General features: G+C 42.3%; 3 protein-coding genes across 3 annotated transcripts in view; 1 reads left to right on the top strand and 2 right to left on the bottom strand.

Moving 5' to 3' along the window:
- Positions 1-6,380: 6,380 nt before the first annotated feature.
- Positions 6,381-30,869, top strand: ankrd33ba (ankyrin repeat domain 33ba). Its single transcript, XM_088919054.1, has 4 exons — positions 6,381-7,128; positions 24,082-24,211; positions 25,307-25,447; positions 28,229-30,869. The coding sequence occupies exons 1-4, from the start codon at positions 6,700-6,702 to the stop codon at positions 29,074-29,076; spliced, it is 1,548 nt and encodes a 515-aa protein (XP_088775180.1). The 5' UTR covers positions 6,381-6,699; the 3' UTR covers positions 29,077-30,869.
- Positions 30,870-31,636: 767 nt separating this feature from the next.
- On the bottom strand, positions 31,637-57,352 carry dap (death associated protein). Its single transcript, XM_088919691.1, has 4 exons — positions 57,125-57,352; positions 55,556-55,652; positions 34,041-34,083; positions 31,637-32,574 (listed from the first exon to the last, which is right to left on the bottom strand). Exons 1-4 carry the CDS (start codon positions 57,177-57,179, stop codon positions 32,455-32,457), a joined length of 315 nt encoding a protein of 104 aa, XP_088775817.1. The 5' UTR covers positions 57,180-57,352; the 3' UTR covers positions 31,637-32,454.
- A 25,473-nt stretch (positions 57,353-82,825) lies between these two features.
- LOC148833189 (catenin delta-2-like) overlaps positions 82,826-121,896 on the bottom strand; it is a 313,017-nt gene continuing 273,946 nt past the window's right edge. The window contains exons 18-23 of the mRNA XM_088918834.1: positions 115,797-116,019; positions 110,936-111,020; positions 96,755-96,881; positions 89,612-89,743; positions 87,760-87,836; positions 82,826-84,762 (exon numbers count right to left, since the gene is read on the bottom strand). Coding sequence (XP_088774960.1) covers positions 84,499-84,762; positions 87,760-87,836; positions 89,612-89,743; positions 96,755-96,881; positions 110,936-111,020; positions 115,797-116,019 — 908 coding nt within the window. The 3' untranslated portion in view covers positions 82,826-84,498. The remainder of the gene's footprint in view (positions 84,763-87,759; positions 87,837-89,611; positions 89,744-96,754; positions 96,882-110,935; positions 111,021-115,796; positions 116,020-121,896) is intronic.

Below are 121,896 nucleotides of genomic sequence, written 5' to 3'. Positions count from 1 at the left end.
AAATATAAACCTGTTCCACTCTGTACCCAGCAGTCAGGCAATAGGCTGATTTCACTGTCACATAAAGCAGTGAATCTTAAACTGGTGGTGATTAGAGATTAACCTAAGGGGATAGGAGAATAGCTTGGAATGATTTCACCTTACTGCAAGTAGTAATACCATTACAAGACTTAGCAAATTGTCCATTTGCCCTTCATATTGTTAATGCTTTACCCAGGTTTGCTGGTCTTCAGTGGCACCTTGCTTTTCTGTTAATATTTATTCTGTTATAGTTCAGCTATTCACCTTCTGGACCAACATTTTTGGAAAACTGCACTGTATATGATGTTTCATATCCATACAATTGAAAGAAAAGCTGGAAAGCTGGGAAATGGAAACGATACGGATTTTAAAACTACAGCTTTGAAGGAAATATTTCTATGGTGTTTCATATCATGACTTGCATTTAATTTTGCAATTAAAAATTAAAATGATGTTCTAAATGAATAATTAAAGTAGTATAGGTGAAAAATTGTATCTTTAACTGTTCATGTTGAAATTAAGAGCTCACTTCTTCTTTCTAAAAGATTTAAGTGATCCACACTAATTAAAACCAGAAAAAAGCTGGTAAAAAAGAGTTAATAAAGAAGGTAGTATACTCTTTCCTTTCAGATAATCCCTGAAACAGCAGTGTTTACAAGCAAGAAGCATTTTCCCAAATAATAAAGATTATTAGCATCTGTCTCATAAATCATAACCACACCTCAACCTGGCCATTGTTTCCAGCACATGTGTAGTGTTTTAATATTCCCTGCTATTACTCGATCGGAGTCGTAGTGCTTTTCTGGGTGGAACAGTTATTACTTGAAAGGCCAGAGAAGGCAGTTGTTTGACTGTTACCAGTATCTTTTTGAAGAGATGGTTGGGATATTAAAACTGCGGAGGTGATCTGTAGCACTGTTGTGCTCTGAGCTACAGATGCTGCTTATCACGGAGTCTCTTGCTCGTTTTAGCCAGCAGGTTGTCCTTTCTGGTGATGGTGACGGTGCTAAATGATTCAGGTGAACAGAACGTACCCCAAATAATCACCATACCTGTAAAAGTATGTGATTGTCTGTCCTGAAATCATCTGTAACGCACAATGAAAAACAAAAATAGCAAATGGGTGGTTGTTTTTTTTTTCAGGAATGCAAAAGCAAAAGAAATTTCAATTATCTGCCTAAAAGATTAAATTGACTTGATTTTTTATCTGGGGGAATGCGTTGTTAGACATCCACATGTACTCACGCAGGTGAGCAGGTGAGGAATCTCTTGTCTTGTCTGTAGCTCTGGCCCACATGGCACATCTTCTCTGGGTTTTTCTCACGATTGGCAGATAAAGTGTTTGTGTTTTAAGGCAAATGTGTTTTGCTCGTTTCCTCTGGAGTGATGAGTGGATGGTGAACACAATTAATTAAGACATTAGTGCTGAAGGCCAGCATGACCTTCTGGGTAATAAGAACAAAAGCACAATTGAAAACATGGCTGGCTAGCTTGTTCCAGACTTCCACATGTGCTTCTTGCTGTTTGTACGTTTTCAGCCTCAGTACAACCTCAATATGAACAGTGAAACACTAACCAGGGCTAGTTAGGCACAAGAGGACATTATGTGGAAATGCACTTGAGGAACAGGAGAACAGGAGGCACTTCTCTACAAAAAGGGTTGTAGGAGTATAAAAGGTGTTCAATGAAGTCCAATAAAGATGTTTTTGATGCCGATTTCCTGGCTTTTCTCTGGAAACAACAGGATAAGGTCCTGAAATCAATAAGGTATAAACTACCAAACAGGCTGGATGGGCCTCCTCATATCAGCAGTTTGCAATTGTTGATCTGTTCTTCTGTTCTCCTCCTGTGATGTAAGCAGCTGGCACAGCCTGACAGCTTCCTGAGAGCAGGTTCTGAAGACCAGTGGGCCCAAGCTATGGCACAAGTAACATGGAAAGAGTAACGTGTATCTGTGCCCTGAGTTGTGAGTATCTCATTACAGAGTACTAGTCTGTCCCCCAAGGCTCTGTAATCGCAAAGGTTAAGAGGGCCATTTGTTTGCATTTCTCAGGTAAAGTACTGACATCAAAATCATTACATGTTTCCAGCATTTAGTGGGTAATACAGAAGTTTTAAACGACAGATACAAGCTAGCGCCACTTTCAGTCTGACCCCGTTAGGGCATGGTTCTGGGAAAAGGTGGATTTTACTCTCTTAGGACCTAAGTGCTCAATAACTGAAGAAATGTTTTTTTTTAAGATGTGCTAAGACCAGACTTCCTGTTTTTGATGTTTTCTGTGCAGTTTTACGTCCAGTTGCTCCAGTCCAGCTGCTGAGCTGGAGACTAGTCAGGCTCAGCTTCCCTGTCTCAGCGGGGACAGTGGCAGACGAGGAGCGAAGCCGTTTTGTGTTTGCTTTTCAGCTCAGCAGACACCCACCTGGTCTGGCCTGCAGAGCTGCCTGCGTGCGACATACAGCATAGTCCGTCCCAATTAAAGACATGAATAAATGTGTTTTAAACTGCAGCCTGTGTTATTTAAGGTTGCTAGAGAAGGAAAATGAGAAAATAACCTACTTAAGAGTACTAGTAATTTCTGCTGAATCCGATTACCCATCTGCTAATACGGTGCAGGCTGCAAGCTGTGCCAGAGACAGATTAAGGTCAGACACAGGAGTACAGCTGGGATAGTCTCCCTGTGTATTTCAGTGGCAAGACTGGTTGCATGTGTGCTTACATGTATGTCCATGCCCCTTAACACTGGTATTTGTTTGTGTTTTAATTTCCTTACTCTTTCAATTTAAACAAACTCCATCACACATCCCTGTAAAGACTCTGAGACACTGCGAAGGCCCTGTTGTGGAGTGTGTCCAGGAAGTGTTTCTACTCTGTTTTTCCTGACTGTTGCACAACCCTTTCAGGGAGCTGGAGAATTATTTAGAGGAAGTCTGCATGGACAAAAACATGTCTTGCTGTCATGGAGAATGTGAAATAAGATTTACAGGAGGGTATCTTGTAAGTGCAAATGTGCCTGAGTCAGGAACAAAAGAGCTATACATTTTGTGCTGTCAACAGACAGGAAATTGGTACTTCAAATCAGTAATGAATTTTCTGCTCAAATTGTTTGTCAATTTGAATGATTTATCAATGAAGATGAGGCACCTCCATATTGTGTAGTATTTCAAATGAGCTGTTCATGGAAGTACAGTACCTCTCCAGCTTCATAACGAGCAGAGCTCTTTTTGTCCTGATCCTGCTACAATTACAAGTCCACCTGACTGTCACGCTACACACGCTGTTGAGGGAAAGTAAAGGGTGGTGAATTTCACTACAACACTTCATGGAGGAACAATACATAGTACTTCACCTGCAACAACAGGTGAAACTGTGAGCTCTGTGGTAGTGTGTGGTGGCAGCAGTACTAGGTTGTTGTTCTGCTTGTCAGCAGCAGGGACTGGAAATCTTGTCAAGACCAATGGGAACATCGGTGGAGCAAATAACTGGACGATCTTAGAGGGAAACCTGCTGCAGACCTGAAACTGGGAGAAAAATTCACCTTTCAGCAGGACCATGATCTGAAGCACAAGGCCGGTATGATACCAGAGCAGTAAGAATAAGAGTAACAAGACTAACGAGAGTAAGAAGAATTTCCTTGTGTGGCTGTGTCAGTCATTAATTGAATCCTATGGAAATCTGTGGAACAGACTTGTTCTCGATTAGCAATCGCCTAACAGCTTGAGAGAGCTTGAGCAAATCTGCCAAGAGGAATGGGCACACGTTGCACCAGGTCCGCGTGCAAAGGCAGTAGTTTTTCCCAAAAACACTAGCAGCTGTAATTGCTGTCAAAGGTGCTTCAACCAAATATTCCAAATACCAAAAAATGACCAAATATCAAATAGTTTGAACACTTACTCAATCTCTATATTTCTAGTTTTCTTTATGCTAACATTTACTGTAATTTATCTTGCCTTTAGAAGTCTTCAGTTTGAGCATTCATGTTTGGAAGAAAATACTACATTTAAAAATGTGTATGCATCATTAAGAAATTTCACCGGATGGGACACTATTTTTCTTATATTGTACTGTAGGTCCTGCAAGGCGCTGTACAGAATATCAAAGCCCTGTTATAACTGATAGCCATGAGTATTATTTTAAGAAGAACATAAAATCATGATGTTTGTTTTGCGTTTTAAGATAGTGAGACACTACACAGGAGACTAATGGAAATTCCGTTTTTAATTTTGTTTCATCCTTCACAGAATTAGTTTGTTTTAATCTGTGTCATTTGTTTATTTTAGGTAAGTATAAATGTGCCACACAGAAAGATATTAAAAGATTATTTTTGATGTTTCACAAAACTGCTGCCAGTTTGCAATAACCAATGTGTCGTTTGACAATAATTATTGTATGATGCTTCAGTAATAAGAGGATGACTTTACTATGAGGTAACGTTATATCAATTCTCAGCCAGAAGGACGTGATTTAAACATCTGTTTTAAATTCACATTTTGTGCTTGTCAGAGATGCCACCCCCTCACACTATGCTCCTGGGGACCTTGTTAAAGAAGAGCACTCTCCATCCTGGATAGCAGCTTTGTCTTTCACTCTACTAGCTAGCAGCCATATCGCTCTGCAGCTCACAGCTGGCAACCCACTGAAGCTCAGCAGGTGTGAGCTTGGTCAGTACCTGGATGGGAGACCTCCTGGGAAAAACTACGGTTGCTGCTGGAAGAGGTGTTAGTGGGGCCAGCAGGAGGCGCTCACCCTGTGGTCCATGTGGGTCCTAATGCCCCAGTATAGTGACGGGGACACTATACTGTAAACAAGCGCCGTCCTTTGGATGAGACGTAAAACTGAGGTCCTGACTCTCTGTGGTCATTAAAAAATCCCAGGGTGTTTCTCGAAAAGAGTAGGGGTGTAACCTCGGCGTCCCGGCCTTACCAATCATGGCCTCCTAATAATCCCCCTCTATGAATAGGCTACATTACTCTGCTCTCCTCCCCAAGGGGAGCGTTCTGGTGCTCTATGGCTGCCGTCGCATCATCCAGGTGGGGCTGCACACTGGTGGTGGTGGAGGGGATCCCCATTACCTGTAAAGCGCTTTGAGTGGAGTGTCCAGAAAAGCGCTATATAAGTGTAAGCAATTATTAATTATTATAATTATTAGTCCCCTAAGCAGCATGCCTATGAGTTTCCATCTACAGGAGGAGCTAAGAGTGCTCTATTATCTATCGGTAACAATGCCGAAATGCACAGATACCAGCAAAACCTACAATTTCTTTTCTGATGTTATCTTCTAGTTATTCAAAATGCTGGGCAGCTGCAGAATGAAACCTGTTGACTCGATTAAGATGTACCTTATGGTGTAGAGTTTGGATAAAACTAATCTCTAATTAAAACGTGTCATACTGACCGGCCTAATATTTTGTCAGAAGAGTTTACAGAACAGCGTATTTCCTTCACAAAGACGATATTCAGTCGATGATGCACACAATGTATGTACTTCAGGATTTGCAGTTTATCTGCCGCGGTTCCTCTACGGGCAGGTCTTAGGTAACGACACACAGTTCATATGTCATAAAGCGTCATCATCTTTGTCTTTTGTTTTACAAGCATTAATAATGCAAAAGTATCCAAGTATCCCTGTATTTTACAGTAACACGTTTGCTATTGTTGCGGACTAAGGCAAGAGATTTGTCTTCGTGGAAAGAGCTTGGTAGTTTGCTTTGATTCGCTTGCAGAAGCACCGGAGTTCCCCGACAGGCGTGTCTTCTTGTAAACCCCAGGATGGGGTCTTAGCGAGCTCACAGCTCCGTGCTTCCACTTGCTCCTCTTGAACCTGTGCTACAGTCCCGCTAGCCCCTCGCCTACTGTCACTGACGCCGGCACCCTCAAGCATTCAGACTCAAGACGCTGGTCCGCAGCCTTTCAAAGTGACACAAGTTATAGTCAGCATGGGTTCCCGGCTTCGAGTTCAAGTCTCTAGTTAAATCTGGCTATTATAAAATGATGCCTGATGTCAACATTTTAAACTGGAGATTCAATCTTCTCAGAGAGGGAGAGAGGGAGGATAATCGGATTACCGGGCTGCAGTTTTGCAAATGTCTCTTTCACGGTTAGCGTTTGTGGTGGATGAGGTCGTTTTACTTTCTCTTTGTCCGTTAGCGACTCACCAAACTATTTTAGGCAGCGCCTAAAGTTTTCAGGGATTTTTTTTAATGAAATCACCCTATGGGAAGACGCACTCAGTTTACTGTGGGAATGTCAGGGGAAGTTCGAAGATGGGATTTTTTATATGATCATGCCATGGTTATATGTTTGCAGATTCTTCTATTTCAAATGAAATCAGTGACATGAATCCTCACAAACTGAAGAAAATGTGTGAATACAGAAACGGATTCTTAACGACTTTTGAATGTTCGCTTTAAAACTTCACGAATGTTTCTGGTAAAAAAAAAGTAAACAGGATTTTTGTGTCACTGCGTAATCCAGTTTCTGAATAATGGAAGAGAATAGTTTGAAAGCATCAGTTTTTTCGTCTACAAATCAAAGTATATATATATCAGTTACACACTATGTGGTACTAGTAAGAAAGTTATAGCCTTTCTGTTCAGGACATGTACGACAAGGTCAAGAAAAACTGATTTATGTAGCAAGTGCGTCAATTTTTCGCCCTGAGGACATTTATTGGGGGTTAAATGGTGCTGATAGCGGACGACAGGGACGGAGGAGGACACTCTCCTGTCAAGATCAAGCCTGTTCAGCATAGTAAAAGTGGAGGCGGGGTGGAAGAGAAACCTACAAACACAGCGGACCCGTCTGCAAGCCTAAATTCAGAAAACGACGAATTTCTCGGTTCCGTCGGCTCGGACCAAGAGGAGGATGATTATGAAGAGTACGACGATTTCTCCGAGTTACCGGATACCCGGAGCATCGCCTCGGACGACTCTTTCTACCCTCCTGACGACCTCTCCCTCTCGGATGAAGAGAGGGGTCAGACTCCGGAGAGCCCGGCTCCTCTCTCCTTCTTCCAGGCGTGCTGTACCAACAACCCCATCATCGTCAAAGTCATGATCAGACAGGGGGTGACGGAGGCAGAAGTGAAAGAAACAGACAAGAACAACAGGGTAAGTGTTTGTGTTCACAGGATTTTTAAAACATTTACATTTTTGGGGGGAGGTGTGTGAATGGGGGTCTGTTTTGTCCAATCCCCTTCCTAAGTTTTTAAACGGGTGAAAACTTGTATCAGCTTTACCACAGCAAGTTGAAAGATACTTGAAAGTAGTTTGGAAGACCACAGCACAATTCCCGCGGAACTGAAGAAACAAAGCTGGGATTTCAGGTGAATACGTCATGCCCTGTCCAGGACTGGTTTCTGTTTTTGTTCCTGGAAAATATTTTTAAATAGTCTTTTCTGTTAAACTGTATTTTATCTTGGAAATTCCATGGTACTGTTCCACGAGTTTTAAAGCAAGAAGCGTTTTCAAGCGTGGCGTTTGTGTTTGTAAAATGATACATAAAGCTACTGATGAATCAATCATTAATCAAGGCCGTTGCAAAAACATGTTTTTGCTAGTGTCCTGTATGCCTTTAATCGTTAACCTATCAGACCACACTGTGCTATTGACTGCATGCTTTGAGCTAACTGGATAGTAATGAGGAAATGTTATCATGAAGCAAACTTTATACAGAAAGAAAACACTTGTTGCACCACTTCGATCTTTGAGGAGGCACAACAACACGATGTGAACCATGCAGCATTAGAAAGAGTAACACATGATCATGACTGGACAAACGAGGTGCGCCCCTTCCCCCGGACAGATACGCATGGGATACTTTTTAAAAACGAAAACATCCCCATTTTCAGTTATTGAACTTAATGAAAACAGTAACCGATTTAAAATATTTGAGTTTTCATTTAGAGCAGTGTCATTTTTGACATCATATTTAAATTCAAATAGCTTTATTGGCTTTTAAAAGAAAGGGAACAGATATTTTTGAAAATAATTTCTCTCTCACTTATTGTCATTACTTAGATAAGTCATTTTCTAAGTACCCATGGTGCTTTATGAAGTCCGCCAGTTGCCCTTGAGCTTCATAACTGTTTAAACTCCTGTGCTATCTAGCCCTGAAGATAAACCTCTCATGCTTTAAGCGAATGTTACACAATAAGCCTATGAAGTTTTTAAAAACACCCGATCCCTGAGACAGTTGCATTCTGTCAGCTCTTCAGAGAACATGCTGAGTAACCTCACGGTTTGCAGACATTACTGCAACAAGCAACACTTAAAAATTCACAGTTCCTCCCAAGGTTGAAGTTAATCCAATGCATTTCTCTTACTTTTTGTGATATTTACATAAATTGTCAATAAGATAAAAACTTGGCTTGAACTCCTCAAACATAAATCAGAGAAAAAAAGTAATCATTGTACTGTTACGGCTGCTACTCGCCGCAAGCAGCTAATCGCCCCTAAGCGCCGCCGCACGAGGTAACTAATTATCTCCAGCTTTCTACCATCACCTTCCTACTTTTAAACCCTCACTTCACGTCATTCTGTGCCCGGTAGTGCTCTCTCGCTCTGGAGTTCATAACTTGCCGTCGCTTAAACTTTACTGAATGGAAACCGTGGCTTTGAATCTGCCCTTGCCCTTAGACCACGACTTCAGGCTCACGGATCGATTTGTTATCGCCTGAGGAAAACCAGGTGGCTCCTGTTGGTAATGCTGATTGACCAGTAGGTGGTGCTCTCTCCTCTAGACCTGATGTCTAAACTAGAGCTCCAGCAGGGTGACCAGGAGCACAGTGCTTTTGGAGGTCCCAAGTACTTGGGTAATAAAGATTTCAGGGTGTCATGTACAGGAGTAGGGGTGTGAACTTCAGGTATGATCAAATTTCACTCTGGGCTTCCTAAAAGCTCCCCCTTTATTTAGAAGCTGAAGACATTTCTCCCCTTTCCCTCAGTGGGGCTGCTGCATGTCACCCAGCTGGGGCTGGTGGGAGGGTCTCCTCCTATATGTAAAGCACTAGATAAATACATGCAATGATTAATTATCATAACAGGAATTTACGTGTTTGAGTCTCTACACTTAGAAATGTAGTTCCTGAAGATATGAAACATTTGCAATCGTTTTCTAATGCTCCCCACACGGATGTAGAAGACTGCTCCCTTTGAACTGAAGTGCACTTATCAATTAATTGACTAATTGTGGAATAGACACGCAACACAGGTAGTGTTTGAAATCCAAGGCAGACTTATGCAGTTCTAAAATAATGTAGTAATAATAAAGCACACAACCTACTGACTTGTGAGAAGCTGCTGGGTGCTGTCAAGGTGAAGTGACAGAAAGCTGGGTGGCATCCTGTCAGTTTCCATTTTTGGGGGAATAAACAACAACAGCATCCAACTCTATCCTGGGAGGTGAGAAGTCTGGGATAACTGAGCACGCTCCTCTTGTGTGACAGTGAATGAGCCCTGTGGAAGTTAAATTTGTGTTCAGCTGGTCGACGCACACAAAACCCTCAGGAGTGCTGGCCAGGCCAATGGGCGGAGTTGAATCTTTTTAGCTTGAGGCAGGACTTCTGCAGGACCTCGTGTGTCCGCTTCAAGACATTGGCATGCTTCAGAGCTCTCAGCATGGGCTTTCGACATTACTCTTGACACGTCAGTCCGGTGCTGGGGCTTGGCATGGGCTGCAGGTGTGAACATCCTGCCTTAAACGTTCTCAGCTCCTTCTCCTCGGATGCCCTGCCTCTTGCACTGCTGCTTGGCCACAGCGATGCCAGGACTGTGCTCTCCTGAATGTACCAAGCGGGAGCTGAGGCCATTGACTTATTACACTTCATATCTACAGCTCTCGATTCCACAATTAATTAAGGAGGCAGAAACCATGACATTGTTTCAGTGAAGATGTGGTATATAAGTGCAAGACTGAATCTTAATTATTAACGAACTGTTAAAGATATACTATAATTCACCTTTCGGATAATGTATTAATTTATTAATTGGACACTGTTAATTTTGGTACTATTCCATCAGTATAAGTGCTGTGATTTTCAGTAGTGCAGTAGAGGTCCCAGATCTAGTCTGTAGTCTTCACAGTATTATGAAACATTACAGAAAACAGAACATTGTGGCTACAATTATTTAGGGAGACTTTCAGCTGGGACACAAGATCTTTGAGGCCTCTTTCACTCGTTTTCTGGAAAGATAAAGTCTCCATTACTGGAATGTTACTGAATGTTGATAAAGGGCACTTGAGTCACAAACTGTGAGTGAAGTTATAGGTGGTAACTGTAACAATTTCACTTCTATCACTTCTGTGTTTACATGGCAGTTAATCTAGGAAGAGACATTTGAAGTCAGGTTGTTTATCATTGGACATGAAGAAGCATCAGATGTCACGTCTTCGGGGGGGGGTGAAAATTCTTACAAATTTGGAGATGCAGTGAAGAAGGGACAGTGCACTCAGCGGGAGGAGCTGGTGATATTCGCTTTTAGTGGTGTCTTGTTCTGCCAGAAGTAGTGCTGTAAGGTGCTGTCATCACCCTTGGGGGGACATCAGACTGGGGGCCTGGCCGTATCCCCAGGAGGTCCCACCCGACACACAGGTGTGTCTGGCGCTATAGGAGGCAGAATGAGGTGACTGCTACAGTGGGACATGGTGGGCAGAGAAGAGGTCCTCCGGTGAGTGGGGCTGAGGGGGTTTACACAAGGGCGCCTGGGCCCAGCCAGCCAGGCAGACTGGGTGGTAGGGGAGCCAGAACCTATCCCAGCAAGCAACAGGTGCAAGGCAGGGACCCTGGAGGGGACGCCAGTCTATCGCAGGGCACACAGGCACACTCACACTAGGGCCAGTTTTCCCAGAGGCCAGTTAACCTATTGTATGTTTTTGGACTGTGGGAGGAAACCCAGTCAGACTTAGGGAGAACATACAAACTCCACACAACATCCCAGGAATTGAAGGCAACAACGTAAAGGTTCATCTTGAAGGTTCATCTCCAGATACATTCATCTGGCACCTAGTCTGCAATGAGCTTGACTGCCAGAACAACGAATTCCTGATTGGCTGTAGTGTGCAAATGCCTTGATTTGTTACAATCCTTTCAGAGATTTATGTTTCTGCCTCTTATGTCTTTTTCCTTGAAAAACCCAGGAACACAGGTCAATCTAGTTCCCCTGTGACTGTGATGGCAGGAATTAGGTTGTAGAGCAGAGAACTTGGATACAGAAATCTGTAAGCTTTGTGCAGAACAGAATCAATCTAGAGAATGAAACAAGCTGTACGGCCGTCCTTACTGTGAGCTCCGAGGAACGTGATGAATTACACCCACCTGTCAGTTGCATTGTCATGGTCAACAAATCGATTGTAACCAACCTGCTTCGTTTCTGAAGACCTGTTTTGTTGACCATGTCGTAGTAATTGAAATAGGTTTCGAAACTGGGCCAGTAAATCGCAGCACACAGAGAGTACAGTAAGAGAGTGGCAACTATTTTATAGTTGTAGTTCTTGTGTTCTCTTGGTTCTTAATTTTTCTTTTCCTGCTAAACTACTTTAACCTGCGTCTGTCTTGGTACAGAGCTGCAAGTTCACGTTTCTGTGTGTGATTTGAAACTGTTGCCCATATCGCAATGAATTTCCTTCGAATGCAGGTAATTGTGGTTCAGCCCAACAGTACTGTCTTCCCCTCCACTATTACAGTACTGCTCTAGACAAGCAATTTAATAGAAATGAACCCCTTTTTCCATAATCACAGCTCACAACAGTACCTGGCAGTCAACCAAGAGTCTGTTCTAGGGGCAGCCATCTCTTTCTACAATATTGCTACAGATTAATTGACTTGAATAGGCAAGACATCTAATTATCAACACAAGCAATAAATCATAGTGTTTCCCAAGACACAATGGGCCAAGGAACAATCACAATATTTCCTTGATTAGCCCTAGTACATACACCGATATACATCAGTACCTTCAATTCTGCTGACAATATACTATACAACATACAACATGCAACGTGTTCTGTACTACAGGGCCATCTTTAATTGACTGGTCTTTGGCCAAGGAACCATAAATGCTGCTCTGGCACTTCAAGATGGTTTTGTCAGGGTGGTGCAGCACACTCGAATGAAAGCTGATTTCAGCAGACTTCAGCCTTGGCTGAGGAGTCCATCCAACAGACCTGAGCTCAGGCGGTTAGAGGAACATCTTGTTTTAGGGTAAAGGGTACCCCAGGTACCAGGTCAAGTGAGTGTATATATGTTAAAGACACAACATTAGGGCATTGTTTGATCCTGCCTGAGGGTTAAACTCATCATGTTTTCAATGCTGATGTATGTTTATCATATGAATCACTACCTAATGCAGCCATTCATAGCATTCCTGCTCTGTAGACCTAAAAAGATGTTTAGTTCATGAATTAAACACCCTTATTTCCTACCTCTTTGACATTATAAAGCTACTCAGCCACCGATTGTTTAATAGTTTTTGTTGCAAGTTTGCACAGATTTGAAATGACTTTATCCTGCTTTTTCTTTGGCATAAATGTTACATTCTTTCATCTTGAATCTCTGAGGATTTAAATCTTAATAAAACATTGTCATGAAATTTAAAAGATAAAAACATTGTAAAATAAGCAATGGCACTTCTCTGAAGCTTTGAAGGTTCGAACAGACTGAAAGCTGTTACATTGTATTGATTGCGATGTCCAGATTGCAGGCTGCTGGTTTATGAAATGCTTTTATCCTCCAATCACCAATAAGAAGTATCCCATTAGTCAGGGCCAGGCGGTCACAGTGCATCTTTCTTCTGCTCTTCAGACAGTCTTCCGGGATGTGTGTGTGTGTCATGTCAACTTTTCTTTACGTTTCAGTGGGTTGTTTGCATGCGTTTAATATCCCATTCACATCTTCACAGGAAACCCAGAGGGATAGCAACTTAGTCAAGCAGTGGCAAGCTGAAACTGTGTGAACAAATAAGCAGTATAAAGGCACACCCACAGCAAGAGAAAAATGAGAACAACAAAAAACCATTCTGTCAAACTGAGCCAGCTCATCTGCTGTTGGTTAGGATTTCTCCTGTAAAAACAGTGATGTAGGGTAATGCACTAAATGCACAGGTGAGGTGCAGTGCAGATGTAGTGCAGTACTCAGATGAGCCCTCATCCAGATTAAGGACATGTAGGGACTACACTAAAATTCAATTCTAGCTCATGAAACAGAAACAGCAAGCACAGTTTCCTTGGCCTGACACAAGCAGCCAGACTAGAATGTACTAACTGTGACATCAGCTGACCATGTTAATAATACTGAGCTCGGAGGAGAATACAGCAGTGTGTCAGTATGGCGGGAGCTACAGAGGCTTCTTTGGAATAGCTAGTGCTCTGTCCCTTTTCGCCTTCAGTTTTGCCTTTCAAGCTTGTAAAAAGAAAGTTGTAGTATCAGGGACAGCAACATGGAAAGGGTTTGACTCTGGTTTAAGATTGGACCCAGATACCCAGGTCAAGAGAGTGAAACATGTTAAAGACGGAACATTAGAAGGATGGTTCATAAGAATGGCTACAAACGACAGACTGACTCAATATGTCCTATCTAGCCCGTGTGATATGTAGTAGCTGATTAATTGGAGAATTTGGTCCTGCCGTTTTTTTAAACGTTCAGTAGCTCTCGCATCAGCTTCTAAAACAAGGTGCCTACGCTGTTCCAATCTCCCACAGACCTTTGCTTAAAGAAGTGCTTCCACATACTTTCCACCTACAGTATGTCCTTTGGTTCATGTTTCACCGCAGACGTCCACTGTGTTAACTTTGGCAATAACCTTGAGGATCATCATCTGTGTTCAAGACTGAAAGGTCCAGGTCTTTCACCCTGTAAGCGCAGGACATTCCTTTAAGGCCCAGAATGTATGTGGTTGCTCTTCCCTGGACTGATTCCAGAGCAGTGACATATTTCCTATATTGTGGTCACCAGAATTGTGCACAGTATTCTAAATGAGGTCTTTCTAGTGCCGTATCCAATTTTAACATAACATCTCCTGATTTAAGTTCTGCATTTTTAACTCTGTATGCTAGCATTTTCTTTGCCTTTTTAATTGCTTCTCCACATTGTCTAGAATGTGCAGTAAATAATGTGTCTACATAAACACCTCAGCCTTTTTCATAAGAACAGGAGCTCTGTGTTTCCCATTTTGTATTTGTAGTGTATATTTTCACTAGCTGCATGAATTATTTGTTTATTTTAAAACCTCTATAAAAGCTGCATTGAAGTTACTTGTTTGTGGCATTTCGGTTATTTCTTGAAAAATTGGACAGGTATTTTAAAACAAGTGGGGGATAATTGCAGTGTTTACTCTCCAAAATTCCTGTGTTGTGACTGGGGCTCATTTGTGCCTCACCTATTCTCCCCCTGTTCAGTCACCAACATTAAGTAATGCTATAATTTAATTTTAAATTTTCAACATTCATGTTTATAAATGCCTTTATGTAGACAGACGTGCTTAATGTCATTTTCTAGAGTGATTGAGAAACAACTGTCTGAATCCAGTCGACAGCTGCCTGATCAGCTGAGAGTGTGTGTTGGAATGAGAGCAAGTGAAAGTAAGCCCAGGAACAGATGTGTGTCTCACTTGCTGTTGTAGGAGGAAAGCAATTTCCCTTTCTTTTTAACTGCCTGTGAAAAAGAAATACTGTTACTGCATATATAAACTGAGATTAAACATGTTAAGAGGATTCTGCTAGCATCAATGATTCTCAAAACACAATTAAATGATCTCAGCTATTCCTTGGCGTTCATTATAATTTAATTAAACAGTGAAAACAAACAAATGATTCCCCTGCCCCACCTTCCCCAGTCACCGCCCATCTGAGATACAGGAATGGGGAAGATGTTTCGATCAAGAGGAAACATAAGAGAATCGGTGCAGAATGAACTGGGCTGAGCAATTTAAACAGTTATACATCCTCACGTATCAGCACAGCAATGAAGAGGAAAAGTAGCTCAGTGCTGAGAAGGGTATAAAATTCCTACTTTATTGCTACTTAAGGGATTAATTACAAAGCCCCTTCCAAATTAATCTTAGAGGAATAGAAAAGCATTGTGCTGAATTTGAGAGATAATTTAAAAGGAAAGCCTCACCATTGAGTCTAAAAGAAAAACCTTTCCGCTGAATTTTGCCGGTACATTTACACACGCTGATTGAAAGCGAATAATCCCCTGCTTTAGCAGACAGCTGCGCTTTGTGAGTCACCTGCTGACCTGGTTTATCCGGCACATGGCTCCCAAAAAGCCCGATTATGGCCGAAATGAGGGCAGTAGGGCCCTGGCTGTCTCGGAGAATCCCTGTGGCAGGTCCAAGGGCTGAATCATATGGGCAGGAGAGATCTGTTTCATTTCATAGCTCCCTAGCTAAAGAAGTGATTGGCACAGTTTCACAGCCACTGAAAACCACAGCATGCAGTGCATCGTGTTTCCTCCAATGGCATCTGTCCAGATACATGTCACCTTGTTTTTAAGCTGTACCAAAACGTTCTACAAATCAAAGAGCCCAAGAGTGGCAGGACGAAGATACTTTTGCAATGTTTCAGGTGTTTTATTTCCTTCAGTGTAAAATCACCTTTTCTAGTGATGTAGCTCTTGCCACACAGCACAGAAGGCACATGCAGTAATAAAAACCAAGATTCTTTCATTAAAACCAAGATCAACAGTGCCAAATGGGACAGGTATAAAGGCAAGTGTTGCAGTAAAACAGTGTTCTTATTCGAATCAAGCCCTAATTCACATCCCAGTAATAGACCGTGGAGGCAGAGAAAAGAGCCAGGTAAATTTGTGGGTGCTGGCTAACCCTAACCTCTTCCTTCTGCTGTGGGGAAGGGGCACGCCCTCCACCAGGCTCCACAGACGAGGTGGAGAAGGTCTAGACGTCTGCAGCTCCTGTCTTTCTGCACACTTTAAGCCTTCCAGCTCTTCTGATACAGCAATATCTTGGTCTGATCTCGCCGTAAAACTCTCCTGTATCGTCTTTGTACTTGCAGGTAGCGCATTGTATCAATCAGAGCAATTGACCAGTTTTGAGGATGATTAGAAAGGGTTCAGCCCTGGGTCAGTTTCCAGGTCTGCCGTCTCAGGGCACAGCATGTCAGTCCCTAGTGCATTACAGAATGGCAAAACAGAAATTGTGATGTGTACTTACTCCCATTGACGTGAAAGTAGAGTACATGATTGATTTCAGCTGGTTATGCACCACATAAGAAAGGTTGCAGTTGAGAGGAGGCCACGCGGCCCATCAAGCCTGTGTGGTAGTTAATTGATCTCAGGATCTTAAGCAGCCATTTCTTGAGAGAAGCCAGGGTATCGGCTTCATCATCATGGCTGGGGGGCTTAATCTGGACTCCTATGACCTTTTGTGTGAAAGAAGTGCCTCCTGTTCTCGGTTTTTAATTGGACTTCAGCACAGTATCGGCTTATCTCCTCTAATTCTTGATTCTCTGTTCACTCTGAAGAAACCTATGGGGCTGATATTGCTGGGCTGACAACAGACTTCTTAAACCCTAGCATGACGTGAGTTACCCTTCACCAGTCTAATTTTAATTATTGAGTAAAACAAGTTGTGGTTGCTTTTTATTTGCTTTGTTGTTAACAATAAAACTATTGACTATCGTCTGCTGTCCGTTTAAAAAAATGGTTCACAACACAATAATTATTGCAAAACAACTCGCCTCGTGTTGTGATATCATGCTGTGATTATTGTGAAATGAGGCAATATTATCTCAGGAGTATTCAAAAATATTTCCTCTTGGGATTCCATTTGAGCATTTCTATGAATTCCATTTAGTAAAATTGCGCAAAACCTTGAATTAGAAAAGTTGAACACTGATAGATTTAGCTCTATTAGCATTTAAGTGTATACACCCACATGTGTATATTCTGATATTTTTACATCTTTAACCTTGTAGTCGTATTAAAATGCCTAGAGGACTTCCTGGTGAAGCACAATATTACAAATGCCAGGTTTTGTTGCCTGTGAAACAATGAAGAGTCTTAATTTCCAAATGCGGTAACAGGAGCACTGGCAGGAAAGCCAATCTCTGAGTGATATTCTGAGCCTTCGCAAGGATGTTTTTATGCCTGCCTCATTTATGAAGTCCCAGCTCGGTAATTTGGTGCATCTTTTTCAGTGGCGTTGACAGAGAACGGCAGTGGCTCTTTACTGAGATCTGGTAGTGTGGGGACAGGCTATCGATGTGTGCTTGTCTGTGAAAGAAACCTTCCATTTATCGGCAACGGAAAAGAGCAATGTTGTCTTGAGGGTTTAACAATCAGTTTAAAGCTTGTAACATCATTACATTCGGGAAAGAAGGGGAAAATACTGTACTGACGACAAGTGGCTACAGATATGCAGATAACACCAGCACTATCAGGAGCTTTTCAAAATACAAACTGCAGAGCAGAGCAGCAAGACTCAGCACTATTTCCTTCGAAAAGTCAAGGGCTGGAAACTGCTACCTTGCCACTGTTGTGTTTTGCCACCATGTGATCCGCCTTCTGGTTTCCAGCTGGTGCATCAGTGCAAGTGAAGCACCTGTTCCAGCTCCTTTCAAATACATCAGACTTTGTTGGGATAAAATAACATTTTCAGTAGGCTATTTGGCCCATCTAGCTTTGTTTTTTTTCAGTAGCTATCCTGTCCAATGATCTAATCCAGCCTTCTCTTGAAAGAAACCCGGCTCTTAACTTGTTCTCAGGTTTAATGAAGTTGAAAGTTTCTGCATGTGTCCTCTGGTTTGTGTTCCACTGTGGACTCTGAAGAAGTCCAGTGGGACTTTTTCAATACCTTTCAGTAATGTGTAATACTTGAATAAGATCTATCCCACTCTGTCTAGAATGTTCCTTGCAGCCCAGGAAGGAATGTGGCTGCTCTTCTCTGATTGCAGAACACAAACATCTGCCTGGTATCCTGGTGAACAAAACTGAACATGATATTCCCAAAACATTTTAACCCATGCTTGCAGTTCATTGTACTCCCTTTTCCTTAAGTGGACCTTGTTTTTTATGTTTTATATTCCATTTGGACTGCTGCTTGCCTAAAATCTGTGCTTTAAATGGTTGCCACTCATTCTATATGGACTCCATATCCTTGGTCTTTAACAATTCCCTGCATGTCCCCCTCTGCTGTCAAGTGTCAGCTTGAGTTTCTGATTCACCTTTTCTGGTAAAGGGCGGAATTATACTCTAGGCAAATGTTAAAAAAATCAGTCCTTTTCATTTGAGAAATTTAAATCTGTTGCATTTTTAATGGGAAATGTGGCATGGGTCTTCACTGACTTTGGCGATAGTACGTATCTGCTGCTAACAGAAGTGTTTCATGTTCGGTAGAAATAACTTCCTCAATTTACATTTCTTCCTTCTGGTTCTCTGTTGAAAATGACATGCCTTTGGCTTTCCGCGGAGCAGCCCTCTGGAAGTCAGATGTGGCTGCGTGGAAGCCTGCAGGTACGCAGAGGAGAAGTCAGGCTCTGTGAAACAGCGCCATGGGCTCAGCGGCATGTCGGTCTACAGTGAACACATGAAACGACATTTCACCAGCCTGTCTAACCAATATCAACCACCCTTCTGTTACTCGCAGATAAATACTGTCATTTCAAACACACAAGCAGCACGTAAGAAACAGCTGTGTGAGGCGACTGTGATTTTACTGGGTAAAGCACAAGGATATGGTACCGAGTTCTGTGGGCGTTAACTACATTATTGGTCACTGAAAAAAGAGGTGCAAAATCTATCGGCAATCAAGCTCCCATCAGTGGTACCTACCCTAAAGAAGGAGATACGATAATGATTCTTTTTCAAAGCAGACAGCAGGAGGGACTGTTACTGCAGGTGTCTTGTTGTCTTTTGTATTTTCGTTTGCTCTCGATCATTTCTGATGTGTCTTAAATATAAAAAAAACACCCTGCAGCTCAAACAGAAAATATTCTGTTTTGCAAACAGTGCAAAGAAAAAACATTCCAGTCTAACCCATTTGTAAGCACAACAGGTCCAAAGTATCCCTCTGTTAATGTGTCTACTGTCTGTTGCACCGAGAATCACGTGACTGCAGGTAAAGCTGGTGGCTGAGGATTATGGATTAAAACTCTTCTTACCTATGCAAAGAGTTTGTTTTGAAGCGCTAATGGTGAAGAGTGAGAACTTGGTAGGAATCCTAATACAAAGCTGGCTTAGTAGAAGGGTCACGACTTTGAAAGAGCGTATTAAGAATTTTGGATTTATCCCCATTCACTTAAGGTAATTAACCACCTGGCGAAGGGAGGAAGTTGTGAAAATGTGATCCATGCGTTTCTAAGGGAGTACGTCCTGTTTGTAACAGTGATTGTCCCAGCTGCAAAATCCCATTTTTAAGGGCTACAGAAGCACTTACATCCGATCACGAAGATTGTATTTCTGTATGCCGTCCTATGTGGAATCCCCTGTCGCTGACCAAGTGAGTTTGCTGCTGCAGCTCCTGCACCGGCATGGGAGAAACGAGGCCTGCAAACACTCCCCTCCAGCGTCCACAAAGTCAAGCCACTTGCAGGTTGGCATGATGTATGCTGCATTGTCCCTACAGCCGTTAGCGCTGATTAGAGCAGCAGTGCCCCTCTCACAGCAGACATCGCAGGCTCAGTGGGGCGCCAGCACGTGGGGGGTCCCGGCCACAGTCAGTGTACAACACGGCTGAAAAGAAAACAACCGTCACCTGGTCTGGAAGCAGCGTCACAGCTGAGCTCCTCTAGTGGCCGAGCCATCCTGGAGATGATAATGTGTTCACCTCCAACTGACGAGAAAAAAAACAAACCGTGCTCATTTTTAGTTGTCTCTTTAAACATCGTGCTGCAGGGGAGAAATTCAGGAGCTGCGTCAGCAGAAAAGAACGAGTCGTCTGTGGAGCCTCTCCAGTGCACAGAGGAATGAGGGAGAGCAGGAAGAGGACAGAGGGGTAGGGTAAGGAGGGCAAACGAAAGAACATGAGAATGGGCAGTAGGAGTTGAGAGAGGGACTAAAGAGATCACTCCAGGAGACTACATATCTTTCGTGTATTTATTGATTAGGTTAAATAAACCTTTCGTGTATTTATTGATTAGTTTATAGTACATTGTGAAGTTCACGTTTGAATGACAGGCTTGCCAGTTACTTTCTCAGTTTTGTTTCCTGTGCCACAGTTCTGTCAGTCAAAGCCTCCAACTGCATTGGGCTGATAGACAATAAAACATCAAAACTCTGAGAGATCATTTTGTTTTCTGGTGGGAGGGGTTGGTTGACAAGTGCGTGACGGCTTTAAAACCTCAATTTCAACTGCAGTCAGCTTTATTGAAGTGCGTTTTTTGCTTTTCTATTACTTTTTAATGGAGAAATGTAGCTTAAAGTTAATCTTGTGTTGAAATGCAGGAAGCTGATTTAAATTTTGCAGTTTTAAATTAGGTGAAAAGAATACATCTCTGGTGGTGTTAAAGCGCTGTGTGAAATTTAACAACTTCATGCTGTTCATACAGAATTTCCAGAAAACTCCACTGAAAGGTAATAAATCTGGGAACATTTGATTTGATTTTTGATTTGTCAAAAATTTTTAGTGTGCTCTTAGAAGCTCTAAAGCAATGAATTGATACATGACACTTTATCAGTTGTGCATAAAATAAGACCTTGCATTGTAAAGATGGCAATTTTTAATATTTGAATGTAAAATTGAATGGAATGATATCTGGAATTTGAGCTTATTTTATTAAACTATGTTTTTCACATTTATTGTTGAATAATATATGCCTATGAGCTGTTATATGGGCAGAAGCTGGAATTTGGAAACCCTCTTGTAGAGACTGCCTCCTACACGAACTCAGGTTTAATTTCACCAAGTTTCCACAGAGAACCAAAGCTACAACCAGACCTGTGTCACTTGAAAGTAACTGAAGTTTGCTTTTTTACCATGCAGTGTCATTTGAGCATCAGGTGGGAAACACCGATAAGGAAACAGTGTTGGGACAGATGATGTCCATGCCTGAAGTACTGCAGATAAAAAGTAATAATATTAATAAGTCTTTCTCATTATCATTGACTACACATATTGATTATAAATTCAGATGATATAATTGATCATATACTGCACTGGTGAGATGGCTTTTGTTTTATCAAAGCTATTTTTTAAGTTAACAGATGAGACTTAATTGGACAAAATGTCTGTTTCTCCCAGGTAAATAATGATTGATGAGAAATGAAAGGAGGTCATTTGGGGAACTTAACAACCACGGCTGCTTGTATCTAATTGATCCAACAATCTAAAGTCTAATTGATTGTTTATGTGAAAGACGTCCATGAGGCTTGTGACTGCTTAGATCAGGCCTCCTTGTGATCTTCTCAATTCACTCCTTTCAGACCAAGAAAGCACTTGATCGCTCTTCTCTTTCTGGAGCAGCACTGTCTTTCTTTGGAACATGGCGACCAAAATTGTACACAGTTTTCCAAATGAGGAATTAGTCACCAACGCATCATACAAATTTAACATTACATCCCCCTATTTAAATTCTGTTTTGAAACCATCTTAGACGTTGTAAAAAATATTACAAGTGGTTCAGAGGCATCCAAACCCTGCACGATTATGGCCCTGCAGGAAAGGGGAACAGGTTTGGGCCGTGGCTGTTAATGATAAACCTGGCAGTTGGTCGTTTGGGCAGCACTCTGAAGACCAGTCAGGGAATGCCCATCCTTTCCTGTGTTGAGCCTTTCTCTTTTGACAGTAGTGAACAAGCATAATGAAATAACAATAGGGTTAATGAGAAGGTAGAAGGTGCTGGCGTGGTACACCAAGCAAACACTGACAGGAATATCCCAGCACAACTCATTCGATTCTGAAAGCCCTTTTCTCCCCCTCACTGTGAGGCGAGGAATGAAGGGTCTTTGGGGCTGACATAATGTAATGCAGAACTAATTGATTGGAGACTTTTTTTTCTCAAAAGTGTATTTCTGTGCTCGTCTGTTTATTGATAAGGTTATTGATTTGCAGTCAGTGTTAATTTTATGTGCCACCACTCCAACCTCTATAAAGCATTCTACATTAAAACCGTCGGGAAAGGTCGCTCTGATCAAATTATGAATGTGCTTGTTAAAGACTGTTTTTAGAACAGAATCATTATTTAAATTTTGTGTAGCGCTGGTGGTAGGAGAGTTTTTCATTCTCACTGAATATAAATCGCATCTTCACAGTCACTCAAGGTTGCCGGGGCCTCTTTTTGAAATGTTGGGTTTCCTGAGCTCATGTGCATGGTAACCATGGAGAGAGCAGGGAGTGTCTCTCAGGAGCAGCACACCGGTGAACCCCCCAGACAGAGCAGGATCCCCCAGATCTCCCTGGGAAACAAGTCACAAACACCTCCTGACAAAACCCCGGAAAACTGGGGACCAGTGGTACATCCGCAGCATCATGATCCCAAGGCTGGTGGATGCTGGTGTCTCTGTGGATTGTCAGCTTCTTCTCGGCTCTGGCAGGGCCACGCAGGCTCGGCTCGGGTCCAAACAGGAAGCAGCAGCTGGCTGGGGTTCTCAGGGGGTCCTGAAATTCCGGGTTCTGGGTTTGGAAGAGAAGGTGGACTGCAGCGCTCACAGCACGTCTGCAGTTACTCCCCGACCGTGGTGTTTCTGTGCTGCTGAGCTCCCAGACCGCAGCCGAGTCAGCTGTAAACGTGCTGGGATTGGACACAGGACCGGCCCGGGCCCAGGCCCGGGTCCCCAATGGAGAGCGACTCGGGTCTCATGAACTTTGAGCTGCTCAAAGATGCCTGCCTGTAACAACCGGCTGTTGATTGTCCCAATACAAAACAAATAGATAAGTTGGCTGCAACAAAAAAAGATACAGAATCTTTTACAAATAAGCCCCATAAGACTTGAAGCTCTTTGACCTTGGTCACTGTTGTTTACAGCTTTCTTGGTTTTACATCCCAGGGCAGAGCACCGCTGTTCCTCCATCCAGCCGCGCGGGTCTGTCCAGCTTGTTCACGTTTCCATGCTTTAATTCCATCTCTCCGCCAGAATGTGTTGTTGACAATGCTGACACAATGAAATGCATCCTGACTGACAGTGTGTAGTGGGTGGCAATCTTTTTGTTACAAGCGCTTTAGAAACCTTTTCTTATAATGTGTTTCATGGCTTGATTGTTTTGTTGTTGTTGATCTCCTGGAAAAAAATAAGCACTGAAATTCTGTTTTCTGCTTCAGAGAGCACAGTAACGGTACGTTATGGCTGGAGCAATATCGAAGGCTATTCCTTGATTCTGTTGCTACAGGTACATACATCCTTATGTGTGTTTTAAAGCCCCAAGCAGGATAGAAGGGCTGGATGTTCTCCTTGTTTGTAAGCTCTCTTTTGTTCTTACAGTGTGAGCTTCTGGAAGATTGCAGTGCTCAAAACCTGAGCGATGTTGTGTATATAGTATGCTGTACATGTGAGATAGATTAGTTTACATCATTTCTTTATTAAACTATAGTAGCTGGATAAAATATCAGATTAATGTGTATGTCTGTGACATAACACATAAGGGGTGTTACAAGAGTCATAAAAATAAACAGGAATCCAAAATTAAAGTAAAAGGGAACGTCCCATCGTTTTTCTCAGCAGGAAGCTGCTTCCCAGTGAAACACGACGTGCTGTAGTTGAGAGAGATAGACTCTGTCCCCCCACAGGGGTCTGATCATCTGAGCTCTTCCCTGTCTCATTGTGAACTTTGGCACACACCGAAAACTCAAAGCAAGTCCAGTAAGAACAGGGCACTGGGAGAACATAGAGAGCACTTTCGGCACTTGTGAATGAAAACGAGAGAATGGCTACTGTGTGTTAATGGCTACTGTGTGTTAATTATCTAATCCACTCCCTGGCAGGGCTTGTTCTGCAAAGCAAGTTTGTATTTCTGAACACAACCGCTTCCTCTTTCAGCCCAATGATACAGTATCACACTCACACCTGCAGCCTGAACAGGTCTCCGTACAGAATAACGGGTGTGGAATTGAACGGGTTCTTGTGAAGAACGTACAGTAATAGAGCTCTCAGCGTCTGTACCTGTTGTGCTTTTCAGACTGGACTGATGGTTGCCTGCTACCAGGGCTATGTGGACGTTGTCACAGCCCTGGCCCAGTGCCCCTACGTTGACGTGAACTGGCAGGACAAAGAAGGCAACACTGCCCTCATCACTGCTGCCCAGGCAGGTACGACCTCTCGTCCTCGGCGCACATTAAACAAGAACACAGGGCTAGGGCAGGACGGCGGATTAATGGCTTTTTAATCGAATTGCGTTTCTGCTGGGTTTCACCTTTTTACATCTGTATTGCGCAGCAGTGGGGTGTCTGTGACCCTGCAGGTTCAGCTTGATCTGCTCTTGTACTTCGCCTTGTGCTGTTTTCAGCAGCGCCATCCTTCCACACAGATACCGTGAAACAGAGCAGACCTGAACTGTCTCTGACCAGGCGGTTTTGACAAAACCACAGCTTCCAGGATTTAAAGTGTAATGTAAGAGAAAAACAGTCTTTATCTGTGCATGAAGATAGTTTTAGTAGTATTCCTGTTGGGACACAATGTGGTAGGAAATGGCGTGTCTGTTTTTACAAGCCTGCTGTACAGCACATTTAGGGGTTCCTGTATACGGTATGCCCACTGGCAGGCTGCACACAGTGTTGTAAAGGCCTGCTCTACGTATTCTTTCACTGGAAAATTCTAAAATACTAAAAAACAAATAAAATACAAAAATACATCTGTTTACACATAATTAGCACTGAGCAGCGTTTGTTGGAAGTGGATGTGAAGGAAAGACTGCATATTTCTAAAACAACGTTCAATCTATAATGAAATGTGGGCCCCTGAACCATAACAGCTCATTACTACGAACATGCTGCAAGAAACCCAGACTCCCCAGCAGTTAATGGTTTAATTAAGTCCAGCCTGCTGTGACCTTTAAAGTAATCAATTATGAATTAAGAGACTGAGAACAGAAATAGTTCCACCACATCACTGTCCTTATCAGTGCTCAAGAACGGAGATGTTCTTAAAATAAGTCAAATTAATTTATTGTGGGTTAGTAATGACTTTCTTAGGGTACTTTGCCATGCTGACAGGAGATGGGAGTCTAAAATGCAGTGACATTAGTCAGGAGGTCTGTACTGTCTTTCCTTGTACAAAGCAAAGAGAGATGATTTTTCACTGCCGTACCTGTGATGGCCATCAGTGACAGGACGGTTGCCGGCGTCACGGCGTGTTCGGGACTTCAGTCTTTCAGACTCCGACTGCGCTGCTCCTCTCTCCCGCAGGACACATCACGATCTCCAACTACCTGCTGAACTACTTCCCTGGCCTGGACCTGGAGCGGAGGAATGTGCACGGCTTCACGGCGCTGATGAAGGCCGCCATGCAGGGCCGGACGGAGTGCGTCCGGGCGCTGATGCTCGCAGGTACCGGCCTCCGCGGGCGTGACCGCTCTCGATGACGCTCTAGCACGCACGTCTGACATAGAAGCACTCATTTTTACAGGAGTATTTAAAGATACAATAAGATCACTTTATTGGCCATATACAGTTTCTTATAGTAGAAGTTTGTGTTTTCGCATCCCCCAGTTTGCTCTCCATGAGACAAAGCTGGGGGTCAGAGTTCAGGGTCAGCCATTGTACAGCGCCCCTGGAGCAGTTGGGGTTAAGGGCCTTGCTCAGGGGCCCAACGGAGTAGGATTCCTCTGCCGGCCGCGGGATACGAACTGGCAACCTTCCAGCCACAGGCGCAGATCCTCAGCCATAGAGCCACCGTACTACCCCCTATTTTAATCTATTGCAGAATGCAGTGTATTCATGATTTATGCAATGGGAACAGCGTAACAAAGTATTACATATAACTCAATATAATATTGAATATATGAACCATAATATTTAAAATATTTACTTTTGCAGTTAGTTTACATTTTAATGTGTGTGTGTGGGGAGGGGTGTTTTATTACTGGCAGTTGTTGGGTTATGAAACACTCACCCCAGGAGAATGTGACTCTGTGGAAAACCATTGAAGGTTATTTCTGTAGCCTATTTAAGCCATGATTCTTGGGTATTATATCACAGAATGCAGTGCATTCATTATGCTACATCTTGAAAAATGTGCTCGTGTGGGTTAAACGGGACATGGGAACCTACCGCTGTCAAACTCTAAAACAGTAAACGTGAACCGAACACTTCAAGGAGAACGAAAACACACAGTCCTATTGGAATTGTACGTGTCAGCTAGAATATAAAATAAATATCCTCTTCTCTCCAAGAGTGTTGTGCTGCTGTAAAGGCCGTGCAAAGGAGAGCGACCAGGCCTGTCTTGGGTCTAAAGAGAATGCCGCATCCGGGCAGCCCGAAGAAACAACCTTCTTAGTCTGCACCAAATCCCCAAAAGAGTGAAAGCAAAATGTTCTGGAGATCTGTGAAAGCACAGGCTGGATAGCCAGGGAGGCAGTGAGCACCCCACAGGAGTGTGAGGTGTCAGCTCACGAGGACTTGATGAAACCTTGAACAGGAAAGGAATCCTTTCACACAGACCAGGCTGACAGAGGTTAAGATCGAGGGAATATAGGGTAGCGCTTCAAAATGCACAAAGACTGAAGCTCTCATGGAGACTAAAACAGAGAGGTCTGGAATTCAAAGGAATTCAAACTGTACATATGAGCCAAGCTTGAGAGAAAAATCTACCTTACTATTGGCTCTCCTCGTCTTTTTAGTTTGTAGATGTGTCTCCACTGGCTGAAATCAGGACTAGTGACTGTTACCTTATTGAACATACTGTAGCTTTGAATAAAAAAATGGGGAAATTGCTGGTAAAACAATTACATGAATTTAAGCCATAAGTGAAGTACTAAGAGACTTTGTCCACGCACATGATGTGTGAATTTTTTACATTACACTGTTTTGTGTAAATATTTTTTTATTTACATCATGACATTTATATCGCTTTAAATGCAAAAATATATCCATGTTTTGAATAATTTTGAATATTTTCAATGCACATCTTCACTAATATTTCCTTTATTTTATGTAAAGAGAAAATTGTATTTTTAATTTTAGATATGGCTTTGAAGAGGCTGGTAATACATTATTCCATCTTAGTTTAAATCTGTCCTGATTTTATCCTAATTGAATTTAAACATACAGGGACCCAGAGGTCAGGTGGGACATTATCATCCTAGAAATATACTGAACAGCAGTAAAATGTCATGTCTGACTCAGTTGGAAATCGCAGATTTCATAAAACAATCAGAACATTTGTTAAAAAACAGTTTCATAGTTAACATTGTTTTGTGAAGACTGCATTTTACATTGAAGCTGAATTTAGCCTAAAATAAAAGATTTGTAGTGATTTCTTCAAGAACCACAAGGAGAAAATAACAGGTCTTCCTAAGAATGGTTGCTTTGTCAGTAGGAATACAAGATCTGAAAAGTAGACCATCAGGAAAAATCAGTTTTACTTTTAGCTGTAATCACAGTAATATTGTTTATCTCAGGGTTTTACATCAGATTACAGGTGATTTCCGACTCCTTGCTGGTCTCGTGGACTCCCCTGTCTGATGAATTACCTGTTAAGTAGACTTCTCCCAGTTTCAAGCCTTTACGTTTCTGATGCTCGTACTGTAGGTGATGCCAAAGGGTTTTACGTAAAAAGGAAAAACCTTCATCCCCTCCCTCGGGCTCAAACCGTTGCTTTCGACAGTCAGCGTTTACTGCGGCTTCCTTTCTCGGTCTCGCCCCGTCCTCCGTTTCGCCCTTCCTCCGTCTCGCCTTGTCCTTGGTCTCGCCCTGTCCTTGGTCTCGCCCGTCCCCGGTCTCGCCTCTCGCCGGCGAGACCTGCCCTGTCCTCAGTCTCACCCTGTCCTCAGTCTCACCCGTCCCCAGTCTCGCCCGTCCTCGGTCTCGCCTCTCGCCGGCGAGACCCGCCCTGTCCTCAATCTCACCCTGTCCTCAGTGTCGCCCTGTCCTCCGTCTTGCCCGTCCTCCGTCTCGCCTCTCGCTGGCGAGACCCGCCCTGTCCTCCGTCTCACCCTGTCCTCAGTCTTGCCCATCCTCCGTCTCACCTCTCGCCTCTCGCCGGCGAGACCTGCCCTGTCCTCCGTCTCGCCCTGTCCTCAGTCTCGCCCGTCCTCAGTCTCGCCCGTCCTCCGTCCCGCCTCTCGCCGGTGAGACCAGCCCACAGCCGTGCCCTTCTCTCCCCTGCAGGAGCCGACCTGGAGGCCACCGACCACGGGCGGCGGCTGACCCCCCGGGAATGGGCGCTCTTCACGGCGCGGTACGAGACGGCCCAGGCGATGGCGCAGCTGCTGGCCCGGTCCTGCGCGGAGCAGTTCTGCGACTCCTACCAGCCCGAGTGGCCGCGGCTGAAGGAGCTGGTGGCAAAGGCCGGCGAGCCCAAGGGCTGCTTGCAGAAGCTCTCGGAAACGCTCTGCTCGGTCTTCAGCTTCGGGTTCCCCGGCGAGCCGGAGGAGGAGGGGGTGATGGACCACATGGTGCGGATGACGACCAGCCTGGGCAGCCCCTTCGTGGCCCTGGGCTGCCAGACGGTGTGCCCGGGGAGCCCCCCCTGCGTGGGCAAGCGGCGCGGCGCGGTGCAGGAGATCCTGCGGAGGCAGCGCGTGGAGCAGCTGAAGAACCTGGGCCCCGAGCGGCTCAACAACTACAAGAAGCTTTTCCAGAACTCGCGGGTCATGCTCGTGTCCAGAAAGAAAGACAGGCGGGCCAGCCTGCAGCCCCAGAGCCTGTCGGCCGGCTCGGCGTCCGCCCTGGACGCCCGGCGGGGCAGCCTGCTCCCCCTGCACCTGCTGAGGAGGAGCAGCGTGCGGCCGGGCGTCGTGGTGCCCAAGGTGCGGCTGACCAAGGCGCCCCCGCCCACGTACCAGCCCGAGCGGCCGCGCCGCAAGAGCAGCGTCAAGGACAGCCAGTTCCTGCAGATCCCCAAGTGGAGGTACAAGGAACTGAAAGAGGAGCGGAAGAAGGCAGAAGAGGAGGAGAGGAGGAGAGCTGAAGAGGCCACCCGGAAACGCCTGGCGTCGGCGAAGAAGAAGGCCTGACCTCCACTGCCTTCGGGTGTCACTCTCGCTTCACTACTTGAGACGCTTTGTATTTATTTTTGTATTTATTGCTTTTAAAGAGGGGGGATGCTTTATATTTTCTGGGGGAAGACAATCAGGTCTGATTCACACACGGCCAGCAAAGCAAGGAGTTCCGATGGGCTCCCCGTGATGAAACATGTTGTCTACACAGCACTCCAGTTGTGAGACTTCCCTCCTACCACCTGTACACCCCAGGTACTCAGCCCCCTTTTGAGGTTACAAAACAAATTTCTTGACCACGATGAAACGAGCTGATGAAAACAGTAAAACCACTGAGTATCCAGTAATCGCAGATGATGACTGCCAGTTTTGTGCTTTTTTCCGTGAGGTCAGTCAGCCAAAGACAGAAAATAGAGGCCAGACAATCCCAATCTCACTGATTAAAGGTCTTATAGTCCCATTCAGGCAAGGCTAAAAATAGATCCTGGATTTAAACACTTGATGGTAGTGACAGCTGAACTTAGCAATAATTTTACAACAATAATTGCTCATAAATCCTAGCTTTAAAGCGAGTTTTATACAACAGCTGAGTAACAAAAAATTGCAATGATTTGAGATTTAAAAAATTCTATGATTGGATGCATTTTATACTGCAACAGCTCACCAGGAGATTCTTTAGAAGAGAAGAGTTACATGCACACATACAGTATATACACATACACGCATCAGTGTTCTGTTTGAAATATCTTTATGCCACAGCAATGGCAATAACAAGGATGGTGCTGAAGGTTTTTTCTCATGTGACTCATTGAAGTTTTTAAAGTGCAACAAGTAGAAATTTACTTCACTTCCTGAGTAGCCACTGAGTAGAAATACACTAACCATGGAAGATGTTTGCTGGTGTTGCACAATTATCCATATACATTCTTTAAATATGTAAAACCTCATTACTGTACATCTATGAATAGCAGCTCAGGAATGTGCACTACAGAAACTTGTTCTGAGTAAAGGTCTAAATTTCATGAACTACACACGAACGCAGCTGTGGAGAGCAAAGTCAGATCTCTGTGGTCCCACAGCACATCACGGACAGTGACAGAAACGCTACGGATACCCAGCACCAGCCTGGCCAGAGCCGCGCTGCGCTCACTGGAAACGACATTGTGATTCTCCTCTGCCCTCCCAGGACAGGCCTGGTCTCTCTGTGAGCACGGACAGCAGCTCACTGCGTACAGTATGTCAGACACGTACGCCCTTAACTCAGCACTGACAACGTGTCGACTGAGGAAAAACAATAAATGTATACAAAAACACGTATGCTTTGAGGAGTCAGTGTTCATGTTCTAAAAATTGTCATCTGCTTACGAGCTGACACTAGCACATACTGAGAAATGGCAGGACATGGGTTTCCGTATCTTTTTTTCCAGAATTCACCGAGAATTTTAAAGCTCATTTTGAAGTTGCTGGGCTGGTTGCAGGTTTCAGCAACAACTTCCCAGATCCCACTTTTTCATTTACGTTTGAGACGTTTAAATGAAGAGGCAGGAGGTATACAGATATTGTGAGCCACACGGGAGGGTTTTAACTCTTGACTCTGAAATCTGCAATACGCCGCCTTCTTTGACCGACTGCAGGGGGAATCTTAATGGTAAAAGCAAACTCTCCCCAGACATTTTTGTGCTTTCAGTTCCGATAGCTGATGGTGCACCGAGTATAATATGCACTTACTGGAAGGGATGGCTTTTTTTTTATATCGCTGCTGTTCTGAAATAATGTGAATTTAATAGATATATTAAAAACCAACAGGTTTTCTCCCAAGTGATGTGTGTTGTTTTTTTTTCATGTGAGGAGAAGAGGAAAAAACGAGAGCTTTTGACTGGCTAATCCCTCCCAGGGCTGTAAAATGTTCCAAATTCCAATCTTGATCCAACACCTGGCTCCAGTGAGACTTGTATATACCGAACCTGAGAGCAAGAAAAGCGTAATGCCGCAGGCGGATGTGGAAAAAAACCAAACATTTCGGCCGTTAAGCATTCCTCCAAAGGAGGAGTCTTTAAATTAAGGTCCTGAGGTCCTGGGTCAGATCCCAAGGCACTATGTGCAAGAATTGGGATGTTCACCCAGCTGGAACAATCCGGCCTCCCTGAAGCTGCTTCTGAAACCAGCCGGTGGGGCAGCAGTCTCCCGCTCTTCCAGCAGGCCTGTGATGGCGGAGCAAGCTGACCTGCGGCCCCACCTGGGCAGGAGATGACCAGTGACGGCCAGTGGCGGCCGGGCCCAGCTTGTCGCGGAGAAGGCGGCGCGGTCCGGAGCCACATGCCCATGCATGTCCCCAGCTGGAAAACCTTGGGACCCTTTGGGAGGAAAAGAGCTCAACTGCAAGCAATTACAAAGCTATTTATGGACATTTAAACAGAATATAGATGTCTTAGTAATGATGAATGTGAAGGCTTTAGGCCAAAGGGACATGGATATTGAAGCTTTTCCAACCCTGTCCTTTGAAAAGTAGTTAATGCCAGTTTGATTATAAATACCCCATGAGGGCTACAGAAAAAAACATGCCAAGACAGCAACATAAAATTAAAGCCAGAATTTATTTCAATTGATCCTAGTCTTTGTCACTTTGTGACAAAAAATAATTCATACATTTGACATCACTTCAGAAATATTTTTGAAGTAAAATGTTGTAATTCAACAAACCCCAACATTCCCATGGTGATTTTCAAAAGCCCCTGGAAGAATATAAATGCCCAGCTGACGCTGCCCTGAAAGTGAATGATCTGAATTGATCTTTTGGTCATGAGAACATTGCCCAAAGTCCCATCCAGCGTGTGAAGCCCTGCATCACCTTCACATCTGACTCCGCTTGCCTTCATCTCTGGAGGCCTGTGTGTGCGAGAGATCCAGCTGTGGAGAGTGGGTGTGTGTGTGTGTGTGTGTGTGTGTGAGAGAGATCCAGCTGTGGAGAGTGGGTGTGTGTGTGAGAGATCTAGCTGTGGCGAGTGGGTGTGTGCGTGTGAGAGAGAGATCCAGCTGTGGTGAGTGGGTGGGTGGGTGTATGAGAGAGAGATCCAGCTGTGGTGAGCGGGGGTGTGTGCGTGTGCGTGAGAGATCCAGCTGTGGCGAGTGGGTGTGTGCGTGTGCGTGAGAGATCCAGCTGTGGTGAGTGTGTGTGTGTGTGTGTGTGTGTGTGTGAGAGAGATCCAGCTGTGAGTGGGTGTGTTTGTGACAGTTTGTGTGTGGAGGCAGTGGGCAGTGTGTTTGGGAGAGATGTGCTGGAGGCATGGCGAGTGTGTGTGTGAGTGTGACAGCAAGAGTGAGACCGATCCGGTCGGGGCGGGGCACAGGCAGGATCCTTGTGGGACGAAGGCTGGGGGTGTGGCGCTGGCGGACAGCTCACTTGCGTGGCTGGTGGATGTGCTGGTTGATGTGATGACTCGGGGGGAGCTTCTCCACAGACGGCTGGGGCTTCTGATGGGCCACCTGGGCAGCCGCAGGAGGAAAGTCCTTGTCACCCTGAGAAACACCAGGAGGGGTTACTACCAGCAGGGCAACACTGCACAGGCCTCAAGGGTATTTACTCTAAAAAAAAAAACTACCAGCCTCAGGCAAGCATTGAAATGATCAATATTCGGCAATCGCGTCCTTAGTTTCTTATGAAGCTTGTGATTGACGAGGACGGTTATTTTTAACGTCTGCGACTGGTGCACCCCAGCCGTCGGGCTCGGGCTGCGTCACGAACGCAGGGAGTGTGTTCTGAAGTGAAGGGCGCAAGAGGGTTAAGTCTTGCAGCCACAGTCTTCACTCTTCCCTTGGGTTCAGGCAGAACTAACAGAGGCCAACCAAAACGAGATTAGCCGCAGCCTAATTAACACCACCAGATACTGAGTAGCAATCACGTAAGAAGGCACTGATTAATCTAATACAAAGCCCCTGAAACTCCCAAGGCAGCACCACCGCAGCTGAAGGGCTCAGGGGAAAGGGCTCCGTGAAGTGCAATCACGCAGGACCGGCCTGTTTTGATTTTTCAGGAGCCAAAGTAATACCGGCGGTTGTTGCACTTGATCAAATACGACAGCAACCGAATTAAGACCTGAAGTGGCACAGTGTTTAAAAAGAAAGGTTTTCGCAGATAAAGGTTATTCAGGATGAAAACGAAATTCATTTTTAAATGACAGACTAATTTATGAGGCTGCTGTGGATGGCTAATGCTCTGTGGCTTGCTTGTGCCCCCCTGAGGTGACTCTTGCGTGGTCTCACATTAATTTTAAAATGATTAACGGGACATTAGCAGGACATCGCAGATCTGCTCCACAAATGGCACTTGTTGCTTCACATCCAGACTGGGACAACGGAGGAATTATGCAAAGGATTTGGAGGACTCCCGGTTGCTCTATTTAACCAGTTCAATATTGCATTTAGTTTCAATCATATAAAAATAATTACAATTAAGGTATTAAGCCACATTTGTGGTGATGAAAATATTCTATAGAGATATATTAAAAATTACAGCTATATTTATACCTCTAGACTCCATTGTCATTGAACGCAGCAGTGAGAACAGATTAAGGTCAACCCTGGCTAGAAAGCAGGACACCAGTGTTAAAAGAGCAGCATTTTTACTCCGAGAACTATTGGAAAGAGGAACATCTGGGTGCAGGAAGACAAGAATGATACCCAGTTTCATTCAGTCCTGCTCACTTGCAGGTCCGTTTCAACAATTTGTAATAACGTTAATGACTTAAGTCGATTTGTTTCTTTCCCAGGCACTCGAAACGAACTGGTTCTGCAGAGATTCAACATTTCCTACACAAATGGAAATATCAATATGTTTAAACTTAAAAAAGTCACAAATTAAAATACAAATACAAAAGTTTAGTATATTAAACCTTCCCTCTTCCCTCAACACTTTTTTTGTTTTCTAGAACTGGATTTTTCTAGTATTTCGATCTGGACTGAAGAAAAGAAACGAAACGCGTTACCTTTGCCACTGCTCCCGAGATGATCAGGGTTGGCTTCGGTGGACTGGAGGGGAAAGAAAAGGAAAAGAGATCAATACACTGGCAGCCATGACAGCACAGAAGAGATCAATACACTGGCAGCCAGAATCTCAATATTGTAACAGCAGAAAAGAGATCAATACACTGGCAGCCATCATCTCAATACCACAACAGCATGCAAGGAACCTCAATAACAACCTCCAACAAAATCTCATTCACTGAAAGCACTGATTCACTGTCTTTACAACAGCCCTGCTAGAACAGTAGACAAAAACACGAGTCCTTTTTTTATCATCAGACACTAAAGAAATGGACAGTAACCTGTTATCTATCTGCCTGCTTGTAAACAGGAATCAGCAGCCATGAGTCTTCCCTGTATCCCAATCCAGTGAAAATTATTCATTGTTTCTGGATTGTCAGTAGGCTGGTCAACTACTGACAATAATGAAAGCACACCCATAAACTCTAACATCGGCCAAACATCGGAACCTGCAGGACTGACACAGTGAACTGGCTCTGGGATAAGTGGGGAGTGCTCTATGCCAGAACAACTGACATGGCAGAATGGTTGCTATGTTCAGTGAAAAGCACCCCATCTCTATCTCCCTACATGCCATCATACCTCCATACCATCACGATTACTCGAACACACTGCCCCCGGCATTAAGGTGCCATTCTTTCATCTAGTTGGACAAGGCAACAGCCCCCGAGTTCCCCACTTTCTTCCTCTTGAAATTAACTTAATTACCAAAATAATTAATGAGATGTTTAATGTTCCAGCCAAACACTAGCATTCCCATATTTCTTGAAGGTAAAGTGTTATCACTCCTCACTGATGTGTTTTCAAACATTCTTATTAGTGCAGCAAGAAGATATTTTCCAATGGCTTCACATGGTCTGTGTGTCACTCATGGATGACTTGAAGAAGAGATTATTTTTTTAATCCCATTAATATTCCAACCTTTTCTTCTTGTTTTGATAAAAAACAAAACACATTTGCAGGACTGCACTGTACCCAGTACCAATCTTTAGATACTAGTGCAGACTTGCAATGCTATCAGAAGATCTGTCAGAACAACAAAAAAAACTATCCTTTCCCTATAAGCACTGTGAGCTGTACCACACAGGAGGAGGTGTGAAACCGTTGCCTAGAGACGAATAGGACTGCGGAGATTATTCTGGATGCTCATCACGTGAGAAGCAGAAATCAGAGCGACAGTGACTCAGTGTCTCAAAGCCACCTCAGCATTAATCTCCCAAGAGCGGAGGCTTAGCAGAGAAAAAGAAGAAATAACTCATCCCTGCACTGCTAGGCCACGCGGTGCGCATTTCTGAATTTCCAACGGCAGCACGGACACACAGCTCATTCCATCGGACACACATCCCAGCATCCTCTTAACATGCCAGCTGAGCACGACGAGACCCGAGTTAAAAGGTCTGGTGCAAGGACAGGGAATGTCAATGACCCCAGAAGAACTGCTGAAGATGCTGTTGCTCACGAGAGGTTTTGGACGGCTTCCCAGGGAACTGTTTAGTAATGAATAGCGAGGCATATCCAGGGCTCAATAAACACTCCTGCCCCTAGACACCTCCTCCAATAAGTGTCACACCCCAAGAGCACTCGACTGACGGTGCAGAAACAAAGAAACACAGTTCACTTCAGCAGGTTCTGTATCACGGTCCTTGCCCGAGCTCCACAGCCTTCTCCACAGAACTAAATGTCAGTGTTCTCTAAACAACACGGAACAACGACGACACCAACAACAAGAGACATCACTTACTATTGTCAAGGACTTGTATATATGTGCTGTACATTTTAAGACTGGAATCATCGTCTCGCACTCAAATCACGTTTCGCGGCTGGGCTGTGCTAAGGCTTTAGTTTTAATTGTAACTACCGATGAAGAAGCGCAACACGAGCACTAATGCCATTGGATGCAAGCTGAGACGTTAAAATGGGCGCTTTGGAAGAATGCAGGAACCACAGAACAAGTATATAATCCCTATACAAATCACTACTTCATCACTTCAACACACATTTTAGGAAACATCTAGCTCTGGGACCAGGACGTAATAAACTGTGGAAGAATAACGCTCTGAAACCCTGCAAGGCCACCCAGTCAGACTGCTCTGTATTGACATCAGGTAGGCAGCCGAATGCCATCTCTCATTTCCAGCCATTGCTCTTCCATATTCGGTTATGACTAAATTGCTGCTCATTTTATTACAGTTGTCAGGGGGAGACCAATTAGCATCTGTTCTTTCAATGCAAATAGCCTGATATCGACTTTGCATGGCAATGACCCTGAGGGCCAGGCAGCTTAACTTCAGCACATTCAGTTTAGCATTTTACTGTCAGACTTAGTGAGCAAAAGGTATCCCTCAAATTGCTTCACTACTATTTTTCTTTTGTTAAAAAGGACAAATTAACCCACTCCTGATTTTCTTCAACAAGTGAAACGAAGTAGATGGAAGGTATGGCTTTGGAGGCTGAAATGCTAAAAGCTGAAAAGGTCACTTTTGAGCTGGCGAAGGGATGTGTCTTCACCCAAGGAAACTGGTGGGTAAGACCGAGATGCAGAACTAGTGCTACAGCTCAAATTCTAGTATTTAGTAACAGTTAGAAAGTTCTATCTGCTGCATCAAAGTCTCAGACATTTTAAGAACAATAAAGGCAGAAGCTATTTACTGCACAGCAGAAGCTACCAAAGACTGAGGCTCCTAAATGCCACTTCAAAGTCACCGTGTGGATGGAGCAGGGGAGACACACACGTTAGGGGAAGGGAGGGGACAGCTGTATATCACCAACGCGTCACAAGGAGACCATTTCCAGCAACAGTATGGAAGACCCACATGTGGTTCCTAAAGATGGGGCTCCAGTGGCTCTAACCCGAGAAGACACCCTTTACTCCGGGAGAAGAGAACAACAGCGCAGGGAAATCACAAGTGTCATCTGTCTTGTTAACTCATTCATCACTTGGCAGCTCTGGAGCACAGGCGAAATGCCCTAATTATGGGAATGTTTAATTAAACTACTCCAATGACAACAACAGCATTTGCAACATAAGGACAAAAAGTTATCCTCTACGCAAGGCTTGATGGGATTTGTAAACCTGCCTGGGATGGAAAATAGATTTTTTCACCTTAACTAAGCACAGCAGGTTGACTTAAATCCTGCTCCACACAGCATGTTGAGCTAATAAGCCAATAAGCTTCACACAGCAGGCCTGTTGAACCCAAATTAAAATCCATCTTCTGACTGAGGGAAGCTAATTAAAATAGTAACGCTTTTTTAAACAATGTTTTTGCTTATGTTTGCTGGAGATTGGGTCATTTTACTAAATTAAAATGCCTTTAACAACAATGAAAGCATAAAATATCTGCAGGGGCAACAGTTCTGTTACACATTTCTGAAGCTTTCCTGTTGTGTAAGCTGCAGATTTATTGTAGTAATTTCTACAAATGGGAAAAATGTCACTTGGTTTCGATACCTGGAAGAAACTCTGAGAATAAAAAGGCTTCCCTCCATCCGAAAGACAATGTTTAAATACAGATAAAGGTCAGGCACACGAGAACAGGCCTCTGGCGCTATTCTGGACAGGGTGGAGACTGATGGCAGAGCAAGAAGAAACTTCACACAGTGCAGAGGACGAAAAGTCACTCTAGAAGCCTGAAGCAACCCTGAATTACAAGAAGCTCAAGATCCCTTCGCCAGAAGCCAGAATATCAAACGCAAAGAGAGCACTGAGCAGATCGCTCAGTCTGCCTCATCACCAAGAGCTACTGCCTCCTGCACCAGATGATGCTGATGCGATACAAGGTTTGCTTTTCCCCTCCTATTGATACACTTCATCAGCAAGCGACTCCACCCTCATGTCGCCAGGGAAACCGCTGATCCAGCAGGAACCTGCGTCGTCCCCCTCCGCAAATATCCGTTCCCTCAGGCCAGCGATTCAGGGCAGCGGTGCCCAGCTGGACAGGTGGGATCAGCAGCTCTGCGCCTCACTGCCTCGCTGTAAATGGGAATTTGTATACCACTGGTTGGCAATAGAAATAACATGATTCTGATCTTGATTAGTTCCCACCTTTTCGTAGTTCTGAGTGGTATGATGCCCAAGCCTGGGATAAAACATAACCCAAATCAAACCTGCACTCCAAAAACGACGCAAGCAGGTCACCAGGCTGACATAACGTTCACAGCTGAGTCGTCGCTCAGAGTCCATCTATCTCAGGTGTAGGGGAACTCCTCTGCCCTGCAAAGCCACAGACCTGCAATCTACAGTCATGATCTAAAGATCTAAAAAAGCCTGGTTTTCATCTGGAACACAATTCCAGAGTCATGTCTTATAGCAGCCACCTCAACAATTCTCTGAGGCCTGGCGGACTCATTAAGAAGTGCAACCTGTTAAAAAGGGGGCTGTTACCTGTGACTACAGTTCAACTAGCTGAGTAGCTGACCTTGGGGGAAACGTACTGACGTTTTGCAAAGCATCTTTAATAAACTCTTTAGCAGTTTCGGAGATGATGAGAAGGGTTAATTTATGGAAATCTAATCCATCCACTGGTATCAGAGTCAAAGATCAAGGAAAGGATTGGGGATCAAGAGCTGGTGCTGGTGAGCAATTCACCGATTTGCGGACCCAGCAGACATCCCAGTGGGTGAGCTAGACAGAGGTCACGCTATTACCGTACTCGCTGCGCAGTCTGCAGCGCCATGGCCCCAGCTGTCCAACAGCAGGTCCCCAGGGGCCCCGGACCCTGTGCCCTACTCAAGCCGGGCCGCAGTCCGCTGTGCAGCACCCTGGGGAGTCCCAGCCCCTCACAGCCCAGGACTGCTGCCCTTACATCTGGACTAGGGGGCCCGGCTGTGCTCTTAATAAAAAAAACACCTTTTTATTTAATTCTCTTTGAGTCTCCTCTCTCCTCTTTTTTTGAGAACAATTTCTTCATTGGAGGGGTGGCACAGTGGCTAAGGATCTGCGCCTGTGGTTGGAAGGTTGCCGGTTCAAATCCCATGGCTGGCAGAGGAATCCTACTCCATTGGGCCCCTGAGCAAGGCCCTTAACCCCAACTGCTCCAGGGGCGCTGTACAATGGCTGACCCTGCGCTCTGACCCAAAGCTTCTCTCCCTGTCTGTGTGTCTGTGTCTCATGGAGAGCAAGCTGGGGTGTACGAAAAGACGAATTCCTCATGCAAGAAATTGTACAGGGCTAATAAAGCGATCTTATCTCTATCTTCATAACAAAGTAAGCATTTTCCGTATTTACCATCAGTTACAGGGACTGCATCTTTGTGAGAGTTCTTTCCATTGAAATGCAGGTGAATTTTTATGATCTTTTTTAGGTATTTTCAAAGTTCGGGGATCTTTATATCACAGCTCTAGATAGTTACAGGAGCCGGACAAGTTGTGCAGGGCTGTTCAATCTGTCTGTGTCTCTGACTGTCGCTTCAACAAACCAGTCGGAAGTTTGGTCACATCACGGGTGCTTTAGAGGCACACTCAGATATCAGAATCTGTTTCTTCTGTTCTCAAGTAGAGGGAGTTGTTACAGTTTAAATCAGTTCATCACAACCTTGCCATGGGGACAGTTTAATAAAACATGCAACCTTTTATTTTAAACGCAGGTTATAACGTGGAGAAGCATTTGTGTTCACCTATCAATGTTTTGTAAATAAAAAGCTAAAAATATTAAAAGGCACAGCACTTCATAATCCCCTTAATCAAAGAAAATTGTTATTTCAGCAAAAGCTATGCCCCTAATCAAAAGCAGTGATTTAAAAAAAATTCAATATACCGTAATGAGTTTTTAATTGCCAGTCTATTCATACAGATGTTGCTTGGTGCAGGATTGCAACAATACATGCTTAGCTTAGCTTGTTCTTGAATAATGGCTCTGTAATTGTGCACAATCAGTGCGCCACTCCACCAGCAAACTCCAGCCACAGACACAGCTCTTCCTCCAGGTGGCACTCACACTCCTGACTAGAAACCTTCCTGAAAGCCAGACAGAGGAGAAACGCATTTTCTGGTATCAGAAGACTATAGTAAAACTAATAATGATTTAATGAAATGGAATAGCGAATTGTTAAGAAATGACAGAATTTATTTTAACTGCAACACTAAAAATCATGGGATCAACCTTCTCACCTGCAGCTACAGTATAGAAATGTATAACCATCATTTGTTTAAGCACAAAAAAAATGGTGAAATAGATTAGATTTGGGTCTTAATTCACTCCTATTCTTGTGGCAAATCTAATAAGTGTTTCCACTTCTTTACTCTTTTAATGGGTAATGATGTTACTTCCACTAACTCCATAACCACAGTCATAAAAAATATTGACACTTAAATCGCTACCATAATAATGATTTTACAGTGCTTTCACAAGCTTGAAATACAAACTGGCAACACTGTTGTGGAAAGATGTGCATCAAACACCTCTGCATGAGAGCATGACACAAGATCAGTGCTTCAGCCTTGGGTCGGCTTGGCAGCATGTGTTTGAACTTGAAGGGCAGGCGCTGGTAGGCAAGACACCCCAGCATGAGAAGCCACGTGGGAATCAAGGAGCCTCTGTCCATTTGCAAGTCTATCACATCAGGACGAATGACCAAAGGCTTGCCCAGGCTGTGGCAAAATACCTGAAGCACAAAGCCCCATATGCTACAGCACACAGACGGGGCTGGACAGATTTAGTGGATCAATTTACTGCTGAAGGACACAACCAAGAAGTGTTTTCGAGGTTCAGGACTACTTGGAGACTGCACTTTAATTTCACTGGTCATTATCGCTGCTCGATCAAATGGAAAACACAGCAGACTAAAATCTGGCCCTCTTAATCTGAGGCAGTTTTGATTGAATTAATCATTCAAACAACAAAATGCAAGAATATGCAGGCAAAAAATGAATGAATTCTTTGATGCTGGACCCTTTGTGGATTATTTGTATTGCACTAGGAGACTTGGCTAAATGGGTGGATGAAGTTCAGTGTAGAGCTCTAACAGGTGACAATTAAAGAACAATGAAAAAGGACTAATATTTCCATGGAAACCGATATCCATCTTACAAAATTCAAATATGAGATCTGCTGGCTCGTGTACTGTACGTCTGCACCTCTATGAATTTTTCCCTGGCCACCTGACAAAGGTTTCAGCACAGAACACAAGCCAGAGGAATAAGGTGCAGGTGATGGTGATGTCCTGTGACTTCTCTCGCTTGAGCAGGGCTCCAGCCCAGCGCAGAGTCCTGAAGAATGGGAACAGGCAAGCGCACCTACACAACACACACAGACCCCTGAGGCCAGACCTGTACACAGGTACCTGGTGCTGTGAGCCAGCAGTGCTAGATTCCATGTCGCATGACACTCAGAACAGAAACAGAACCACTAAATTACTACAGCATTCCTACTGCACCAGCCTTGCTTCCTCTGTTCCACTGCACCTGGACCCCCACTAGAAACTGCTTCAGAGGTTTATTTCAGAAAACTATTCTAATCATTTTCATTCTATTTCAGAAAACTGAAATAAAATCTCTAAAGACGTAACATCCCAAATAATAAAAAAAACAGATTTCACATTGAACTGTCATTACTTTACACAGTCATTGAAGTCACACATCAGATGTGTGCTTTATGAAACTTTAAAGAAGTTATCCAATTATTATTTAGAGCCAAGGACCATTTGTAATTTTAAGCACTTATGTTGCTGGGATGTAACAATCCACTCAAGAAACATGTCAACAGCTAAACAGAACAAAATAACTTGTAACATTTTTCCACTCTTGTTCCTTAACTTAACTCTGAAAGGTAACAACAAAGGAAATAAGTCAGACTACCTATAGCCTGCTCTCTTCAAAACTCCACCCCCACAAGCACAAGAGACTGCTTTTTGGCAAAATTTCACACTTTGATGGAAAAAAAGTCATGGTATGACAGCTGCACCATCTTCAAACTCACTTTCAAGCTGCTGAGCTCTGAATCTTGACGCAGACAGTTTCTGTGCGACTAGTGAGCACCTATTCATGAACTGCGAGCCGGAAGACACGACAGACCCAGAGCTCTGCGACGTCTGCATGCTCTCTGGGGAGGGAACGAGCCTGCTCCGCTGTGGCCCAGAGTTACTCTCTGTGGGACCCGACAGTGGAAGATCACGCTTGCGTCTCCATTCTTCCGCCTGCTTTAGCAATGGAAAGAAAAGCCAGGACACATCTATTCAAAACATCTGGGCGTGTCCAAGTCAATTCCCCTCCCCTCTATGAACTATGTCGTTCTCATAGCACGTGCCGACGGAGCCCCTGGGCACCTGCGCCCCTCGTCTGAACCTGGAGCGAGGGGTTGGGAGGTCGAGACGGGCAGCAATAAAACACTAGATTGCCTCTTTCAGAATACCTTTTAAACATGTATAAAGTGTTTTAGCAAGTGTCTGTGAATTCACCAGAAAGCATCAGTTATTCAGTATGATCAAACAAACATTTAACCTTCTCATCCATAATAGGATCAAACATCTACAATGCCCTCCAAAAGCATTAGGAAATCATCATCAAGAATTATTCTTACTTAACAGTCAGTTTGCAGTTGTGAACATGTGATTCACATGAATGACAAGTACAATATTTATTTTATTTTTGAGCAATTCCATGCACAAAGTCGATCATATTACATCAAAAACACCAGGGTGTCGGTTAATTGAGTGACCATACGTGCTGGGACACATTTGTCTCCATTTGTGCATTAAAAGTCAGTGTTTGGTTGCACGTCTCTTTGGTGGAATAACTGCTTGAAATCTGTGACCCATCAAGCTCACCAAACTCTTTAAGTGATCATTTGAGCTGCATTTCTAGAAAGGATACTTCCCATTACATTTTTGTTGATGGCCAGATTGATACTCTGCCATTCTCCTACAATTTCATCATCAGAGTACTAGTGGGACACCGGCGTCCAAGATTTTTGCTTGCAGTTGTCATGCCTTTTACAGAACAATACACAGACACCCACGGTATGACAGTGCCACTTGTACACTCAGAGGTCAGAGAAATCACTGTGGACCAAAGCAATCTCCCATTCCAGGTGGGATGGTTCTGGTAGCCTGGAGCTGCCTGTGTGCTCAGTCATGTGACCTCAATTCCTTCCGCAGCACGTAGAACAGCTTCTCGTTACAAGCCCCTCACTACCATGCTGCAGAGCTGCTCGCCAGCTAGGACTGCGCAAGATACACATCAAAAGCCACTGCCATGGGAGTCAGCATTTCCTCTTCTAACAAAATAAAATCCTGAATAAAAAATATATATATTTTTAAAGGGGATCCCATCTCTCTCTGGGCACCTCAGGCTAGAGCTCACCATAACACATCACTCTTTCGCACTGAATCCATTAATCTGAAAAATCCAAATGACATCTGACAAGCAGTCTCCAGACAGCCCCGCATGGCTTGCTTTTACAAATGTGCAATTTTTCCACCAGCCACCTGCTCTCTCTCCTCAGCAAGGCCATCTTTACCCACAGGAGGAGAGCCTGTAAAGGCTGCCAGTGCACATCGCGCCGGGGAGAGAAGGGGCAGCTGTTCCCTCCGCGCTGCGTCCCGACTCGCGCTCGCAGGGCTGGCGGATTAGACGATCACCGTGACAAAGACAGCTAGGGCCAAAACACAAGTGCAGCGCCGTGCAGGCAACAGCTGTCCCCGGGCAGATGTGACGTGATCATCCCTGGCCAACAGGCCGAGCAGAGGGCTTGGCAGAGAATTTCACAAGACACGTCTGCAATTCAGTTTGCTCAACGAGCTCCGTTCTGCTCATGCTCGCATTTCAGAGCAGCACGAGGCGAGAAGGGAACCCTGTGAGCTCCTGCTCTGTGCCCTGTCCTTTATTGTACAGAAAAACCAGGGAGGGGAAGGGTATTTCACCCAGATTTCATTCACAGACGCAAAACAACCTGCAAACTGTTGCTTGGCTGGAATAAAACAGATTCTTATCATGAAACAGGAAGCCTGTGACAGAGGGGCTGTGACATGCCCAGGTTAGACCATATTCGGATTCTTCATTTTGCAGAACCAATGTGTAAAAGGGTGACGAGCCGTAGAGATGGCTCTCATCTGCAGAGCTGGAGCTGTCCATTGTGGTGCAGCATGAAAGTGAAGTATGTTTTTAGCCTCAGGACACAGGTGGCTCACAGGACATTGACTAAAGGGTCTCAGAATCTTTAAATTCCGATTGATCCTCGGAAGTCTTTGCAACACAATTTATACATCTCACTGAAGCAATTTCAGAACATGTAGAAAAAATCTAAACACAGAATTGTAAATGTTTCTTATCGCTTTCCAAGTCCAGTTAATGAACACACTACCTTGAGGCTGTCAGGATGGGTTAACCGGCAGGACTCGACACTGAAGGGTTGGGAGCACTGGTGCAGCGCGATCCGTCATTAAGGTAGCTCAGAAGCGCTAGCTAACAAAAACTAGCAGTTTCAATGGGCTCCACATATTTCTTGTGCATAGTTCAGGTGGGGAGCTGCATCAGCATGCGTAGGCTGCAAAGGAACAAGTAAAGGTTTCTTCCATGCAGAAAAGAGAAGAAAAGATACACAACATTTCGGCTGTGGATCCTTCTTTTGTTGATTCTCACACCTTAAGAAGGCTCAACAGCCGAAACGTTTTGTTTCTTTCCTACTCTTTTCAGCAGGGAAAAAACCTTTTCTTGTGCGTATGAACATCAACCTCCCCCACCGGCAACCAGCCTTATCTAGTTTTCACCTGGTGTCCTGCACTCATTTCGGTGCCCGAAGTCTTATCAAAAATAATCCAAGAGGCAGCGGCTGACATGGTCATAGGGCCACTGTTGGTTTGCAGGCGAGGACGTTCCTGATCCAGAAGTTGCGATTACTCTGTTCCAGTGGCTGTCCCACGTCCACTAGTGATCGAGTAGACGTTGTCGGGACCTGCTTGAGTTAGCCCAGTAGCAGTGAGACACACCTGCCAGTCCCATCTCTGTGTTGGAACCTAGAGAGCCAGGCTGCCTGCCTCTTTAAAGGCAAGAGGATGAAACCTTCTAAAACAAGCTTCGTGACCACTCTGTTCTGTGCTACAACAGCACAGCCCCAAGTCAAATGCCAGATATAAATGTTGCACTTCTAGGCTGCAATTTATAGCGCTTTATACTTCCAGCATCTCTCCAGAATGTGAAAAGCCTTTGCATGACACACCAGCAAGTCAGTGAATCTGAGAAAGTCAGCACTACTACAGTAAACATTCAACATTTAAATATGCAGTTAACCTAGGATTAACATTTTACTTTATTTCCAATTAAAAATTAAATATCTTAAACTCTTTCTAGGAATAACTGGTGTTTCTTCTGCTGCTGTGGATGGTGAAACTAAATTCCTGGAAATAAACAGGCTCACAAGGGGGCAGGGGGAGTGTTCCCGTAAGGAATCGGCAAACTGCAGTTTGGACAAGATGGGAATGTTTTAACTCCAGAAAAAAAAATCAGTTTACTCAGAAATATAGCCTTTGGAGGATACAAATCAAAGAATGGCTCAAGTTTTCACATGGGTTTAATTAAATCAGCTGAACTTGTACCCAATGCGAAATAATTTCACAATTTCACAGTGCATTTGATTTTCATGTTGCCATGTTGAGGATGTGTGTGCCTGAGTCCAAATGTCTCCGAGAGGAACATTTTAAAATGGCCCCGTGAATTCCAGCTCAGGTCTCCAAGACCACTCCAGCACAGACACGCATCAGCGGACAGAATAACTTCCAGCAGAGAGGCGACCCGAGAGTTCAGCTGGTCTCAGTGCCTTTCTCAGTTTCTTGCACAGCATTGCCTTCAGTTTTATTCATGTTAGGGATAAATAAGACTTTAGGATTAAGAAACCAAGTTATTCAACTGCTCAAATCTGCAATTGAATAATAAAAGGTATTTAAATATCTGTGTAGTATTATCGCAGGAAACTGTTTGTATTTCTGTAATGTACTTTACAATCAGTAGAATTTGAAAAGGCTGCAGAGTTCAAATGTGTTTCAGGTTTGCTTGAAATGCCACACAGAACAGATCAATCTTGCCTATTAGCATAGCTCTTGACTTGTTATCATGACCTACTTTCTTGTTTCTTTACTTAAGAAGAAATTACTTCCACCTCACTGGCCCAAACCACGATTAAAAAAAGGACATCCAAGGACTAGCACTGAGCCACTCCAGGCTTTTCAAATCCTCCACAATCAAGACACAGGTGCATTTCAGGCTTTTAAGACCACAATTTATTCAGAGTCAACACTTAAATTGAACACTGATCACTAGGTTTTACATACTTTATGCACAATTACTTTAGCTTGTAAAACCTGTTATTGTTTTAAATTAACATGGCTGAGGAACCATTTTCAAACATAAGGAACAGTTTCAATAAACAATCCCTTTAAATGCCCTTACAGTACCTCTCACTCATTACTTCCAAGCACATCCTGCAGTGTTGTTTTTACGATTTTGCTGTCTTCGTCTGAACTGTGGTTTTAGATACAGTACCTTCACCCCTACAATCTGGAGGTTGGGGATGACTTACTGGTAATCATGCCATCATGGTTTCCTTCTCATTCTATATATTCCAAGTTGTTAATTTTTTGGCTATGGACTCCAGGCACTCAAAAGTGAGACAGGGTGATAGGATATTCACAGTTCATACGAGCCTTATTACTCAACGACAAACAACTACTGTATCAGCTACTGTTCAACACCAACAAAGGGGCTCAGTATGATAAATTCTTCTTAGAGGGTTGAACTAAACTGATTATATTAAAACTAAAATTCTTAATAGCTACACTCATCGTGTTTTATTTTTCACATCCCTCTGAGCAAAAGCATAACAGATCTACGGATCAGGTACCTATACATGCAGGCTTATACAGTTCTGAAAACCTGGATTTAGAATACAGTACTGCATTCTACGTGGGTATATAGTATACCCCTAGTACACTCCTTCTAGTATTCTACAGACAACTAACTCGCAACATCTTGCATAGAAATAACTTAAAAAGAAGCAGCCTTTTTGTTACATTGGCTCCTATATCAAACTGAAAGATGAAGATAGAGATCCTTCGCAATTTACCATATTGTGCGTACTACTGGGCATGTTATAAGCAAATACGAAAATCCAAACAAGAAGCCCATGTTCGTTGAGGCAGCGTGTGGAGGGGCTGTCTGGGCAGGATGGGCTCTCCGGAGGGGAGACTCTACGAGGCAGGGAGCCTGGGGTAACTGGCTCCTCAGGAGGGTTTGAAGAGGTGCCAGTGTTCGAGAGCCCACACACGCCCACAACACTCTGTGCTTGGGAGCTGCCAGATGTAATAAATTCAAGTCACATCACTGGAAGAATTTGTTTCAAAATATCGGATGGATCTGTGGGTTTAAATAATAAAAGCTTTCCAGTTGTATCTCAAAGAACAGCTTTTTCACTCAACTACTTCAGAACAGTGCTTCTGCCACCCTCTACGGATGTCAAGTCATAGCTTGTCAGCTGTCAGTAAAGAGGGTTTCTGTCAGCGTGGGGTCCTCAGTACCTGACACCACAGTAAGGGAGTAGTTTTGATCTTAAGTTATTTTATATATGAGAAACGCAGAAATATTTGTTGCAATCTAGTCAAGTTACTTTCCTGTACAGTAAGTTCTAAAAGCAAGAACAATGAAATGATAATGAAAGACACATGCAGCTGTTAATCCCATCAGTGCTTGGTGTTGTTGAAAAGCCGGAAAGAGGGGCCTGGTAAGCTCCCCCCAGCCCCTCCGAGAGAGACCTGTGCAGACGAAGGCGGCGGGGCCCTCCTGGGCCCAGGGCTGCGCTCGTCAGGGTGAGCATGAATCTTCAGTCCTCACAGCAAGGGCAGCTGCCAATGTGGCGGCTGGTTGTCCTCTACAGCTTCAGGCCACCAGCAGCACAAGTACGAAATCTCACTGACGCTTCTTTGCAAAATACAGGAATGCCAATGTCCTCATAACAGCTGCAAAAGATGACAGGATGTTTTGCTGGTGACTGTGCCTGCTCGTCCAGAGCGGGGGGATACAGTACTGGGGATGTTTGTTGCTCACTGCAAACATCCTGTGACTTATAGCACTTAATGAAGGCAGGTGATAAATATGGCGGGTCACCTACGGGAAGCAAACTCTGCACTTTGCAGACTTTGTGCAAGGTTGACAGCTCCTGATAAACTACACCCACTGTTTGGTTTACAACCTGCTGGTGAGCCGCTGAGCTTTACAGGCTGTGAAACACCTGCCTTCACAATATCCACTCATAAAGGAAAACCACACAGCTGCTGCCCCCTGGGCTTGTCATCTTCTCCCCTCCTATCCCCACGGTGACGCTGACAAAGCTGACAAAGTACTGCAGTGCAATGGGGGACCCATGTAAGGAGGTTCTCTCACCTACATCTTGAACAACAGTTTATCGTTCTCATGATACTTGCCCGCTGTCTTTTCTGCTTAAAAGACACATGTTCAGCTTTTCCGATAAACCCTAAAGCACGCCTCGCTTTTCCGAAATGACTCCAGGGACATGGACTGGATTTTGTATGCTCCTCAAGTCATGCTCTATTCTGCTGCCAGTTCGCTGCCGTGTGTGTACTGTGTGAATGCTAACCCCTTCTGAAGAAAGTTAACCGTTTTCTCCTTCATTACACAAATTCCTGGAAATCAAGATAGAACTGGATTGGACAATCAGTATTTTTCCCATTTCAAGTCCATATCCTAAATGATAAACCCTTTCATTTTACACAGCATATCATCTTCACGAATAAATCTGCATCCTGCTTCCAGAGATCCTTCTCAACAGACAATCAAGCTTTCGCAGTCTTCTCCACGCACCGGACAGTTCTCCCAGGCTTAGGTCTCCCTTTGTTAAGGGTCAGTATCCCACCACAGACTGGGCCGGCTCGAGTGCCGCGCCCTTGCTGTCCTGGGGACTGAGCTCCGTCCTTGTTCATTCTCCTCTCAATGTCATCTTGGAACGGTTCTTTGTCACATAGAACATAGCCAATCCGGTATTTCTGCACGCTCATATGCTGTTAGTTAAACAACTTTTTACTAGCTACTGCAGCTCTTCCTTCAGACCTGCCTAGCTGAGCTTTCACAGTCTTCTCCACACTCAAGCCAGCTCTTAAAGGCTTAGGTCCCCCTTTGCGAAGGATCAATGTCTACATGGAGGTGCTCCAAACCAGCATCCTGCCCAGCTTCAACTTCAGTTCTCTTCTCTCCCTTGGTTGTGCAATTCCTTCTTTTTGGTGATTGTTGCTTTTTCCATCACTGTTCTTGATTTAATCTCCATGTACCACTTTCGACCTACAGGCATTCAATTTATCTGAATTGTCCGACCCATTCGTGCTCTTCACTTCGATCTTGACTTCCCTTTTTATTTTTCTGAAGAATTTCAAGACTTCAGTTGTAACTGAGTTTAGCCTCGCTCCAAATCCATCCATACAATCCATCCTCTCATTCACAAACTAATTACTTATCTGCAAAGCTGACAAACTGGCTGCCCACTTCTGTCCCCTCGCCCAGAAGTTCAAATGCCACCTGCACCACGGCTTCCTCGTGAACGTTGAACGAGAGGAGAAAAAGCGTGCCTCCCACCTCTTCCTACAGCTTCCCATCAGCCACCTCATCCAGAGCTGGCCATTCAGTGTTCAGCTTTCCAACCAGACTTCTCTCTCTCTCTCTCCAGTCAACTCCAGCTGTTCTCAGTATCTCTCCCCGCCTTCGCCAGCAAACTCCATGTTCAGTCTTTTCCACTTACACTTGTAAAATTAAATTGTCTCTCCTTAGAAATCACGTGCTTTCTTATTCAGGCTGTTTTCAGGAAAAATCCGACAATGTTTTCCAGGAAATCCTGCCACACCTGACACTTAGCACATCTTCTTTTATACATCATATTTCAAAACATGTTTTCTGTGCAGAGTTATGCGTTTGGTTTATGTTTACATACATTAACAAAAAATGTTCACAAATACATTTACTTCAATTTCTTTCACTTGACTTTAACAATAAGCATTTGGGATAATAAGCGACTTCCGTTTGAAGACCAATTTGATTGTAAATGCTTCTAAACAAAGGCAAGTAAGTTAAACCTCCACAGCGGTGAACTCCGATTCTCTGCGAGGTTAATTAGAAACATCTACTTCTTTCATAATGGATGGGTCTTTGTACAGTGAAGAAAGTGAGGCTGATGAATACTAACAGAGTATTTTGGGAGAGCATTATAATATTTCATACATACAGACCATCAGCTGCAGCCAATTTCAAGGAATAATAGAATATTCAGACAAAGGCCGGCATAAAACTATAGGGAACTTTGCAAAGCTCTCTGGAGATTATGGAAGACCTCGTCTCCTGTCACTTTACATAAATACGTCGAAAAAATTGATTCCAATTTTTTCATATTAATGTGTTAAACCTGTCTTGTGTCACACAAGCTGTACGGCTAATTTTTTTATTAATCCTTCTAAATCTAGAGAAGTATGATTTGTACCCATTTATGCAGCTGGGCATTTACTAGAGCAATCAGAGTGAAGTACTTTGCACAAGGGTACAACAGCACTGAACCAACAACCTTCCCATTCTGCACCTGACCACACCTCTGCACGGCTGCCCTACTTTCACACTGATTCTTAATGTGCTCCTGCTATCTGACTAGAACAAAATCAGAACAGGAGAACTGCCCATTGTACACCTGGGAATCAATTGTATAAATCAGCAGTCTACAATACATCATTTTATGGCATCTTTGTAATTCACACAAGTCTTTAGAATTTGCACATAAAAATCAATAACTTTTAATTATGAACATTATATTTCTCTAGAACTGCCACATGTGGCATATGAGGTCAAAACCACAGTAAATGAGGAAACAGCCTGAAGTGCAATCAGTTCAAAATGTTTGCCGATTTACAAGTCTATAGAAATTCAATCATACATCCTGTTGGCTCCTCTGTCAAACTCCTGGAGGAATCGATCACGGACAAAGGAGGAAGGTCAGTACGAATCTGTTAACTGGATGAATGCGACAGTAAATGCCTTAGAGCTTCGAAGAACTACAAATGATAATACCTCGTTCACAAAGTGTTTAAAGGATCACAAGCAATTCCATGAGGGAAAATAATACTGTTCTGAAAATTCCAGTTAGAAGCATTGCAATAAATGTTAATGAAAGACATTATATTTATAAAACAAAGGTAACAATGAGAGATCACTCATTTTACCGAATATGATTACATCCTTGTGGCAAAAAAGCAAGATTTTTTTTGTAGTTTTTGTATGGTAGAGTTGTCGCACTTCTTTACAAAACCAGACATCACATCAAGTCCTCATAGCAATTTTGGGAGCTCTGTCGGGATTTTCAATTAAGTGCATTACCCTAAGTGTTTTTAATTAGGGTTTTTAAAGAAGATCGTTGGTTTAGAGTTTAAAGACAGTCATAATCTTAAATTGTAAGATGACCAAATTACATTAAAATTTCTGGATCTATTTGATGGCTCTGTTGTCAATTTGACAAAAGGCTTTGTCAGTTAGGAAACGTTGCATTGATAACATCAGTCAAAGTCATCAGCTTTTAATCTTCATCTTCAACCCTGAGAAAAACCATCCTCCTGCCTTCAAGTCAAAGGCAGTAACATCAAGACATGATTTTCTTCCACCGGTTTTTAAGAAACCTCAGACACAGATGTTCACAATGATGAATTCAAGGTGCACTGAATGTGATATCACCTTTAAAGTAACAACATTTTATGTAGATCTGGTGAAAAGGTCATGACATATGGATAACATTAGTGATGAAACCACTGGGCAATAAAACATGCTCTTTGGACAGGGCATAGTCAAAATGGAAAACAAAATTCCTGGTAGGAAAGAAATGCTGCAACATGGGGTGAAGATCATCACTTTGTACCATTACTGTAAGTAAGGAGTATAAAAAATACACTCCACAACACTACGCAATCCTTTCAAGCTGTAGAATTCTATAGTTTGGCACATGTGTCCATTCATCAAAAACGTGGTGCTGAATGATTCATCTGACCAGATCACATTTCTCTACTTCAGGACTTGGTGGTTCTCATTTATACAAGTGCTTCCTCTTTTTTGCCCACTACCTGTAGCTACACACTGAAACATACCAGCATTTCCTCTTAAAATGTGATGACATCATGCCATAGGGCATCAATCCCGTGTGTCAGCTTGCACTGGACCACTCTGGATGAGAAGCTTTGGCTCAGTTCCAGGCAAGAGGCATCTGAATGTCAGTGGAGTCAGTGCGAAACCTCAGATTTCAGCACTCTGTAACTTCCCAGCTACACAAGCAATCAAACAGCAATTCTGACTTCAGCCTTCCCATAGAAAAAGGGAAAACAGGCAGCAAATTTAATGAAACTGCTAGATGGTGTCATGCTAGGGGTGTCCCGATTTGTTCTGGAACAATCCTGTGACGCCAGACCTCTGAAGAATATTTGTCTTCTCCGAGGAAAGGTTAGGGATGTGTTATCAACAGCAGCGCCAACCTACGCCTTGCAGCTATTCTCAGACAACAGGCGGTCATTACCTTTGGCTCCAGTGCACAGCGCTGATATGCAATCATCCACACAAAAGAAAACCGAAGGAACCCAGCAATTGGGCTGGGAATGGTTTTATAGAGCAGTTAACTCTGCAGTGTTCAGCAGCTTGAGACAGCCAGGTGACATGGACAGAGACTGGGACTTGCAGAGCCCAGGGAAGAGGGAAGCTGCTTGGTAACTCGTAGCAGCTCACAGTATGCAACACAAATGACACACCTTATTCTTCTCCCATTACTGCGACACGTCTGGTTAACAAAGTGGCAAATTTAAAATGGAACAAATTAAGAAATCTGAATTATTGGTGTTTGAAGGAAAGGATGGCAACCACAAAGTCTGTGTGGTCCTCGCTGAATATTTAAGTTGCTGCATTTTGGACTGGGGGTTATTAATAGATAACTCTGCGAAGAACAGTATCCATCCACCTACATCTGGACTAGTGAACTGCCACAAAAGAGTCAGAATAATCTCATTCTTTAAACCTGCAACACTTGAACTGCCCCAGAATTCCCTGACACTTGAACTGCACCAAAACAAATAGCACAAGGCACTGATCTCTTTTGGAGAATACCTATGTTGCTTTTAAAAATGACACTCTTGCCTCTTCCCCATGTGATATTTTTAAAATAAATCACAAAACTGGTTTCACCAAAGACTGTAAGAACTACTGAGATATACTCTGCACTAATAAAGAGATCAGGCTTTTTCAAAGCAAGCTCACAGTGCTGATTTAGCTGGGCACAGATAAGCCCTAAGCCTCTACACACTCTCATTCAGGTGAAATCGGTCATCAGACAGCAGTGTTAAACACAATTATGTTTTAGAGGGAAAACCACAACTTATCCAGTTCATAGCTGAAATTGAAGACAGTTTTCCAGCTGGGTTTCGTTTAATAACAATCTGTTGGACATGAATGGGTTTCACAAAGACTTTAAAATCAACCACTTAAATCTTATCAACAATATTTCAATAAGAAAAGAGCCCAGCCTTAGACTTTCACAGTACTCTTCTAGGGCACTAAAGAAGAAAGTCAGAATAAGGGACATGAAAAAAAACACTATCACGTATAATAGATTTACTTTTGCCACAAGTGCCAATTCATTATCACAATCTATTCATACATTATCAAAGCACCTTAGACACTGGCATGAAGAATAACAGAAGAAAAACTTTAGTGGAGGTTAAAGAGGAAAAAGTAGAGCCTCTAGCCTCTACGAACCACTAATCTAACCTCATCAGGGGTTTTGCAGTGCTCTCAAAAACTGCAGCTGTAATTTTACTGCATATTGGCATTTTCCCATTCAATTCCTTTTGGAAAGTAAGGGATGCGCATATCCTTTCAGTCATATACGGGAATGTCTTACGGAATGAGCAGAAGAGCTCATTCTCAATCCCTTCACAACTCTGCACCTCCAATCCCCGCCACAGAGCCCCGCACAGAGCCCCGCACAGAGCCCCGCACAGAGCCCCGCACAGAGCCCCACAGCAGGCCTGTGGGAACGGCTCACCTGCGGCCCTGCTCAAGGCTGGAGTGAGAAACAAATCACCCAGCCTGGTGAATTCCTTTTACAGAAAACCGCAGCTAGCGGCCTTGAAAAGACGATACAGAGCTTGAAAGAAAAAGTTGAAGGACAAACTTATATTAGGGCGGAACATTCAGAAAAGCTTTTGAAATAATCTTGGTATTCTAAATTGCATTTGTTTGGTGCTTTTCACATGGGAGGGGACGCATTTCATCCCCCGCTCAAGTGCAGCCTCCCCGCGGGGAGGAGAGAGGAACCGCCTCTCCACACGAATGCAAGCGGGAAAGAAGAAGCGACACCCACACAGGAGGTGCTCCAGCCCAGATTCGAACCCAGGAGCAGGAGCTGCGAGACGGCACTGCCAAATGCCCGGCCACCCTTTAACGAGAGAACGGAAGGAAAGTAAAAACCTGCTGACAGCCTGCGAGGCGTCAGAACACACCCCTGCAGCAAACAGCCCAGGAGAGATCTGAAAAAAGAGCGATCAAGCCCTTCGGGTGACGGCATTACCTACCGCAGGGAACTCGGGCACTTGGACCTTTATCACCAGCTCTCATTTACTGCAAGCTGTTTCCAACGCCAATCACACGCGAACAGTCTGCTGGAATGCCTGCAGCCAAGTCGTTGTCAAAGCTGAGAGCACACCCCGATATCTGGGTGACCGCAGCACCTAACTTCAGGGCTGCTGAGTCCCGTCCTCGGGGTGCCCCGGCCAGGGGGCAGGACACCCCCTTCAGTGGGGCTCAGGTCAGGCCACTGCACGGTGTGGTGAAATTCAACACTCTGATTCTTGAGGTGCCCTGGCGATACCTCAGAGCTGGCTTAAAGAGCTGTACCAATGAGCCCTCAACACCTTGCTGCCATTTCAGTGAAACAGCGTCAGAGCCTCTTTCCCTCGCCAACTTCCCAGGAGGGCAGATTCATGCAGCGATGATTCCACCTCCACAGCAGACAAAAGAAGCCAGTTTTTTTTTCTTAGTTTGCAACCTCTTGTTTCCTTGTCTCAACATACTCTCTGATCTCGTGCTTGAGCGCAGTGTGACTTTTAGACTCATCAGAGCGCAACAGGCAATCAAACAGTTTTTGGTTTGCCAAAGCACATCGTGGCATGTAGCTATTGCCCTTTCTGGAGAAGAGGCCTGCGACGTGACCTGGAGCACCGTGGTCTAGATGTTCAGGCACCACTGTTGTGCACAGATATTTCCACACTCTCCCACTTGCGGCGGCTGTTCATTTACACTGTGCCATACCCCCTCGATAACCTGTTCGCTGATATTTGAGCTTGAGAAAGCAGAGCACGGGCTCAGCCCAGCAGGGCCCAGTGCAGCACGGTTCAGTGGGGGGCTAGCCCCTGCCGTTGTTTCAAGCACTTTGATCTTAAACATGCCAGACTCTCACCTGCTGCTCTCATACTCTTTGCTGTCCTTGTCCCTGTCCTGTGCCGACTCTCCAGATCCCTGGTGTTTCTGGACAATTCGCATCCCACCTGCCTTCACTAACAAAGAAGAGACGAGAAATACAATTAACTCCCAGCAGAAAAGTAACCCCCCCACCCTCCATCACAAAACCGCAATGTGATAAATTTATAATCCTCACAGCCTCTCAAAGACAAGCTTCCAATCTCTAAAATATTGCATGCTCCAGCAGTAGCTTAAGCAGACTTTTGCTCCTAAAGTTAATAATAAAAAAAGCAAATGTCCATGTGAATCGAACAAGAGTGACAAAGCAGTCTGCTACAGAATGATTCAGGTTGCAGCTTCTTCTGTTCAGGTACAGAAATGCCTTTAATGTACTGAACATATGCATCAGTATCTACATTCACAGGGTTTAGAATGAGCAAAATAGCCAGTTCATCTTATTGGGGTTATTCACAACATCACTGCTGACCAGGAGGTCTTTTCTGTCAAGCTGCAGAAACTGATTCTTACACATCTCAAATACCGATGTAAAAAATATTTTCGTACATCTTAAAATTGTACCATTGGGAAATTCTGACGTTACACTGGACCACAAAACAACGCCAAACTCTTCAGTTTTCCGTTTCGGGTGACGTAATTGACACGTTTAAATATTAAAAGCAGAAACTACATCTACCGCGTGCTGAGACTGAATGAAATTTCTGGTACGGGTACACATGAGGAGATTCACTAGGCTTCGGTGGGCACTAAGTTCCTCACGGAATAGTGCACGTCAAACGTGAAGCAACACCGGGCGATACCAACGGCCAAAAAAACTGGAAAACGTAACTTTGTTACACAAAGCAAAATTTCACAGAGAAAAGCTTAGAAACAATGTCCCCTCTCTTCAGTGAACATTCAGACGTTCAGGCGCAATTAAAAGTTCTGTCTTTTCAAGGAGGTGCTTGGAAAAGCGCTCAAGATTAATTTTCCCGATAATGGACGAAAGAAAAAGTGCTCAGAACAGCTGTACTTAGATTTGTCCACGTCTGTACAGCCGGACTATCCAATCCTCTGTCTAAATCTCGCATGTTGAACGTACTTAAAAAAATACATGCGATATGTTATGGGAAACAGAAACATGCACTAAACGTACTGTTACAGAAATATTATCTTTTATGAATGCACACAAATAAGGAAATGGAGAAAACGAAGATCAAGTCGAACTCGTTCTATGTTACAACAACTACTCTTGTCTGTCACATGTTTGGGTGATGCCCTATACGAAACGCACATTTCAAGGGAATTATTAATTCATCAGCCATGTTAATATTGATAATGAAGAATTCAAGACTTTAAAAATAATAACACCAATTGGAATATAATGTTAAAATCATGGTTACTCCCTAAAAACAAAGAAACGTTTTTTTTCTTTAAAATTAAAACGTTAATTCTTCGGTTTCAGAACAGGTAGAAGTGTGCGACAGAATTTCGAGTAGTTTTGCAGTTATTCTGCAAGTATTCACGAAGTAAAAAAAAACCGACAATAACAGCAATGCAGGGAAAATACCAGCAGGAAGATGTCCAGCTTTGGTTTCGACTTTCTCTTTTGGAGGCGAGGACATGTTTGGTTTACTGGAATGAAGACAATAAGCCCCCTTTCGGAAGTCAAGGTGTTCCTTTCCCCGGATCTCCACCCGTGCTCTCTCTCTCTATCTCTGCTGCCTCTCTAACCTGCCCCAGGCAGCCAACGTGGCTCTCCAGCTGCCCCACTGCTGGGTAATACTCCCAACGTGATGACGTCAGCCGACGCGCTGGCTGCGGCGGTAGCCAGCGCTTGATGTCGAAACGGTTCAAAGGGCGGCTGTGGCTTTGTCGCACGAAAGTAACGGCGCAGTGCAACTTTTCAGCACCACTTGAAGCTCAAAATTAAAACCAAAAAGGCCGTATAGATGAAGTTTAGCGAAGCAGTATAAGCGCAGACTTTCCTTTTTTTTGCGTTTGTGTGGGCCGGGCAGAGGCGGTCGGGTAGTTCATCTCCAAACGCTGCATTAGCCGGAGCTGGGAGAAAAGTTCACACTGTAGCCATCCTGGGTCTCTGGAGGCGAGACTTGGGAGTGCAACTCGGGCTTCGCTGAAGCACCATGCAGGCATATTGGGACGGAGCCCAGCCTTCAGAGAGCTCCTGACTACTGTTGTGCGCGCTGCACTGCTCTTGTTAGAAATGTTAGAAAAGAGTTGAAGTGCTCTGTCAGGGATTCAGGGCGCAGGGTGTGTGGTCCCTCTGCCTGCCTGGGCTATTATAGGGTGTGCGGTACTGAGAGTCTGGGAGAGCCTTCGTGTCTCTCGTCTACTGTATGAGAATGGCTGCAAAAGAGCCCTGCCTGATAAAAGAGCACTTTCAGCAAACTGCATTGCTGGGAAACGTCTTAGAACCTTGGCGATCATTTGCATTTTAAGAGCACAAGGATACAGGAGAGGCTACAGACCGAAGGAGGGTCATTAATCCCATCCAGAGTGTTTGGTTGCTAGTAGTTAAGAGATGTGTGCCTGCCTGTAACAGCCTTTCCTCGAAAGAAGTCAGGTATCGGCTTCAACGACATGGCTGGGCAGCTCTTCCCACGTTCCCACGATCTGGAAAGTTTCCAGATCCTCACAGACTGGGGGACTCTTTGAATAAAGAAGTGTCTCCTGTTCTCAGTTTTGAAATGCAATTTGTTGTATAACGAATCATCATTTGCAGTATATAACAGGATTTAAGTGGTCTAAATCTTGTGACCTGCTTATGGACCTATGAAGTGAGTTTTTATTGGCTGTATTTTTATACTGCAGAGTGGGGTCACTGCATAGTGAAGTCAGTGGTGGGCATGAACACTGAGTTCACATGAAGTGAGACTGTACTGTACCTGCCTGACCGGACTGGAATTGCAGTAACTTGTTTCCTGCCTGCTGGACGCGTGTGTTTCACTGTCCTCCCCAGCACACACAAAAAGAGCACCAACAGCTAACGATCATTCTGACTCCATATGTCCACAGCACGTGTGCAGGGGTTGGGGAGATAATAAAATTGGTTTTGTATTCGTCTTTGTTCTTCTGGTTAAAAACAACAACAGCAGCAGCCTGTTTCTGTTCTTGGATCTGAGGTGAATCATTTGGCTTTCTTCATCTGTGCTTCGTTCCTCCTTTTTGACAATTTTCTGCCTCCTTTCTGCCTGTTAATTAAAGACCTGCAGGTCTGGGCCATGTTGGTGTTCAATCCAGTGCGCTCGGCACCCATCTCTCCAGCCGTGACATCTCTTTAACTCTTGTTCAAGGCTGCAGCTCCCTCCTCCTCCTTTCTGGATCAAAGCAGGCACTCACCTTGATGGAGGGAAATCAAGTACTCAGGTCAACAGCCTTCTGAAGCCCTCTGGTGGGCTGGTGCCGACCGCCAGCTCTCCACACTGTCTGTGTAACACCCCAGCCTCCCGCGAGGAGGATCACCGAGGTGTACCCAGCTGGTCTGGCAAATCAACAGCTTTGTGTTTCTTAAGCAAAAGAGCTCCAGAAGCTCAAGCTCCAGAAACAACAGCAGGAAATCTTGGTTCAGGGGCACAAAGCCAAACAGCAGAGGAGTGTGTCTGCAGGATAAAGACAGACTATCCTTCTTGGAAAAATGCAATCGTGATTTGCAACTTTGCATTTCTGTGCTTGTTTTTCCATGGGGCTTTGCTTTGGTCTATGGGCTTGAGCTATAATGTATTAAGCTTTGGGTATGGCCAACGTGCTGTTTCATCGGTATTTCTTTTCTCAGTCTTTGGGTTTTTTCTTTTTTAAGTCTTTGAGCAGGTGGATGATTTTTTCTCTATCCGGAGGGCTGAGAAAAAAATCTGTAGATCCAAATGGAATTCCTGACTGCGGTAAATATCTCTCGCAGGTATAATTTAGTGATATTTGTGGTCCGGAGGGACACCAATCAAAGGTAAAAGAATCGTGGCTTAGAATCCCGAACATTTCAGGGGTAATTATGCACAAGAGCACAAGACACCAGGGTTACACCCCTACTCTTTTTGAAAAGTGCCCTGGGATTTTTTTAATGACCACAGAGTCAGGATCTCAGTTTTACATCTCATCTGAAGGACAGAGCCCTTTTATAGTATAGTGTCCCTGTCACTATATTGGGGCATTAGGACCCTCTCAGACTGCAGTGTGAGCATCCCCTGCTGGCCCCACTAACACCTCTTCCAGCTGTTTTTCCCAGGTCTCCCATCCAGGTCCTGGCCAGGCTCACACTTGCTGAGCTTCAGTGGGCTGCCAGTTGTGAGTTGCAGGGTGATATGGCTGCTTCGGGATTCTGGGAAAGTAGAGGAGTTTTGAAAGTACAGACAAATCCTGAGCAGCAAAGGGCAGAAGGTACAGCCTTGTATAAAATGTATTTTATACCCAGCTGGGACTTGAGAAGAGTGGTAAGTATTGAACATCTCCTCTGTACTTTAATCTATTAGCAGTGGGAAATACTTTTGTAATGCGTTTCTGCTTTTTTCTGAAAACAAAATAGATACTGAATTCATTACCTTGATGAACTTGTATGTAATGCCCATTTTTGATGATTTATACACATTTTAACACTTTTCAGGCTTTCCGCTCAGCAAAATAAGTGGGGTAATGGACAATCCTAGATGCTCTGATTTGATTGCTCTTTGCTCTTTTGCTAAGTTATCCAACAGTATCCCTGTTCCGCAGTCAGAGTCACTTCTCACATGTCTCAAGGCAGGTGCCAGAAATCCCATCTGAATTTGTAACTCTCAGTTTTCCTGAAATGGTCACTGAATGAAATTATCTTGATGAAGGTAGAGTAATGAGAAACTCATTTATGAAAGCAATGTCAGTGCCTGGTGTCACGCTCAGCCACTGCCAGTTGTATTTCTGGGTAATTATAGTGGCAGCGATATTAAGCTCCTGTCTTTATTAAGACAGCTCTCCAGACCTCACATGAAAGCCAGCATTGCTGCAGGTGTCCCACTGGGATCTTCAGAGAAGTGTGTGGTTTTCAGCCTGATGGAAAATCTAGCAGCTCATTGATGAGTGTAAATTTGTCCTCTTCTTAAACCATGGGCTTCAGTCGTCTCTGTTTATGTATTTATTCCCACTAAGCCAAGCCTGTGGATATCCTATAAGTGAAACTCTCTTTAAAATAATTTATTGTTTGACTGGGAATACATTTTATATGGTTTCCAGGTTGCACAATACATCTTAGAATCTCAAACTCTGCCTTAAATAAATATTGCACCATGTATTTATTTGACATTCATTGTTTTTGCCCGCATGACAAACCTTTAAATCTTGGCGTTCAGTTTCATTTCTTTAATGTGGAGAAGTTGTGGTCAAGATCAAATCCAGGCAGCCTGTACAACAAAATGCAGATGTGCTGGAGATACAGTGACTAGTAAATAATGTGAAGAATTTCCCTTTAGAATTCTAACAGTAAATTGACTTACAGGAGTGTTAGTAGGACAGGATACCTTTGTTTATGAAGCAGAGTGAAGTGGAAATGTGATGCCTGGGGAGATTGCCGAGGCCCAGACACACAGTTCTTTCATATCCAGTCTTCTGAAGGTGAAAAGGCTAAATCTATAATTCTCCAGTGGCTGAAGGACCATCATGATGGATTCTGGTTCTCGAGGAGTATTGCTGCTAAAAGTGAATTTCTCGACTGACCAGAAAGCATCTGTTATCAGAGCCCAAGAAACACTGAAATGAAAAGGAAAAAAGCATCTGCTGAAGAACTGTGGTTGAGCATTTTTTGTGTACCGATTACTGTAATTGCCTATGGGATTGATGAATGATTACAAAAATAGTTAATTAAACAGGTTGCAGATGTCAGTTAATGCTGCTTTAATGTGTTTGATATTCCATTAAAACCATTATGATTTTTTTTTCAGTATTACCTGGATAGATTGAAGACATCAGTATTTCGGTGGCTGCACTCCTGGTAGACATCATTACAGAATAATTCAAAAGCATAATTCCCAGCAAAGGACATCTGTTTGGCTCCTGAAATGGAGGAGTGTTATTATTTAAGCAGTATTTGTGACACTGTTACCTACAGTAGCTCTGGCACTCAGACATTGAATTTTTTAATAATGGAAGACCTTGAAGAAGGTCAGTGATTCATGCAATTACTTATTATATTCAAGATCTGGATAATGAAGGCTTTGTCACAAATGTTATACCCGATAAAAAGGAATATGAAGGCTTTTTCTTGTAAGAAATATTGAACTGTTATTCATTTACTATCCAATGGCATTTCAACAGTCAGACTTTTGACTCTGACTCAAAGGGAAGAATTAATTTCTGACTGACAGCTAACAACAGTGGTCATGTAGGTGTGATTATTTTATGGCAAATGGATTCTGTGCTAACACTTGAAAACAAAAGGATGTTTACAGTTAAAGATAATCAATAAGAGATATAGGTCCTTATTTGAATGACTGTCATCAGGTTCCAGGTCATTATTCTTAATGTGAGGCTTTGGTGCTCTTTTCAATCCAGATTTCTGAGAGGTGATGTATTTTGTACAACAGCAGGTCTCAGTGACCCAGGCAATTGTAAAGAATGGATTTCTTCTGCAATATGGATGCCAGGTGCCTTAACTGGTCATTGTTTTTTACTTTAACACCTGTACAGATCCCAGTTTCCTTTCTAGCCGGAAACCAAGCTGCTACTTTCCTACTGAACGGTAAAGGTTTACAGAATCAGAAACATTCTGCAGCCAGTTTACTGGAGCTTGCACAAAAGGAGGTTTGGGTTCTTCTTTTAATGAATGAGGGAATATCATGGTTCTTTCAAGGTTAATGTAGAGTATGAAATGTTTCTTCATTTTTTCTTCATTTTCTTCAAAACACATGAAGAAGTATTTCTGAAGACTTTTCTGCTGTTGTATTCCACAGGACAGGGTGCTGTAACTGAAATCAGCTTTGATTTAACATTCAGTATTGAATTTTGTGGGAAATTAAATATATGGTTTGCCAAGTTTAGGGCAGTAATTGAAATGTATTAATACTGAATTAATCAACAGTACCAGCAATACAGATGAAAAACACCCGCAGTAAATATTGGACTGTAAGTCCAATGGGAAGGATCAAAGTGCAAGCAGAGTTATCTTATGAAGATGTTTTGACAGTTGTAACAGTAGACATGACCCCTGGTTTCAACAAAGTAAGATCAAACACTTACTTTGAGCAGTGAAAATATTGCAGTACTTTCACTCAGCAATAATTACTTTCATTTGCATTGTGTTCATCCTAGAGGATCACAAATTCTGTACTTCCTATGGTGGAGAGGACCCTGCACATCCAGCACTGATGTGGAGCAAGCATTTTGTGCCAGCAGCAGACCTGGGAGAGGAGGGAGAGATGGCTTCAGCACTTGAATTAAGGGGGAGCTTTAGCGAGGCCAGGTTGGAATTTAACTTAGACTCTGGGGTCAACACCCCTTCTTATGGGAACTGTGCCATCCAATCCTCATAGTCCAGGCAGTCAGCACCTCAGAGTTCAATGGCTTCTCTGAAGTCGAGCGCCACCTGCAGCACGTTTACCCTGGTCACCACTCTGGGGCACCGGTTTGGAAAGTCTGGTCTGCAGGGAAGAGTGCCACATATGGGTGTACTAACGCCACTTACAGAAGCAATGTCTGTTTCCTTGGAAACCTCCCATTCCACTGCTGACCAGTCCCAGTCATGATTAATGACATACTGCATGACAAGATAGAGCTACAGGGCAGTGATCATTGTTTGACTTTATACTGTCACTTCAGTTCCAGTTGATTGTCAGACGCACAAGTGCAATGAGATGCTTATGTGTACGTACTGTGTGCTCCACTGCAAATACATTAAGGAAACACCAAAAACATAAACGCAGAACAGCAGCAGCAACAACAAGTTAAATAACGTACAAAAAATGTTTCTCCTACATTTATGTGCTCAACCTAAACAAGAGGAGCACATCTTTTATAGAGTGTGTTTTTGTTCTAAAGGCCAGTTCAATAAGGTCTCAGTAGCACACTTTGATTACTGAAGGAGAGGCATGTCTCATTGATAATGGCCCTGTAATAAGTACCTTTATGATGTCAGCAGAGGTTAACTCGGCTCACCTTTGAACCCTGTGCTTCTTGTTGTGTCAATAAGCAATATAAAGACATTTTTACCTATTGCCACCATTTGTTCCAGTTTAAACTAGTTTCTTAGAGTAAATGGTGAGAATAATCACCTGGGAGATCCACCAAGTACTTGAAAATTTAGTGCCCTTTGTGAAAGTTGGTGCTATGTGACCAGACATCCAGTGTTTGATTTTTATGGATTCAGTCTTCATCAGCAATTAGTGCAGTTACAATCAGCTTGTCTAACATTGTAAGCAGTAGCAATAACTGGAAACATCAGGAATCCAAATGGGAGCTACAGGCCAGGCAGTAAATATAGATTAGTTAAAGTGGGTCAATAAAACTGCATCATGGCCCTTTCTGAATCTGCAAATAAAAACAAATGACAAATCAAATGAAAATGCCACCACTTTCATTGAATTCCTCAACTGCTGAAGTGGATGACAAACTAGCAATTAGCTTATCCCTGTTCAAGAAAGGCAGGTCAGAAAAGACTATTCAAGCATTTCAAAGAAAACAGATCCTGTAACTGAAACCCAGGTAGTGTGTGCTCGTGGATGGAGAACTGAAAGAAGTAATAGTTCAGAATGCAGTGATACAATTAATGGAGTGCCACAGGGCTCTATGTGGGGTCTTTATTGATTTATTAATGTCAATAAACTTTACTCCCACATAGTTAGTAAACCTATTACATCTGGACACCATTCAAAAGGTGGAGATAGTATTACATACAGGTAGCAGGAATGTCTTAATGACAAATCTGGTATTTAACTTAAAATAGTATCACATGAAAAGAATTTGGATGTGCATATGTTCTGTCATTGCTTTCAATGAAAAGCAACATGTGTCAAGGAACCTATTGGTAGAATTGGAGGATCCTCCTGCGTGACCATGAATCTCACAGAACACAGAGTAGCAAAGGGACAACCCAAAAGACAAGATCCAAAGGGTTGGTCAATTAGGGAGGCAAAGGGTCCAGTAACAAGAGATATTGGAAAAACAACCCAAAAGACAAAATCCAGAAGGCAAGGTCAAAAGGCAGGAGCAAAGATTAGTAACAGGAGAGCAGTCAAAAGGCTTGGCCCCACACCCAGGAGAATACTACAGAAAGCTTCTCAATAGGAAGCATGGGAAGGTGTGTGAGGGGAGTTTAAATACTGAAAGGAAAGGGATGTGGTTGGATAATTGGTTAGGGAGTGAGAATTTGTGGAATCTAGTGCATGTGAGAATGTGATGGGTTCAATCAGGAATGAGATTGTGAAACAGTGGTTCTGGGAATGCAACGCCGTTTGCGAGGGAGAGTGTGGGGTGTGACAACATGAAAAAGCAACAAAGAGACAAACACATCATGAAAAGTGCTGATATTAAATGAAAGAGATCAAATAAGAGCAGCCAGAATGCTTCCTCATTCCTCAAAAGGAATGTTACACAGATGTGAAAAGAAGAGACTGTGAGGAAATCTTAATTAAGTACTAATTTAATGCATAACTTAATCTGAATGAAGTACTCAAGTACCATAAAGCTTGAGTCATTACTAAATAAATCCTCACTTGTGCAGAGGCAAACAGAAGAATACCTATACACCTTGTAATCATTGGACATTTTCCCATGCATTCTGGATCTTAAGAACTGTTTTCCTGTCTCTGTCAGGCCTAGTCACAGACTCAGCATCTTAGCATAGCTGTAAGCTGTAGAATTTCCCAGTAATGTGTTCCAATCTAATTAGTGTGAAAGGATTCCTACTAACTGTTCCTAAAATTAAATAACTAATTGGCAAATTAAGTAAGCCGTGAGATAATTTGTTGGTTATCTAAAATGCCCAGTGGAAAGTGCGGACGTGCTCTTCGAAACAGTGGTTATGCAGTGGCTGGTCAGAAACTTGCCATGAGCCAAGGCAGACTATGGTTCATTTAACGATTTTTGCATCAGAGAAAAATTCTATTAAAACATTCAGACATCGGCTAAAGGCCCTGGATAACTTTACAGATTCAGAATAAATGCACAGATTCTGTAAATAATTTAATTTTGGGCTGCAGCTGTACTCCCACACATGGAACATAGTGAATCCCCTGTGTGAGGTGGTAGTCCATGCACAAGAGTTTTTCTGAATTATCTGACGTAATGCAAAATAATTGAGCCTTTCTGATTTCTGACCGGAGGACCTTTCAGGGTCTGTTTGTTAACAAGAAATGGAACACAGGCTGAAAGCTTTGTCACTTTTTCTTTGTTTTTGCCACAAATTTTATTTCACATAAAATTTGTTGTGACATAAACTGCTTTCTAAATTCTAAATTGATGTGTCAGTTGAATCGTTAATGTTTGAAACACTGATGACTAACAACAGTACTCAGCCCCTCGGGGTTTTTTGATGCAAAATCACATTTTAAAAATGGAAAACTAACTTTTGAGCATATGCTGTAATTAAATGTTACATGTACATTGCAAATTTATATATCGAGACAGTACACCTTATATATTTATGAGAAACACAACTCAAGGCTACAGTATGTGAAACAAGAACAAAAAACAACACATTATTGATATGAATTAAATATGCAAATTACATTGCTATGATCAATTTCAACATTCAAAACAGGACATTTAAGAAGACTTTATTTCTGCTTCATGTTATTGTGCATGTTAATAAATTCTACATCACCCATGATTTCTAAATATTATGTATATATAATTGCCTTAATGTAACAATGCGAAGTGTATGTAAGCCTGTAACCCTGTAAGTTCATTTCTTCAGGTCAATAAAGGTTCTGTTTAGTGCGTTTTTGGCTGTCAAGCCAGGATTTTTTCTAATAAATCTGTTTTGTTAAGGAACAGCCTTGCTCTTTGCTCTCCCCATTCTGCACAATACAGCATGGTGCAGACTTCATACACGTGTCTCTCAGGGCTATAGTGTGCAGCAACAGCAAGCAATTACTATGGATTACTGGAATGGGAATATTAACAACTGTCTGTTGCTGCAAACGTTGGATATGTACACACAGCAGAACAGAGTTACAGAATTCTGTTTCTCAACGCTGTGAAACATGAGAGCTGTTAAAGATTTGAAGTTTCATTGCTTATCTTTCATCCTACGGAGGAGACGTGGTGCAAACAGGGCACCTTTAAAACTGGGTTGGCCCTGTGAAAAATTTGCTCCAATTTTTCTACCCCCCATTACCATCCAGCTCCAACTCCAGCGCCTAATATGACTAATATTCCACACCTCTGTGGAATACGTACTGTCCCATTAACTGACCCCTAAAATGAAGCTGATTCCCTGTACTCCTACTGCCTGTAGGTTGTCTACATGTCTCTCGGAGCTGCAGCCACATCTGCAGCCATAAACTGCTCTCGTTTAAAGAAGAAGAATAGACAGGAAGAAAGGCTACAAACACAAAAAGAGGCCACTTGGCCCATTTGACCTGTTGGGTCTTGAGTAGTTAATTGAACCAAGGATCTCATCCGACCATTTCTTGAAAGAAACCAGGGTACCAGCTTCACTGAAATGGCTTGCTGTTTGCTCCCATAAAGTGGAGGGTGGAGCGTGCCTGTATCAGGCCTCCTCTATTCATGCAGGGAGCTGCGTCAGCAGGCGTGGGCTGCAAAGGCACAGGTAAAGGTTTATCCCGTGCTGAAAAGAGAAAAGACTCAAAGTTTTGGCTGTAGAGCCTTTTCAGCTGGAGCCTTCTTCTTCAGTCGAAACGTTGTGTCTCTTTTCTTTTAGTTTCAGTGGGAATAAACCTTTACTTGTTCCTTCTCTGTTCAAGACTAAAATGACCCAGTTCCTGAATCGTGTCAGTTTAGGACATTTCCTTGATGCTGCAACTGGCTGGTTATTCTCTAGAGCAGCAATATCTTTTCTATAACATGTCAAACAAAAGTTTGTCAAACACCCATTTTGTGACAGAGAATAGTTCTCTGTTAACCACGTCCCTTAGTATTTGTTACTGTGTCTGTCTGTTTTACATCCGTTCAAATCCATACCATTCAAGTTAGCATCAGGGTACAGTCAGGTAGGACAGGAAAGGGGATGGAAATGTGGGATGGAAGTATCACTCTTTTCTACTAGACGTTTTTTTTAAGAAATCCTGATACTGTTAATGATCAAATGCATACAAGTACTTTGAAAAGAGGCCAGAACGTGGATTCTGTGAACACCTTAACCCACCTGGCACTCATGAAATACATATTTTTCGCTCCACTGTGCCTTTTCATTGGCCAAACCTATCAGTATGCACAGGGTTGGTAAATGGTGATTAGTGAGTGAACGAAAATGTCCATCCATCCATTTTCTCACCACTGTATTCAATACAGGGTTGTGGGAGAGCCAGAGCCTATCCCAGCAAGCAATGGGCACAAGGTAGGGTTGACCTTGGGTAGGACACCAGTCTATCACAGGGCAGAAACCCAAACACCGACACGCACACACTCACTCTCACACTCACACCAGGGCCAATTTTACAGAAGCCAATTACCCTGCCAGCAAGTCTTTGTGGGAGGAAACAGGAACACCCAGAGGAAACCCACACAAACATGAGGATACCATACAAACTCCACGCAGACAGAACCCCAGGACCAGAATTAAACTGAGTGAGGCAGCAATGCTAACCACTGCAGCACCGTGCTGCCCCTAGCCAAACAGTGGGCAAATGCTAAAGGTAAGGCAGAGAAGAGAAAGAAAGCAAAACAGAATAGTGCAGGATTCACATCATGATTACAATTGATTTCAACCTGTGTAGCTGTTTGGTAACTATGTTTCAATGTAAACATCCACTGTCTTAATCTTCTAAACCTGGTTTTTGGCTTATGAAAATATCAATACTTATATTCCCAAGTATCAGTATGCACTGTCATTTTTATTACTTACATTTCTGAACCAAAGTTAATAACTTTAGGGAAGTTCCATCAATATAATTTTAGAGGTGAAAGAGAAAGGCCACATCATCATGGAGGTTCTGAAAAGTCTCAAGCCCACTTTACATCTGGTACATCATCTGATACGAATCACATTATTTTTAAGGACAAACACCCTCACATACTTTACATCTCTCCATCTTCAGACTTTTCGGATTTTCAATTCTCCTCAGAAAGACATTTTTCTTCAAAGCTCTCAAGGTACACTTGCATGCCTTCCCTTATCTCACTGTCACCTTTCTGAACAGATAGCTGCTTCAGGCTGGATAAGAGGTGAAATCCACTAGGAGCCAACATCTGACATGACTACAACAGAACTGGTATGGAGGTTTCTTTGAAGCTCATTGACAGCTGCTTCTGTTACTGGGCTTTTGCAGCAGGGCCTGGCTTGCTGTCACACAAGAGAGGGCTGCAGCTCTCTGTGTTTATGGTATGTAGCTGATGGAGCAAGACAGCATGAAAAACACTCATGTCTGCGTCTTTGTGTGACAAAAACAAAATCAGTGTGAACCACACCTTTTAACATTAAACACCATAATGTGTACACACGGTCAGCACCGATATCACCCTGCAACTCCCAACTGACAACCCACTGGAGCTCAGTAGGCGTGAGCCTGGCCAGTACCTGGATGAGAGACCTCCAGGGAAAAATTAAGGTTTGCACTAGAAGAGGTGTTAGCGGGGCCAGTAGGGGGCACTCACCTTGCAGTCTGTGTGGGTCCTAATGCCCCAGTATAGTGACGGGGACACTGTTTACTGTAAAAAAAGGCACCGTCTTTAGGATGAGATGTAAAACCGAGGCCCTGACTCTCTGTGGTCATTACAAATCTCAGGGAGTTTCTTGAAAAGAGTAGGGGTGTTACCTTGGTGCCCTGGCCAAATTTCCCCTGGACTTTACCAATCGTGGCCTCTTAATAATCCCCACCTCTGAACTGGCTTCATCACTCTGCTCTCCTCCCCATTGAGAGCTGGTGAGTGGGGAGCAGACTGGCGCACTATGGCTCCTGTCACGTCATCCAGGTGAATACTGCACATTGGTGGTGGCGGAGGAAAGTCCCCATTACTGTAAAGCTCTTTGAGTGGAGTGTCCAGCTATATAAGTGGAAGGAATTATTATTAATTATTATTACTTGCAGGAGAGGAATAGGTCCTCTAACACTGCATATCAGCATTCTGACATCTTAGTGTACTGTTACCTCTCGGTTTTTAACAGATTGCATTGATAAAAGTCGCTCATTGCATGACCTTCCTGAAGGTAAGAGAATGGTTTATAAAAGAGAGGAATCCATTTCACCCATCTAGCTCTTGGAGTTTCTCACCTGCTGGGCTCATTCCATTCCAAACCACTCCTGAGCTCGAAGGACTGTCCTACACTGAGAGGGTAAAAGCACTGAATCTCGTTAGTCCAGAGCAAAGACTGCAAGGGGAACTGATCTAAGTACTCAAAATCCTCAAAGTCACTAACAGAGTCACCGTGGTGGCCTGTCTTCAGAATAAATGGAAAACATAAACCAGACACAAGTGGAAAATATGGAGAAGTGTATTTCAAATCAATAACAGGAGGCACTTCTTTGCATTAGGGGTTGTAAAAGTCTGGAACAAGTCTTGTTATTAAAGCTGATCACCTGTCTTGCTTTGCTTGGTGAGATCCTTAGGGCAGTTTTGATACTTGAAAGCTAATATGTTAAAAGTGCAGAAATGCACTTTTGTGCGTGAAACCTCTTCTTATCTGCAACTGTTCTTAAAAGTTAAAAGTTTAAGGCCTTGAACCCGGAACACAAGTTCTAGACAAATATATTTTACCTGACGGTGCGATTCCTGTAACAATAAACATCTGTGCTCCTCCTGTACGGTCATGACCTCAGGAGGTGTTCTTTCTCATTTTCTATTGCTATCTTTTATTAAAAAGTCCTGCAAAATTTTTCCTAGGGGTAAATTTGATTAATGTTTCTGTCAATTATAAAAGAATTAGTCTGTGTAGGTGTTTTTAGTTCTGATAGTTTAAACTGTTTTGACAGGGAAGTAGAGCTTAAAAAATGGCCACTAGAGGGGAGACTTAAACCTTTTAAAAATATTAGCACCTAGAAAATCTGCATTGTCCAGTCGTTCATGCTTCTGAACCAGCAGTGTGACACATTCAGAAGGTAACATTATTGCTATTGTAACACTGAGCAGCACATCAATGAACACATTCTATAAAATAGGCTTTGTCAGATAACATCCATCCGTTTTCTAACCACTTATCCCAATGTCTGATGGCATATTAATCTTTAACTACATTTTCTACAGAAAATATGAAAGGAATATAATTCCCATATTAGAAATTCTACACAAAAGCTGTAGTGCAAACATCTTAATACTCTACTTTGCTTTAATATTACATCTCTGAGAGGGTTCCCTCTTTTGTAATAAGACTTTACAAAAGAATGGATAAACAGGGAGATCTGACAATGCATTACAAAGTGAATTGCATTTAAACATATGTTTAATAAAAGAAGGATTTTTTTTCATGACTGGTGGGAAGTTAATGTCCTGCTGCATGCACTAATAAAATGTCTGGAAAACACAGGTTTAATAGGGACAGAGTATACTGGGAGCTGTTGCAGAAGCGTGTGGTGAAGTAGGAAAATCTAAAGAACATCAGAGGCAGCCATAGGAGCTGACAGGCACCGTTATTCTGGATGAGGAGCTGGGTGAGACACACTGGGCTGGCAGCTGCATCAGTCTCTGCACCGTGAGACAGAAATCCCCTTTGAAGTGGTTGTGCACAATCTATAAATGTATCAGAGCAAGGCTGCGTGCTGACAGGTTATACAGTTTGACTTCGTTCAAGGGGAAGGTACCATATCGCACCCAGAAGGAGCTCTGCTGACGCAAACTGAGGGCCCTGAAGAGCCACACCCTGGTCAGGCAGGCAGTCACCTGCCTGGAAGCACCAGGGCACCGCGTGAACTCAGAAAGCATCACAAAACTGACATGGGCCAACTTGAAGAAGCTGGTCAAGACTCTAGAAGCACAGAGTGGCCACTGGCCAGTGTCCTTGAGTGACTCTTGACCGTGTCTTCCTCCCCAGTCGTCAGCACAAAGGAGGAGTGTTCCCTGGGGATCCCCGTTCATATTAAGTCCTAGGTATAGAAGCAGAGGCAGCAAAGGCTTTTCACGTCACTGAAGTCATTGCTTAGGAAAGGCACTTTGACATCCCCGTGCTATTGTCAAGATCTGAGAGCTACGTCTATGTAAGACGTGTATTGTAATCTCTCATGTGGTATTGTCATTAGAACACTTTTGAACTCAGATTCATATTATCAGCTGTGGCAGGCTTAGGAATGGACTAACTGAAAATACACTAGGAAATGGGGTAAATCAATGAGGATAAAAGGATGGAAAAGAACAAATTGTTAATATAGCAGCATAAGAGATGATTAATTTTGTTTTTTTTTTGCGAAGTAAAAAAAAAATAGCCTGCGAGGTTTATACAGTACACGTTCTCTGCCTATGAGATTTTGTGAGTTTCCGCTTGTGATTTATACATATTTAATAACAGGCTCACAAAGCAAGCAGCTCAGCCACATTTCATTTATCCATTAAATGAAAGAAAATGCTACTTATCTTAAGCAGTTCCTGGCAGTATAACCATCAGTAATTAAAAATTTAAGATTGCTTTAAATGACATAAAATACTACAAATGGCAAAGTAAATCTTCCATGATCTCGGCGACTAAAAACATCTATAATGTCCTCATTTGCATGCAAACGCTTTTCTATCTGATTACTTTAGTGAGTCTTCCAACTCATCAGTCGTTCTGTGTTAAAACCTCCTCTTATTATCAACATATCTGAGACCAAATCTTATTTTGAAATGCTGCAGTTACCCCCAGTAAAAGAGGTTTTTGCCTTTCCAACTGTTCCTGTCTCATTCTCAGTTTCTGTGCTCTTCCTCTAAAGAGTATTCATAATTCTGAGTGTGAGTAGCAGGCCTTGCACAGAGCCAGGACAGCCTTGGAATGGTAGGCCCGGCAGCGTTGGCTATGAGGAAGCTCTGGCTCAAGGTTTCGGTCCGTAGTGGTCTTCTAAAGTTTAAGCAGCACATTTCATAATGAAACCCCTGTACTTCTTTGGTTGGTCTTGGTCTTTCTGCCTCTTGCGAGGAGATGTTTATTAAGCACCGCAGTTTAGATATTGGATCAGGGGCTTAGAAGCCATTCTCTGAGACAGCCCTGCCCTCGGCCAGCCCAGAAACTTGGCCAGCTCAGGAACAGTCAGCAGCTGGGAGGGGCAGAAGCTGCTTCAAGCCCAGTGTTAGAGACGGGAAAGCTAGGCTCTGCAGGACGGGGCTGTATTTCAATCTATGTAGCAGGAACGATGGCTAGAAGTAGTTTTAAAAATCCCGTTCTCACAATGAATTATGTGTGGTTGCATATTAATTTACAAAACACACATTGAAATTTACCTCTACCTCACATATCAAGGTATGATTTTGCACAACTGATGTTGTTTTGCACATTACCTGTTACCTGTTGTTGTTTTGCACATTGCCTGTTGTCTCTGTCTTTCTTTTCTTATACAGTTGTATTGTTGTTGTTTTTTTGTACTACTGTCCGAGACCTAGCTAAATAGCATTTTCATTATACCATATATCTGTGTATGAGTATAATGACAATAAACATGAACTTAAACAAATGAGTACTAGTGCTCCTTTCTCTAGACGGTTCATTCACGTCTGAGCTGCTGACATTACCCACTGAACAGAGTAACTGAACTGCAGAACTCACAGCCAAGCAGAGCACACTTAACTCCCACTTACAGTCCTTACTTGCCTCAGTAGTATGTTATAGGGAACTTTCTGGAGTTATGCTGTGGAATGCTTTATGCAATCCATTTAACTTTTGACTGCAGGATATCAAGAAACTGACCCAGGAACTCTTTCTGAGAAAGGAATTTATACAGTATACACACATTTAGGAATATTCTACTATTGCTTACAGTACAATACTGGTCACACAGTAGGGTTTTACTTTAAGATCCAATACAACACAAATTAATTGCAATCTTTTGTTGTAGTTCTCCTTTTAAAGCAGGATAGGAGTTTTTATAAAAAGCTTTCATGTATACAAAAGAAACTCGAATGGTGATCTTTTATAAAGTACTTTGTTCAAAATTTGGATTTTTTTCTGTATTTGTCTTGTTCATTTTATGTTCGTGAAGCTTATATTCGGACTGTAGTAGCATAACTACTGTACTACATTCACTCAAGGGTCTAGTCTTACTTGGTTGAATCCAGTGTGAAACAGATGTATTCTGACTTAAGGTCTGGAAACAATGTTTGGAAATTACCCTCCTGATCGTTTTGAATGCTTTTCCTTTACATTTCGTATGGATGACTAATAAAGACGGATTTGAACAATATGCACAGAAGGACGTTACTATCTTCACATCCTCAAGGTTCCTCTCTGCTTTCAGATGTTATTAGTGCTCTCAACACGCTATACAGCGTGTCCAAAGCCTCTTTCATTCTGTGTGATTCTTTTCTCATTTCCCCCCACATTCACACCCCATTTTGATTTATCCAGGTTCAAAAACAAAACAATGCTTCAATTTGAATAGTCCCTCAGAAATAGAGTACTTATAAACTGACCTTGAGAGCAGACTCTGTGAATCTGCTTCATGAGTGATTTTCTGTTGCCAGACACTTACTTATTGCACTTTCCTAATGCTATATTTGGAGTTTTGATGAACCAAACTCAAAACTGAACACTCTGTGCCAGGATTTTATAATACATGCATGGATTATGGTAGCTGTGGAGCATGCTGCCCCACAACAAATGGTGTCATAGCCATAAATTGAAAGACAATTTGGATTTCCGCACATTGCTACAGAGGCTTGCGTGCTTGCTGTGTCATTGACAGGGAGGGTCTATTACAGAAGAATAGCTGCTCTTTTGTTCCTGGGTAGAATTCATGTATAAATAAAATTCTCAGATCATGTTATTTGTTTTGAAAACAATACCCTTCTCTTAGACGTTCTTACATTTAACCCATCAGGTACAGGAAAGGGAAAATCTGTACATGTCCTATGCCCAGACCACGATTTCCATGACTAGACCCATATTATGTGGGTGCTGGAAGAAGTTGGGTTCTTCCTGAAAGAGAGGCTGTATTTTGGGGTTCCAGCTTCTCCCCGTACACACCTAGTCTCATAGGTGAACCTGACAGCGGGGCAGCAGGCACTGTGGTGTTGGCCACTTAGATATCAATTAATTTATTATTTTTTAATTTAGACAGTATGCTCACCCTTTCTTGTACTGAAACACAAGGGGTGGTCATTTCCACCCTTCTTCTGCTCAAAGCCGCACTTGTAACTCCTGCAGACGTCTGGAAGTGACAAAGTGTTGAAAAGGGTGAAATACAAATTAAATTGATTGATTGAGTAGTAAAACTCTAGATCTTGGCCAGGCCTTTATAACAGCCTGGCTGCCCCTTTACAATGTATAGTAGGTGTTCAATATGTCAGATTAAGCTAAACTGTGAGAAGAATATGCTGTATGGGTTATCACACAGCCTCGTTTCCAGAAGGAATGTCAAGATGTTGCACACGCGTGTGAGCCGTCACAGTGTATCCATAGAACTAGTCATTTAAGCATCAGAAAACACTAGAGTCTGAGAATCGCTGTGCCTCCCACACAGTACACCTCTTTAGTGAATTGCAGGGTTTTGTATACTGCAGTAGGTTGGAAAGAAAAGTAGTTGGTGTAATTTGTGTTCACATTTGCAACGTTTTTTTAATATTTTTTTTTCCCAAATGGAAAAGCATCCGATTTAGCTTAGAAATTCTTAGGCTATTGTGATTTATCTAGTGGATAAGGATTAAAAGTAACGAGTGTAAAAAATGTATGTGGTGGAACATTGAAGTATTAAGCTTTGAAAAGATAGCAACCTCTCACACATTGTAAGGATTTTGCCTTCAGCGAGGACACTAATGCAGATAAGACCGCTATCACAATCAGGGTGAATGTTATAAAGCTTCTGTTGTGAAATTTCTGATGCAAACCATCTTGTGCAACTGTGTGCATTCTGAGCTGCAAACACATCGTTTCTGTATTTCTTCCTCTCACGCAGAGCTCTTCTCCTCTGGGAAAGATGTAAAGCCTACAGTCCTCCCCGGGAAACATTTCTCAGGGGGAGTCTTTGCTTGTGTGACCTGGTGTTTTGAAATGCTAAAGAACAACAACTCAACCAAAAAGACAACCATTGTCTAAAATGACATGACATTGTGGTGACCCCGTAGTAAAAAAAGCTGCATTAAGGATGTTCTTGGAGCTTTTACCACATGGTGTGTTAGATTCGTAGATACAGGTACAGTATGTGGGGGCAATACATGATATCAGAAGACACGTTAACTATGAGGCAGACCTTAAAGCAGAATTAATTCATCCCTTCTTCAGTTTTTCTGGAGTTTTTCTGCAGTCTGTTGCAGTCAACCTAAAAGCTTTGGAATTTGGACTCTACAACTTCAAAATCTCAGCCACATAACTCAACAGTAATTTGATTTGCAAGTAAGAAAGTATCACCAGGGCATCTGAATTAAAATTCCCAACAAAATATCTACAATGTGAATAAAAGCAAATATAAGATACCTTATAAACAACCATAATGTTTAACACCGAGGCATGGATGAAACCCAAACTGTGAATCAAGCATGGCTGATGGCACTCTGATACTTCACAGCCCCTGGGAGAAAGGTCCTTTGGATGGGTGTGCAATTTGGGATAAGAGGGTCGGTCAGACTCTTGGCTCTATCTGATCCTGACATCAGCACGCTGTGGGAAATGGCGAAAAAAGATCATTATTTCTCATTATTCTTAATATAGTGTTATTCTGCAAATCACTGTAATCATTCAAGTTTAGATGAGGTCCAAGAAAAAACAACTTTGGTGTTATAATTTCATGAAGTGTCACGTTCGGGATCCCTCCTCTTAAGGGCGCTCTGCTCTGCTCTTCAGTAAAATACCTGGCTTGGATTGGAGTGTCTGCCACATAAATCAGCAGCTTATTTGTTTTCTTAGATGAACAGAAGTAACTTGTCTCATTGAAAGTAACGGACTGAGCGTTTCGCACCCCGAGGATTGCAGCTGCTTTTGAGCTCAGTCGTTACTTTCTCGTGTGTCAGTTTAAAACAATCAACTACGCTGCAAAAAAACCATGGGAGAAGCTCCCAGAAAACAAAAAGAAAAAATATTTGATAGGAAAAAATAATATGGCAGTCTGAGATTTAAAGATCTAAGAAAGAAGTGGAAGACATGCTGCTACAGTATGTGTAGGTATTTGTTCCTGTGTAGAACCCAATGATCAGTCATGTGTTTATGTATTAAAGAAGAGCCTGCAGTAGGAAGGACCTGGACCTGTGCTTCTTTGGTCTGTGGGGCTACAAGTGACCTGTAAGCTTCCTCTCAATCAACATGACACTTATTACAAGAGTGGCCAATGCTGTGATTTCAATAGAATTTCTATAGAAAGACACACCTTTATTGTGCAGTCTACGAGTTGTACTTCTTGAAGAGCAAGAATTTGGATTTTTGACTTATATTTAACTCTCTGCTAACTGTTCCAGCCCAAATACTGTATCTCCCATAAGATATACTGTAGCAACAGACAGCCTACAGAAGACACAAGGCAGCATGAAATCATACCGTTGCTAAGGGCACTGTGGGGGAAAGCTGATACTTTTACCATTAGCACTATTCAGGTATGAAAAGGTTTATCAGACATGGTTTTGACTGCATTATAATTTACAGTAGAATTCTATGTATAAACTTCTCAAAAACAAAGCTCAAAAGCCTTCTATCCCATCAGTGACCAGGAGCAGCTTTGCTCAGCCTCTGCGACCTGACAACAAGCTACAAGGTGCTGATCAAAGCCACTGTGGAACGCAATGCCACAGGCACAGAAATAGAAACTACATTGCAGTGGATATAAGCAGCAGCTTTTGTGTGTTCTGGCTGCCTTTAAAACCTCCTCCTGCAAGTATGGATGATCTTACTGAGAAACTGCTTGGCTGCATCCTGCCTGCACTCTGTAGAGTAAAATGAAAACATTTGCTTCTAAAAAGCACACCACAGGGACATCGATACCATGCCAAACCTTACTACAATAGCAAAGGAGCAGTGGTTGTGTGTCTATGTGGGTTTTTATCAAGGAAGCCAGACAAGGTTACATACAATGGAACACCTGTCTCTACATGGCAGGAATAAAAGATGGCACATAACAGTGTTGGTCTTATATATGGACTCTAGTCCAGCATGTGAAGACAAAGGCATTCTTCTGACCTTATGATGGTGTTGCTAATTCTGAGCCTTTCTTATCATCTTAGTACTGCTGTTGAGCCCGAATTTCAGTGTCAAGCTCATCGCTGCAAGACACACGTCCATAAAGGAACTGGCAGGTGGTTATTTTTTAATTAAAATGAATAAAAACAGTTCAGGAAAACTGTGAAAAAAACATAACCAATATATTTGTTTCCACACAGTGACAGGTCAGGAGAGTTTGCAGACTCTCCAACAGGCCAACAGGCTCTGGCTACTTCAAGATGAACAATGAACGACCGGAGATGGCCTAATTGGAGATGAGTGAGCAGTAGCTCTAGCACTCTGTGAGCTGAACACTCATCAGAAAATGGGTGGCTACATCCCCTTCCAGACCAGTTGTTTTCGGCATTGAGTATAGTGCACATGTTCATCTAAGGAAGAATGAACTCTTCCAGACTTCCAAGTCAAAAAGACTTTTCTTTTATATTTAAAGATACAAAGAAACATGTCATTACAGAGGTATCCTGTATTTGCACATAGGTTATTTTGTCTTAGTTTTTCTCTTTCTTTCTCTTTCATTGTGGTTCTGTAGATATGTGTCACACCATGGCTAAGGCTGAGTCCAGTTTGTTGGAAACCGGACAACATCCCTTCCACTCTGAATATACTGCAAGGGCTCTCATCTTGTCACTGGAAAAGTCTGTTCGTGCATCTAAGCTTCTTGAATTCTTTGTTCTATCTGATCTTCTTAACAATGAATGTTCAGTAGATAAAATGATAATGTTTTCTGATGTTGCATAAAGGAAAATGAGGAACAAAATAACTAGAAATTTGGTTTAGAAAAATCTAAACTTTTAAGTGGTTAAAATTGATTTATTAGACTGTATCTATTTCCCTTTTGGGAATTTCCCATTTCTAAAGGATCTTACTGTATTGTTTAACTTCATTAATATCGCTCGTGGCATACAGTACGAGAACAGATCACAAACAGGAAGACTTAATTCAGCACATCTTGCTCATTTGATATCTGGTAGCTTATTGATCTTGGGATTAATCCAGCAACGACTTGAAGGATCTTGGGAAATCTGCTTTCACAGCATGAACAGGCTGTTTGTTTGAACTATCCACAATCTCTTGTGTAAGGACGCGCTTCCTGAATTCAGTCCTAGAAGTCTTTACTAAGCGAGGAAAGAACAATAATACAGACAGTCTTACAGGCAGCAATGTGATGGTAACAGTAACTGGAATTAAGAAAGGTTAATTAACTGTGATGGAGAAAAGATTGAACAATTCCCTGCATTAATTAACTGCTAACTCCTCTGGCCAGACTCTAAACAGGTAAATTGTTTTGAGTTCTGTCTCACAGGAAGAACATCTTTCATTTGGGCTCTAATGCCAGCTTAGTGTCCCAGGTCCTAATTTCACATCTCTCAAGACGAACCCTTCCTCATGCAGTGTGATTTCATGCAATCAGACATTAACCATGCTTCCTGTATCCTGCAGTAAGATTTTTGTTATTTCCTTGTTTTGTATTCACTAGAAACTTTGTAGCTCACTTGAATGTATGTTTAGCATAAAAGTAAGTTTGATAAGGTTTTCCCAGAATAGATTTTGATCCAGAGATCTCAGGATCATATTTTCATATTCACTCAGTTGCAATGTTGCTCGGTATGGGCTGTGTGCCAGCTTCTGGCATAAAAGGGACTCTTGCTGGCTCTAACAAAACTACCACTTTGACAATGAAAACAGGAACAATGTTGAAATATGAGAAACTGTGGTGTTTGAAAATTCTTCAGTGCCAACTTTAAATGCACCAATTAGAAAAGGAAACCTTTCATTTCATCATTAACTGCTGCAACTGATGGTGCCAAGCTAGTCCTGAGTGTATCAAACAAATGAATGTTTAGATAAAGGGCTTGTATATTATAGGTGTCACTTTGAATGTTCTATTGTTATGCATACCTGCTTGTTTAACAGTGACAATTTTATAAATATACAATGTGCATGATTTAACAGGCATTTTTTGTTCTGAGTTGTTTGATTTTGGTTTTTGGCAAATGTAGATACACTGACTACAACAATTAATATCTGAAAACTACAAAGCCATAATTTCCCTGAAATATGTTTCTGCTGAATTTAAACATTTCAAAGAAAAACCTACTGATTTACATTTTGAATGGACTCGCAACACTAGATACGAATGAACTAAAACATTCTGCTTCAGGAACTTCCTGAATACTTGCTGTCAATTAATTGCTGTTTGGAAAATTCAAATTTTTTATGTTGCTATGAAACTGATGCTAGAGTTTCTTGAAGATTTTCAGTAGTTGCCCTTGTTAGCCTTCCAGACCACGTTTCCACATCCAGGTTAACTCTTCATAAGTCCTGTTCCACGTTGAGCAGCACCAGTGCACTTTGCCTTGCATTTCTTGATGGTGAACACCACAGTTAAACCTGGGTTGTCTTTTCTCTATTTTAAATTTGCCTTCACTAGAGTGGCTGGGGTCAGCAATTTTACGCCTGAGATCCTTGGACATTCCTGGCTCCCTGCATGTTGATATGGTAACGTTTAGCTTCTGTGTTCAACCTCATTTAATACTCGGTGACGATCAAGGTGATTTCTTCTACAAATCTCTCCTGAGATTTTGTGAAAACACCTGATGTTGAGAAAATGTTATTAAATGTATTATTTATTTTCCACGTATTTACTAAACAGGGCATGATTATTATTCTGATGTTAATTCAAAAAAGATCCCTTGAGAGATGACAGCTTGCGATGCACTTGAAGAAAAATGCTCCTGCTCACATTGCCCTTTTGTACTACTGATTAGCTCCTGAGGATGAAATAACAAGGGTTGTTGAATAAACAACAAACAATGTGCAATGTGTGCTTATGGGTCTGAAAATGCAAAGGTGATGATAGCCTGTGCGACAGGCAGACAGATGTGCCAGACTCGATCACGCTGGAAAGACGCTGTTGCTCAGCGAAAGAGACAGGGATCACTCCTCCGGAAATGCTGCTAACCCTGAAGAGGCTGTATCAGTCTGTCCTCTGCCACTAGACCCCAGCAATGCTCCCGAATTAAATAAATCACCCATAATCAACCTCTTGATGGACTGAGACACAGCCCAGTGATTGCAACCGGGACTGTTAGATTCATAAGGAACACCAGAGGTGCAGCTTGTTGCATAGCAAGACCAAGGCGTATACACACTATGTTGCTCAGCTGGCAACCTTACCCACAGCAACGGCATGATTCGACACCACCTGGCTGCGTGAGTGATCTTTGCACAGCACCATGGGCGACAACCCCCATGAATACTGGAAGAAAATTTGTGGCTCCCATAAATCATTAGTGTGTCATCTGGTGATGGGAGGGTATAAGTAATAAAAGAAACGTTCACTGAGGTTCACGTAAGGAATGTACCTTGTTTTTGGTAGAATAATGTTGTGGGGGCCCACGAATGCCCCTTTTCCGGGAGTTAGCCTGATGCTGTTACCTACATGTGGACCATATTTTGAGACCTGTGATTTACAGAAACACCAGCAGTAATGCGACTGCTTAAACTCTCAACACTATGGCAAGACTTACTGCTTCATACTGGGGCAAACTTCACGTCTAGCCTGCTTTTGTGCTGGATCCTAAGCCAATTAAGCACCAGTGGAAGGATCAAACACTATAGACCTGTTATTTGTACAAGTTATTTTACAGACAGAATATCTGAATATCCTTCAGGTTCAAGTGGAAAATCTCCAGCAGTCTGTACCATTCTTGTTCTGTCCTCATCTTTGTGCTAATGGTGAACATACCTGAGACACTGTTCCACAGCATGGCAGGTCTCGGTAATTTCTCATGGGTTCCTGGCTTGAACGAGCCATGTGAACCCCACAACACCTACACAACACATGATATTTGAGCTTTCTCATCAGAGGATGTTGAGAGAAGCTGTAGCGAAGTTGCAGACGAAATGTGTTGAATAATCCTCACTTTATCCCACATAATCTTGGGTCTTAGTTTGTGACACAAAAATGATTCAGAGCAAGATACAGGACTTCCAAAAGATGCCGGATGTTTTGTAGTTTTCTATATCAATATTTTTAAACAGTTTATTTTTTAAATTTAAATAATGCAACAAGTACAGAAGATTTTGCGACCTATGAATTAAACCAATTCTTAAAGTATGAACTTCAGCCTGTATCTGCTACTATATGAGGGCTCTCTCCTTAGTTCCTCACTCTCTACCTCTGCTGTTATATGTTTTTTTTTATTTTAAAATAGTGTGTAACATATACAAACAATAATAGATTATTGTATATTAGTAAACATATTTTTATATATTATTATACAATTTTCAACTATAGAATTTTGAAAGTATCATAGTATATATTATATGTTACTATTCTATATATACTGGAGAACAGTTGTGGTTTAGGTATTGTTGTGAGATAGTTCTCATTTATTTTATCTGTTGTTTTCATGAGGGATGATGCTGCAGGACGCTACCATGTAGAGCATGCATACGTGTTCCGTGCACACGTGCGTGGACCGACTGCGAGCGGGCAGAGCAGCACAGGACTGGGGGGCCCTGAAACACGAGCCAGGCTGGAAGGCAAACCTGGTTCTGAGGGAAAATGGGCTGACATTCAACTAAAAAAACAAACGCAAGTACAAATGAATAAACCGTCCAAAAACATTGTGCTCTAGATGGTCAGTTTATGTCTTAGCAGTCGCAAATCGTAGAGGCAATAAAAATATCCACATTTCTTAAAAACACCTGGTCTGGAGCAACACCAAAAGAAAGTTGTATGCACATTTCGCAATACAGGCTGTCAGGTATGACGTGTCTGCTTTCACAGGGATTGTGCTAGCTTTAGTATGTGAACTCATGCGGGCGTTAAGAGCAGGATTTTCTAAACAGCTCTGAAGATTGTACAGAAGAATTTATTTTCCTGGCATCTGAACATCACCCAAATTTCAGAACGTTGATCTATATAACTTGGAAACAACATAATTCAGACCAGGAGGTCAATATCTTTAAGTGTATACTGTAGCATGTCTGGATGAGATTATCAGGGTGAACGGTCCTATGTTACAAGTCTTTTTCATAGCTTTGCTGCTTGTAGTGACACTGACATCTGCACATAAAAATTATATATATATTTATATATATATTTATCATTCGCTATTAACATTGTAGTCTAAGATGATTTACGATTTTTTAAAACGTGAATTCAAACAGTAGTAGCCACCTGTCTGACAGAATGCTTCTCTTTTTAGACATTGAAAATCCTTAACTAACAACACACACCCAGCTAATATAGAGACAGGGGTTTTGTACATCTTTGGAGGGAATTAAGCTCTCAAAGATTTTGCCCTCCTGGTTATGTTTCAGTATATCTCTAGATATAGCTTAATTCCATTGAAACACATTTAGAAAAAAAGCATTTACAAACTGGCATCAGGAGAACATATAACTAACCATTGAATGTAAACTAGAGTTCTAAATTACAGTATCTCCAGGCTGATACTAGAGATAATGTAGTTTGGCACATTTTTAATCCTCTTTTAATATAAGCACAGATAACTGAGATACTAGTGGAACAGACAGGTTTTATGCAAATATGGATGACAAACAAAGTTGAATTTATTATCTTATAACACTGTACCATCATAAATAAAAACCTGGTATAAGTGAAAACCCCAAAAAAAATCTATTTCAAATATCTACATCTAAAATTTTTAGGCAGTGAAAAAGCACTTCATTGACAAGGAGTGTGGAATGATGTTCTGTTAACTGTCCTTAAACGTTTGTTTAGTTGCCACAAACAAATTCACATTATCAGAACGAACAATACTGCTAAATATGTCCTTCTTGCTGTTAAAAGTACTTTTAAGGAAAGGAAATGTTGGTAACTCGTACGTTTTTCCAATTTTTTAAAATCGGAAAACAATATTAATGGCCACTGAAGAAGGGACACAGTGGCATCTGTGTAATAATATACACAATGCACTTGTATCTCTGTAATGTACATCAAATACTTTACAACAAAGCATCGAAAAAAGTGAGAATAAAAAACTGATAAAAAATTAAAAGTAAAAGAGAAAAGGCCGGAAGCAACTTCTTGCACAGAAGAAACCCCTTAAATGCAAGTTGAAGCCATGATTCACGATGAGGTGAAGGTAATAAACAAAACATGGAAAGCTGTTCCCTTAACTCCTGTAAATAACAGTTCATTTGTTTTGTGCTTGACATACTCATCTTTCTACTGTCCCACATATTTACAGTCTCTTTCCATCTTCGACATCCCAGACGCCCTCCCTGACATTCTGTCCCGACGCGAAAGGTCACGGCTCCCGCTGCCCCCCCGAACGAGCCCCCTCTGTCGCCTGTCCTCTGACCCACACTCTGCCTCTGTTCGGGCCCCTGGCCCCTGGCCCCCCTCCCGCCCCGCCCCCACCACCGCCACACGCTTCGACACACCCTTCCTACGGAACGAGCTTGGACAAACTAAACTGGCTGAAGAATGTCTCGTGGTACACATGCACATGCACGGCTCTCCCGTCTGCGACCGAGACCGCTGCCGGCCGGAGCCTCTACACCCAGGAGTCGGGGGAGGCGGGATAGTGGCTCGTCTCGTAGTTGAGTTCACTGTAGGGACGAGCTGCCGAGTAAAAGTCCACGTAGTTGCCAGTCGACTTCAGTCCCAGGTGCATATTGTAGTCTGTGGCCGGCGGAGGACGGTGGTGCACTTGGTCTTCAAAGAACGAGTCTTCAAAGTTCCTGGTGGAGTTCTGAAATGGTGGGAATGTCTCGTAGTCTTTCCTGCTGCTTTCCTGCGGCACAGGCTGGGAAGAGACCTGCGAGAGAGAAGGAGAGGGAGAGAGACAGGGAGGGAAAGATGTGAAAGTCTCCTCCCGGCTTTAAGGGAAAGTCCTGGGCCCGTGCTCAGTCCACAGACCCTCCCTGCCCCCCACGACAGGAAAATAGAGCTAAAGATAGAAAATACGTGGAACACACCGGATGCCACATTGCCCCTGTTTTAAATTTGCATACTGCATGTCTTGTCCTTATGTAACACTGCAGGGTCCTGCAGTTCCATTACTCAGCTTGGTAAGACAAAATGTAAATGAGAAAAAAACCCGAAACAAGGTAGAACAATCAAATGGGCAGACGGTGTGCTTGAGAGACGGAAAATCCAACTTCACCTATCTCTTAAGGTACAGACTGATGTCTCCAGACCCCACTATTACTTTTAATTAAAAAGGAAATTAGCATGTTAATTGAGCAATGGGGTTAATAGACACATGCTGCCTGGTCACAGACAGCAGATTATCTGACAGATTGGCACCGAGCAGAAAACAGCCACCTGCTATTCTCTGTAGCCTCTGAAATGTGAGCCTGTTGAGTGATTATTATTATACCCCACGGTGAAAGAGATTTTCTACTAACACACAATCTAAATCTAGAACAATTATTGAGGCAGTACTGTGTGTTTTTAAAGTTAAAAGATTTTTTATCAGTACTGTTACAAAAATACCGTCTTTAAAGTGAACCAACCTGACCTAAAATCTACTAATCTACTATACTGCATAATAGAAGAAGGTGCCTTTCATTTCTTACATGTTGACCAAATGCATACTAAGTACAAAGAAGATAAATGGCCTGTGTAATGTGCTCTTTTGAGCAGTGCCACTTGAAAGCACTGAGCATTTCATTACTGAAGCAGCAGAATTTGGAGCACAATGACAGGAGGTGAGAAATGGAAGACAAAGGCTCAGTTAAGGCCCCAGAAGCATTGTCTTCGCGGCAGAACAAGGCAGACGTGTGTGCTTTTCATTGCGCTGTCTTTCCCCTGTCTGCAGGGACAAGCGGGCAATCTCCCAGGGCACTGCGAGCAGCACGCGCCGTCCTCCTTCGGTACAGAACATTAGAGAAAAGCCCTGTGTTGTCTGAGAAAAGCTGGCGGAGACTTTTCCTTGGGATTCTGGCAACGCGCAGCACAGTAAGAGCTGGCACGGCCAACTTCAGGAGCCACGCGAGAATCAATCAGGAGTCATGCAAGGACAAGCGCAGTGACGATGTGAGAATCATGAGAAAATATTGAGAAGAACCTAATTCTTTAACCTCTACTGTGTAGCCAGTTATTGCAACAGAAAACACACTATTTAGAGGCTGGCAGACCATGCCTGACTCTTCTTAAGAGTCACCATATGACTGCCGGCGCTGCCTTCCTTAGCACAGGAGGCTTTCTGTGTCTTACGACATTTAAGAGCATCGAGACCGTAAAACCCAGAGCGGTCTGACATTTAAACACAACATTAAAAGCTGAGATGTTAAAGTCAAGACTCACAGAGTCGTAAGCAACAGCCACAGCAGCTGTATCAGTGGAGCAGAGCTCCGAGGAATGGAAGGAGGCCTGTGGTGTAGCTTATTAGGCCCTTGTGAGACACTTGCAGGAAATGTACCCAGTCGGAGTCAGCCTTTACTGAGCCCAGACAGTCTTTCTTGGTTCCGTTTACAAATGCAGTGTCTGAGCATGGAATTCCTAATTCAATGAATGACTTATCTTATTAGAGCCTTGGATGATATGATTTTAATCGCTCATTATCTGGAGAGGCTGTGCAGACATTTGCCGCCAGCAGTGGGGCTGTTTGTTTATGCAGCACCCAGACGACAACGCAGCGGAAAACATCATCACGCCCGATGATTATTCACCTTGTGCGGAAATGACGCAAAAACCAAAGTCCTAGAGCAGCCTAGAGCTCCCGACTATCCCACTATTCCACAGGCGCTCCAAGCTCCCAGCTCAGCAGTGTGAGCACAAGTTACAGGAAGAGCAGCAGAGGTGTCGCCTCCTGCAGAGGTTGGGCTCCAAACAGTGTGAGCTAAATGGCTGTGATTACTCTCCTGCCCAGTGCAATCCCCGGTTGTGCTTCCAGAACACACTGCAGCGGAGTTAATTCACCAAAAGAGCTTAGCTTCACTGTGAATACTCTGTGCTGTTATATACTGTACGGATCTCACAAACTGTTTGCAGGCTTTTCCTGCATTTAAAAAAAATCAAAAATCTAACCTTAGTAACTGTGGGTCACTGTTGTGGAGGCATATGACTGGAATATTGAATCCATCTACTTACTTACCACCAATTAATATCACTCACACCACTGGCAAGAAAGCAATGCAATTAAATGTCATTGACTCTTGCTATCTTGCTATCTTGCTTTTACATATAAATCAAGAGCAGACTATGAATGCACTGCTGCAGAAACTTTCTGCAGAAAGGCAGAAAATAATTGGTTACTGGCTGCTGGTTGATAACCTTTAAAAAGGCCTTGCAGGAAACTTTGTTTGTTAAGAATTGATTAAAAACTAAGACACAAAAGTCCACCAGTGCTAACATTTTTCTGTGCCCTGAGGAAATAGTTACTTTGTAAGGAAGTGCTTATTTAGATAACAGAAAGGTTAGCTTCAAAACAAATATGGGAATGGAGTACTGAAAACTGTCATTGTATTTCTCACTTGTTACCTTTTAAATGCTTACTGAAGCTCTGGATTTGCTAGGAAGGTGTTAAACTTTTTTACTGCACAACTTACAGTAGCTACTATAAAGTGCAGTGTAGTCATTTAAACACCACAGTAGTTGTTTAGTGCTATTAAATCAATCTTCACCAGATTATAGCCAGATTTTTTTTCCTTGTTAATGCAATATGTACTGTAGCACACAATGCACTAAACTAAGTTACAATTAAAAATATCTAATTTGTTGATATTTTACCAGTAAGGGGAAATCAGTCTGTAACTAAATCAAATTAAACAAACGCAAAATCCCAAATCTATTTGCGAGTGTCACATACCTGGTTATGTTTGATGTCTTCGTCAGGGGTAACATAAGAGTTTCGGAACAACGTTGAGGTTCCGCTTGAGATTTGAACTAGAGAACAGAAGCAGAGGGAGGCCAGGTGGGTACATGGGGTGGCATTCAGGTGCCTGGGAGGAACTGCTCGTAAAAAACAATCATTGAAGATGATGCCATGCGGCACACAGAGAACAGCAAAATGCCTCGCATCTATTATTGAAAACACAGAGGAAATAAGCACGCCGGTCTCACAGATTGAAAGCTTGTAAAGGACAGCCTGCTCACAACAGTGGGATTAAAATAACTACATGAACTATCAGTGCAAGAGTGAGGCATTTCCAAAGGACACAGGCATTTTCTTAAAAAAACACAGGTTTCTTAAATGCAAGAATGCATCTTTTATTTTCAACAGTCAAAGGTGATGGTACCCATGGCCCTTGAGTAGCTAGGCTACTGAGTTTTGACATTGTTGGCCTAGCCTGACCCTCGTTTCACAATTAGAAAATGTACTTGTGTAGCAGAGAAGAGAATTTAACATTGCAACCTCTTGGGGAGTCCCTGTGGTGTAGCGAATTCACCCAGCCCCCAGCTCACCCACACTTTTTGAGAGGGTGTCTTGCAGAAACAGGCCACATGACTGGAATTGATCTGTAGCTCCTCTTACCCAAGATCTTATATACTGGCTGGGAGAGACGCACATTAACAAGAGCTTTCTGCAGCAGCTTGCAGCATTTAAGTGGTACACATGCCCCGAGAAACTGACCTTAAGTTTTTAATGGTTTCATTATTCAGTTTCCTAATCTACGTGAGGTAGCTCAATGAAATGGAGTTTGCAGGGTGAAGCAAGTCATCGACTGGATTGCTGCTCATAACTCCAGCGTGAGCCTCTTTGACACCAGTCTGTCTTACCTGTTGTCTAACCTGTATAGCACTTCATCACTGGTGTGATGCTGCGGAAGTGCAGTACAATCTCCAGCTCCAACTCTTCCGTTCAAACTCCAGTTTTCAGCAGTTCAATGTATTGAATTGAAATTCATCCTGCTGTTTACGTTCTATTGCATCTAATTTACACAGCTAAGCTTTTAAATGATACAAATGGGAAAATGTGAATATGACAAAGGCACTGGAACCTTTTCTCCAAGTACCTCCTCCAGTTCAGAGACGCTTCTTTACTCAGTGGGCTGTGGGAGTCTGGAACAAGCTGCCCAGCCATGTCCTTGACGCTGATGTCCTGTTTTTTTTTCAATAAAGAGCTGGATGATCTATGGGCTACTAACTACCAAATGGACCAGAGGCATGAATGGGCTCCTGGGCTCCTCTCGTTTGGAACTGTTCTTGTGTTCTTACTGAGGACAGGAAGTGCTTCTTAGTTATCATGTTGAGGTGGAGTCCAGATATGAGATGTGTCGAGCCCTAAGAGCTGGTGTCCCCTGTGCTCAGTGTAGAAAGGAGGTCAAGGCAGGGAGTGTGTGGGAACTGTGGAAGCTTAACATTAACAGTATGATCTGAATGGACACTTATGTGACCCAAGTGTTGCCTAGTTCAATACAACTAAGTTTCTGCAAACAGTTACCCTTCTTCATCATCAATGGTGTTAAAAATAACTCCTTCCCAAGTAAATAGAAGCAAGTTCAGTTTTAATTGTATTGCCTTTGATGAAGGAAATGAGACATAAAAAGTAACTGTTCCTCTACATTATAAAGCCGTTGCAATTAAAAAAATATAATTAAAACAGGCTTTGAAATTAAAGTGGCAAATAACCCTGCAAATTAATTTTTACTGCTCCGAAACAAAGGAAGATGAAGTGATTGTGCAGAAAAAAGAAGCAACAACACAGCACTCTTTCCTACCTGTCATGGTGTCTTTCCTGGATGTGTGTTCCCCTTTGTTTCCATGGAAACTTGCATTTGTTCCAGTCGACTCGTAGTCCGTCTTCCTTTCCTTGAGGCTGATCATCTCTCGAGGTGAGGCAGGGGCACTTGCTACAGACAAGGAAATCATCCACATAATTCACAATAAGCATCTGGCATTTTTGACAGCAGCAGCAATTCTGGTTTGACTTCTCAGACGCACTCCCCGGTGTATAAAAAACCCATTACTCTTTTATCTGTTATCGGATCTTTTTGATTCCTCTCCACGGCCAGCTTTAGAGTAAATAACGAAAGATGAGGCTGTGAGGAAAGTCTTTGTTTACCGTCCATCACTTTCAGCACACAAGCATTAGATCTGCAGAATACGAGGGTAACGAGGTCAAACGTTTTAAAATTCTGCTAAAAAAACAAACAATTGCTTTGTTCAGGAATAGAAAATGTGTTTGGTGTTTCCACTTACTCTGGTATTAGATTATTACTCATCTCTCTGTTTTACACAACTTATATTCAAATTCTGATTTATTCCACGGCTCCCAAGTAACTTAACTAGTGGAGGTATTTATTTGGAAAGCAGGGCGAGGCCATGAGTCCAGACTTCCCCGGGTCCTTTTGGGCAATGTCAGCAGCCAGCAGGGACTGACCTGTGCCAGTGGCAGCACATGGTTATGAAAGAGCCACAGGAGGTGGGGGTGAGCCAGAGTGAGCCAGAGCAAGGTGTCTGCAGCTGGCTCGGCTCATTTGAGCCCTTCAGCATTCCAGGTGTTCCCCTGCCTTCAGTGTTGTCGGGAGGAGCTGCCTCACTCCTCCAGGTGACGTGATGCAGCTCTCACTGATAACGCCGAAGATACCATGGGACTGACGTGAATGAAAAACGGACGGTGTTGACTGAACATGTTTGCAAACAAGGAGTGAGAAATAGCTCTCTACCCCCCCCCCCAATGCCCCCAGTAATTATGCATCCATGCAGTGCCTATAGAGTATTGGTATTAGAATTGGTATCCTGTCACAGAACAGCGGCAGCTGTGGGGAATTCCTCAGAAGGCGCCACATGATCATGTGTGGCGTCATCTGTTCTTCGCAGTGATTTCATCTGCTGGGCTTGATAGACATAACCCAGTTTATTCCAGACAGATGCAGAGAAAACTCCCACATGCTTTGGCATTCTCACAGTCAGATTATTGGAATGCTTTGCTTTCTTTCTCTGACCACTTTCCAAATGCCTTAATACACGGCACCTGCTGAAGGCCAAGACACCTTGGGCACCGATTGTGTTACATTCCAATCACTGGTCTGACACAGCTTTTGCTCATGTTTTTGCTTTACAAACAGGGCAGTAATGACAGGGTCAGTATTTTCACAGCTGCACATTTTATTCTGCAACAGTGTTGTACAATATGTCTTGTACAGCGTATTGTTTTTTATTGCCTTTGATCTACCTATTTATGTATGTATCATAACTATTGTTCCTTTCACGTTCTGATTAAGGCACATGGAAAATACTACATACAGTCAAAACCATCAGTCTAAAGAGCATTTGCATTTCTACCAATGTAAACAGATTAAACAGACCAACCTCATTACAGCCTGATTAAGTGAATCCGTGCAGTAGTGCTAATATTTCTTCCGCAGGGTACGTGTGTTATGCGCAGATACTTGCATTGCGTTATGTACATGATCTTTTCAAATCACCAGCACTGTGGTACATTGAGCAAAGGACACAGGAAACACCCACAGCTGATGATTTACAATACTAAAAGGGGTTGGCAGCCCAGCCAGCGGTCACACTGTTCTTCTGCGGAGGCTAGACCGGCTCATGACTTTCTCAGAATGAACAGGCATTTGTGCAGTCTGACAGAAAGGCAGATAACCCAGCTCAACGCTCAATGGGCCTTTTTCTCAGCACTCATTAGCTATTAGACCTCGGGCTAATCACAGGGTCACCCTTAACTGTGTCATCCCTGCTGCTGCTATGACAGAGACAAGTCAAACACGATGCACCCTGAACCTTTGGAAACCGAACAGTAGTTTTCATTAGTGCTGGACACATACTGTATGAACTGACTCCCAGGGCATCTCAACACCTTCCTCTAGCTCATATTTTTAGTACCTATGCAAATTAGTTTGCTAATAAATTGTATTTGTATTTTTCCTCACTGGTACTACTGTAGCACATTTAAGAAGAAACTTATGCACTCAAGATGGCATTGAAGCAGTTTTCCCCTAATTTCACTTTATTTCTTAGTACTTGTTAATGCATGTCATTTGGGATGTTACTCTTCGCCACATGTTGCTGTTTTTCTGTAATTCAGAATCTTTTCACTAATAGAAATACTAGAATGCCTATAGTGGTCAGTCTTATTTAGAGAAATCTAGCTTGGAAAGCTATGTTAAGTATCATTTTAAAGAAAGAGTGAAAAAAATGCAGTGTTTCATTCCACATTAAGGTGTTTTTGTCCCTTGAAGCAGGGTAGAAAATAAAGAGAAGAGAACTAGAAGCTCACTGATAAAACAGTTCAATGAATGATGTAGAGTATGCTATAATACTACTATTATTTATCAGTGCTGGACTATTATGAGGGCTTCATATTTTGGGTCAAATAGCAAGAACAGCATCAATGTTTGGACTTAAAGGTCAAATAACTGCCCAGTGGAAGACAGGGTAGGTCTTTTTTGACTAACAGTTAAGTGTCTGTCCTGGACTGAACTGTCACAGAGCACTGTGCATATCTCTGCTCTGGCCTGAAGTCCCAAACAGCTCCACCTGAAGTGCCACAGAGCACTGTGACCTCATGGAGAGTCCAGCATGAACACAGCCATGCAAATCCTTTGATTGTTTGGCTCTTAAAGGACAGCACTGTTGTTTTATAATGGTGGGATCTCCGGGCACTTTCTGTTTTAACCTCAATGTGTCTTACAGTACTAGTGAAATAAAGGTTAAGGATGAAAAAAGAAACCCGAGCAATGTCGTCTGTTGCACATGTCTTTGTAATATATTTTGTGTGGAGCATTAATGCCAGCTGGGATCTACAAATCCACAGCTGTGATATGTATGCTCCGGTTGCTTTTATCAATTTAAAGACTATTAGTAATTATCGTGCCTGTAGAGCATGGTTTATCTGAAAGTCAAGCACTGAAAACTGAAAATGCAGCCCTCCCAGAAAGCCTTTAAACCCGCCTTTGGCACTGACACTCATGCAATTTGTGACTCCAAAGAAAGTCCCAGCTGTGTTTCAAAATTAAACACAGTGTGTAACGCCAGCATTGACTGTCTCAGCAAAAGTATTTACAAAGCCACTGGAAAGTTCATAGTTGCAATAGTAGCTATTTTTTTTCAGAACACAAGTCACTCCAGATATGTACTGTATAAAATCAAATTGCCCTTTGTGGAACGACAGCGATGCCAGGAAATAGAAACGTTGATGTTGAGACACTGTGTACACTCCTTGGTTAAATAAGGATGTTGTCAGCTCATGAAAACAGCGGGCTATGTGGACACTGATGCAGTGCAAGTGCACTCAGGTATTCTTATTATATCAATCACTCTCCTGACACCCTTACTGATGATTCAGTGAATTCAGTGATTCAGTGAAGATGAATGAAGTCTTACCTTCACACAGGATATTAAAAGCAGGGTGGAGTGATAGCATAGCACCCTTCGGAATAAAACAAAATACCCAACTAACATTCCAAAGCAGTGTACATTAGGAAAGACATGTATTATTGCTGTTCTTGTTTAGAAGAGTGTGGTCTCAGGGCTGTACAGAGTGCTTGGTTAACTTGACCTCAACTCCAGCATCACCAACCCCAGCCCATCCAGGGAGGAAAATCAATAGTTATAATTAATGTTCCAGTCAGTGAGCACCAGAGTGCTGGAGCAGGAAAAGAGAGAGCTTTCTTCCAGGGAATGTACAGCAGCAGTGGGGTTAATATTGAACAGGGCAGCAGAAGAAAATACCATACGTGAATGTCTGAATCTTTGCTGACTTGAACGGTTGTAAACATTTCTCCCGCCAGCTGTTTTCAATACCGCGCTGCTGTGGTGTGAAGAGCCAGCAGCTCAGAACAGCGGCTTTGGCTGCATGGTCACCCAAGGCTTCCAACCCAACCAAAACACATCAAGTACCTGACCTACGTGTACCAGCCCCTGTCCAGCTGCCAGCCCACCTCAGTGTCATGGTCTGACTTTGTTTTCAATTCCCACACGAAAAGGAATCAAGAGAGCTGTTTGGGGAAATGAATGTCCTTCAGTAAGCTAATATTAACATCTAGTGTGCACTTTGCACAGATCTGGCACTTAATTTTTAGACATTTGTCGAGATTTATTTTTACATTGGAGCTGCCACCAGTGCCCTGGAATCACGTCAGGAATGTGGACTCAGGGGAGTGCAGACACTTTAAATTGTTTCTGTAGTAGCCCCTTGCTCATACATCATGGCCAGCTCTCTCACACACAAAAAACTGTACAAGACATGCAGCAGTGACCACAGACTGCCTGTGGTCAGCGCAAGGCAAGAGAAAAGGGCTTCTAATTACGAGCACACTATCACTGAGCCGAGGACGATGACGTGTTTCTGAGCCACCACACTTGCAGTCAATCTGTGTGGGTTAGGTTACCACCTGTGTTCCTTCCACTGTACATTGACATGTACACACTGTAATCAATGAGACTTGCAATCACAGCAAGACAAGATGCAAAGGGTGTACATAGCAGTAGAATAAAACTGCAATGTAATGCTTGTTTGAGAAAACAAAACGTCTGAGAATGAGACACACCAGTCCTTACCTACACTGCTGCTATATCTGTTAAAGGTCAAAACCTTCCCATTAGAAATGGAAGATACTTGAGAGTTGCCTGAAACGGCTCCCAGGAGACTGAATTTAAGAGGGTTTCAAGAGGACATATTTATAGTTATTTGTACCATAACTGTCTGGGCCTTTTCGAGCTTCTTTTATCAACACAGCTTTAAAGTGGGGCTCTCTTGGATGTCAGTGTTTTATTAACTGGCCTTAAGGGGCTAGCATCTCTAATTCCACTTTCAGACAGTAAAAGGTTTTTGCTGAAGGTGATCATTACACTTGGTGTTAAGAGTGTAATAGGACCACAGCCCATTCCAGCAAACTGCTTTGTTGAACATTGTTCTGTCTGAGCACTGTAGAGTGTTACTCTCTGCTGTGTTGCCTTCATTCTGCACTTTAAATGCCTTTAGTTTGCTCTGAATCAGTGGGCAGACGGAGAGCTGGCTGCTTCCTCTGTGACAATGCCAGGAAGCTGCATCGAAAGAACTGGCTCCAGTTCCAGCAGATCTGGTGCATCAAGTGATTTAAAACAGCGTCCTTTCTGAAGCACTTGTGCTATGCAGGTTTTCTCGGGGAGAGGATGCCAGCCTCACTAAAATATAATCTGGAGCTTCGGGACATAATACTTTCTTACAACAATTCAGTTTATGTGATTGTTCCAAAATGCTCAGTATGTGAAATTATTTCCAGCATTTATCTCTTTCTCCCTGTAATTTGTTTTGAATGTGGCTGGGTATATCTTAAAAGACCAAAGCTGCAGAAACAGACTTTAATCCCTTATCCTGCAAAGTTAGCTCCCTGGTGTTTTTTTCCCCTGGAGGGGATATGCTGTAGAAACAAAAATTCAGCTCCCGCTTCAAGAAGTTTAACTGTTTACACTCTAAATCAAAAACATATTGTGAAATAAATGCAGTAAATCAGAGTTTAGATTATAACTCTGGTTATAGAAACATTATTAGTGTTCAATGAGTCTTACAATTAAAGATTCCAAACAGATCACAGTTTCTCCTTTACAAAAACAGCAATATTAACATTCTAACCTTCCACGTATTTGTCATAATTGTTTTTGGGCCATATATTAGCATTGTAGGATACAAAGTACTGCAGTATGTTTTTATTAATAAATTATAAATATGAGTGTTGTGGTGCTGTACTAGTAATATGACTTTTGTGTTAGTCTTTCAGTGTTTCATAAAAGTGCTCAGAAGACACCACTGTACAAGACTATAATGGTCAGATAGCAGCACGTGTGCAAGAATGGCTGGGCCTTTGGCCTTCCTAATGAAATAAGCTGTAGAATGCAATTAATGAATCTGCAATGCAGAAACTACGGTTGCAATGAAAAGCTACAGCATAATTTGAATTACTTATACCTGATGACAAGCCTTCTGACGAAAATGCAGTGTCTTGTGGTCAGATGCCTCAGATGAGCAGAATACTAAGTGGGCAAAATTGACAACTGTTCGTCTATTCACATGGGACTGAAGCATTTAATGCCAGAATTCTCCGGGTCAGAGTTCAATGTCAGAACCATCTAAGAATGAGGTGCATTTCAGCAGCTACAGTACCAATATTTCTGCTATGAAGACATTCACAAAAGAGTGCATTTTTATAGTCTGACACAAAAGGCCAGTACTATTGATAAAGTCTGTTTAGTAAGAACACCCTGGTTAAGTATTGGTCTGTGACACCTTGTCATGCACCCAGACCAAATTGAACCATTTCCATATAACCAAATGGACATTGTTTCAATTAAAAAAGTCATTGTTGTTTTATAGCCAACATGACTTGTACTATCTCACAAAAAAAACCTTTCAGAAAGACTGTAGTCAGCTGATAAAATGCTGCTCGTCTCTCAGCACAAACACACACATCAAAGACAGCCTGGCCACTTATAGGAGAAATGCAATATGTCTGTGTTGTGGAATTTCAGATGAATGTTTTACACCGTTTTTCAAAGCAGTACTCTAACACATTCAGACAGCAACATAAGAATTTACACCCTGCTTAATTCATGTCAAATAATGCATTTAATATCCTTAACAACAGTAAATAATAAAAATATTCAAAGTCAATGACATCACAGTCATTTTTTTTTCTGTGAAGAAATGGTTGATTTATGGTTGCCATTACCAACCTGGCAAAATTCCCTGAGAAAGATGCATCTAAGGTTTTAGCAAAACAAAGAAAGAAATGAGGAGTGAAGAGAGGAAAGTTTTGATATAGGATCTCAGCAATGTCATGTTTATGGATCCCCAGGGCAAGATGAAAAAACAAAGAGAGAGTGTTGGAGAGAGAAGAGTATGACTGTGGCACGTTACTCGCCTGATCGATTGTTAGGGGATGTCCGCACTGGGGAAATAGAAGGGGTGCGTGAGGAGGAGTATGGTCTTTGTCTGTCCCGTTCAATTGTTGAAGAAGACCCAACGAAATGATACTGTGAATATCCATCCTGGAAAACAAACAAGCAAAAGACAAGTGGGTCAGAGATGTTCGCTGACCGTGTTTCAGTGGCTTTACAAAATCTGAGGCAGTGAAAAGACACTGCACATACTCATAATGAAAAACACGGTTGGTGAGAACTATAAGAGATGTGCAGATGACTCGTGTTTTGAATAACCTCAGATATACACCGAGTAAAGTCGCTCACTCGATCACTCAATCCAGATGTTGCATGTTACAGGCTGGGTCATGTCATTTTACTTTTAAATGGATCTCTAAAATTTTAGTTAACTAAATTAAAAAAAGTACCACAACTGAAGATAAACATGAGGATATACAACATAACTTGTAGAATCAATTCAATTCCAGCTTCCATCTTCAAGAGGAGGTGCTGGCATGCATAGTTATCATCAGTGGAATTTTACCTGGAACTGATGCACACTGGTAGGATACGGCAGGTTACAAGCACATGTGTATTTCACTCTGTTGTGTGTATAAACAGGGCACAGTCTCATTTTCTGGTGAGGCTGAATAAAAAAATCAGGCATCAGTCTCATAAGAAGCTGTTACTTCAAATGCCTTTAATACTTATCTTTCATCTGGAGTGGGTGAACAGACAATCAAGGTAATAGCCTGCAGGTGCCTACCCTGACAATTCCAGTTATACAGAAGGAACATTTATTGCTCATTTGTACAAACAATAACAATCTGAGTGTTTAATCTCCATCTGCTGAGAAAGACCTAAGACGCAAATAAGTGAACTCAATTTCTTGAATTGGAAATATCTTCTTCTTGAAAACATTTCATCCCAAATACTACATGCTACAAGCACAACTGTGCACTAAAAAATCAAAACCCAAAACTCCTCAAAAAAAGTAATAACCAGCACCTGAGTGACATGGCTTGAAGCTCAATTCTTAATATTTAACTTTTCTTCTCTGGTCTCAGTAAAAAAAAAAAGAAAACTGGAAATAAAAACAGAACTAATTAGAACTTTATAATTATTTTGAAAGGTTTCAAAGCGTAGAGCGTCCTCCTGTGGCAAAGATTGGAGGAGATAAAACATGCACAGGCTCTAGAAACTCATCTACACAAATGGCCAAATTCAAGCTGAATTGAATGAAACAGAAATATACGTCAATACAATGTGCTTCAATGACCATAATTTATTTGAAGGTAAATGGTGCTCTTATAGGAGAATAAATACGACAATATACAGTTTTCTGGTTTTTTTTCTATAGTTCACGGGGTAGCTGTAGAAACTGTAGATGATAGCTTTTAGTTATAAGCAAAAGGAAAACACATCTATCTACTATCAAACGACCAACAGTTGGAACCTTGAAGTGTGATGCAATACCCAAGTTGGTGTTCGTCGAGTCACTTCGTATCATCTAATATATTCAACCATTTTTTCCATAATAAAATGTTTTTAAAAAAGCTCAACACTTAAGAAATCATGTTGAATGAAATTAGCTAGACGGATTGGTATCTAACCTCAGAAGTGCAATGCTCACATGGGAAGGTGACAATAACGGGAAAGATGAGAAAGTAAGAAAGGTTACAAACAGGAGGAGTCCAGTCTGCCCATCGAGCCCAAGTGGTACAGTAGGAAGTAGTTAAGCAATCCAAGGATCTAATTCATCTCTGTCTCGAAGGAAGCCATAGTTTCAACTTCAACAACATGGTTGGGTAGTTTGTTCAATCAAAAACACAACCCTTTGTTACAAAACAGTTGCCTCCTGTCCTTGGGTTTAAATGTACTTCCATAAATGCTTTTCCAAAAACCAGGTATGAAAATTGTTGGGTTGGGTCAAGGCAGAGAATAAACTTAACGCTGCATGAAAACCAATCCTTAAAAATGTAAGACGGCTTCTATCTCTTCCCTACAAAGTTGAAGATGTAATTTGTTTTTCACCTAACAAAATCCATTGTGGAAAGACAATATAAACACAAAATAATTACTGCTTACATTAACAAGATGATTGACAGCAAAAGCAATTCTGAAAGCCAGTTGCAAAGGGAAAGAAACAGCGAGGTGCTTCAAGCAAGTCATCTGACGCTGGGTGACAGCAGCGTTGATTGGATGCACAGATGGAAAAACAATTGAAATATTGAGCAAATGACAGATTCGAAACAACTGAGTAAAGAATTAAAATCCAAATCTGTGCTTCAGGGCCACAGTGAAATAAACAAACTGATATTCTTGAGCATCTGGAAAATGGTAAAGAAGCCAAGAATACTGTATGTTTTAAGAGTATCCTTAGAAATCCCGATTGAAACACAAAAACAATTTCACTTTGGCATAATAAAGTCTTTGTGGGCCAGATTTTGTTTCTATCTGAAAGGTTAAAAGTTCTTTACAAAACCCAGCTTGCAAGGTAGGACTGCGGTTCTTATACAACCGTTAAGCTTGTAACAAATAATGACATTCGGCAAGTATCTACAACCCCCGCTCCCAGGTGGGGAAAGGCAGCTAACTGGTTTAATTCTTTTTAAAAAGAAAGAACATTGGAAATACACTAGCCTGCCACAGCTAATGTCCACAATGTTAATGAGCTGGGCAGCAGTCACTGTGCACTGAGAGTCCTGCTTTGCAGTCCTGCCTTAGCCTGCCTGTTGTGAGTTGCAGACACAAGGCAGTCTGCTTGAGGAGTAACCCAACAGGAGACTTTCACTTCTCATGACTACAGAGTCTGTGTACAAAGCAGCTCCTTAACTGCTAAACATAACAGTTAATTCAATTACAGAATCACAGAGGTCAGTTCTTACACCTGTGGATGGGCAGGTCTAGCACATTACTCCCTATGGCCTGTGCTTTAGTTTTCACACTGCAGATTCCTAGTGCAGTTCATCCCTGTTTCATATTCTGCATTGATTTTAAGATACAACAAGGTTCAGCTAAGAAAGGAGCTAACACTGCGAAGCCAACCTGAGAGAAATCTCAGTGTGAGGTGGAGTGATCCTGTACATACAGTGGTAGAGAAGAACAAGAAGGGTAAATAATTCACCTCTGGGTTTATTCTCAGGCGAATTCAGATACAATTCTTTTTCACTCATTTACTGCTGAGGTGAAGATCATGTCATTGGTTTCTGGTAGTGTTTTGTTTTGTATTTATCTTATATTTACTCTGAGGTGCAATAAGGACATCTGAGGTACAAAATGTTACGTAACAGAGAGAACAGAAATATGACATCAGAAGACCACATCAATCACTAATCAAAATACTCTGTAGAGATAGGAATACTTTTGAGATATAAAATCATCAGCAGCATGTTCAGAAAACTGCAAAGATGGACATTCTGGAGAGTCTTTTCAAAGAGTTGGAAATATGGAGCAACGTAACTCAAACGTCTCATTCCTGACTCAAGTTCAGAAAAGATTGAAGCGTCAGTCTATGTGACTTGTGAACTGAGATGAAGAATTAGGAAACAGAGGACTAAGTATTTACCCAGAGCATTTTACACACAATCACAATGATGGGAGCACTTGCAAACTTTACCAACAAAGGAAACACAATGTATAAAGCATTGATTTCCATTTCAAAACAAACACTTTAACCTGAATGAAATGATTACCCTTTTCTGTGGAGTTCAGACATCTCTTACACCTCGTCTTTACTCAGAAGGCTGCACATGTGCTTCAGAACCAAAAGGACCATGTTAAAATCTGCAAGGAGCCAGGAGGTGGCACAGGCTGACAGACAAGAGCATCAGAAAGAGAAGACAGGCCCATTTCTTGAAAGACCAAGGCTAATCATTTCCCGAGCAGCTTGCTACCAGATTCAATTGCAAATCCAATCTCATTATCGCAAAGGAAGCACTAAAGAGAAGCTGGAGTAACTGGTATGGCTGCAGCTTTAAAAGCTTCCTACATGTGAGAATCCACATCAAAGGGTGTGTGCGTCCACCCACAAAGAGCCCCAGCTGCGCCTGGGTCACTGTCGGACAGAGACAGGTATTGCCAAAGATGACATGCAATTGCCTTAGGTGCTGAGGGCAGAGTGGGGTTAGTCAGCCGGGGCACAGCCTCCCTGTGGCCTGTGGCACATGCAGGCTTGTGGGGCTGGTGCTGACGGACGCGCCTCTGCACCAGTGAGCACGGAGCCTCCAGTAGGGAAGGAGTCTGTCGCCAGACACAGGGTTCGTGGCTGTGAGCTGAGTCATGACAAAGGCACTTCTGGAGATTCCAAAGCAGGTGGGTATATTGTATATTAAATAATAGCTATCAATTTGTAATTAAAAAAAACAGAAGATAAAAGCATGTTCTGATAGCGCCTCATTATCACGTTGATACAAAATAAAACACAAACTATAACTTTCCATTTTCTTTGTAGCTGGTAAGAAAATTAGAAACCTGCACAATGTTTTCTGTAGTTATTTCTTCAGTGTCAATGAGACATCTGTGCTTATTGTAGGTAATTGAACTTTAACTAAACAATAGGTCATGAATAGAAAAAACACTCCAATTTATCCAGTACAATGACTTCGTAGAGTATCTTCGTAGTATCTTTGGAGGTTCTTTCATGAACCACATAGTGTGGCCTGAAATGATTTCTTTTCATAATACATTTTTCATTTGGTAAAATTCAACATTAATCTTACAGTAGCAAATGTTTCCTCTGTTTTTTTCACATACAGTGATAGTTCAATAGTTCTTTGTGAAATGTGAACTGATTCAGAGCTTTTTCAAATGAAATCACTCACATTTCGATATGAACTGTCAGTGCGATTCGCAGTACGAGACGTGTGTGCACACTTGAAAAGCAACATATACTCATATACAGCACAGCAAACTCATTAACAAAATGTTGCACAGATGATGCAGTCATTATGTTCTTTAACAAAGCTGAAAGTGCTGTGAATCATAAACTTCCAACAGCAAAAATAGCTCACAATCTAAGACCTTCAAGGAAAGATTGCTTTTTTAGAAACTGCTAGAAAGGTACACATCACAAAAGGCAGTGCCATAAATTCCAGCTCAGAATCAGTGGTTCTGGGAGGCAGCAGGGACTTCCCATCAGCTTGAAACCAACCTTGTTTAGGCAAAGGCAGCTGGGACCTAGAAGGTTCTGATAACTCCCTGGCCTCATCGGTGTGATGGAAGATATTTATTTTTCTTTTAGTCACTTGTAACCTTGGAAACAGTCTAAAGCACATGTCTGCAGCCCTTTCCAGGCTTCTTAGTTTCATATGACATTACTAATCCCTGTTTCGCTTTTATGTTTTCATTTTTTGTGGATTAAATGCTCGGTGCAATACATTTTGGAAGAGAAAATCCAAACACAGTTTTGTCTTCACTGATCAAGGCAGCAACAGACATTCAAGATGTGTCCACTTCTCATGCAGCACACAGGCTAAGCAAATTCACATGTGGAAATGGGACTGCTGAAACACACTTTGCCACCGTTCAGAAGATGTATGAATCAAATCTACTGGTCACAATTATTGCGTTTTTGTATTCTGTTTTTAAGGATTTATGTTCTTCCCCGTGCAAGTGTAATATGGGAAAAAATTAATCTCAATCAAGCTCATTTAGCAAAACTCCCGTGTACGATGTGTTAGTGCACTGATAGGAAAGTATTACAATGAAAATTAACCATAACAGAAACCGCACATCAACTTTAATTACTATCCCTGCATTGCTTATTATAATCTGTTATTCCCTATCTTCTTAACAGTGCGGCAAATGATGCAAAATTATATTTCTTTTAGGACATACACTGTAGTGAAAGTGAGTGAGAGTAACAATTTGCTAAACCAGCAGCTGCCTGTATTGTATGTGTACAAGGATTCTGATACAGGGAGAGCATGTACAGTATACTGTGTGCACTGCATACACCATAAAGCAGAAACACAGTAAATTGAAATGGATTTCTACAGAGCCCCATTCAACCGAAGTGGGCAAGGGCTCCAGGGAGATGAGGTGGAAAAGGCACATGAAAGGAAAGGAAAGATAGAGTTCAGATAGTGATAGGTAAAGCGTTGATAGAAAGAACTGTACAAAGTTATCAACACACTGTCAGAAGGAAGGACTGCAGCCCTGTGATAAAGAGGTAGGGCTTCGGCTCGGTTGAGTCTAGCAGTGTGAAAAGAGCACCGAAAGTGAAGCATCACAAGTTGCAAAATAATGAACCATCAGAGCAAGACCTGTATCACTCATTCTGCCACAACAATTGTCCTTGTGATCCACCACATACTGGTACAATGCACCAAAGTGTAGTTAATGTACATTTCTCTGCATGCAGATGGTCAAGGAAATACAGTATAATGTTCAGTAATCTAATATTGTTCTAATAATATACACCTGATTAGCAGCATTTTATTCAACCAGGTGCTAATTCTCCTCTTAGTCCCACCTGGTGCCCCTACTGCTTCGTTCTAAAGGACCTCCAGTTTCCATTTAGGAATTGCAACACAAAATCACTTTACCTGAGATGATGGAAGACACAGCTCAAAAAGCCTACTGAGAAATGAGATTGTATGAAGGCTATGACAGTTTTGTGCTGGTCAGTCGTTTTTTGTGAGCTTTACTCAACTATCAACTATCAACTATCTGGTAGAGTCAGGAAACCCAGTTTCTCAATTTTATTAATCTTGGGAACTGTTTGCCGTAAGAAGAGCTGAAATTTTCAAGAGTATTACTGGAATCTGAAAATTGAGGCAATTTGGTTTCTTCTTCAAATACAATTTTCAGAGCTCTTCATCATGTTCTAACATCTCACATAAACTGCGAGACCTTGACACTCCCTCTTTTGCTCCACCCTGAGGATGAACTGAAGACCAGGCTGAGCTGGTTAGTAAAGTTAAACCCACTACTTGCCTGTTAGACCCCACCCCGACGCTCCTACATCATTATTTCTGTCCTGTGGCGACCAAAATCATCCTTGAGCTGCAGAGCTTTGCTCTCAGAAAATCACACTGCTAAACACAAGATACTAAACATACTACTGACAGCTTAAGCACTGTGATTATGGGCCTACATCAAACATACCTTTCTCGTTGAGTATTCTTGAATGTGGTGAGGCGCAACAATTCAACAACCACCTCCTGCCGAATAAACTGTAGGGCCATCTTCAATGATTCTTTAGACTGCTTCTTAGCATGGAAATGGCCCTTGTCAAGTTTGTTAACGATCTTTTAATGGCTTTAGACTCGAGCGCTTTCATTGGCTTAGTGCTTCTGGTCCATGGGGCCATGATATTATCCTTGCTACGACCCTCGAGTCCTTTAGCTCTTATCTCCTTGTCAAAAAGGACTTTGTCTCTGTGGGTCATTTCAGGACTGTTACTGGGTTGGTCTGCTCTCGTGTCCCTCAGGGGACTATACAGTACATGCTTCCAGTATACACATGCTTCCAGGTGGCCAAATATTTCAGTATCATTCTGTTCATTTCCACCTTTACACAGTTGCTTCTCAGATTTAAATGCTAACCATCACTGTCTCCACTGCCAACTGGATGTGAAATTTTGCACGCATCAAATACTGCAAGACAGCTAACTGAGGTCTAATTACTTAATTCTGTACATCCATTATGGAAATCAAAATCTCCAAATGTGGAGATTTACATTTTGTTTTAGTTTTTTTAGATATTGTTGGACTTTCATGGCCACAAATAGCATTTTCCTTTATTTCTATTTTCCCTATTTCTGACCTCTTGTTAACTCCAGGCCTGGCAGGGCTCTCGATTCCTCTGACACCGATGTCTTTTGCCTAAGACCAGATTATTAACTGCAGTTGAGACAGCTGTCTCCTGCTTTACATGTAAGCTCACCTGCAGATTCAGGAATTTGAGCCCCTGTCTTCTGTCAAATCTCGCCTTAAAACTCATTCATTTAAAATTACCTGACCCGATTTTCCCCGTGCACATCATCATTTTGAGTAGCTCTTTTGTTTGTATTTCAATTTTTTATGGAGTTTTTATTGCATAGTAGTTTTAATATTTTGCGGGGAAATGCACTAAGATAGTTTATCATTATTATTGATTAATTAAATGTTTAATACCTTCTGGGGCTTTTAAAATATATATTTCCATATCTCCCATGCATGTCCTGCGAGTTTGGTCTGGCGGTGAGGTAGCCTGCTAGGCAGACAGAATGACTAGAAAGAGATGTTCTATTCTGAGCCTTGTGCTTTTCTGAGCCACAGCTCTTAAAAAGCTAGTTCACATTTTCCTATTATTTTTTCAAAATAAATACCTTTCTGTTTGATCCTCACTGAGCTCCCACACACACACGTATACATTGTAGGCTCGTCTCCAGAGGATGTATTTCATGTAGAGATGAAACCAGGCTGATGGAAGTAAGGTTTAATGTGGTGTGACTCACAGGTTTCACAGATCTTTAATGTTTCTGAGTGTTAAAAAAAAAACTCCTCATTTTTTAGATATTAAGTGTGCTTCATCTGACTTCTAAGTGCTTTTTTTTAGTTTGCGACAACAATATAAATGGCACACGTATGAATGGAAAGGTAGGTATGCTTGCAGCAGATTAATGCACACTTATTATATTTTATCTAAAGATTATGAGAGATAGTAAAGCTGTTTTAATATTTTTTTTCAAAGGTATTCTTTCAGATGAACAATATTTTAACGACAGGGTGGGAACCTACTGAACTGGGATTGTTAACACACCTTTTAAGGCCATTTCTTTTAATAAACTCACATCTTCCAATACCGGTATTTGATCTATCTTGTTCAAGACAGAATGTGCTATTCCTGCTGCTTCCGGCACTATTCCCTGTAAGCGTCACTCACTTCCTTATTATCATCGGGAGACTGTAGGGATCTCTGAGCGGGATTCTCCGTCTCACTTCGTAAATGTAACATTTAACTGCTTTCTGCAAAATAATAACTTGTAATGATGCACAGTGTGGAGAGGGCGTGGGAGCTGCAGTAATTGTCTTTTTGTATAGAAGCACTAACAGAGCTCGCATGACTCACTCGGGGAATCCTCGCCCGGAGGGGTTCGCTCCTGGGCGGGGACACGGGGGGCGCTTCTCCTGCAGGTCAGCCAGGGGGTCCCCAAGAGGACTGAGCTGACCGCTGACCCTCCTTTAGTCTGAGGGGGCATGATTGCAGTGGGGGGAGCAGGATTAGACTGAAGAGATACTGGAATTCTTAGCTTGCATGAGTCTTTCTCTTAGCAGTTTATCCTTTGCAAAAAAAGCAAATAAAGCTTTAAAAATCCAAAGGAAATTTGAAAACTCACCATATGCTAGCTCACAAATGAGCAAGGCCACTGGGATTCCTAAATTTCTTCTGTAGCTACTGTACGTACAGTAGTGTATTATTACGTATTATTAAATATAATAATTATATTTTAACATACGGTACTAATAGCCCTCTCACTCCTGTAACTGTACAAACCACCAGCAATAATAATGAAATTAATTCTGACTCCACATAGTGGAATAGAATAGCCCAGTGAATTTTAGTCTGAAACCTACAGCCAATCTTGTGAAACACCAAATAATCAACCAATACATCGGGTACGATCTTTATCGGACGTTTCACAGATACTGAATGAATTAAATCCCCTCTTATACAGGAGCTGGATACACTGTCAGTCTGACACGAGTTTTTAAACTGAATGCCTTTAATCGATATCAGGAGGAAGGTATAATGGATGGACACGTCGACACGTCATTTGATAACAAATCTCAAGGAATGTCTACAAAAAAGGTGAAGAACAAATGTCAGGACAAGGTTGTACACCTCAGAGAAAATGTTACATTTCACTCACATGTGGCTTCCTGTCTCTGTACCTGAATGTTGACCTGCAAAAGCCCAGATTGTGGAAAACACAGGAGAAAAGCGATAAACCAGAGAATAACACTATGATTCAGGACAAAGCTCACACCCAGGTTTGATTGCCATTGTAAACTGCTGCAATGCACGTGGCAGATAAAAAAAATCTGTTTCATATTATTTCCACCTGAAGATTCTGTTCTAAAGACCGTATAGAGCCACAGCCACAGCTGTGCACCTGACAGTCCTGAAGTGATTAGCTGAGGCTGAAGCAGTGCTCACTCTTGCCCTGAGTCACCAGGAGCTTCCTTGTTCCTGTTTCTGTCAGGCTGCCCCTGGGGGCTCTTTCCAGTTAGTTAATGCTCACATGCTCTGTGTTCATTTAGGTACATGTTTTTCAACTCTTTAAGTCTTCCTTTCCGAAACCGTCTGATCTCATTAGGGGCTGCCTTTCTCTGTCTAGGTCTGTCTGAACACATTTTTAGCACATTAATCAAGGCTGCTCTAGAATTCTTCGTCCCTCAGTCCATCCAGTCCAGGCACAGTTTTGTCAACAAGTGCGTTTATGTACAGTATTTATAATCCACCCAGCTTTACTGAGAGATGGACCAATGTAAGCAAGTTTGAGACACTGAAAAAAAAAACACCACGGGCATGTTCAAGGACTGTTTGGGGATTAAAACCTAAAAAAAACCAAACAAACAAACTAACAAACAAATTGCATCCCTCTCTTCTGGAAACACAGAAAGAACTATAAGACATATTTCACTTCCCCCAGCAAAGTAAATTATTATTTTTTAAATCAGATGTAGCAGTGTTACCGGGATCCCAGGGCAGCAATCACGAAAGAAAATGGTTCCTTTTAAAGGTAAACGGCCTATTTAAGATGCAGCTGTGTACGCTGCTCGCATTCTGATGAAGCTGAGCAAGAGGCCATGACCAGAGGGGCTTGACATCTGAATGCAAAGGGGTTTGGCTGTGTCTTCAGCTGCACAGCGCCACCTACAGGCTGCACAGCTCTTTATATAACACTGTGTGTGCAGCTGTAGTTTCTTTGACCAGGCAGAGGCAGGGAGGGCATGGGAAACTGTGTGCTGGGACAGATACACATGGATCTCTATACAGATCAGCGTCCAGATGTGCAGTAGGGGCGGAAGAGACAAGCAATGACCTAGGGTCACTGCTGGGATGCTGTTTCCAAGTGACACATGGAGGGGTCACGTCAACAAAATAATTCAAAATAGCCTCTCGAAACAGATGAATCGCATAAGTATGGTTTATGAATGTAAATGAGTAAAATGAGAAGTTTTGTTTGACAGGGTAACTTTTTGCTAGATCTTTACAAATTAAACACGTGTCCAGGCACCCAAAGACATATACAGCAGGAATTAAATATAGAATTAACACATTCTGCACATCCACCTTTGTCTGAAAACGTAGGCAGTTCTGCTTTTGGAATATTTTTAAGAGTTACAGTCTTTATTTAACACATTTTCACAGATTTCCAAGGTTTGATCCAATCGGAATATTTTGCTTTTGTTCAGAAGAGTCATCAGCTTAGCTGACAGCCATTAAAAACTTCAGAATGAGTGTAGCTACTGTACATTTATTTCACACATTGTTCCTAGACTACAAGGATACAAACCATAACATTTTATCAAATCTTTAAGAGAGCATGTGTATAATGTTAATAATTGCATACAGCCTTTTGTTGGTATCAGTGTTTGTATGTGATTAACTGCTCACAATAAAATAATTAAGGAAGAAATATATATCATTGCAGAATTCAAGGAAATGGTTTGTGATTAATGTGTCATACACTAAGTGAAAAAAACTGCTTTAGTAAATTTAGCTTTGGCTGTTCTGAAAAGAGATGGTAAATGTATCAGGAGTAACATAATTCTAAGTCATAAACTATTCAGTAGGAAAGAAGGCCACCACTTCACATAGGTGCTAATTAATTGAATGAAAAACAGGAAAATATTTGTATTGGGATTAGCAAAGAGAAAGGAATTATACACAAACCATATACAAACGGATTGACTAGGTTTCTGCAAATAAAAACCTTTAACTTCAGTCAGGGTGATGTGATGTCAGCCTTCATCATCAATTACATTCTCTTTGAAAAATAAGTCAAAACTTAGAATTATTAAGAAATGGAAAAGGATGCTCAGGGAGCCACTGAGTGGCTTAATTGGTAAAAGTGCTTCTCCAAACTCCAGTTGGACTCTCTGATAAGATCAGATCACTTTATTGGCCGTATGCAATTTCTTGCATTAGGAATTTGTCTTTTCGCAGACCCCAGCTTGCTCTCCATGAGACACACAGACAGGGAGAGAAGCTGGGGGTCAGAGCGCAGGGTCAGCCATTGTACAGCGCCCCTGGAGCAGCTGGGGTTAAGGGCCTTGCTCAGGGGCCCAACAGAGTAGGAGTTCTCTGCCAGCAGTGGGATATAAACCGGCAACCTTCCAGCCAGAGGTGCAGATCCTCAGCCACAGAGCCACACACCACCGCACCCCCCCAAAAAAAGGCTCCACAGTCCATGGATTTGAACCCAGACTGTCACTGACCGCAGACTAGTTCAAATCATGGGTTCAAGCCAGGATAGTCCTCATAGAGGCTCAGAGATGGGAAAAATACTAGAAAAGGACTCCTTTGAAGCAAGTTTCTTGTATTTTCAACATATTGAAAACTGATTGTTATGTCTATTGAATGTTCAGTTTCATTCAAGGCATGAAAATTTTATTTCATGAAATAATGAGAGGTCATTGTACATTTTTGAGCTCAGTGCTGTTAATACAAAAACTGACCTCAGTAGGTACACAGACTGGAATATAAAACAGCGCTGGCTGTAGAGAACAAACTTCCACTGTCGCCAGGCAGTTCGACATATGTCAGTTAATATTTAGAGAGACATTTACTGCAGGTGGCTACCCTTGCTTGGCTGTTATCATAGACCCGTGACACTTGATGATCCACATATCTGTCCTCAGGCTTACTAATATATAAAATCCCAGGCTGCTGAAAAAGATTTTGTAGAGAAGAGTGAAAGACAGGTGAGGTAATGACAGAAATGAGAGGGGGCCATCCAGCCTACAGTTTGCAAAGGAGCAAGTAACAGGTTTATTCCATGCTGAAAAGAGAAGAAAGAAAACACAACATTTCGGCCGTGGACACCTGAAGAAGGCTCCACGGCCGAAACGTTGTGTTTTCTTTCTTCTTTTTTTCAGCATGGAATAAACCTATTACTTGTTCCTTTGCAGCCTACGCATGCTGACGCAGCTACCCACCTGAACTACTACAGCCTACTGCCTCTTGAAAGAAGTAAAAGCATTGTCTTCGCAACATGACTGAGAAACTTTTGTGTCCTCTAGTCTCAGTTTTAGATACATGTCCCCCTGTAGTTTTAAATAGTGTCCTCTGGTTGGTGTGGCTGTTGATTCTGAAGAAGTCAGCTGGAATTGAGGATTTTAAATACTTGAAGCAGGTCCCTTCGTAGTTTTCTCTGTTCTAGACTAAAAAGATAAAGTTCTCTTGTGCTGTCAGTGCAGAGATTTCTTTGAGCCCAGTTGCTCTCTGCACTGATTCTAGAGTGGCAGAATGTTTTTATAATGTGATGACCCCAATTGTACATAATATTCTAAATGAGTCCTACTAGTGTGTTACACAAATTTCACCTATTTTTTAACTACTAAGTGTTCTTAACAATTACTGTAAAATTACTGTAAAATCTTCAAGTTTTTCATCCAAAATCCATAATCAATATTTCTGCTACATGCAGAAATAACACTCTGCAGTTGCCTACATTAAATGTAATCATCTGTGTGTTTTGAAGTTTGTTTATATCTTTTTGAATTTCTATTGTACCTTTTACAGTGCTTGCTAATCCTCCTATTCTTGGTATTATTTGCAAACTGACACGTTTCCTAACTGCACCACATACTGTAGATAATTGATAGAAATTAAGAGCGGTGGTTCTTATACAGATTCCTGTGGTACTCCACTACCTACTTCGCCCGAACCAGAGTCTTCATCAATTACCTATACTCCTTTTCCTATTAATTAACCAGTTCTTAATCCAAAAATGCATTACTTTGAAAACCTACTGTTTGAGATTTTAGAATTCGTATTAGAACTCTGACAAGGTAGTCAAGCAAATACTTTCTAAATACATGCTGAGTATGCCTAAAGACCAATAGCAAACTGGAGACTTCAGGAAGGGCGCATGGCTAACATGAAGATTTCTGTTGTTTTTTGTGTTGTTGCATGGTGATAATGTAAACTGGGGGTATTCAGTCCATGGTCTGTTTGGTTCTTACCTTTTTATAGAGGCTGCGCAAATCCCTGTATTGCCACATGCTGTTGAGGACCTGAGAAGCTGCCTTCACCACCTTTGGTGAATGCCTAAGTGAGAGAACAGAAGAGGAAACAGACATTTATTTTTTATAATAGAACATACAGTACTGTAACTACAGTAAATCCCCACAGCTACATAGATTGGCAGCACATGTCATCTACGTTCTGAGCACCACATGCAGAAACACTTCCATATTCTCCAGGACAAACCTAGCTCACCTACCCACTCTGTCTTAATGTGAGAAAGACTCATGACCAGCAGTTTACAAATTCATTCATTATAACATATTTTAATCCAGGTTCAAAGTATGCTTCCCTTATTTCAGCAATGAATTTCTACCTTTCCCAGTGTGTGCAGTATTATTGGCAGGAATACACAGGAGCTGCAGTACTAAATACATTGGATATGGAAGAACATTAGTCAATGGTTTCCATTAAGTCACCGGCCAGTAAACCATCCTTGTGCTTCAGATCCCGTTCCAGGAGCGCACTGGTCTCTGTGTGCAGGACTGCCTGGCCGGGGAGCCAGCTGGCTCCTGCACATGAAGCACAGTCCTCAAGACTTCTGTTCCAAAACTCTGACGCACGCTGGTAAGCAAGCTGTTTATCTGGGCAGGTAACGGCACAGATCGTGAGTGGTCCTGCGTACCCGGGCCAGCCCCCGTGTTTCCTGCGGTCCCGCCCTGCTCCTGCCCAGCTGGAGTCCTGGGGGAGGTGAAGAGCTCACTGGTGCTGTGGGAGAGGCGGGCAGAGGGCACCGATCCACCGCCGGTCCATTCTAGAGTCCCCCTGAGTTTCCTCCACTCCACTACAGAGTGGTCCTGCTTCACCCTTCGTCTCTATCCTACAGGAGCCCTCAAGCGATGGCGCTGTCCTCCTTCGGCCGCGAGCAAATTTCTCAGGCCGGCCTGGATACGCTCCATTTCTAAGGCAAGTGTAAGACACGGACTCCATCCAGCTGCACTCCCCGGTGCATTGATATCCACAACTCGCAAGTATTCCGCTCCTCTGCTCGCAGGGGCATTTCTAGAAATGAATGTCGTTGAAGGGTTCCAGAAATCATCTTTCATGAAGGTGTATTCTTTTCTGCGTAGTCTTATGACAAAAGTCTTTGCAGCTAACTGATTGTGGTAGCTGTACTGTACAGTACGAGTGTGTACACATACACAGTGAATGTGTATATTTATATACTGTACATCTAGTCTCTAATTAATGTCTCACTACTACCTAGGTCTACATTATTTGCAATGCACTGCTGAGACAGTGTATAATTGCTTTTAAGCAATTAAGTTAATTACTTTTAGGATTCTTAATTGAAATATAATAACATAAGTAAACCGTAATTAACTGAAGGTACACTGTGAACAGCACCATTTATTTTAACACAGGAAAACCCTCCTCATCAAATTAAAAATATACAGGGGCTATTACACCTGGAAAGAGAAACATTTTTCATATAAGCAGAATGATCAGCCTTCTAACTGTCACATGCTTGACAAGAAACGCCAATTTAAGTTGATTTTTGTGTTGAATAAATACATGTACACCGGATTTATTGCAATCTCTGTAAAGAGATGGCCCTGTCAACAGAGAGCACAGATGAGGCAGAACTCGTGTTGATTCGGCTGAAGGTACACTCTGGATTTGCAACGCTTGAAGAATAACTCCAGTTCTCCGAGGCCTGAATGGCGTCAAGCTATTGACTGACCCTCTGATTGCTATTCCTAAACAGCCCGATGCATAAAACTGGCTTTTGCAGAGGAAGGGGAAAACCTCACAGACAAACACACAAACCCATCAAGTGATGTGTGTCCGATTCACAGTGGGAGAGTAGGTCAAAACTTGATTTAATTTGAGCTGAAAAGTGAACTTAATATGCAGGTTTCAAATTTAGCTCAGTAAGTTCTGCATTCAACTGAGAATTTTCTTTAAATATAGCAGTTAAAATTTGTCAATGTGCTTACTTATGCCTCTTCCATAAAATGTAGTGAAAATTGGACAAAATAAAAATGATTCAGAAGTTATAAAACAATTCAAAATGTATTAAATTAATAATATCTTTATCAGAGCTTTACCAGAGTATCTCTACAGTCTTTATTTATGTAGTACTAGACATTGAATCACTTACTCTTTGGTATACCAAAATAAAAATTGAATGTATAGCAACTTCTAAATTACATTTAATATGTCAAAAATACAACTGATTTCCTTAAGAGACAACAGCAGGTAAAATAAATCTATTCAGAACAAGGTCCTGCAAAAGATGCCAAGTCATAAAAGGCCATAACAAAGTGTTTATATTGAGTTCTATTCCATTTATAGTTGTCTTTGCAAAATTATGAACATGTTTAAATTAATTCTTCATAACAAGCTGAATAGGCTAAAATTGATTGCCCCGGCTAAGATTACATGGGTCGTTTTTAACATAATTTAGCTGAGCAAAACTAAACTGGGAGTGAGCCAGAAAGGCTGGCATTAAAACAAGTTTGATTGAATCAATTTAAATCTGTTTTGTCAAACAATAAAAACCTATCAACACTAATAAATCACGCTTTTTCCTTTTATTCCTCCAGCTGTGCAAGGTTTGAGCGGGATCATTTTCTACAAAATGCTTCCAAGAAATTAATGATCCTTAATATGAGTTATGCATAACCTGGAACTACAATAATTCTCTTTGTACTGTAGGACTGTGCTGTACATGAGCCCAATGCAAAACAATGAATAAAACAAAACATAGCTATCACATCTGATACATTTGAAGAATAATAACAAATCATAGTGTTATTGAATAGACAATAAAAGGCACAACTAATGTACCCATACAGTTATGTTATAATGATTTTTGTACATATTAAAATATTCTGTACTGCTCAATGAGTAAAGTTGTACCGATCTTCTGTTGCCATGATCTGTATGAACACCTATGCAGATGAACTAACTGTAGGTATCCTAACGCCATCATTGCTTTTAACATCTCCTTGGCTGTACGAGGTACAGTACGAGGTACTTGCCTGCATGGGATTATGAATTGTGTTATAGAAAATGCACCACCACAGGCAGGGGGGATTCTTAAAAACTGCATGGATATCTTTTTCCAAGCAGGAGAGTTTAAATAATGCATGTGCTACTCAGGTAAGAGAGCAACACACTGCTTGTTGAAAGCAAATGCTAGAGTATCCTAACATGAAATACTTTATGTTCAAGTCCGGTTTATTAATAACACTGATATACTTTTATACTTTGCCCACCAGGGCTCAGAGAGTTACAGAGGTGAATTCCAGACCGAGGAGAACTCTCGACCTGGTCTTTGGGTGTTTGCTTGTCCACTCTGAGCCTCTGGGTCCTCTGTGCTTGAATCCCAGCATGGCCAGAGCAAAGCAGCCAATATTGGCTAACCTGTGGTCATTATGTGGGTCATGTGGGGGCGCAAGGAGGGTTTCTGGGTCACCCTCTACGGGCAGCACTGTGCATTTAATACCAGGGTACTGTATTCTCCAGGGCTTACTTCACTCTGTCTACACAAGCAGCCTGAAGACTGTTCACCACCTAGTTTAAAACCAGAATAAAGCTCTCAGCCTGAAAGCACAATGAGCGTTAGCAAAGGCTCTCATAAACCATTAACTTCCACTTTGTGACCTTTCCATTTCCTTATGCCTACAAATGACTGGCCAATATTACATATTACAGTGTGCTGAGCAAAAACATTGACGGATAAGTCAAGCAACCATGCCCCCGTGATGAGAAGGAGTGTTAAACAGCCGCCAATGGAAATGTCCTGATGGGAGCAAAGTAAATGTATCAGACACAGTGCCCTAAAGGTCAGCCATTACTTGGAAAGTGCTCATCATTCACTGTCATGTTGGATAAACACATTTATTAAAACCATTAAGTTTTTGGTTCTGAATCATGCAACAAGAAAGTGCATGGTGATAATATGAGATGAATGACACTAAAGGATTAAGCCAATAGGAGATGTGGCAACCAATGTTTCCACTAATTTTTAATGGCCTGTGTGCGCAAACATTTAGAGATGTGCTCATTTTTTCCCCAGTCACAAAAACTTGTGCGCACTAAATTGAGTGTATGTAAAATTGTAAACCTAAAATAATTTTTTGTTAATATAGTCATTCTCATAGAAGCACAGCAGTCCAAAAGACCGGGACAGCGACTCAACGATGCCCAGTCATTTCATAACCTGTGTGCGCACGCACACGCGCACGGCTCAGAGGGCACATTCGTGGCGACTGGCGTGAACATGCTCAGCTGGCCTAGCCAGTAATGAGATGGTTCCTCTTCTCACTTGGCATGTAGAGTGCCTCTTGACAGCAAGTGTTCCCCAAGACTCAGTTAGAATTATCTAACTGCAAAAGTGAGCTGGCCTTCTTTCAAAATGAGGTGGGATGAAGATGCTCAAAGACTAAGTTCTGCTGTCTAAATCCACTGCTCTGCAGCTGTGTCTTTGTTTACCAAAACAGGCACAGCTCCTCTCTGGATTGTGCCTGTGAACAACAGGGGGCTTGCACTGGGGTTTGGCAGGTAGCATGTGTCAGCTAGAAGGACTGCTTCTTGTACCTTTGAAAGCAGCTAAAGCACTAGACAGTGTGTTTTTCTCGGTCCTCTGCCAGGTTAGACACCAGGATCAATAAGCAGGTGTGCCATGGAAGGGAAAAATGTACGTCAATCTGGAAACACAAAGGGCATTTCCCTCGAACAGACCCAACGCCCAGCCAAGGCAAACAAATTAAGACCTGGTCCATCTGTAGGAAGAACCAAATCAAGGGAGAGGAGGAGGAGGCAGCAGAAGGCAGGCCATGCAGCACATACTTGTCTCCCTTGCTCCGGGCGATGCCAATGAGCTTTTCAATGCCCCCGGCATCACGTAAGGCCTTGGCGTTCTCCATGTTTTTAGTGATGACTTCGTGCAGCGCGCAGCAGATCGCGGTGACGGTGTCGTCGGACATGGTCTTGCCGGTGCTGCTGTTGGTGCTGCTGCTGCTGTTGTTGCCCCCGGGCAGACGGTGGACCAGATCCCGCATAGCATACTTGCCTTTTGGTAAGAGGCGGGAGAGAGGAGAGAAAGCAGACAGAAGGCATGAGGGGTTAGTTCTCTTCCCATCATGGAAAGCCTCGGAATGGACATGCTATATGCTATATCCATTACAGGCCACATGGCACAACTTACTGCCTTATAGTGAATGCTCAATAAAACTCAATGCAGTCTCTCTCTTAATAAAGCAATCCATTCTTTTTAATATTGGATGTTGTGCTTTTAATGTTTTCTTTCTGTATTAGAAAGAAAAAAAAACGACACTGCTTAAATCTAAAGGCTCGCTTGTTGTTGGTGCGGTTTGTAAGAGATGTCTAGATCTCAAGAAGCAAGATGACCCACATTTTTGCTGGGGAAATAAACTCCAGACGGTAGAAACTAATGACAACAAAAGGAAACCTAAAAACATTATAAATTAAAAGAATAGTGAAGGCCATGCATTTACAATTACTCAAGAGAGATGTGAGCTTAAAAAAAAAGCTTAAGAGACATTGTGTGAGGAGACATCAAAAAGATATTTCTCTCCTTTCTTTGCTCAAACGAGAACTCAGATATTTAGAACTGCCACTGGAAAGAATTTCAACAGGAGACATTTAGAAAAATGTAAGTTAAATACTGTATACCTGTACAGCACAACCATGTGCAACCACACCCTTTTCTGAGCATTTTCCAGTGCTGGACTCATGGTAGAAAATTCTCTTTCCTTCAAACTATTTTGGAAGCTGTATCTGTGCTGACTAATGTGTGCAATACAGCATGGAAAATTACTCTTCTGGGTCCATTAAACATCTTCAGCCTCACCTTGGGAAGCTCAGCTACCTCAGCTCAGTAATAACCTAACGATAATGCCACTTCTTATTGTTCTTATTGAATCATAAAAACCTAATTTAGTCTATACTTGAAAACAACATCACAGTGGAAGATGCTGCTCTAAACAGCTCACTTTTATGTTTCATAGTAATTAAAACCAAAAGTGAATGACTAATCACACATGACTCCTTAACAGGAAGACACACACAGGAGGACAATATAAACTTGGTTGGCTCTGTGTTTGTTCAGCCATTTGTATAATGTTCACATAAATTATATATTGTACTTTGGGACTTTTTCTATTTTTGTTTTACCAGCTGCTAGTAGCTATGATGGCAGTAATACTGGCATATTTTCCCTTTTTCAGGTATAATCCACACTTGTATATTTTATCTAAATGTATGATCTCATCCTGGCCAAAATGAATTTAGGTCGATGCTCTATACTGCTTGTGCTCTAAAACTTAAGTAGTTTTTTCTACAGAGAGCTCATGAAGCTCATAAAAATGACAGTAGCTAACCTTGTACAGTGGAAAGAAGAGAGAGCCCCACACAATACTGCTGTTGATTTGAAAGTAGTCAACTCCCACCTTGAGTGGGAGCTCTCCTCTTCTTTGTTTTATACTTGAGAATTGTGACAAGCCTTCAGTACATCTAAGGATGATATGTAAGTTCATCCTAAACTGGAAGAATATCTCCCACTACTGGAATTACAACAAGACCATAACAGTGCAATGTGCTGGACTTCACAACAGCCCAATTTCAGAAGTATGGTCCCTTGTATATAGCAGAATACCTGTAATTTGAACTGTTATGTAGTGTATCCACTGTAGTTTTTTCAGAGAATTTATAGTGAGCTCCTGAAACCAGATGAGACATACACCATAGTAAATATTAAGCTCAGAAACAACATGGAAAAAATGCTCATTTATCAGTTTGCACTTCCAGGCAGAATTATCTTGCCTGGGAAAACAATATGAGGGCGCGTACACACAAAATCTAATTTATTTTAGAAGATGTTCATGGGAAAGAGGGCTGAGAAGAATACTGATACTGGCTGTGCTGGCTTTGCTTTGCCTGTGTAATAAATTCAGATGAGCCACCTGGCTGTGTGCAGCATACACATCCTTCATCAGACATTGAGAACGTTCCTTCACATGCTTGCTCTCCTACAGGACACAGCCTTCCTAAAAGCTTCGTATTGCCTTATTCATATTACTCCAAGCAGAAGATAAAAAATTTTATAATGCATCAGATTTTTATAATTGCTGATTTTTATTCCAAATAAAAAATAAACAATCAATTGCTGCATTGTTTAGGAAAGTGTGAGACGCATTCTGTTTAAATACAACAAATTTTGCTATCAGCTATAGTAGGGCTACTCGACTTGTGGTTCCAATCGACTGTTGCAATACTTGGAAGTGAACAGCTTTTTAATTGCTATATAGATCCTGCTAATTAACAAATAAATAATTAAGGATCCGGCCACAGAAAAAAAGCACACGCCATTTCTACGAATGTCGCTGTCCACAGTATGTCCATGCTTAGGGATTAGACGCACCAGAAGCTGTCGATTAATCAGCGAGGTGTTTCGAGCGCTTCACACAAGGGCCATGTGACAAGAGGAGCTGAATTCCTCCTCCTGAGTGGGCACAGGGAACACATGCAGGTGAAACAGGCGCAGGCCTCACTGCCCGGAGGACTTCAATCCCATGCATGTCAACGCAAGTGAGAGGACAACTGCGAAAAAGCTAATGATGGAAAATCCCTGAAGAGGCTGCGGAGGAATTATTAACCAGGGAGAGTGTGTCAGCTGGAGGTCAACAACACTTGGAAGAATTGCCAGGAGGCTCTTTCTCCGACAATCAAACAATAGGAAAAAAATAAACTGCCAGATGAATACAGCCTAATGTAATTAAGACCTCAAGCGCTCTGTTACGAACTGCAAGAAGTAGCAGAAGAAAATGCCTATATTTCTGTATAGCACTTTGTTTCTGGAAAGAGAAACTGACGTACTACACGGCTGTGTTTCAAACCTTTGCTGCACGAGACTCCAAAAACACCAAAAATCTGTAATGTCTTTAATTCCTCATGTCTGTGTTCATAAGATTTTGCTCATAAACTGTGTTTAATTTTTTAAATTTAGTTCTGAATGATTTGCGGATATACAAAACCTTCCTTGAAGCAGATCTGGTAATTTAAAAACCGAAATTACAAAGTGACATGTTTTCCTGATTCAAGGGCCTTCTGGGATTATTGGCGATAGTGGAGCAATGTGCTATGGGAACAGACGGATTATCTGATAAAAAAGAGTGCCACAGGATATGAATGTGTGAGATCTTTACTAGAAGAACAGGAAAACTGTGGCTGCTGGCTGCTCAGTGTGCTTTGCAAAGAGCTCATACAATGGTCATACTGTTGAAAACAATCACCCTCACAAAGAAGAGCCTGTTTCTCAGATAGTTCTGGTGGCCACCATGGAGCTGTGCTTGGCTTATTCGCAATGAAACCTCGATGTGTTGAGTGTGCATGGGGAAAACATGAAAATGCCAGCGTGTGTGAAACCCCAGGGTGCTGCTCATCAGCATCCCGTGAAAAACAGCACTGACAGCACCTGAGAGTCTAAAAGAGAAAAGATCCGCCAGCTGAGATTCATTCATTCGAGTCACATCAGTGGGAAGACAGACAGACGTCACTGCCTGTTATGTAAGCAGGGGATATTCAAGATAGATGTAAAAAAATCCGAACAGCGGAAATCAGTGAAACAGCCGGTCCCTGCAGTGTAGCGGTAAAAACAGCTTGTATCTCCAAGAAGGGGGCCCTTTCACCCCCCAGACATTAGACAGGGCCCATTCTGACTACAGAGAGCATGTGCATTCAGTGGCTGAGAAAGAGGAAAGTGGCAGTGAGCAGGGAAGGAGACCTTCTGAAACACGTACAGGACACTTTAACAAAAACCAGACGAGGACAGGTTTAAAAAATACGCTAGTCGCTTTTCACATGAATTTTAAGGTAACTCAATAGGAAGATTTTGAACCTGCTGCGCTACAAGACCCAGAGACATTAACTGACCCACAGGCCTACACTTTAGGTGCAGTGCCATCCCCCCACCTCCAGGTTCAGATTCAGCACTGATTGAAAAGATCAAAACGGGTGCTGATTGAGCCCCTCCACAGGCACATGTGGGGCCCTCTTGGGCTGTATTGCAGAAAATGAGCCAGGAGAATTTGGACAATAATGCTCCAAAAGAAATATTAGCACCCCCTAGCAAAACATAACCTGGCACGTGGCCAGCAGACACCAGATTTTATCAGACCGAGCTACCGTGAAAACCTCGCTGGACTGTCTTCCACTGAATCTGGGTTTTAAGAAGATTTGTTGAATTACAGCCACATTCAAACCACTAGGTCTCCAAAGCTTAGCAAAATCATTGCACCATCTACAAAAACACAGAGCACGTCATTTATCTGCTACTCCTAAGAAACACTTTGCATGTAATCCTTAAAAGATCCTCTGCACTGTTTTCCTCCTGTAAATTTCAACCCAGTTTCTGTAAACACCCTGCAGTTGTGTTAAGTACGGCAAAGGCTCTTTAATTGCATTTGTGTGCTCACTAGCCTTGCCTTGCAAGATGTTGCTGTTGGTGTTGATAACGAAACAAGGAATGTTAATTTAATTTTTGGGCAAGAGCCTGGTTCTCTGAAGTAAATTAATTGAACATAAATTGTGTTTCCTGCATTAAGATCTGGCTCTCTGCCAGGGCATACTTCTCACTTGTCTTGCTAAGATCAAACATAAAAGGTAGAGATAGAAATCTGATTGAAAGAGATCAAACTCCTCCAAATGACAAGAAAGGTGAAATGATCTGTCTCTTGTTAAAAGCATATTTAATTAGGCTATTTAAAAATTGGGTCATTCCTGATAAAACTGATAAAACAAACTTTAAAGGTAGTATTAAAAAAGTAAATTGAAGATTTCAACAGAGTTGACATAAAATCTTTCTACATGCAAAGAAAATAAATGAAAGTTAGAGACTGGCTTAAATGATATTTCTTCCATTCGCTCAAATTTTATTGAAGTATTGTGTGCACTAAATAACCAATGAAAAATGAAAACTATGTTTTTGCGCATATTTAGTTTTTCCTCTTGACAAACACTGCTGTAAACTGATGCCAGGAAACATGTCCTGTTGAGGCACAAGGAGGACCAAAAATAAACAAATCGACAGCAGTCTCTGAAAGAAGAGAAAACATAGACAACTTTGCAACCACCTAGTATCCTAGGTCAAACGTTACTTCTTATACTGTAGGTAGGAAGTAAGGTGGCCTTTAATGATCTTCTGTTTTACAAGGGACATATTTCAAACAGAGACTGACGTTCTGAAGCCCAGAAACACTGGAGACATGCAGTGCTACAGTACGTGTCAAAAGAATATGACATTGAGCTGTGAATGTAATTAAACATTTTAAAATTCAACATTTCAAAGTCCTTGAGTTTTCTTTTCCAGCATGTCTGTGACAGCTCCGACCAAGCGCTTCCCTGAAAACTTAGTTTAACGTGTCAGAAAATCAATTGCCCTGTTGGGCGACATGACAGGTCTCTCAGACAGTGGACATCTCGTAGGACCAATACTAGGAGCTTCCTGGAAAGCTAAATTGACTTCTACTCCACAGAAAGGCACTCAACACGACTTCGCCAACACCATAGAAGTACTATGTACTACTAGCATCAGCAGCAACAGCAGAGTGGAGACTGATCCAGACTTAGATGCCTAGAAAACATCAGTAGACATTGGAGGCCGGGAAGGACATTTAGAAAATGAAATTCAGTTCAGGCAAGTGCAAAGCACCACTTTCCAGGAGCAGAAATGCACATGGCAAATACTGACAGCAAGACCGAACTTGGTAGTTCAGCACTACAGTATGGTAAGGATTTACAGTTTGGGACTGACTTTGCAGGAAACAGCAGAGGAAAAATGTTTTGAGGTGCATTTTAGCTTTGTTTGATGATCCATGTAGGTGGTGTCTGCCATCACAAAAATTAAAATTGCAAATCCCATGAAAATTGA

The sequence above is a fragment of the Atractosteus spatula genome, chromosome 6 (genome assembly GCF_055471065.1).
Source record: "Atractosteus spatula isolate fAtrSpa1 chromosome 6, fAtrSpa1.hap1, whole genome shotgun sequence".
In the NCBI taxonomy this organism is placed as follows: Eukaryota; Metazoa; Chordata; class Actinopteri; order Semionotiformes; family Lepisosteidae; genus Atractosteus; species Atractosteus spatula.
The sequence above is the reverse complement of the archived record's forward strand: the minus strand, read 5'-3'. Positions and strand labels throughout refer to the sequence as shown.

Coding starts and splice junctions, on each gene's coding strand:
- ankrd33ba (XM_088919054.1), top strand. CDS start 6,700: ATGGTGCTGATAGCGGACGACAGGGACGGAGGAGGACACTCTCCTGTC. Junction 24,212..25,306: donor CATCACTGCTGCCCAGGCAG/GTACGACCTCTC, acceptor TCTCTCCCGCAG/GACACATCACGATCTCCAAC. Junction 25,448..28,228: donor CCGGGCGCTGATGCTCGCAG/GTACCGGCCTCC, acceptor TCTCCCCTGCAG/GAGCCGACCTGGAGGCCACC.
- dap (XM_088919691.1), bottom strand. CDS start 57,179: ATGTCCTCGCCTCCAAAAGAGAAAGTCGAAACCAAAGCTGGACATCTT. Junction 55,653..57,124: donor AGCTGGACATCTTCCTGCTG/GTATTTTCCCTG, acceptor CTTCTTTGTTAG/TGAAGGCAGGTGGGATGCGA. Junction 34,084..55,555: donor AAAGAGTATGAGAGCAGCAG/GTGAGAGTCTGG, acceptor TTTCCCCTCCAG/TCCACCGAAGCCAACCCTGA.